At 47.1% G+C, this 144,179-nt stretch overlaps 1 protein-coding gene across 1 annotated transcript; it reads left to right on the top strand.

The window, feature by feature from the left end:
- The first annotated feature begins 36,496 nt into the window (after positions 1-36,496).
- ZCCHC8 (zinc finger CCHC-type containing 8) lies at positions 36,497-143,724 on the top strand. The gene is made up of 14 exons (XM_040347271.1): positions 36,497-36,793; positions 61,299-61,335; positions 62,075-62,143; positions 66,544-66,649; positions 66,757-66,810; positions 67,216-67,319; positions 89,630-89,695; positions 98,043-98,103; positions 101,117-101,250; positions 104,135-104,286; positions 104,430-104,548; positions 107,919-108,005; positions 118,373-118,487; positions 141,659-143,724. Exons 1-14 carry the CDS (start codon positions 36,619-36,621, stop codon positions 142,339-142,341), a joined length of 1,962 nt encoding a protein of 653 aa, XP_040203205.1. The 5' UTR covers positions 36,497-36,618; the 3' UTR covers positions 142,342-143,724.
- The last annotated feature ends 455 nt before the right edge of the window (positions 143,725-144,179 follow it).

Here is a 144,179-nt window from a genome sequence, read left to right as displayed (position 1 = left end):
TTGGAGTACACTGAGGAACAGAGGTGTCACCCTTTTGTTTTTTATGCTCTTGGTACTACTTTGCTACACAACTCAGGCAGGCTGGTATTTTGTGGGGTTACCATGGGCTGGCTAACAGTTTTTTAGTTGCCATTATCCTTCTCTCCTGTAGGCAGTAGTTTATGTCCTGACAGTATTATAATTCCTGTGTCCCTTAGTAGACTCCAAAAAAACAAAAGATTTTCCAGTAAAAACTAAAATCATATTGCTTTTACAGTTTTACTGTAAATTACAATTGTTTTTGATACAAAGTGCTTTAGCAAACTAAACGTCAGTCAGGGTTTACATCTATTTTAAAATAATACTTGATGATCCTGCAATGAAGGTACTTGTCCAGGCATTTTTTGTTTTAGGGTGAAAACTGTTTGCCAGATAAGCTCCTACATAGAGAGATCGAAATGTGGCTGGTTCAGCAGGAACCGTCTGAATTTCACTCCATGTATGGGCAGACTGGTTGTACTGAAGTTGATCACTCGATCAACATCAATACAACCAGCTTGTTGGGTTTTTCATGCGATCACTGCTGGCAGCTATAGCCGCCGGCAGTGATTATTGTATTCTGATGGCTGGGAAACCTTCCGCTGTCAGAATACAAAAGCCCCAATGGAATGATTTGACCATCAACTTTGACTGTGTTGATGGGGGATCAAGCAATGTTCTTTCCCGCAAACAATGGTTGTGAGAAATAAAATTGCTTAATATATGGCCTGGTTAAAGTAATTGTAAAGTCTTGTTTAAAAAAAAATAACAATCATGTTATACTTACCTGCTCTGTGCAATGGATTTGCACGGAGCAGCCTAGATCCTCCTCTTCTCAGGTCCCTCTTTGCTGCTCCTGGCCCCTTCCTCCTATTGAGTGCCTCACATGGTCAGCAGCTTTCTATGGGGGCACCCAAGCCGATTCACAGCTCTGTCTGTCCATTCAGACACAGGGCCCGACCCGGCCCTGCCCCTCTCTCCCCTGATTATCTGACTGACTTTGATTGACAGCCGCAGGAGTCAATGGCGCCGCTGCTGTGTCTCAGCCAAGCAGGAGGAGTTTCCCGGAAGGCTTATACATTTGTGGACATTGCTGGAGAGAGATGGGTCTCAGGTAAATAACTAGGGGGTGCTGGGGAGGCTGCTACACACAGAGAGCCAGATCCACAAAGAAGTTACGCTGGCGTATCTATTGATACGCCGCGTAACTTCTAGGATGATCCGGCGTATCTTTTTTCTGTATTCAGAAAACAAGATACGCCGGAATTTTGCTAAGATCCGACTGGCGTAAGCCTCTTACGCCGTTGTATCTTAGTTGCATATTTACACTGGCAGCTAGGTGGTGCTTCTGTAGATTTACGCGAGGAATATGCAAATTAGGTAGATACGCCGATCCACAAACGTACGTCCGCCGGGCGCATTTTTCTACGTCGTTTACGTAAGGCTTTAAAGTTACCCCTGCTATATGAGGCGTACGCAATGTTAAGTATGGACGTCGGGCCACCGTCAAATTTTTTACGTTTTACGTCGTTTGCGTAAGTCGTTCGCGAATAGGGCTGTGCGTAAGTTACGTTCACGTCTAAAGCATTGACGTCTAAAGCATTGACGATTTGCGGCGTAATTTGGAGCATGCGCACTGGGATTCTTTCACGGAAGGCGCATGCGCCGTTCGTAATAAAAACATCAAATACGTGGGGTCACGATTAGTTAGCATAGAACACGCCCCCAACCAGCCTCTTTTGAATTAGGCGAGCTTACGCCGCCCGATATACGCTACGCTGCCGTACAACTAAAGGCATAACTTCTTTGTGAATACAGTACTCGCCTTTCTAAGTTACGGCGGCGTAGCGTTTCTGAGATACGCTACGCCCACCTAAAGATAGGCGCATGTATGTGGATCTGGCCCAGAAGTTTTTTTTATCTTAATGTATAGAATGCATTAAGATAAGAAAAACTTCTGCCTTTACAACTACAGCTGCATGAAGGCTCCGGTGTTTGTCACAGCAGCAAGCACTTACAAAGCTTTTGTGAAGTTCTCAGCAAGCTTTGAACAACTTTACTGAAGACTGTAAAGCAAGCAGGTCAGCTAAGTAGTACTTACAAGCTTCATTAATAAATAAGAAGGATCAAATTAAAAATACCATAATTTATGCATGTGATTCTTTAAGGCTCCAAGTAAACAGCTGTGAATAATATGCTTAAAGGAGTTGTAAAGTAAAAAAAAAATTCACCTTAATGCAATCTATGCATTAAGGTGAAAAAACATCTGATGCTGCAGGCCCCCCCTAGCCCCCGTTATACTTACCTGACCCCTCGAAAGTCCCGCGCTTGGTCCCGAGATCCTCTTCGCCGCTCAGCCTGGCCGCTGATTGGCTAGAGCAGATGGATTGAGAGCAGCGCAGCCATTGGCTGGCGCTGCTCTCAATCACATCCAGTGACCCGGCGTGCCGAGGGGTGGGGCCGAGTGATACAGTGAGCCGCTATGGCAGCTCGCTGTATCACGGGAGCGCGCCCGCAAGTACTCACCACCATGCAAGCTCTCTCGCATAAATGTGGTGAGTTCTTGCGGGGAGGACCAGAGACAGCCGCAGAGGGACCCCAGAAGACGTGGATCGGGGGCCACAGTTTTTTTTTTGTTCAACTCACTGGATTGAGCTCCGGCATGTTCCCAATGCCCACGTGCAGAGCCTGCCATGAAGTTGGCACTGTGCGTGGGCTTTGCGAAACACTCCGGAGCTCATCCTTAGTGGTGTGTACAAGGCTTTACTATGTTGATAAAGGAATAAAGCAATTTTCTTGAGGCGTGGTCTCTCTGTGCGGACAATTTGGAGCGATGTCTCTCTCTGTCAGTGGTGGCTGGTGCTCAAATTTTATTTGGTGGGGGGGGGGGGAACTAAAAAATACTGAAAAAAAAAACCATCAATTGCAGCCTCACTCTGCCATTAAATGCAACTACTGTGCCATCCATTGCAGCCTCACTGTGCCGATCAATTGCAGCCTCACTGTGCCGATCAATTGCAGTCTCACTGTGAGGATCAATTGCAGCCTCACTGTGGCCAATCAATTGCAGCCTCACCGTGGCCCATCAATTGCAGCCTCACTGTGGCCCATCAATTGCAGCCTTACTGTGCCCATCTATTGCAGCCTCACTGTGCCCATCAAATGCAGCCAATGTTACCCCCATCGGCATTTAACCAGCACCCCACTTGGCCCGCTCGCTGTCTGACCGACACTTACCCCATCTTGGTGGCGGGTCAGGTAGCGGGTGACGGTGGTGAGCTGTGGGATGGGCAGCGGGTCAGGCAGCGGCTCCTTAGATCTCAGGCATTAATGTTTGGACTTGTAGTCCTTCACTAGTTGCGGAGGGGGGGGGTCAGGTCCTCAACTCTGAGAGATTCATACAGGGACTTGCTTGCAGTTTAGGTCCTGGAGGCCATGGTAGTACACGTCCCCCACAGGCTCTGAAGGGCCACATTGTCCTCCCTGCCCCCCCCCCCCCACACACACCGTTGTGATCATGAAAAACCTTAGAGACTGTTTTCACGAACCATCACTTTGCCTCCACTGGGTCTATGGGACACTTGACTGGACTTGACCCCCAGGCCTAAGGCTGCCAGCCCTCCCCTGACTAAAAGGCAGGCTTAATACACCTGCTGGCTTGTATAATGTTTTGGGGCAATTTTAGGCATTTTGCCAAGGCACCCTGAAGAAACATGAAGGCACCCCAGAGTGCCTGGACACCCTGGTTGAAAGCTAAAGAAACAAAACAGGCCATCTCACTGTTCTTGGTGAACCATCAAGTATGGATCTCAAGCAATAGTTATATTTTTGATTTTTATATTTTTTTGCATCCAAGTGTTGCTGGTCTCTTGTAAGTACTTTGCAGACACTTCTTTACCACATGCGTACACTCCAACAATGATTGATTTGTTCTCTGATGTGAGTGACAGTGAGTTCTCTGATGGTGACAACAGTGGAACGTGCCAGTACATCTGCATGGCCATTTGTAGTCTCCAACTGGGAAAGCATGCAATAGGGTGACAATACAGAAGAAGAATTGGCAGACAGGGACAGTGTAGTTATCCTATAACAAGAACCTTTAGGCTAGATTACCTGCTTTGGGGTGTTTGTTTCATACAGAGGAAACTTTATTTTCAGATTCCTCACTGATTGGTAAAACCTGGATGGGTCTTCAAGTCCGTAGACTATGTAGGGACTTGGGAGAGATGACACCTCCAACGCTAGGTCCATAGATCGCTAACAATCGGCATCCTGATAGTGGAGGTGTACAAAGCTCTTTCAGCATGGGTGCTGGCAACAGTTCAGGACTCTACACTCCACAGTCCAGCCAAAAAAAGCCTTTAAAGAGGAGTTCCACCTAAAAATGGACCTCCGCTTAACCCACTCCTCGCCCCCTTACATGCCACATTTGGCATGTAATTATTTTGGGGGGGGGGGTGGGGGCTTCAGGAGAAGGGGACTTCATGTCCCACTTCCTCCTTCCGCCGAGGGGCTGGAAAGGCGATTAGCTTAATCGCCTTTTCACAGCCCCTCCCTGTAGGCGAGCGCCTGTCCAATCGGACGGCGCCGCTCGCGCATGCGCATTGCCGCTCACGCATGCGCACTGCCGCTCGCGCATGCGCAGTGGGTGCCCGGCCGTGAAGCCGAAAGCTGTCACTGCCGGGTGCCCACACTAAGAATGAAGACGCCGGCCGGCGAGGGGGGGTGAGGAGCGGAGCCCCGGCCGGCGCGTCGCTGGAGCCGTGGAGAGGGAAAGTGACAGTTTATTAACCACTTAAGGACCAGCCCATGTACATATACGTCCACAATATGGCACGTACAGGCACATGGGCGTATGGGTACGTCCTCCCCTATTAGCGGGTGGGGGGTCCGATCGGGACCCCCCCCGCTACATGCGGAGGTCGGGTCCGCTCGGGGAGCGATCCGGGACCACGGCGCGGCTATTTGTTTATAGCCGCTCCGTCGCGATCGCTCCCCGGAGCTGAAGAACGAGGAGAGCCGTGTGTAAACACGGCTTCCCCGTCCTTCACTATGGCGGCGCATCGATCGCGTCATTCCCTTTATAGGGAAGACACGATCGATGACGTCATTCCTACAGCCACACCCCCAAACAGTTGTAAACACATACACAGTGATCCCTAACTCCTACAGCGCCGCCTGTGGTTAACTCCCAAACTGCAACTGTCATTTTCACAATAAAGAATGCAATTTAAATGCATTTTTTGCTGTGAAAATGACAATGGTCCCAAAAATGTGTCAAAATTGTCCGAAGTGTCCGCCATAATGTCGCAGTCACGAAAAAAATTGCTGATCGCCGCCATTAGTAGTAAAAAAATAAAAAAAAATAAAAATGCAATAAAACTATCCCCTATTTTGTAAACACTATAAATTTTGCGCAAACCAATCGATAAACGCTTATTGCGATTTTTTTTACTAAAAATAGGTAGAAGAATACGTATCGGCCTAAACTGAGGAAAAAAAATGTTTTTATATATGTTTTTGGGGGATATTTATTACAGCAAAAAGTAAAAAATATTGCTTTTTTTTCAAAATTGTTGCTCTATTTTTGTTTATAGCGCAAAAACTAAAAACCGCAGATGTGATCAAATACCACCAAAAGAAAGCTCTATTTGTGGGGAAAAAAGGACGCCAATTTTGTTTGGGAGCCACGTCGCACGACCGCGCAATTGTCTGTTAAAGCGACGCAGTCCCGAACTGTAAAAACCCCTTGGGTCTTTAGGCTGCATATTGGTCCGGGGCTTAAGTGGTTAAAAGCCAGCAGCTACACTTTTTGTAGCTGCTGACTTTTAATAAACTTAAAAAAAAGGTGGAAAACCCCTTTAATAGCATTTTAAAAAGATTGAAATTGACCTATGATATTACTTTACCAACTTAGAGATGTTATACAATCTTAGTAATTGAGTCAACTAGGGTTGTAGGTGGAGGGTTCAAGACAATTGGCCTAGTGGGGCAGGAAGTATAAATCTGACTTTGCAGAGAGATGTAAATCTACAGTGTGAGATCTGAGGTACTGTCCCTCCAACTGCTACTCTCATGGGATCTGGAGTGACATAGTGGGATTTACTACTGTAAAACCAGTCATACATGAATAGAAATTCTGCCGGTTCAGCAGGAACTGGCCACATTTCCATCCATGTATACAAAAGTCAATCTACCAATTGACTTCTGTACAACCACCGGTTAGATTTTCCCTGCTCGATCAGCGTTGCTGGCTATAGTGTATTCTGACGGTGGGGGAGTCTCCCCTCTGCCAGAATACTATAATAGCTTAGCTATTGCAAGTGTGTGGATGAAAGAATCAAGTCTTTTTTTTTTTTTATTAAACCCCCTGGTTGAACAAATCTATGAGAACTATGGAATCTATGTTGAACATATGTCTGTGATCTGGGATTGCTTAGCCATTACTACTGTGCTTTTATTACTTTTTATTATTACACTCTCATTTCTAGAGCAAAACTGTACCTCGGAACCTGCAGTGTATGTACTGTACTTACCTGTTTCTGCTTCATTTATATTTTGGATCTGGGCTTTCTAAATCTCTCCTGCAAAGAAAGGGAATGACCACTGATAGGGGGAACATGGAGCCCAGATTTGGGCTTTAAAGTGACATTAAACCCAAAGTTAAACATTTATTATATTGCAGCTTGTCATTTTTTATGCCGCGTACACACAGTCGTTTTTCGGCATGAAAAAAACGATGTTTTTCCAACTTCATCATTAAAAACCATGTTGCCCACACACCATCGTTTTGGAAAAATGATGAACAAAGCACGGTGACGTACAACACGTACGACAGAACTCTAAAGGGAAAGTTCTATTCGCCTTTGGGCTGCTTTTAGCTTATTCCTTGTTAGCAAAAGATGATTCGCGCTTTTTTGTCTGTTACAGCGTGATGAATGTGCTTACTCCATTATGAATGGTAGTTTGACCAGAACGAGCGCTCCCGTCTCATAACTTGCTTCTGGGCATGCGCGGGTTTAAAACGTAGTTTTTTCCCACACACAATCATTTTTTACATCTCGAAAAATGAAATTTTGAAAAACGACATTAAAAAATGCAGCATATGATGAAAAACGATGTGAAGCCCACACACGATCATTTTAAATGACGTTTTTAAAAACGTCGTTTTTTTTCATGCCGAAAAATGATCGTGTGTACGCGGCATTAAATGTAATTGCTGCATTTGTTTTCTTTTTTAGGCTTTCTTTCTTCTATTTTCATCTGGTGATCCAGCCAGTAAGGCCTCATGCACACGAGACGCTGCTAAACTCGAGTTCAGAGGCATTTGGGCATTTTTTTCAACTGCCCCTGAACACATTTAATGTTATCCTATGTGTCCATGCACACAATCACGTTTTTTGGCGTTTCAAAGCAGTTGGGTTTAGGGCCGTTTTTCCAAACCCAAAATTTTGGGTTCAGAAGCATTCAGCTTTTGCGTTCGCAAATCGCGGCAAATCGCGGCAAAACGCGGTACCGGCGTTTTGCCGCGATTTCGTCTATAGGCGTTTTTGGTGACCTATTTTTTTACATTAGAAATCTCAAAAAGGATGGCAAATGATGAAAAACCATAAAAAAAAACATAAAAAATGTAATTGCTTGTATTGCATTGTGGACAATCCACAACTTGTGGCAGGTGACGTGGCCAGTGGACAATCCACAACTTGTGGCAGGTGACATGGACAGGTGACGTGGCAAGTGGACAACCCACAACTTGTGGTAGGTGACGTGGCCAGGTGATGTGGCAGGTGACGTGGCCAGGTCACGTGGCCAGTGGACAATCCACAACTTGTGGCAGGTGATGTGGCCAGGTGACGTGGCAGGTGACATAGCCAGGTGATATGGCAAGTGGACAATCCACAACTTGTGGCAGGTAACGTAGCCAGGTGACATGGCAGGTGACGTGGCTAGGTGACGTGGCCAGTGGACAATCCACAACTTGTGGCAGGTGATGTGGCCAGGTGATTTGGCAAGTGCATAATCCACTTGTGGCAGGTGACGTGGCAAGTGGACAATCCACAACTTGTGGCAGGTGTCGTGGTCAGGTGACGTGGCAAGTGGACAATCCACAACTTGTGGCAGGTGACGTGGCCAGTTGATGTGGCAGGTGACGTGGCCAGTGGACAATCCACAACTTGTGGCAGGTGACGTGGCCAGGTGACGTGGCAAGTGGACAATCCACAGCTTGTGGCAGGTGGCGTGGCCAGGTGACGTGGCAAGTGGACAATTCACAACTTGGCAGGTGACGTGGCCAGTTGACGTGGCAGGTGACGTGGCCAGTGGACAATCCACAACTTGTGGCAGGTGGCGTGGCCAGGTGACGTGGCAAGTGGACAATTCACAACTTGGCAAGTGACATGGCCAGTTGACGTGGCAGGTGACGTGGCCAGTGGACAATCCACAGCTTGTGGCAGGTGGCGTGGCCAGGTGACGTGGCAAGTGGACAATTCACAACTTGGCAGGTGACGTGGCCAGTTGACGTGGCAGGTGACGTGGCCAGTGGACAATCCACAACTTGTGGCAGGTGACGTGGCCAGGTGACGTGGCAGGTGATGTGGCCAGGTGACGTGGCAGGTGACGTGGCCAGGTGACATGGCAAGTGGACAATCCACAACTTGTGGCAGGTGACGTGGCCAGGTGACATGGCAGGTGACGTGGCAGGTGGCGTGGCCAGTGGACAATCCACAACTTGTGGCAGGTGACGTGGCCAGGTGATGTGGCAGGTGACATAGCCAGGTGACGTGGCCAGTGGACAATCCACAACTTGTGGCAGGCGGCGTGGCCAGGTGACGTGGCAAGTGGACAATTCACAACTTGGCAGGTGACGTGGCCAGTTGATGTGGCAGGTGACGTGGCCAGTGGACAATCCACAACTTGTGGCAGGTGACGTGGCCAGTTGACGTGGCAGGTGGCGTGGCCAGTGGACAATCCACAACTTGTGGCAGGTGACGTGGCCAGGTGACGTGGCCAGGTGACGTGGCAGGTGACATAGCCAGGTGATGTGGACAGTGGACAATCCACAACTTGTGGCAGGTGGCGTGGCCAGGTGACGTGGCAAGTGGACAATTCACAACTTGGCAGGTGACGTGGCCAGTTGATGTGGCAGGTGACGTGGCCAGTGGACAATCCACAACTTGTGGCAGGTGACGTGGCCAGTTGACGTGGCAGGTGGCGTGGCCAGTGGACAATCCACAACTTGTGGCAGGTGACGTGGCCAGGTGACGTGGCCAGGTGACGTGGCAGGTGACATAGCCAGGTGATGTGGACAGTGGACAATCCACAACTTGTGGCAGGTGGCGTGGCCAGGTGATGTGGCAAGTGGACAATTCACAACTTGGCAGGTGACGTGGCCAGTTGATGTGGCAGGTGACGTGGCCTGTGGACAATCCACAACTTGTGGCAGGTGACGTGGCCAGGTGACGTGGCAGGTGACGTGGCCAGGTGACGTGGCAAGTGACACGCTAAATACACGTACACTGCTGCTCTCTCAGCTGCTCTGGTCTCACAAAATAGCTGAAATGGTTAAATAATATTGTTTTTTGAGCTTAGGGAGGGTCTTATGATGTTTCTTAACCAAATGCTTATAAACGCAAACGCGGTAAAACGCGGTAAAACGCCGCGAAATTCGCGGCAAAAACGGGCGTTTTAAATGCCGGTTTTTGCGTTTGAAAACTTGTGTTTAGATGAGTTTGCATTTGCTTCTCGTGTGCATGGGGCCTAAGTATTTAGAGCTAGATTCACGTAGCTCGGCTTACCTTTTGGCCGGCGTAGCGCATCTTATATGCGCTACGCCGGCGTAAATCAGTGAGCTCAGAATGGTATTCTGCAAGATCTGGCGCCGTACGTTGCGCCGGCGTAGTGGAAATAGGCAGGCGTAAGCCTGCCTAATTTAAATCTGTAAGGTAGTGGGCGTGTTGTATACAAAGTAGCCGTGACCCCATGTAAATTTGTTCACGAACAAACGGCGCATGCGCGCGCATGCTCAGAGTCACGTCGCATATACTCCCTAAGATACGTCAGCTCAATGCTTTCGACTTGAACGTAACCTACGCACAGCCCCATTCACGTACCACTTACGTAAACGACGTAAAATTTGACGGCTGTTCCGACGTCCATACTTTAACATTGGCTGCGCCTCATATAGCAGGGGTAACATTACGCCGGACGTAAGCCCTACGTAAACGGCGTAGCGAGCGCAAGTACGTTTGTGAATCGGCGTATCTAGGTCATTAACATATTCCACGTGTAAATCTACGGAAGCGCCCCTAGCGGCCAGCGTAAATATGCACCCTAGATACGACGGTGTACTAACACTTACGTCGGTCGGAGGAAGCTACAATTCAGGCGTATCTAGCTACCAGAATGGAACGCATAGATACGACGGCGCATCTTTCTACTTTTTAAACTATGCTGAATCTAGCTCTGAGGCCTCTTACACACAACCGAGAAAAATATGACGGGCGAAACACAATCACTTGTAAACACAGAAGTCTGGTTTCTGTGTTTACAAGTGAAAGCTCTGCACTCTGTGTGTAACCCCCCTGAACTCTGCACTCTGTATGTAATGCAATCCTGGTATTTAATGCCCCTTTAAGACCCTTCTACTGTTTGTGAAATTTGAATGGGGTCGTGGTTGAGTTCCTACACCTATTTTTTGAGAAAAATTTGCTGTTATGGGCAGCTAAGCCACCAGTCCAGCAGTTTTCATGATTTATCCCCAATGACTATGATCACATACACAGCAATTCTTCATCGACAAAGTCAAATTATAAAGTCATATTACAGCGCACTAACCTCTGTGAGATTCCTTTGCTCCTTCAGGAACTGGTAGGTGACACGTGGTGGTGCAGTCATCAAATCAGATAGGCAGAGTGAATAAAAAGGGTCATTTTTATACAACGATGACAATGATACTCCAAAGTCTGAATCCATATTCGGCCAGTAAGGTGCTTACTGCAAAGCCCAGCAAGGATTTCCTACAACTGTTAAGAGGGTGCAAGCAAAACTGACAATTGTTCAGCTGGGTGAACAGAGAGAAGTCAAGGTTTCTGCTTGTCCATGGGAGGTCTTTGTGAAACTCTATCTGCTATGGTCTAAACCTGTGAATTGTACACCCACCCCTCCCAAGAAAGTCTTGCTGGATTCAACTATTCCCATAAGCCAAACATTTACTCAGACTTTGGGAGGTAAAGCAATCATCTAAGTGCAATGAAGCAGTGGATCTGATTACTTGCCGTACAGCCCTGGAACATCCCTCAGACATTTCACAGGTTGGAGTCTACAATGACATTCCTGTCTGCTATGCCCAGCATCAAATGCTTTCACAGCCACCTTGGCTTCATAAGTTAAACATGATACTTGGTAGTGTTTTTCTGCGTACACAGTTCCACTAAATATTAATCAACGTGTCGCACAGTTTGCAGGTTTGGGCTAAGTATTGCTTTGAGAAATGCCACTACAGAAAGTGGATAAAGTATTAACTATTTTTTCACAAACCAAAAAGAAGACATATACCACGGTTAGGAGCACCTTCTTAAATTGACAAGACTAATCTGTGTACCACAAAAGCACATACTCTAGCCAGTCTGGGGGAGCCAGAATTATTGTTGGGGGGGGGGGGGGGGGTAGAGAATCAAATACTTATTTACTCACTGAACTGCAACTTAATTTATAACATTTGTATCGTGTTTTTTCTGGATTTTTGGTTAATATTCTGTCTCTATTATTTAAAATACACCTATAATAACAATTATAGACCCTTAGGGCCCGTACTCACGACCAAACATGTCTGCTGAAACTGGTCCGCGGACCATTTTCAGCAGACATGTTTGGCCGTGTGTAGGCCCGAGCGGACCATTTTCGGGCGGATCGGACAGGTTTCCAGCGGACAACTGTTTCCTGGACTTGCTTTAAAACAGTCCGCTGGAAACCTGTCCCCCCGACATGTACGGTCGTCTGTACAGACCTACCGTACATGTCCGGCCGCCCGCCATCCCTCGCATGCGTCGAATGACTTCGACGCATGCGTGGAAGCATTTTAAAGGCAGGCCGCCCACGTCGCCGCGTCATTGTCGCGGCGACACCGCGTCATCGACGCGGCGACACCACGGACACGCCCCGCGTATTGTTTACGCGCGGACCTCTGTTCGATGGTGTGTACAGCCATCGAACAGAAGTCCCCGGGCAGACATGTCCGATGAAAACGGTCCGCCGGTGGTTTCTTCCACACATCACGCTACAACACATTGTACCTGGAGTCTTACATTTACTGGAGCCAATGCTGATCCAGGTTCCCCTATTGCTGCGTACATATCTAAAAAAAAAAAAAAAAAAAAAGGTCCCCTGCTCACTACTATCAAAACCTATATCCAGGTCTGGTAAACGGACCGCTGGTCCATATACAATTGTTTTACGCTGGTGTTATGTCTATAGCTGTTATAGCTCTGTAAATCTGCTGTATTACCCAGCTGCTTACAATCCTGGACTCGCTCTGTATGCTTTGTTGCTACCCTGCTTTTGCCCTTTACAACTGACTTCAACTGTGACTGACCTACTTCACTGACTGCTTTGCAGCAACAGCCCTTTCATTACAGGATGAATTCTGTCCATATGAGCTGTTTTAGTAGTGTCCAATGCTATTCATCTAGATGAGCCCCTGCGCACGGCTATATCCAATACTATTCTAGTACATTCCCTAGCAGGGGATCTGGCCAGCCCTCCTGGCCGAGCCACTAGTTTGCAGTGTAATTAACTGGACCGAACATATCTCCAGTTGATGACCATGCTATAGTACTGCATGCATGCACTTTGTGACGTAGCTGTAGTTTTAATATAGACAACGTTATCTTATTAATTTTAATATATTGGGTGCTGGTGATGGGATATGAGTGCCTGTTTTTATGTAAATCAAAAGTGTAATATATTTTAAATTTTTTCATGCGGCGTGGTCCACCTGTGGCTTCTTTATCTGTGGGGTTCTTTTGTACATATCTAAAAGCCTAGATATTGGTTCACATGATCTGCAGTGAAGGGGAGGATCAGCCAATATGAATTCTGATTTTCCTTTCCAGCACTAATCTCATTCACAAACTCCCAGGCTTTTGGATATCTGAGCAACAGTGGGCATGGGCATAAGGGGTTGCAGGGGTCACAATCGCAACCGCGACCCTATCGCCAGGGGGCCTCTGCAGCCTCCCTCTCATATTATTATATCCTCCACAAAACCCAGCTCCGATCTGTCCTAGGGCCCCACATCCACATTCCAGTACTGGGCTTCCACTTTGCCTTCCACAGTCCACACCCCTCTGTTCTCATTGGCTGGGAAGAGGCTGTGAGAAATTTCCTGAATGGTGAGACATTTCCTGAATGGAGAGGTGCGCGGGGTGAGAACAGCTCAGGATGGAGAAGTGTCTGTGCTGTGTGCTGGCAACATGGAATGGTAACCGAGCTCAGTGAGTTAAGAAGAGGAGAGTGTTTTCCTGTAGCCATGTAACAGGCACTCTGCGCGCCTGTTTCTTTCTATAAGGCCCCGTACACACGACCGGATCTATCCGCTGGGATTGATCCGCGGATCAGTTCCAGCAGATAGATCCGGTCGTGTGTATGTCCGAGCGAACATTTCCCAGCGGATAAAAATCCAGCCGACGGATTCCCAGCGGATAAAAATTTCTTAGCATGCTGGAATCCAGTCCGCCGGACTTATCCGGTCGTCTGTACAGACTCACCGGATAAGTCCGTCCGATCCCATCCCTCGCATGCGTCGTATTGATTCAACGCATGCGTGGAAGTATTTACCTTCCAGGGTCGCGCACGTCACGGCGTCATCGTCGCGGCGCGGCCACGTCACCGCGGATGTATTCCGCGGGGATTTTGATCTGATGGTGTGTACAGCCATCAGATCAAAATCCGCCAGAGGATTTATCCGGCGGACCGTTTTCAGCCGATATCCTCTCGTCTGTACGAGGCCTAATGCGTTCCGCACTGGAACGAATTACCGCGACCACGCGATGACGTCATCACGCGGCACCCTGTGCGTTCCACCGCGTCGCTCCTTTTTTAATTAGTGCTTATGCACTACAGCTGGCCCCATCCTTTCTACAGAGCCGTGTGCCTCCTGCACACCGTTCTATTATTGTCAGCCATAGCTCGGCCACGCTACTCATATTGGTGCCATCGCTCCCCATGCTGCAACACCACTCCAGCCAACAACTACTTCTTTAGTGCTGTTACATCTACTGCAACAGAGAGCCATTGCTGGGGACAACTTTGAGGCCTTCCTTGCTGAACACCTTACACCACGGAATCCCTGCTTACTACACTGAAGCCTGCAAATGGATAAGTATTTGTAATTGTGTCACTTGTAGTGCTATAGGAAAATCTGCTGCTTGTGTGCCATCTAATACAATTGCTATTACTTATTATGCCTTGTGGATATCAACATACTATTTGGGATATATTGTTCTGCTAAGGACTGTTTGCTAAGAAATACCTTAACCCCCCTTGCGGTATTCCCGAGTCTGGCTCGGTGTGGAATTTCAAAACCAAAAGCGGTAACCCCGAGCCAGACTCGGGATCACCTCGCAGCATCCACGGGCAGGGAATTACTTAGCTTGTCCCTGGATCCTGCGATGCCTCTCCGATGTGTGATTGAGCGGTGTCCTCGCTCGATTCACACAGTGCCTGTGTGCCGGCGAGCTCCGTTCCCTGCTACGTTTCGACGCACGGGGGCGGAGATCGGCGTCAAATTCAAAAAAGTAAATAAACACATTACATACAGTATACTGTAATCTTATATATTACAGTACTGTATGAAAAAAATACACATACCCTTTGTTCCTAATGGTCTGCCCAGTGTCCCACGTGTACTTTTACAGTGAGGAAAATAAGTATTTGAACACCCTGCTATTTTGCAAGTTCTCCCACTTGGAAATCATGGAGGGGTCTGAAATTGTCATCGTAGGTGCATGTCCACTGTGAGAGACATAATCAAAAAAAAAAATTCCAGAAATCACAATTTATGATTTTTTAACTATTTATTTGTATGATACAGCTGCAAATAAGTATTTGAACACCTGTCTATCAGCTAGAATTCTGACCCTCAAAGACCTGTTAGTCTGCCTTTAAAATGTCCACCTCCACTCCATTTATTATCCTAAATTAGATGCACCTGTTTGAGGTCATTAGCTGCATAAAGACACCTGTCCACCCCATACAATCAGTAAGAATCCAACTACTAACATGGCCAAGACCAAAGAGCTGTCCAAAGACACTAGAGACAAAATTGTACACCTCCACAAGGCTGGAAAGGGCTACGGGGAAATTGCCAAGCAGCTTGGTGAAAAAAGGTCCACTGTTGGAGCAATCATTAGAAAATGGAAGAAGCTAAACATGACTGTCAATCTCCCTCGGACTGGGGCTCCATGCAAAATCTCACCTCGTGGGGTCTCTATGATCCTAAGAAAGGTGAGAAATCAGCCCAGGACTACACGGGAGGAGCTGGTCAATGACCTGAAAAGAGCTGGGACCACCGTTTCCAAGGTTACTGTTGGTAATACACTAAGACGTCATGGTTTGAAATCATGCATGGCACGGAAGGTTCCCCTGCTTAAACCAGCACATGTCAAGGCCCGTCTTAAGTTTGCCAATGACCATTTGGATGATCCAGAGGAGTCATGGGAGAAAGTCATGTGGTCAGATGAGACCAAAATAGAACTTTTTGGTCATAATTCCACTAACCGTGTTTGGAGGAAGAAGAATGATGAGTACCATCCCAAGAACACCATCCCTACTGTGAAGCATGGGGGTGGTAGCATCGTGCTTTGGGGGTCTTTTTCTGCACATGGGACAGGGCGACTGCACTGTATTAAGGAGAGGATGACCGGGGCCATGTATTGCGAGATTTTGGGCAACAACCTCCTTCCCTCAGTTAGAGCTTTGAAGATGGGTCGAGGCTGGGTCTTCCAACATGACAATGACCCGAAGCACACAGCCAGGATAACCAAGGAGTGGCTCTGTAAGAAGCATATCAAGGTTCTGGCGTGGCCTAGCCAGTCTCCAGTGTGTGCCAAATCCCTCCTCCAGTGTGTGCAAACCTGGTGAAAAACTACAAGAAACGTTTGACCTCTGTAATTGCAAACAAAGGCTACTGTACCAAATATTAACATTGATTTTCTCAGGTGTTCAAATACTTATTTGCAGCTGTATCATACAAATAAATAGTTAAAAAAATCATACATTGTGATTTCTGGATTTTTTTTTGATTATGTCTCTCACAGTGGACATGCACCTACGATAACAATTTCAGACCCCTCCATGATTTCCAAGTGGGAGAACTTGCAAAATAGCAGGGTGTTCAAATACTTATTTTCATCACTGTACTGTATATAATAAAAACTGTTCTTTCTGCCTGGAAACTGGAGATTGTCCATAGCAACCAAAAAGTGTCCCTTTATGTCAAAAGTGGTTTATGGCCGGGTACTAACGAGCAAACATGTACGATGAAACCGGTCTGTCGGACCGTTTTCACCGTACATGTCTGCCAGAGGGCTTCTGTACGATGGCTGTACTAACCATCGTACAGAAGTCCGCGCGTAAACAATACACTGGGCGTGTCTGCGTCGTCGCCGCGACGATGACGCGGCGATGACGCTGCGACGTGGGCGGGCCTGCCATTTAAAGGCTTCCACGCATGCGTCAAAGTCATTCGACGCATGCGAGGGACGGCGGGCGCTCAGACATGTACGGTAGGTCTGTACCGACGACTGTACATGTCCGAGCGGGCAGGATTCCAGCAGACGGTTTTAAAACACGTCCAGGAATATTTGTCTGCTGGGAAAAGGCCCGGCGGGCAAATGTTTGCTGGAATTCAGCCCGCTCGCGCCTACACACGACCAAACTTGTATGCTGAAACTGGTCCGCGGACCAGTTTCAGCATACATGTTTGGTCGTGTGTACGGGGCCTTAGCCTAGCTAGAAAACAGCGATAATAAATTATAATAACTTGCAGAATTGAGCGATAGCGATTTGTGGGGAAATTCCTCATCAAAAAATAAAAGTAATGACAGCGACAATTCTGCAACTCAGCACATTTTTGTGTTTTTGATTTTTGTGTTTTTTGTGTTTTTGATTTGATTACATTATTGAATAATTTTTATTATAATTATATTATTATTTGTAATAATTATTTATTATATTATAATTTATGATTTTGTTTTTCAAATTTTATTATACCCGGGATGTCTACTAGACTCTTGTTTGGACAGATTTAAGTGAGTTATTTCTAAGAATTACAGGCCTACAATGTAAAACACCAAATTTCCATGCAAAATAATGGTACCGCTTTCAGCACCTAAAATCTGAAATAATCATACCGCCAGGGAGGTTAAAGGGCCATCTACCTCCAAATTACCTGAGCAATATTCGCCTCTTATATGCAACTATAATTACCTAAGCTATATTGCCTATTATATGCAACTACTATTACCTGAGCTATATTGCCTCTCATACGCAACTACTAGTTGTCACTACAACTCCTATTTACTACGAGCTTGACAAAGTACAAATCACTTATAGGCCTTGTCCTAAATTATTGAACATGTTCGCTCTAACTTTTCTATGCTAACGGTTGATGGTATTTCATACCAACTCCCTTAGTGGCCTAATACATCCCTATATGTTAAAAGTGATATGATGTAGAGAACCCCCAAACTCCTGTTTGTGTGGAGTGACACCTGGGGTCCCGTACTGATAATCACTTGCATAAAGAGGTGTATTGGAATCTTGATCTTTAAAGTAAATAATATAATTTTAAACGCTAAGCTCTGGTCGCATGTTGTAATGCGTCCATCCTTAGTAGCTCAACGCCTTTCTTTATGTGAGAGAGAGATGATGTAGAGATCCCCCAAACTCCTGTTTGTGTGGAATGACGCCTGGGGCCAATACTGAGTTCTCACATAAAGAAGCGCATTGAAATCCTTGCTAACCGCAGTTGTGGTTCACTCCGTTCACCAGTGCTGTTACAAGCCACGATGGGACTGATGTCACTGGTGAAGTAAGACACCGCTCAGTGTCTCCTAGTCACCAGCTGGGAGTCTCTGTACTCCCCCCCCCCCCCACCCAGGGATGTCCGTTTACCCCACTTTCCTGACAACTGAGGAAAAGACATACACCTCCGGGAGGTGACCTTCCCCAACACCTACCAACACTGACAGAGAAACCTTCAGAAATTGCTAAAACAAATCCCTTAACACCTCCTGAGGGGCCCCTGAGGAGCTACAGGCTCCAGATTTTGTGTCACATGGCTTTGCCCCCTTAGATCTAAGTTGCCCTCCCCAAAGCCTCCTGTCCAGCCCCTCTTCCCTGGATTCTGAGCTCCTTTCCAATTACAGCACTCTATACTGCTCCTCCTCCGCAGGGCTGAAACCACATTCTTTTAGAACACAGCCAGTCAGTCACGATCTGCACATCGTGTATCTGCCTACTGCAACTACACTGCCGTTCTGAACAGAGAATTTCACAGGTAGAAACGGCAAAATAAAAGTCAGAAACAGCCCGTGAAGACTGACAGACTGTGTGTAAAGGATTGTGATTTCAGCCCTGTGTAGTCTGGGGGGGAGGAGCTGTATACAGTGCTCGGATGGGAAAAGAGCTCTGCCAAGTGACCTGCCAGGGGTCCCTGTCCACTGATTCTCCAGCGGTGATCGCTGTCATCTGATTCTCCAGCGGTGATCCCTGTCCTCTGATTCTCCAGCGGTGATCCATGTCCTCTGATTCTCCAGCGGTGATCCCTGTCCTCTGATTCTCCAGCGGTGATCCCTGTCCTCTGATTCTCCAGTGATCCCTGTCCTCTGATTCTCCAGCGGTGATCCCTGTCCTCTGATTCTCCAGCGGTGATCCCTGTCCTCTGATTCTGGTATACAAGAAAATTCTTGGGAAGACTCAGAGGAAGTGCATGCACCCGAATTATGTAGTCATGGGTGGGTGTATCTGCACGCACGGTGGAAGTGGAGGATGGTAGTAGGGGGGCCCAGGTCAACTTTTGTATCGGGGCACACAAGCTTCAAGCTACGCCCAGGGCCGCTGATAGAAATCATGGGGCCCCGTACAGCCTACCTGACGGGGCCCCCTTCAGCTCCACCCCTGGTCCGCCTTTAGCTCCACCCCTGGCCCCGCCTTGAAACTGTCTCTGTAGCACGTTACTGGATTGGCGGCATTGGTAGGCACCTGGAGCAGAGAACCGGGGGGGGGGGGGGGGGCCGTCTGAAATTGAAATTGAGAAGGAGGAGGGGGGGGGGGCTGCAGTGAATTGAGAAGCGGACAAATTATTAATAAAAATGAAAAATAAAAAAATATATAAAATAAATAAACATTTATAAAAAAAAAAAAAAGGCCCTTTAATAAAAATTAAAATAAAAATATATTAAAAAAAATATATATTTTTTTTATAAAAAAAAAAAAGGGGACTTGTCATCAGGGACCCTGTGGGCCTCTGGGCCCCTGGGGACCTCCGGACCCCTAAAAGGGGGTTGCCATCAGGGCCCTTGCTGGCCCGGGGCCCCCTACAACAGGGCCAGTCGTACTGGCTTATCAGCGGCCCTGGCTACGCCTCTGACAGTGGGGTGAACCTGGGCAGTTTTCTGTCAAGGAATGTAAGTAATTTAGCCATTCTTTGACTCTGTATTTACCAATTCTCATGGGAAAAACGGAATACAAAGATGAAATAAATATAAGGCAGCTTTTTTTCTGTGTTATCTTGAAATATTTGCATTTATTTTGATCCAGTTCTGAGATGTACACAGTTCTAAACATAGTATAACCAGGCAGATGAAATACCACCTTCTTTATCACAGTTATAAACTGTAGAAAGTATACAATGGGGGTTATTTACTAAAGGCAAATCCAAGGCAATTACAAGTGCAAACTACAAGTGCAAAGTGCATTTGAAATTGCACTGAAAGGAAAATAAAAATCCTCATTATAGCTTGGACATGATTGGATTCTAAAATCAGCAGAGCTTCCCCTCATTTCATCTACCCCTCAGATTTACAGCGACTGCACTTCCAAGTGCACTTTCAGTGCAATTTCAAGTGCACTTTGCACTAGTAGTTTGCACTTGTAGTGCAAAGTGGATTTGCCTTTCATAAAAATAACCCCCATTGTGTCTTTACTCCCCCTCACATATGCTGATTGGACAGTCCTGAAGCAGCAGGAGCCTAATTAGGTCATGCTTTTGGTCATTCCATTCTCTCCTCCCTCTCCCAGTTTATTTTCTGCTGCACAGTTGATTCAGATTTACGTTAGTTACATACAAAGATATATTATTACAGTAGAACTAAAGAGCAAGTAAAGGTTATAACCCCTGTAATCTTTGTTTCCCATCTGTGTCTCAAAGTGGAGACTTCCCTTCACTTACTGTCCCATAGCCCATTCAATAAGTGCGAGGAAATCTCTCCTGCTTGTCACCTGGGTTGCCAGAACTAGTGCCCACATTTGAAGATTTCCTCTCCATTCCTGTTCTGGTAACAACCCAAAAGCTAGGATTTTCTTTTACTTTCACTCGAAGGCCCCTTTCACATTGGACCGGGAGCGGCTATACCGCCGGGATTGACGCGGGAATCGGGCGCTATCGGTGCGGTATTAACCCCCGCTAGCGGCCGATAAAGGGTTAATACCGCCCGCAATGTGCCTCTGCAGAGGCGCATTGCGGGCGGTATTGCCGCGGTTTCCTACACGCCGCTCTTCTCACCGCTTCAAAGATGCTGCTGACAGGAGATTTTTTTGTCTCCCGCCAGCGCATCGCCTCAGTGTGAAAGCCCTCCGGCTTTCACATTGAGGTAGCTGGGCAGGAGTTTTTCAGGCGGTATAGCAGCGCTATTTTTAGCGCTGTACCGCCTGAAAAACTTCTCAGTGTGAAAGGGGTCTTAGTTATAAAGGTCTCTAAACAAATGGAGAGAGTGAATTTCCCTAACAGGCACAGACAAAAATAAAAGCTGACACGTGTTCCAACCCTTCTCCGTGCTATCCAGAACTAAAAATAAAAGTTTGCCTTTAATTATACTTTCATTTGTTAAATGAATACCTAGCTGCATTTATATGTGTTTTTATTTAATTGTTTTATATCTGTCTGGAATTCAGCTTTAGTGTTTAGTGTTATGTTAACATTTTCATATAGTTGCTTATACAGTCAAGCTGCTGCTTATTAACCATTTAAGCCCCGGACCAATATGCAGCTAAATGCCCAGAGGTGTTTTTACAATTTGGCACTGCGCTGATTTAACTGGTAATTGCGCGGTCATGCAATGTTGAACCGAAACGAAATTTGCGTCCTTTTCTTCCCACAAATAGAGCTTTCTTTTGGTGGTATTTGATAACCTCTGCGGTTTTTATTTTTTGTGCTATAAACAAAAATAGAGCGACAATTTTGAAAAAAATGCAATATTTTTTACTTTTTTCTATAATAAATATCCCCCAAAAATATATATAAAATTAAAAATCGCAATAAGTGTTTATCGGTTGGTTTGCGCAAAATTTATAGCGTTTACAAAATAGGGGATAGTTTTATTGCATTTAAATTTTTTTTTTTTTTTTTTATTACTAATGGCAGCGATCAGCGATTTTTTTCGTGACTGCGACATTATGGCGGACACTTCGGACAATTTTGACACATTTTTGGGACCATTGTCATTTTCACAGCAAAAAATGCATTTAAATTGCATTGTTTATTGTGAAAATGACAGTTGCAGTTTGGGAGTTAACCACAGGGGGCGCTGAAGGAGTTATGTTTCACCTAGTGTGTGTTTACAACTGTAGGGGGGTGTGGCTGTAGGTCTGACATCATCGATTGTGTCTCCCTATAAAAGGGATGACACGATCGATGCAGCCGCCACAGTGAAGCACGGGGAAGCCGTGTTTACATACGGCTCTCCCCGTTCTTCAGCTCCGGGGAGCGAGGGGGTGGCTAGAAACGAATAGCCGCCCCCTCATCCCGGATCGCTCCCACACGATTAACGACCGCCGTATGTACTGGGGGGGGGGTCCCGATCGGACCCCCGACCCACGTCTAGGCAGCGACGTGCGGGCACGTCGTTCTGCCTGTCCGTGCCATTTTGCCGACGTATATGTACATGCGGCGGTTGTTAATCGGTTAAAGTGATTGTAAACCCTTACAGACCACTTTAACCTACAGGTAAGCCTTAATTAAGGTTTACCTGTAGGTGCAACAAATATTTCCTAAACCTACGCGGTTTAGGAGATATTTGCAAAAGAAAGGCACCGATGTTGACGGTGCATTCTAACGGCGATCATGCCATTGAGAGTTGAGTTGAGAGGTATCTTAATATAGCACGTCTTAGCGCGAAGGGTCCCGACATGCGTTAGTGGCGGCACCTGTGCGCATGCGTAGGAGTGACGTCATCGCTTCTCCGGCCAGTCACAGCGCCGAAGCTGCGAAATGCGGAAATCACTCCCGGAGAGATGGTGCCGATGGAGGAGGGCAACAAGCACCGCTGCGGGGGCTTCCATCTCAGGTAAGTACTTCATAATGAGCTAGTATGCTATGCATACTAGCTCATTATGCCTTTGTCTTGCAGGGTGTTTTGAATAAAAAGAGGGTATACTTCCTCTTTATCATAACTATTGCTGAAGTATTACTTAGATTCCTTAAAGGAAAAGTATGGCTAAAGCTCTTTTGGCCATACTTCTCCTGTGGGCGCACTTAGTTCTGCACTCTTATGACCCAGATTTAGCTGACAGTGGGCTAAAGTCTGCTGTCGGCTGATGGCACATTGCTGGTCAGGCTCTGCAGAGATCCCATCAATAATGTCAAGATCCGCCTAGATCCTGATTGCTTTGTTTTTGGTGTAGAGCCAGCGAGGGACAGTTGCAGCATCAGATTAATGCTGCATCCACCTAGGTGAGTGTGAATGCTTCTTTTTTTTATTTTATTTTTTTATTCCGCCCTTTTCTTTTAATATATAGATCTAAAACAACATTTTTTCCTGATAAAAAGAAAAAATGCACAAACCACAATGTGCAGACAACACTGATGGAAGAACCTTTACTGCTAATTTTGAGATGGAAACTTTTTTCGGGTGAAAGAAGTCTGGCGTTGTATCTAGTTTCACATTATAAAAGGACATTGATAAAAATTAATGAGCTAGGACAGGGAGATAATGAGTCTTTCACAAGGACACTGACATCCCTGTGTATTGACAATAGTCTATTTATAAGGAAAAGTAAACAGCTCAATAATAAGTATGAAAAAAAACTTACCTTTGTATTATTGAGCTCTTGCATATAACAGAAACAGCCGAGTAAAACATATTTCATTTATATCTAAAATGTCTAAATAAAAAGAAAATAACAATTTAGATACAGAAAACCCAATATGCACAAAGGCAATAGAGAAAGACTACAGGGCATAAAATATGCATTGGTCATTGGAGGACTACAAATTTAGAAAATGACAGTATTCCCATCTTCAGACACAGTGGGCTGGATTCAGGTAGCTGCGCCCCTTCTTACGGCGGCGCAGCCTATCGTATTTACGCTGCGCCGCCGTAAGTTTGAGAGGCAAGTGCTGTATTCACAAAGCACTTGCCTCCTAACTTACGGCGGCGTAGCGTAAATGGGGCCGGCGTAAGCGCGCGTCATTCAAATGATGTTGAGGGGGGCGTGTTTTATTTGAATTAGGTTGACCCTGCGTATTTTACGAAGCGGGAACGCTTTCGTAAAATACGAAAGCGGGAACGACGTCCATACTTAACATTGGCTGCGCCACCTAATAGCAGGAGCAACCTTACGCCGAAAAAGCCTAACGTAAACGACGTAAATAAATTGCGCCGTTCGTACGTACGTTTGTGAATCGGCGTATCTAGGTAATTTGCATATTCTACGACGAAAACAACGAAAGCGCCCCTAGCGGCCAACGTAATATTGCACACAATTCTACACCGCCGCATTCAAGTTACGTCGGCGGAGGAAGCCGATTTTTTTAGCGTATCTGCCTTTGAGAATCGTATCTGCCTTTGAGAATTCGAAGCGGGAATGACGTCCATACTTAACATTGGCTGCGCCACCTAATAGCAGGAGCAACCTTACGCCAAAAAAGCCTAACGTAAACGACGTAAATAAATTGCGCTGGCCGTACGTACGTTTGTGAATCGGCGTATCTAGGTAATTTGCATATTCTACGACGAAAACAACGAAAGCGCCCCTAGCGGCCAACGTAATATTGCACACAATTCTACACCGCCGCATTCAAGTTACGTCGGTGGAGGAAGCCGATTTTATTAGCGTATATGCCTTTGAGAATCGGCGTAACGATACGCCGGCGCAGATTTGAAATTACGGCGGCGTATCTGGAGATACGCCGCCATAAAAGCTTCCTGAATCTACCCCAGTAACATTACCAACTTTGCATACAAATGCTCCAAGAAAAGTAGAATTTTTTCTAAGTCAAACTCCAGTTCTAACCTCTGTTGGAATCTGAGGTTCTCTCTATACCTTACTCTACTTTATAATGTTGTATTACTGTATGTACCCCAATAAGAGACATTCTTTGTTCCTGCATCATTGAGACAGAAGGGCTTTCCATGCTTCAAAACCTAAATACGCGGTGGTCATAATCATTTTACATTCCTTACTGGAAACTTTAATCAATATCTTCATTGTTATTGACAGATCTGCTAAACAGGAATTTAGCTACCAACGTGTATCATCAGTAATTTTGTTGCCTGCTCCTCCTCTTATATGTCATTTCAACTCACGATACACATTAATCACTTGCCCTCCAGAAGATTTACCAATTTACCCACCCTTAATTTTTTTCTATTTGGCACTGCATTACTTTGACTGACAATTGCGTGGTCATGCAATGCTGTACACAAATTAGGTTCATATCATTTTTTTCCAGAAATAGAGCTTTCTTTTTGTGGTATTTGATCACCACTGGGGTTTTTTTTTTTTTGCGTTATAAACATATCCAATAACAAAAAATAAGAATACAAATTTCTTCATAAATTTAGGCCAATATGTATCTTGCTACATATCTTTGGTAAAAAAAATCCAAAAAGAATATATTGATTGCCTTAACCGATTACAGCTTCTACAAACTTTGGTATATATATATATACTGTATACTGGATTTTTTTTTTTTTATATTAGTAATGGCGGCGATCAGCAACGTATAGCGGGACTGTGATAGTGTGATAAACCAGGTGTAACCAGACTGTGTGGATTGCAAAGAGGAAACCAAAACGCATGTAAAGTGAATAATATAAAGTTTATTAATCACTTACCTACTGTGCACATACACCCCCTTCCTGCCCAGACTAGATTTTAGCTTCCGGCACTGCATCGTTTTAACTGACAATTGCGCGGTCGTGCGACGTGGCTCTCAAACAAAATTGACGTCCTTTTTTCCCCCACAAATAGAGCTTTCTTTTGGTGGTATTTGATCGCCTGTGCGGTTTTTATTTTTTGGGCTATAAACAAAAAAAGAGCGTACATTTTGAAAAAAAAACACAATATTTTTTACTTTTTGCTATAATTAATATCCCATGTTTTTAAAAAATATATATATATTTTCTCAGTTTAGGCCGATACGTATTATTCTACATATTTTTGTTAAAAAAAAAAAAAAATCGCAATAACCTGGTTTGTGCAAAAGTTATATTACATACAAAATAGGGGACATAATGATTTTTTTTTTTTACTAGGAATGGCGGCGATCTGCGTTTTTTCGGGACTGTGACATTATAGCGGACACATCGGACACTTTTGACACATTTTTGGGACCATTCACATTTATACACAGTGCGCGGCCGCCGGGCACGCGCACTGTGTTCCCAGTGACTCGACGGGTGCGTGCGCGCCACCGGCGGCGAGCGTGCGCACCCTAGAGGCTTTAAATAACAGGACGTCATATGACGTCCTGTCAGAACAATAGAGCATTCCGCCCACCGTCATTTGACGGCGGGTGGGTGTTAAGTGGTTAAAGATAAGTGGTAAATAAGAACTGTATTTATCGGGGTATTGCGCGCTCCAGCATATAGCGCGCACCCCTAAAGTGGACCCGCATTCCTGTGGAAAAAAAGATTTTTGTACTTACAGTTTTGGTGTCTTGTGCGGCATCCACCGGCGGCCTCGTCGGGTCCGGCGCCCGTCTGCGGCTTCGGTTGTCCTCTTCGTCGGGTCCGGCGTCCTTCTGCGGCGTCCTCCCCGCTCGATCCCCGCTTTCCCGCGCCGAGTTTGAATACTACTCCAGGACGTGAGCGCGAGAGGAGCCGAGCCTGCCCGACTATACATGAGTGTACTGCGCTCGATATATGCCGGCGCAGAACACTCGTGTATAGTCGGGCAGGCTCGGCTACTCTCGCGCTCACGTCCTGGACGTCCAGGATGTAAGCGTGAGAGGAGCTGAGTCTGCCCGACTATAAACGAGTGTACTGCGCTCGGTATATGCCGGCGCATGAATTCAAACTCGGCGCGGGAAAGCGGGTATCGGCGTATATCGCGCACCCACGATTTTGCCCTGATTCTCAGGGCAAAAAAGTGCAGGGTATACGCCGATAAATACGGTAAACACCCCAAATACAAATAGTGCTCCACCAACAGAGACCCATAGACAACAGATAATTATATACAGCCAAAGGGAAGTACCAAAATCATACACGTTAGCCAGGCCAGGGTCATACACAGAAGATCAGCAGATAACAAGGGCAGTTCCAGAATCACAAACATTAGTCAGGCCAGGGTCATACACAGCAGATCAGCAGATAAACAAGGGCAGTACAGGAGAGGGAGACGGTGGATGGGATCAGGCTACAAGGGAACAGGAACACAGGAGGGACAGGATCAGGATAGGATCGGGTACAGGCTCAGGTCACAGGATACAGGCTAACAGGTCAGGGCACAAGGACGATACCAAGGCAACTAGAGAGTGTGAGTTGCCGGGTATTTATATGAATAGTTGTAATTAGCCTCAAGTGACACCTGAACGCAGGATGTGCTGTCTGCTCCACACTGCCGGGAAACACCCGCTACTCACCGGTACTTCAGCCAAAGAAGCCAACAGTGCCACCAGCAGGTGAATCCCTCCATTACAGATCCAGAGTGTTGGAAGACACCTGTCGGTAGACACTGGTACTGCGATTCAAGAGACTGACGGCGCCACCAACGGGTGAACCCTTTCCTGACAGATAGTATGGTCGGCAGTCTGACACTAACTGACACTAACACTTTGTGGGAACCAGTGACACTAATACAGTAATCAGTGCTAGAAAATATGCAGTGTCCCTGTACTAATGACACTGGCTGGGAAGGGGTTAACATCTAGGACGATCAAAGGGTTAAATGTGTGCCTAACAGTGCTTGGTTAGTTTACTGTGAGGTGCTTTTACTAAGGGAAGTGCCGTTTTTTATTTCCTGCTGTGCAGGGAAACAAAACCGGCACATCCCCACTGACCGGACAGAGCTCTGTATTGTTTACAATTATCCATTGGCCAGCACCTCCTGCCCAGAAGTGCTGAATCACATACTAGGTACATAATCCTGCACAAGAGAGCCACTCTACCACCATACTCATACGTGAAGCAGTCGGCAATATGTAAACCCTCAGAAAAAAAAGTAAAAGGGTATCCTTTGCTCAATCCACTCTAAATGCTAAACTACTAGTGATATAAAGTGAACAAATAAATAAAAAAAAAATTATTTTCAACATAAAAGGTTTCTACTTACTGTTGTGGAAATTTTATGAAGATGTATTTTAATACTGTATGTAGCGCCTGGTTACTTTAGAGTACCGGTGCTATTTAAATTTAGAGGGAGATCAGAGTGTAATTAAACTCTGATCCAAATTGTTGTATACAAAACAAGGTCTCTGTCTCAGCTTGGCTCTGCAGTGGGCTCATTCTGTTGTGCTGGGGTGTTCTTCCCACCCCTGTGCAGTAGATGGCAGCAGTGGAGTCAAGGTTTGGGTTCTCTTCCCCAGCAGCCAATCAGGAGGATATGGCCTCGCTGTGCATGTGGGGGGGGGGTATTTATGGGGCAGACGCCATTAGTCTGGGTTCTCTTTCGTCCAGTGTGGCACCCACCTTTAGGGTGGCCACATCACGGCGCCCCAGCGTTATGGCCTACCTATCTGGGGCGTGTGTGCTACTGGTTCTGGGACCAGGAGCATCTGAACAGCGACTGGGACCCAGTGACCGACTGGGTTCCGTCCTTTGAGGATCCCAAGCTGTATTGCTATTTGGTGGGGAGTCCGTCTGAGAAGCGCCATTAAGAGGCTGGCGTTCCAAAAGGATCTCGACAAACCACCGGGGATCAAGTTAGCCGGACACTGAAGGATTGATCACCTGTCAGTCGGTACCTGGGCGACAGTAATGCCGCGTACACGATCGGTCCATCCGATGAAAACGGTCTGATGGATTTTTCCATCGGTTAACCGTTGAAGCTGACTGATGGTCAGTCGTGCCTACACACCATCGGTTAACAAACAGATCGTGTCAGAAAGCAGTGACGTAAAACACAAAGACGTGCTGAAAAAAATTAAGTTCAATGCTTCCAAGCATGCGTCGACTTGATTCTGAGCATGCGTGTTTTTTTTCTATCGGTTATGTATCCATCGGTTAAATTTCAAATAAGATTATTTTTTTTTTTTAACCGATGGATAAATAACAGATGGGGCCTACACACGATCGGTTTGGTCTGATGAAAACGGTCCATCAGACCGTTCTCATCGGTTTGACCGATCGTGTGTACGCGGCATTAGAAGGAGATCCAGGCGTAATTCACCTAAGGAGAGTTGCCTCCGTACTATTACTACAAATCAGAGAGGGCCTGTGGCAGAGGTGTCTCCCTGACGTTCATTCAGGAGGGTCTGTGGCAGAGACATTATCTTTCAAGTGTTCGAGCGATACTCCAGCTGCCAGGTCAGTGAGAGAGGCCTATCCGGGTACACTATCCCCACTCAAACAGGAGTGGCGCAGAGAAGTATTATATGTGGGAGCAGGACTGTTTCCCTATTACTACGCCTGAATTTGCTATTCTCCTTTCTTCCTTCAGCTTTACTTTCCTCACCACCCGGCTGGGTAATTAAGAGCACCTGTTGTGGACATTCCTTTACTTCTACTACTGCTATATGCACCATTCGGCCCTAGGAATTCGGAAGAGCCACGAGGTAAATGTGCCACCCAAAACAACCAGCAGCTCCTCCAGGGGTAATGCTACAAATATGTATTGTCATAGTGTCTCCCAGTGTTAGTTCTCCCGCAACCCGCAGGTAGGGTTGCCACCTCATACCTTTAAAACCGAACACATATTAATTACACAGGTTCTGTGGCTAATTAAGGTGGTAAATAGACTCATTTGGTGCCTTACCTGCATTAAATTAGCCTCAGAACCTGTGTAATTCATATGTGTTCGGTTTTAAAGGGATGAGGTGGCAACCCTACCCGCGGGGCAGACTGACGCTGGTTAAGATCAGTTAGGTAGTGGAAAACTTCCTGAAGTTGGAGAGAGGTGTTTGCAGAGTGAAGATATGTCTCCTGGCAAAAGGGCCCCTGTGTGATGCACAGACATTCGTCTGGGGCGATGTGTCCGCTCTGCAAACACATTATCGGTTTAGAGGATGTGTGCTCGTGTCACCCCTGTATGCCTGATCAACATATTTGTGGTGCCATGGGCATACACCTGCAGATAAGCTCCCATCAGAAGGAACTGTGTTCATTGGTTGTTGTATAAATACATTTTTCCTGTTTTGACATTCAGATCCTGTGTTGTTACATCCTGTGTTGTCACATCCTGTATTGTCATATCCTGTGTTGTCATATCCTGTGCGGTCACATCCTGTGTAGGAGGCGATTGTCTGTTGGAGCCAGGACTTCTTGTTTGTAATTTCTTTTGTTGTCTTTAAATAAAAGAACCAGTGAACTGCTCGGCAGACAGTCATGCTGAGATGAAGACGTAAGTATGGTCATGTCTGTTTACTGGGGAAGTGCGGGAATCATGGGTTATTTAAAGATGCATTATATTAATTGACGAAATGTGTTTCCTATTAGCACAGGGGATATGGTGTTAGCTCTGCGTACAGACAAATTTCCCTGACAGTTTCTACTTACACTGTCATATGTATTCCCACACCCTCAAAAATGTCAGATAGAAAAATGGTCACGCAACACAATAATGATTCAAACATCAACACAGCATGTAAGGATTCATGTGTTAAAGTGCATACAAATATGTAACAAATCTATAACTATAGGAAAAAAAGAAACTAGACTAGAGGTAACTTGGGCGAAGAAGTCTGTGTCCTTGGGAGCACTCAGTGTTTGAAGCAAGCTTCTTAACAACGTAAGGACCGAGTCTCTTTCTGAGATGAGTTGCATATTGATATAGCGTGGTCATTTACCCCATAGGATCACAACGCACTTACAAACACATACACATACTAGGGCCAATTTATAGACAGGAGAACATGGAAACTTGAGGCAGATGGTGTTGTGGTCGGGATTTGAACCAGCGACCCTATTGCTGCTAGGTAAAAGTGCTAACCACTACATTAGTGTTTACAATTTAAAAACATTTTTTTTTTGCTAGAAAATTACTTAGAACCCCCAAACATTATATATTTTTTTCTAACACCCTAGAGAATAAAATGGCGTCTGTTGCAATACTTTTTGTCACACCGTATTTGCGCAGCGGTCTTACAAGTGCACTTTTTTGTGAAAAAAAAACACTTTTTTTTATTAAAAAATAAGACAACAGTAAAGTTAGCCCAATTTTTTTTATATTGTGAAAGATGATATTATGCAGAGTAAATTGATACCCAACATGTCACGCTTCAAAGTTGCGCCCGCTCGTGGGGTGGCGATAATCTTTTACCCCTAAAAATCTCCATAGGCGACGTTTAACCACTTCAGCCCCAAAAGGATTCACCTCCTTCCTGACCAGAGCATCGGACACATTTGACACATTTTTGGTACCATTGACAAATAAACAGTGATCAGTGCTATACAAATGCACTGATTACTGTAAAAATGTCACTGACAGGGAAGGAGATTAACACAAGGGGGCAATCAAGGGGTTAAGTGTGTTCCCTCACTGTGTTCTAACTAAAGGCGGGATGGGACTTACTAGGGGAGATGGCAGATCGCTGTTCATAATTTGTATGAACACACACGATCAGTCATTTCTCCCCTGAAAGAACCGGGATCTGTGTGTTTACACACACATATCCTGGTTCTCGCTCTGTCACAAGCGATCACGGGTACCAGTGTTGCCAACCTACCAGGTTGAAATTTCCTGACACAACATCCAAAATTTACTGGCACGGCTAAGTTTTTACTGACATTTCCAAAAGTTACAAAAGTACAGATTTAAGTCAAAATTTGAGTATTTAGGCTACAAACAAATACAATATGAAATTAGCAATATGATTTTAGGTAGATAATAAGGCACAAAACATATCTCTTGTTTTATTTTCGATATAGTAAGTAAGTAGCTCAGGGACAGGAGATAGGAGAGCAAGAAATTAGAATGAGCGGCACACACACATAAAATTGACTATCCCAGTGACACTGACAGCAGCGTGCAGCAACACACATGATGATGAGACCTTACTGACACAACACGTCCCAGTGACAGTCTCTCTCCAAGCCAAGCGGTCCCTCCAGTCTATACAGCACAGACTGCCCTGCTCCCATACTGCAGACCCACACAGGAGGCTCTGGCCGATATGGTTTGGCTCCATTGCACCATGACATCACACAACATGCTCAGGCACCACCTCTGCCAGAGCCGCCCGATCAAACTGTAGCAGGCATTCGGATGGTTTCAGCCAGCTCCGGACCAAGCCGATTGTCGCAGCCATATTTTTTACTGGCAACCTTTTGCTTTTACTGGCAAGAGAAAATTGCCTGTTTTTTTACTGGCTGCCAGTAAAAATACTGATGGTTAGCAACACTGGCTGGTACCCGGCGCGGTCATTGCGCCTGCCGGGCACTCGCATGGGCTCTGACGGCGAGCCGCGGGTGCGCGCCCCTAGTGGCCACAATGGGAAGTGACGTAAGGTAACGTCGATTTGCCCAGCCAAACCAGAGCGTCTAGGGGTATGATGATGATGATGATGATGATGAGAGCATTAACAGAATGTCCAAACAGCAGGGTGTCGTTTTCTGTGCTTTTATTCTTGCCCAACACGACGAACAATGAATTTGAGGTAGATAGAATAAAGGTTGGTGAAAAGGGAGAAGTTGCAGATTCAGGCTTGGATAGAACAGAAGCAGTCCTGCTTCAAATAAAACTCTACTTTCGTCGCCCCTCAGCCGAGGGGGTATAGTGTACCTGGACAGGCCTCTCACACTGACCTGGCAGCCAGGATATCACTCGGAACCTTGAGAAAGAACAAGTCTCTGAGACAGACTTGGCTGAAATGAAGATAGGAGTGGAACCTCTGCCACAGGCCCTTGCTCTAGAACGTAGATAATGGAGCGAGTCCTTCTCAATGATAAGGATGCCTGAATCTCCCTCAGGTAGTCTCTTAAATGGTCACCGACTGACAGGTTGCCATACAAACAAACTGTCAATGTCTGGTCACCTTGATCCCCGATGGATTGTCTAGGCCCTGTTGGATCGCCTGCCTCCGGGCTCACCTCAGACTGACTCCCCACCGAACAGCACAACTCGCTTGGGATCTTCCTATCAGAATGTGGGGGACCCAGTCAATCACTGGGGGCCCTTTACAGTTTCAGTTGCTCCAGGCCAACATGGCCCAGAACTGGGAACACCGCGTAGCATGTGCGCCCTGACTTGGTAGGCCAATTCGCTGGGGCCCGTGACGTGCGCACACCCTGAAGGTGGGTGCCGCACCCGGAACCAACAGGAACTCTTTCACAAAATGGCGTCAAGAAGTACCCTCCCCCAGCATGCCCCGCGAGGGTGAAACTCCTCTGATTGGCTGCTGGCAGGAAGGCGCCTCCGCCTGGACCCGTCTGGCGCCACCTGCTATCCAGAGATGGAAAGGCATCTCTGGAACACAAAATGAAACCACAGGGCAGCCCAGCCCGACGAAAACCCAATTTACAAGGATTAACTGGATGAGAGCAAAGTAACTCTCTCATCCCCCTCTAAATTTGAAATAGCACCTGGACTAAAAGTACACAGGCGCTACACAAAAATTGTGTCACTTTTATGTAAACATCCCTTGTAATAGAAAAAAAGCATGACAGAACCTCCTAAACATGAGATCTGGGGTCAAAAAGACCTCAGATTTCATATTTACACTAAAATGCAATAAAGAAAACAAAAATAGAAAACACAAACCCAATATTGGTATAATGTTCAGCGCTAAACCATCTGATGAAAAAGATTAAAATTTAAAATTAAAATGAAAAGGCATGAATCTGCATGCTGATACATGAAGGTGCAACGGAAAGATGCTTAAACGTCAGCAACAGCCCCGCCCACCCCACTAACACGTCCCGAATCGCGAATCTTATGTTTGTCCATGGTCGAGAAAAATTCTGGACTGGGCAGAGGCGGAGAGTTGGTGGAAGGGGTGATAGAGCGGAGCTTGGAGAGGGGGGCGGGCCCCCGTGCATAGCACTGAGTCCAAGTACAGTACTGTACATTGTTCTGTCATCAAATACGCTGCCTCACTGCGCCCATCAAACGTAGCCACTGCACCCAGCAAGCGCAACCACTGTGCCCGTCAAATGCAACCACTGCGCCCAGCAAACGCAACCACTGTGCCCATCAAACGCAACCATTGCGCCTTTCAAACGCAGCCACTGCACCCAGCAAACGCAGCCACTGCACCCAGCAAACGCAGCCACTGCACCCAGCAAAAGCAACCACTGTGCCCGTCAAGCGCAACCACTGTGCCCGTCAAACGCAACAACTGCGCCCGTCAAACGCAACCACTGCACCCAGCAAATGCAACCACTGCACCCAGCAAACACAACCACTGCGCCCATCAAACGCAGCCACTGCGCCCATCAAACACAGCCACTGCGCCCATCAAATGCAACCACTGCGCCCATCAAATACAGCCACTATGCCATCAAACGCAGCTACTGTGCCCATAAATTGTCATCACTGTGCCAGCAAACACAGCTACTGTACCCATCAATTGCTGCCAGATTGTCAAGCCGTAGCTGTGCTCCCTGGGCATAAGCTGATCGCCCATCCGTGCTGCTGGAGGGAGCCCAGACAGCCATAAATGAGGGACTTGCAGACTTGGTTATGGTAAGTGAGACCATGCCATATCCCACTCCATCTTCCCCCGAGGACAGGGACCTCCCCCCCCTCTGAGGACAAGGACCCCCTCCCCCGAAGACAGAGACCCATTTATCTTCTATGTTCTCTGAACATATCTCCGGGCCTTCATCCCTTCTAATCGAACCCATGTATCTTTTGTGTTCCCTGGACATGTCTCTGGGCCTCCATCCCTTCTAATCTTACAGGGGGAACTCTACGAACCCTGATGTAAAGGGGAACACTGATGTAAAGGGCAATGCTGCAGACCCTGATGTAAGTGGGAACTCTGATGTAAATGGGAATGCAGTGGACTCTCATGACTAGAGCATACCTCCCAACTTTTTGAGAGGGGAATGAGGGATACCTGTCAACAAATGTATGCAGGCATAAGACACACCCCTTGGCATGCCCCCTTAAAGGAGAATTGTACAAAAAAAACAAGATTGGTTAAACCCACAAGTCCTTTTTTTAATCACTACTATTCCTTTATATTGGCTTATGGAATTTATAAATGCAGCAATTTAGAAATCTGATGAAAGGTTTAGTGCTGGAAAACACTTTTTGATAGATAAAAAGTGCATTTTATATACATCTATATAGATCAGACCAAAATGAGGGACAAATGAGGAAAATGAGGGACAAATGAGGAGAATGAGGGACAGAGGGACATTGCTCCAAATCAGGGACAGTCCCTCGAAATCAGGGACAGTTGGGAGCTATGCTAGAGCACTCCTTACATCAGAGTACCTCCTTAGATTATGCTCTGCAGCATTTTCCTTTAAATCTGAGTTCCCTTGCACTTTAAGGTGGAATCCTGCTGACTCTAATGTAAAGGGGAATGCCGGAAATGTGATTGGGGGGGGGACTCTGGTGACCAGAGACCACCTTCAGCAGAGTGAATACAGTAAGGCGAGAGGGGGGGGGGGTGTTACTGATATAAGGGGAAATCTTTATATCAGTGCCCCCTCACATAACTGTATTCACTCCCCCTTACATCAATGATCCCCCCCTCAGACTGGCCTGACGGCGCTGTGACTGACCTCCTCACTGGTGCAGTGTGTAGGGCTCAGTTAGATGGCTCCAGGTTGGTGGCTCTGGTTTTATGCTATAGTTTCTTCTCCACAGTCCATACACGTCTGACTCCTCCCGTAATCCCAATCCTGGCGACGCTCTCACTCTTGATTCCTCTCCAGACTCCCCCTAAGAGACTGAAGACACAATAAAAGACAAGAGATAGTCAGAGATTGCAGACAGGATACAAGAGATGGTTAGAGGCTGCGGACAGGATACAGGAGGTGGTCAGAACATGTGTACAGCATAGCGGAGGTGGTCAGAGGATGGCGGACAGGATACAGGAGGCAGTCAGAGGATGTGGAAATGGTACAGGTGGTGGTCAGAGTATGCTGAAATGTAGGGGTAGCAAACAGAGGTGTAAGGCAGGGCTCGACAAATCCCGGTCGCCAGGTCGCCATGGCGACTAGAAAGTACCGATGATCTATTCAAAAATGGAGACGAGCGGCGCCATTGCGTTACTGCGCCACCCGGCCGAACACATACAAGCTTTCCTGAGCCCAGCCGGCGCATGCGCAGTTGCATGGTCGGCTCGCGGCCATCTTTTTTTACGGGCACCTGATGCCCATAACGTACTTTAACGGACAGCCCGAAAAGGGGTTACATTTACGGGCTGTCCGTAAATATATGTACGGTTGGCAACACAGGTTTGATAGACACAGTGAAGCTGCATTTGATGGGCACAATGAGGCTGCGTTTGATGGGCAAAGTGAGGCTAAGTTTGATGGGTACAGTGAGGCTGCGCTTGACGGGCACAGTGGCTGCATTTGACAGGCACAGTGGCTGCGTTTTACGGGCGTAGTGGCTGCGTTTTACGGGCGCAGTGGTTGTTTGCTGGGTGCAGTGGCTGTGTTTCATGGGCGCAGTGAGGCAACGTATTTGATGGCAGAACAATGTACAGTACTGTAATTGGACTCAGTGTTATACACCGGGGGAAGCTTCGCTCTATCACCCCCTCCCACCAACTCTCCGCCTCTGCCCGCTCCCTCGAGTCCAAATTTTTCTCGACCATGGACAAACATAAGTTCGCGATTAGGGGCGTGTTCGGGGCTGTTTCTGACGTTTAAGCATCAATCCGCCTCCGCCCGCCCACCCGCTCGAGACAATAATGTTTCTTGACCGCGCATGAGCAGTAAGGCCCCGCCGTCAGACGTTTGAGTGACGGAGTCGCACCGGAAGTGACGCGATCGTCTCTTAATACTCGCTAAGCTGTGCGCTGTGACGCAGAGCTTGAAGATGGCGGAGGTGGAATTCGGGGACCAGGAGCTTTTTGAGCAGCTGGACGGGGACGTGAAGCCTCAAGCGAAACACATACGCTTCGACGACACCGAGGACAGTCACTTGGAGCCCGACGGCTTACAGGAGCAGCTCGCCCGCTATGGGGACACAATAGAACAGCTGCGGGCGGAGAATATCCTTTGAGGAAGCTCAGAGCTGCAGTTACCGGCCTAGAGAGCGGGAGGAGGGGAGGGGAGGTGTGAGCGCTCTGCTATAGAGGCGGCCGGGGTGTGCGGCCTCACCGCCTCTATAGTTGTAGGCAGAGCAGCACCTTTATTACACGGGTGTGTAAGGGTCACCATATATCATACTATCTGATGCAATTCATATTCCATCTCCCACCCTGCTTGATTGGCTAGATGAAGTGTATTGTATAGCAGGGGTACTGATTTAAAATTCACAGTGAAGTCAGTAAAATATTCTTCCAGTTGGCGGTCTAAGTTTTGTGCTATGACTCACATTGTAAACATCACAGCCTCTTTCACACCCTCTTTCCCACTTTTTGGGCCCAAATATCCTGGCCCTTATGGTAAAACGCAGGGCTCTACTGTGTGGGCATCAGGACCTGGTGTGGCGGTGCGCGTCTAAAGACTTGTACACACTATCGGATTTTCTTACAACAGTTGGAGTGATGGCAGGATTTTTGTCCGATTATCTGACCGTTTTGTACGCTCCATCGCACAATTGGCAGAATTTCAGACAAATGTTGGATAGCATGCTTTAAAACTGTCGGACAACAAATGTGTCTGTGATCGTGTGTACACAAGTCCGTTGGCATAAAATCCAAAGTACAAACACACATGATCTGAACCAATTTTAGCCATGGCACAATATTAGCAGAAGTTGCCCTAAAGGGTGGCGCTAAAGAGCTGGAAAACTGTGTAGTTTTGTGTATGTTGGCTGAAAAACTTCTGCCGTCTGTAAGCATACCCAGTTCACGGCCAATGCCCTTTGGACAAAAAAATCACCGATTATCTGCTGGAAATCCGATCGCCTGTACGAAGCTTAAGTGTGTCAAACTGTGTCCCGTTCCCCCCCCCCCCCCCCCCTTTTTTTTTTTTTTTTGCTGTGTCACATTTGTATGTGCTACAGTTTGGTTGCGGTGCACATTATTTCAGGTTCTTATATAGCACCGTCAATTTTACGCAGTGCTTTACATATACATTGTACATTCACATCAGTCATATACACAGAGCCTTCAGATGAGCTCCAGTCCGTGGCAGAAAAATGCACACAGCATGCATTTTGCACCGCACTTCTCTGCACCCAAGAGCACTGTTGTAGTGTGAACAGGACACTTAGAAAACACTTTTTCTAGTGCAGAAAGTGAGTTCTCTGCCAAGGGCCCTTTCATTAGGGTCCTCAGTTCCCCCCTTTTGGATCACAGACACCCCTTTACTCAGGGGTCGACAAATCCCGGGCGCCAGGTCGCCATGGCGACTAGAAATAGGGTCCTGGCGACTTGGCTTGGAAGGGGGGGCAAAAAAAAAAAATTTTTTTTTTGTGAGCTGGCACCATCTGGTGGTGAGCCGTTGGTATTACAAGTTATTACCACCAGATGTGAGCTGGCGCCATCTGGTGGTGGCCGTTGGTATTACAAGTTAAGCATTACAAGTTAAACAGCAATTCTAATGTCATTTTTCACTGCCATCTTCTTCCCTCTAATTAGAACCCCCAAACATTATATATATTTTTTTATCCTAACACCCTAGAGAATAAAATGGCGATCGTTGCAATACTTTCTGTCATGCCGTATTTGCGCAGCGGTCTTGCAAGCGCACTTTTTTGGGGAAAAAATTACACTTTTTTTAATTAAAAAAATAAGACAACAGTAAAATTATCCCCATTTTTTTTATATTATGAAAGATAATGTTACTCCGAGTAAATTGATACCCAACATGTCACGCTTCAAAATTACGTCCGCTCGTGGAATGGTGTCAAACTTTTACCCTTTAAAATCTCCATAGGCGACGTTTAAAAAACTCTACAGGTTGCATGTTTTGAGTTAGAGGAGGTCTAGGGCTAGAATTATTGCTCTCGCTCTACCAATCGCGGCAATACCTTACATGTGTGGTTTGAACACCGTTTACATGTGCGGTCGCTGCTCACGTATGTGTTCGCTTCTGCGCGCAAGCTCGTCGCGACGGGGCGCGTTTTCTGGCTCCTAACTTTTTTTTATCTGGCTCCTAGATTCCAAGCAAATTTGTCAACCCCTGCTTTACATCATTGCCCTCAGTCCCCTCTTCACATCACAGCTCCCCCCTCCAATCCTTACACCACAGTCCCCTTTACATAATAAACCCCTTCCCCTTTCTTTACATCAGTCTTCCCTTCATATAACCTCCACTCCTTCAGTCCTACCTGTACACTACAGACTCCTCGTCACATTAGTCTCCCCCTTTTGTTTCACACACCCCTCATTTTACACCATTGCCCTCATTCCCCCCTCTCATCACAGACCCTCCATCCTTGCTTCACAGTCCCTTTCACATGATAGCCCCCCCCCCCTCTCTTTACATCAATCTTCCCTTCATATTACCACCCCTCCTTACTTTGCAGTCCCCCTTGTACACTACAGACTCTTTACATCAGACTTCCCATCCCCTTTCCACTTCAGTCCTGCCTCTATATTACATAGGCCTTCCCAACTTTACACAAGATGCAAGGCATGACAGGTCTGGACAAAGGCTGGGACATTGTATGTTAAAGGTGGGGGAAATGATTGCTTGGACCACCCTGCAGCTTGGCAATCAATCGCTCGTTTCCTAACTTGATAAGTCCGTGCTCTATCCAGACCTGTTGCGCCTCCCATCTTGTGCCCTTCCTTGACAATGATGGCGGCGGAAGAAAAGTTGTCGGCTGGCAAAAGATACACAAACATTTATTTAGCGGGGCTGCAGTCTTGATAGGCCTGTTGTCCAGTCTGTCATATAGTGATGCCTAATATGTATAGCCACCTTAAGGGCCCATTAACATTAAAGGGGTTATAAAGGTTAATTTATTTTATAAATAGGTTCCTTTAAGCTAGCGCATTGTTGGTTCACTTGCCTTTTCCTTCGATTTCCCTTCTAAATGTTTTTTTTTCTTTGTCTATATTTCTCACTTCCTGTTTCTCCTCCAGTAAGCTTGCCCCATGTTTTGGCTGGGGGTTAGTCAGACAGGCCAGCTTACTGAGGAGAAACAGGAAGTGAGAAATTCAGACAAAGAAAAAAATATTTAGAAGGGAAATCGAAGGAAAGGGTAAGAACCAACAATGCACTAGCTTGACCACTTCCCGACCTCCTCATGTACATTTACGTTGGCAGAATGGCACGGACAGGCACATCAACGTACCTGTACGTGGCCGCCTAGACGTGGGTGGGGGGTCCGATCGGGACCCCCCACGGTACATGCGGAGGTCGGGTCCGCTCGGGGAGCGATCCGGGATGACGGTGCGGCTATTTGTGTATAGCCGCTCCGTCGCGATCGCTCCCCGGAGCTGAAGAACGGGGAGAGCCGTGTGTAAACACGGCTTCCCCTGTGCTTCACTGTGGCGGCGCATCGATCGAGTGATCCCTTTTATTAGGGAGACTCGATCGATGATGTCAGTCCTACAGCCACACCCCCCTACACTAGTAAACACATACACAGTGATCCCTAAATGTTACAGCGCCCCCTGTGTTTAACTCCCAAACTGCAACTGTCATTTTCACAATAAACAATGCAATTTAAATGCATTTTGTGCTGTGAAAATGACAATGGTCCCAAAAATGTGTCAAAATTGTCCGAAGTGTCCGCCATAATGTCGCAGTCACGAAAAAAATCGCAGATCGCTGCCATTACTAGTAAAAAAAATAAAAATGCAAAAAAACTATCCCCTATTTTGTAAACGCTATAAATTTTGCGCAAACCAACCGATAAAACGATTATTGCGATTTTTTTTTTTACTTTTTTTATTATTTTTTTTTTTTTTTTTTATTTTTTTTACCAAAAATAGGTAGAAGAATACGTATCGGCCTAAACTGAGGAAATTTTTTTTTTTTTTTATATATGTTTTTGGGGGATATTTATTACAGCAAAAAGTAAAAAATATTGCACTTTTTTCAAAATTGTCGCTCTATTTTTGTTTATAGCGCAAAAAATAAAAACCGCAGAGGTGATCAAATACCACCAAAAGAAAGCTCTATTTGTGGGTAAAAAAGGACGCCAATTTTGTTTGGGAGCCACGTCGCACGACCGCGCAATTGTTTGTTAAAGCGACGCAGTCCCGAACTGTAAAAACCCCTTGGGTCTTTAGCCAGCATATTGGTCCGGGGCTTAAGTGGTTAAAGGAACCTGTTTAGAAAATAAAAAAAATGAACCTTTACAACCCCTTTAAGTGCAATACGACTGAGTGGCTATTCCATCTTGGTCCCACTGCAAGATACGGCAAAATGTCTTGTCTCCTATATGTCTGGTTCACACCACTGTAGTGTGGGCAAGTTACCACTTTTTTTTGCAGTGCCAGGCAATCGGCTGCCTCACCCCACATGGTAATTCATTTTATAGGCACCTTTTCTGTACACCCAAGGTCACCTTGCCAGTTTCAAGTGTGTTGGCCAATGGAACTTAAAGGGCATGGTTTTAAAAAACCACCAAAAAAACATGTTCTACCTTCTACCTTCGGATACAATTTAAAAGGCCCCTCCCTTTCCTCTGACCTTCAGTTGTTTTGTGTTTCCAGACCTTCCAGGAGCACAAGTTTTTTTTGTTTTTCCTAGGTCTGGTAACTGGTTGGCGGCTGAGTCCTGGATGTGTTCAGTCCCTGTTTTTGGCCAGAAGGGTACCCTGTTGAAGGTTCTTGCCTCACCTGCCAGGGTAAACCGAGGTGTACAAAAATGGCGTCGGAGGACTCCCGGTGACGCGGCAAGATGGCGCCGGAACCAGAAGTCACGTGACGCCTTTTTCCGGTGTCGTGTTCATAAGGACTTTGGCGCACTACACTGATGGCATGCCCAGGGAGCTTGGTCGTCGGAGGATGCAGACCGCTCCTCAAATTTCAGGGAACTGCTAGCCATAGGGAAAGCTCTTGGCTCTGCAGGAGAAGCTCAGTTCAAAAGACCTGTTGGTGTTTTCAGACAATGCCACGACAGTGGCATACCTGAACAAGCAAGGGGGCAGTCGTTTAAAGCCACTTCTAACGCTATCACAGCAGATTCTGTCCTGGGCAGAAATCATTGCCACCTCTATCAGAGCAGTCCACATCAGAAGTTCAGAGAACACGCTCGCGGCCTATCTGAGCAGGGTGAGCGTATGTTCCAGCTGTTTGGAGTTACATTAAAGCACGTTCCAGGAGATTGTGCCAAGATGGGGTCTTCCTGCAGTGGATCTTTTTGCCTCCAATCTCAACAGAAAACTGCTGGCGTTTTTCTCACTGGAGAGAGAGTCGGGGTCCTTGAGGACGGATGCTCTTTCCTGTGGGATTTCACTCTGGCCTACGCATTCCCTCCTTTTCCCCTCTTACCTCTGGTAGTTCGGAAAATTATTCAGGAGCGGGCAGAAGTGGTGGCCCAGTTGGTTTCCCTCTCTAAAGACCCTCTTTGTGGACCTTCCCTGGCCCCTGCCAGAGCTGAAGGATCTACTCCATTAGGGGCCAGTATCGCATCCAAACCCTCAGATCTTCAATTTGACACTTGGAGGCTGAGCGGCGCATCTTACTGTTGAAAGGGTGTTCAGAGACAGTTATTCAAACTATCCTGGACAGCCGCAAGTTGGTAACTAGAATCTATGGGAAAGTTTGGAAAACTTTTTATTCCTAGAAAAGGAAATCCGGTTTGGATTCTTTTTCTACTACCTGTTCTAGATTTTTATTTATTTTTTACCCAAGGGAGTGGAGACAGGTCTATTTGTTAGCACCCTTAGGGTTCAGGTTGTGGCCCTGTCTGTATTTTCAGACAAGAGGCTAGCGGAAGATCCTTTAGGCTGGGTTCACACTACTACACTACTTTCATCCTACTTTGCTCTGTGTTCAATGTTTCCCTATGAGAGCGTCTTGTAGCGTCCTACACAAGTCGGTCCGACTTTGAAAATGCTCCCTGTACTACTTTTGGTCCTACATTGATCCTACTTCAGGCCCATTGAATATCATTGAAGTCGGACCAAAGTAGTATCCTGTTCATGAAAGTAGGATGGATGTAGGAGCAATGTAGGATAAATGTAGGACCAATGTAGCAGAGCAAAGTAGGATGAAAGTAGTGTAGTAGTGTGAACCCAGCCTTAGTCAGGAGGTTCCTTCCAGCCAGATCTAGACATGCTCCCAGAGTTGTCAAACATGTGCCTCCTTGGGATCTGTCATTAGTGCTTAATGCTCTAACAAGGGCTTTGTTTGAGCCTTTGCATGAAGCTTCCCTGAAATTTTATTTCCTTGAAGATTTCCTTCCTTTTGGCTATTGCGTCAGGGAGAAGGATTTCTGATCTGCAGTCCTTTTGCTGTAAAGATCCCTTCCTGAGGATTTTAGAGGACAAGGTAGTGATCAAACCTGATCCTTTCTATTTGCCCAAAGTTTCTTCTAACTTTCATAGGTCCCAGGAAGTAGCCCTTCCTAGTTTTTGTTCCTCTCCCAAGAGGAAAGATTGTTTTTTAGACGTAAAGAGATGTCTGCTGCTGTACTTGGAGAAATCCAGCCTGTTTAGGAGTTCCTGCCAGCTGTTAGGCCCAGTGGCCCCAAAAAGGGATCCAAAGTGTCCAAAAGCTCTATAGCTAGATGGATTAGGGAAGCTATTTGTGAAGCTTACAAAGCGTCAGGTCGTAGTCCTCCTAGAATTAGGGCTCATTCGACAAGATCCATGGCTACATCATGGGCAGAAAAAACGGGGGGGCATCATGGGAAGAAGTTTCTAAAGTTGCCATCTGGTCCTCCTCTCATGCATTTGTCAAACATTAGAGTTCAGATGCTTTCCAGCCAGGAACATTTCCTTTGGTAGGAAAGTGCTTCAGGATGTTGTCCCTCCCTAAGGTATAGTATCTTGCTTATCCTCTCAAGTAGCTGTCCTGGAAGGTGAGGGGGGGGGGGGGACTTCCTGTTAGACTTACCAGTAACAGTATTTCCAGGAACCTTCAGGACAGCGTCTATATTCCCACCCTATTTTTCTTTCATCTGATGGTGGTGTTTTCATTTATCTACTTCAGGCCCAGGCCAATTCTGACGCTTCGCTCCTACATATAAAAATCATTTTTATTTTGTTGCTAGAAAATGATAGAATCCCCAAACACGTGTTTTTTTTTTTTTTTTTTAACAAAGACCCTAGAGAATACAATGGCGGACATTGCAACTTTTTATCTCGTACGGTATTTGCGCAGCAATTTTCCAAACGCATTTTTTGGGGGGGAAAGAAAGTTTAATGCTATTAAAAAAAAAAAAAAATTAAAGTTCGCCTAATTTTTTTGCATAATGTGAAAGATGAAGTTACGCAGAGTAAATAGATACCTAACATGTAACGCTTCAAAATTGCACACTCATGGAATGGCGCCAAACTTCGGTACTTATAAATCCCCATAGGCGACGCTTTGTTTTTTTTTTACTGGTTACATTTTTTGTTAGAGGTCTAGGGCTAGAATTATTGCTCTCGCTCTAACGTTCGCGGCGACACCTCACGTGTGGTTTGAACACAGTTTTCATATGTGGGCGGGACTTTGCGTATGCGTTCGCTTCTGCATGCGAGGACAGGGGCACTTTTAAAAAAAAATATATATTTTATTTTGACACTTATAATATATTTTCAGCATTTTTATTACAAGAATTGTAAACATCCCTTGTAATAGGAATATGACATAACAGAACCTCTTTACAGTGAGTGATGGGGTGCCGTTTTTTTTTTTTTTTAATGCATAACATGCTGGAAATCTCTATGATCAACATCCGGGGCCGGCGGATCCTGTCACTCACCGATCACACAGGTGAGTCGGTAGAGACACCGGTGGGAGGGGATGCGCCCCCTTCCGCTGCCCGTAAGAACGATCAAGCAGCCGAACAGCCGGCTGTATGGAATCGCTGGCTGAAACCGGCAATATCTGAATGATGCCTGTAGCTGCTTATGACATCCTCCGGGCGCCAAGTGATTAAAAAAAAGTTTGCATTTTCTTTTTAGGGTCACTTCTGTTTTTTTTTTTTTTTTTTGCTGTGCTACAGTGGTATGTTTCTGTTTGTTTACACATGTTTGCAGTGTAAAAAAAAAACTTGCTGCCCCCCCCCCTTTTTTTTTGCACCCTGTAATGGTGTGAACTTTGCCCATAGAATAACCTGGATTTTGCATGGTCTACTCTATGCAGTGGGAACATGATCAAAAGTACATCTCTTCTTCTGGTGTGCATGACCCCTTAATGGAGAATCATGGCCATGGGCTATACTTCTCCTTTTGGATCACCGGATTTGTGACCCGGTTTAAGCCAACAGTAGGTTGGGCAGGGGTGAGATTTTGCGTTGCAGGTGGTCAGTAGCAGAAAAGAATAGAGAAGAGTTAAAGTGGGGAATATTTCTATTATAGGCATCAACAGATTATTGGTGCGGCCGGTATTCACTTTTTTTAGAAGTATCAGTAAAAAACTGACCAATATTGCTTCCAGGGGTTTTACCGGGGTGATGCTGTTCTTTAGAGTGGACGGTCGGCTTTATTGTAATAACTAATGGGGTTCAGCAGCCGCTCGGCTGTTATTACAAGCAGCGGGAGGGGACATTCCCCCTCCCCTTCTGTTGCTCGCAACCAGCCAGCATGTCCGAAGACCTGATCAATGCCAATGCTTTGTTTGGATCTAGTCCGGAAGCAATGTCATGACATTTCCTGGAATACTGGCATCTTAAAGGCACCAGTTTTAAAAAATTAAGTATTCAAAAACGCAGATCTTGACCTTTTGCACACGTATGGACCCCCCGATCTCTCCATAGAGAGTACCTATTGCTGTCACAAGATGTTTATGTTCCTTGTGACAGCAATAACTGTGATAAAAAAAAATAAAAATAAGTAAAATGACAGGTGTATACACTTTATTTAAAAAAATAAAATAAATTTAATGTACAAAATATTGGCGGGAGAGGTGGCGGAAATATCGGTATTGACACCAAAAACACTGTTGGTCGATCCCTAACTTCTATGGGTTATAGTTAGGTGGTTGAAGGGGGGAAGGAGTTGGAAGACCGGGCAAGAGTCACTTTAACTGACAATTGTGCGGTCGTGCAACGCTGTACCCAAACAAAGTTTAGCTTTTTTTTTTTTTTTTTTTTTTTTCACCAATGGAGCTTTCTTTTGATGGTATTTGATCACCTCCTGCAGTTTTTTTATTTATTTTTTATTTTTTGCGCTATAAACAAGAGCGACAATTTTTTGAAACAAAAACAATCTCCTTTTTGCTATAATATCCCACATTTAAAAAAAAAAAGTTTTCATTGGTTTAGGTCGATATGTATTCTACATATTTTTGGTAAAAAAAACACAATAAGCCTGTATTGATTGGTTTGCACAAAAGTTATAGCGTCTACAAAATAGGGCATAGATTTGTGATTTTTATTTTTTTATTGGGACTACACTATTGCGGAGGACAAATTGGACGCTTGGCCACAAGCTGCATTCTCGGGTTCCCCTGTGGGACAGGAGAGCCGAGAGAACCGCGGAAGGCGGCGGTGACATCCCCTCCCACTGCTTGTAAAAGCAGTCTAGCGGCCAAATAGCTGCTAGGATTGCTTTTGTCACAAAAATTCAGGTGGGAAAGAGGAAAAGGAAAGAAAGAGGAGGGGAAGAGGGGAGGGGGTTTGAATAGAAGGAAGAGAAAAGGAAAAGGTAGCAATTCAGCCAGTTAGCTTAAAGGGATTACTTTTAGCAATAGGATTGCTTTTGCATGAAAGCATATACTGATTATACATTTTGACCCCATATCTGACACGCTTGCTGGGGATAAACTGTTTGCAAACAAGGCAGCCAGAAAGCTTAATCGGGGACTCATCTATGCATACAGCTTGTTGGGGTGTAAGCAAGGCTGATCATATTCAGGGTCACCCCGAGGATGATGGTTCATTGTTGAAGTGCATCAACAGCAATATTTGCTCGTATCTAGACCTGGCCATGGCATCCGAACACGGGCATATGATGAATGGAGTCAGTGGACCAATATGACCGCATCCCTTTCTTTTCCGTAATGCCAATGTTGAGGAATAGAGTAGTTTTAAATTAGAAAATATTTGTTTCCATGCAAATTATCTGCATTCCAGAGCTCAGTGCTACGAGTTACGGCACTAAGCTCTGGTAACTGACCAGACAGGGATGTGCTAGCGGGGGCATCCGGGACATCTGTCAGCCAGGGTCCCGCAAGCGGCTTTCCCGCAGCCAACCTCTCTCTCCCCACTGACAGCCGCACACACTCCTCGGTTCCAATGTTCTGTGTACACACCCAGGAGGAGCAACACCACTTTGTTGAGAGCCGCGCTGCTGGTCTGTTTACTGTGTGCAGTCAGGGGGATACGGTAACCGGGAAGCAGGGCTGTGGAGTCGGTAGATAAATGTTCCGACTCCTCAGTTTTATGTACTTCCGACTCCTCGACTCCGACTCCTCTGTATTAATATGCGAATGTATTTATACATTCCTTGAGGGAAAGAAACGCAACCTACCACAGGACTACTGGCTGGGAAGCCAACAGTCTACTGTATTGCACAGTTTAAGCAAAAGACAAAGACAAAGGAAGGGGCATTTATTCTAAAACATGATTTTCCTAGGAGAATCCCATAGTCATGTTTAAAGTTTAAGCTAACAATCGGAGTTTAAAGTTTTTATAGCCTTAGCTAAATGACAGCAGTTTTTCCAATGGTTTACAGCTTCAGTCTTGAACTATTGGCCCTCCATTCCCTTCACTTATACAAGTGTCTCACTCTCTAGTCCTGCAAAAAAACATATTTATTTAATCCCTTATCAGTGAGAGGCTAGGTTACACATGGATGCTGCGTTCCCTGTAAAAGCAGAACACAACACTATGGAAAGTATAAGTATTGCAGCTCCTAATTGTGCGTTGCGTGCCATATAGTGAAGCACATGAAAAGCATGCTTCTTCGCGGTCACTTAACGTGTACGTTTTGCGGTTACGTGAGGCACTGCATGCATTGGTCTTTATTCTTACAGTAGAGAAGTCATTAATTATAACTTTTTGTGAATTGGGACATTTAAACTTGCTTTTTTTTTTTTTTTTATTCCAATCTAAATTTAGTGTCGGAGTCGGTGCATTGTTTGCCGACTCCGACTCCAGGTACCCAAAATTTCCCCCGACTCCTCGACTCCGACTCCACAGCCCTGGCGGGAAGGTGGGGGGCGGGTGGCAGGCAGAAAACAGATGCGCGCGCACACACATGGAGTGGTGGGGGTAAGGGAACATGTGCTTTGGGAAGGGAGAAGGTATGTGCTGGGGGGGGGGGGTCCGATTCTCGCTCACCCCCCCCCCCCCCCCACTCTTGCACATGTCCTCTCTCCACCCAAAGCACCGCCTGCACACATCCCCCCCCTTCTCACCCCAAATTAAGATGTGGCATCCCTCTGTCATCCTCCCTATCAAGTTGAAAGGGTGGTTCTTAAAAGGGGTGTGGTCTTGACTGGAAGGGATGGGCCCTATTTAAATTGGGGAGGGGCACCTTCCTACTGGAAGTTGACCACCACTCCTCCCTTGTCACATTGGGTCTCGATTATGAATGACACTATGAGAATGGAGGCGATGTTAGCTCTGGACAATGATACCTACAAGAAATATAAACAGCTGTGGCTCACCTGGCTCCACTTCTCTTCGTCTGATACGTTGTTGAGCATGTTGTCTCCCGCAACATGATCGTTGGTGTAATGTTTTATACCCCGGGACGGGTTGGGGCCCCAATGCGGGATCTTCCACCGTAGATACACCCTCCCTCACCCTCCCTCTAGATTGCCCTGTCGGCAGCCCACACTTCCCCCTTCAAATCCCCTCTTACCTGTCTCTTTCGCCTCCCCCCTCTCTCCTCTTTCTCTCTCCTTCTCTCTTCTCATTTCAACTTTCTCTACACTCTTGTTCCTCTTCTCTTCCTTTTTTCGTTTTTTTTTTTTTTCTCTTTTCCCCTCCCCCCCTTTTTTTTTCTTTTTGTATCAATACCGTAGTTTACAGTCGCAGCTCCACTAAAAAGAGACCTTAGTGGTCACGCATAATTTCCTTTATTATTGGTTCATTTTATATACAGTTGTTGCCATGTCTATTGTTATGCTTATTGGTGAGAGTCTAGTTGTAGGCGATAGCCACTTGGCTGACTCTTCCCTCCAATCATTATTGTGACTGTATGCGGACTGTGCCTTCTAATGTTTATTATCCTTTTTCTGTTTGATATGTCAAAATTTCCAATAAACATATTTTCAACTCTAAATTGGGGAGGGGGGCACGAGTTTAGTCTGGCCAAGGGCAGCACAAAACCTTAATACACCACTGCTTCAGCCCATTAAATATCATTTAAGTTGGATCATCTTCTTAACTGATCTGACTTTGGCATGCGACTTGTGCTCTGAGGATTTTTTAAAGGGGAACCCCACGCCAAAATGTGAAATAAGAAACTGCGTAGGGTCCCCCCAAAAAAGCCATACCAGACCCTTATCCGAGCACACAGCCTGGCAGGTCAAGAAAGTGGGGGGCCGAGCGAACATGCCCCCCTCCTGGACTATGCCAGGCCACGTGCCTTCAGCGCGGGGGGGATTTTGGGAAGGTGGGGCTCTGTGCACCCCCCCCATGCTGAGGGCATGTGGCCTGGTATGGTCCGGGGGGGGGGGCAAACCAGGTCATATGCCCTCAGCATGGGCGGGTGCTTATGGGTAAGGTACAAAAATAAAACCAGCACACAGGTTTTCGACAAAGTCCTCTTATTAAAGCAGCTCCAGCATCTCTTCTCCGTCTGGTGATGTCTTCATCTTCTGGCCGCGCTGATGTCTTCCTCGCTGCGCTCTTCTTCCGCTGCCAGTTCTTCCTTTGGTTCTTGTATCTGCTGTAGTCTGCCTCTGTTGGTTCTTCCTCCAATCTTCTCTCTGCCGGTTCTTTTATAGACATGGTCATCCAGAGATTCTGCCCTTTGTGAAGTCACTGCCCCATCATGCTCTGGGCGGCAGGGAATACATGGCAAGTATCCTGAACCTATCTGGGACTGCTGCCTATGCTATTTGGACTTAGGGGTGCAACGGATCGTCACCGATTCGTGATCCGAACGGGCCACCCCGTTCGGATCGGCACACTCCGCGATCCGCGGAGCGCTCCGGAGCCTAGGCCTAGGAAAGTCCCCGGCTTCGGCCTAGCTCCGGAGCATCTTGCTCCACCCAGTCTGCTTGCCAGAGCCCAGCGTGACACGCCTCCCCGCCTCCCCGGGGAGGCGTGTCACGCTGTGCACAGGGCTCTGGCAAGCAGACTTGGAGACAGTGAAGCACTGGTGTGAGAGGAGGGGGGGGGGGGGGAGAGCAAATTCAGGGTTGGATTATAAAGAGGAAGCAGGTGAGGCTGTTTGGGACTTGTTAAAGGTACTATCTTGATGTTTTTACAGCAAAATATATATATATATATACATATATATATGTATGTGTGTGTGTGTGTGTGTATGTGTGTATGTATATATGTGTATATGTATGTATGTATGTATATATATATATATATATATATATATATATATATATATGTATGTATATATGTATGTATGTATATATATATATATATATATATATATATATATATATATATATATATATATATATATATATATATATATATTTCTTTTGGACCAATGAAAACGGACCCTTTTTTTTTTTTTTTTTTTGCTGATCCGAAAATGATCCGATCCGTGACTCCTGATCCGATCCGTGAGTTTTTTTGATCCGTTGCACCCCTATTTGGACTCATTAGTGACACCAATACAATAATCAGTACACTGTACTTGGTGACACTGACAGAGTAAAAGGGGTAACGGGGAGGGGGGGCGATTAAGGGATGAAATATGCTTACCTTTGTGTAGTGCTTGTACTCACTGTCTTATGCCCTCGCCTATCACACTGGAGCCGAAAAGGGCTCCAGGAGAGGAGATTGCATCATTTCCTGTGCATGTGTTAACATTGCACAGGACATTCTGCCATTTGTCAACTGATCAGCAGGTTCAGGCCATACATTTTTGGCCTGGAGCTGCACATTGATCGGTTCTGAAACTAATTTGCTCACTTCGGGGACGGTGCATGAGAATCAAACAGGCATGTGATTTTGTGCAGCCGGGCTTCCCTGCTGGTAAAAGTACACGGGGCAGTCCAGTTAAAGTGTATTTTTCCCACAAATTGCGTTTGAAACACTGCTGAACAAATATACTGATATAACATCCGCCATTTTTATTCTCTAGGGTCTCTGCTATAAAAAACAAAAAAAAAAACATGCTTGGGGTTCTAAGTAATTTTCTAGCAAAAAAAAAAACTGATTTATTTTTACTTGTGAACAACAAATGTAAAAAAAAAGCCTTGTTTTAAAGTGGTTAAAACTTTTTTTTAATTCCAATATTTTTTATTGTTTTCATCCAAATACAACAGAAAAATACAAATCCATATTTTATACTCAGTGCGTTTTATGTGCATACAAAAAATTAGTTGCAAAAGCTAAAAATATCCATCTATCGCATTCCCACCCCTCCCCTCCCTCCCTCCTATCCTCCTTTTAAAGTGCATACACGTTTTTAGTTCTGTTCTTTCCCTTAGGTTATTCTTTCCCCATCTTTCCTTAAATTAAAGTGAGCAGCCTAGTTTACTTAACCAGTGCTCCCATATGGCATTAAACTTTTTAAGGTTACCGCGTCTAATCCATGTTCCCCTTTCCTTCCCAACTGTGATGTTCATTACGTTGAACCATTCCTCTACTGTGGGTGGATTTTGTGCTTGCCATTTTAGTGCTATTAATTTCCTCGCCTGGAACAGGCATCTTATCACTGCTTCTAATATATCCCTCTGCCCCATTCTCTCCTCAATGCATCCTAATAGGCAAATTCTGGCTTCAAGTTCCAGAGTGATTCCAAAGGTTGCATTTATGATGTCCAGAATCTTAACCCAATATCTATGCAGTTTTGGGCATTTCCACATCATATGGATGAGGTCCCCTGTGTTTTGACATCTGGGACATTTATCATCAGACTTCCATCCAAATCCATATAGTTTCTTGGGGGTATAATAGACCCTGTGGAGGAGATATAAATGAGAGACCCGTTGTGACGGGGCTAATGAGACCACTGTCCCCAGTTCCAGTATCCTATCCCATTGGTCACTAGTTATAGGTCCAATATCCTCCTCCCACCTCTGTTTTTTCCTGCTCAGCTTCTCTCTTCCTATTAATTGATCACTGATCCGTTCATACAGTTCTGAAATAAGACCTTTCAGAACCCCCGTCTTAATTAATCTTTGGAGGTGCGTGAGCTTTTGCCATCTTACCGGCTGTACTTTAAATTGGGCTTGTAATGCATGTCTGACCTGCAAATAGGTAAAAAACATGGAGTTTGGAATGCTATATTCACTACTTTGCTCTGAGAAGAGTTTTAATGTACAACCTGTATACAGTTGTGCCACTCTGGTTATCCCACGTTTCTCCCATTCTTTTAATTTTCCCATAGCCAGTATTTCTTTTAAATTATTATTTTCCCATAATGGGGAGTATTCTGTAAGTCCTATATAGCCCAAAGCTAGTTTTCCTGCTTGCCATATTCTTACCATCATCTTTACTGTTGGGTTTTTCACCGCAAAAGAGTTGGCCTCTAAAGTCTCTATCACAGATCTATGAGGAGACCCTCTTAATATCATTTTCCCGCTTGCGTTTCCTCCCCCCTCTATGCTACACCCCCCCATATGCTGCAACTGCGCCGCCAGAAAGTAGCAATAAGGGTGTGGAATCGCTAGCCCTCCTCTGTTTGTTGGTAATTGCAACGTTCGGAGACTAATCCTTGCTTTTCCCTTTTTCCAAATTAGGGTCCTAAAGAGGGTCTCTATCTTTTTAAACCATAGATTGTCAATCCATACTGGGGAGTTGTGGAGTATATAAAGCAATTGTGGCATCCATATCATTTTAATAAGATTGCTACGGCCGGCCACCGATAGTGGCAAATGTCCCCATATATCCGCTTTACGTTTAAATTTACCCAGAAGTGGCGCTAGATTATTATTTATAAATTGTTCTGGGTTACGTGTTACCACGATGCCCAGATACTCCATCTTCTCCCCAATTTTTAATTGAGGAATACCTATCCCATCCATATTGTTTACCGGTTCAAAGTGGTTAAAACTTAAGTCCTCCAGAGTTGCGCTGTCACCGCGGAGGACTTCCATCTTCACCTGGCCTTCCTTGCAGGTTTGTGGCCTCTGGCTACATGAGTTGCCGTGGACGCCATGACGTCACTCTTAAAGGCACCAGTTTAAAAAAAGAAAGTATTCAAAAATGTAGATCTTGACGTTTTGAACATGTATAGACCCCCGATCTCTCCATAAAGAGTACCTATTACTGTGCAAAAAAACGAAAAAGAAAAAAAAAAACATGTATGTATGCCCATCATTAGAAGTGATAAAAAGAAAATAAAGGTCTGGTGTGTGACCCCTCTGACACCTCCATCCCTAGTAGTACACACAGACAAAAGGGGTAGCCCTGGGACTTTGAATGAGGTGAGAGAGGTTTAGCCAATGTTCACAGCGAACAATGAGACAAAAATCTATTATTTTCAAAGTGTTGTGTAACAGAGCGTCGGCAACAATTGTTGCGCACCCCCTTTGGCGGTGGACGTCTTGCTGACGCCTATACATCACCGCCCGTACACGATGCTGGGGGCGTAGCCTTCGGGCCCTTGTGGGCATATCTGGACGTTCAGCACGGCTGGAACTTTGTTTCACAACTTGATGGTTGGATAGAGCGGTCACATCTCTAAGAACAAACTGATTTTTTCTAGACATGAATATAAGGGGCTTAGTGGAGACTGCAGTGAGAAATACCCCCATCCAGACCATGCTGATCCTACGGATGTTCCCCTGGCTTTTGTTTGCTCCGTCTCCTCAGCTCCCGAGCTGGATGCACTACACAGCCGCCATCCTGATATCCAGTATTTGGCAATTAATTTCAGCCTATTGATGCAACATTCATGCATCTGCCCCTGAAGAAGCGAGCAGGGTCTCGTGAAACTAGTAGGGCTTTATTGATGCTTGTTTAATGCCTGTACATGCTGGGTATTATTGTCTGCATTATGTCTACATATTTCCCTGTTTATATGCATGTACATTTTATTTCCTTATTTTATGTGTATCCACTGGCCCAGCAACTTTCAAGTTTTATTGTTGCTCATTGATGTATAACATTTTGTAATCTTTATACATTTACTTTCATCTGTGCTGTGTACATTTGGCTATAATGCCGGGTAACTCACAATCATTGTTGTTGCCGCTCTTTTACATAACACTTAGAAAATTATAAATTGATTTTGTCTATGTTCGCTGTGAACATTGGCTAAACCTTTCACCTCATTCAAAGTCCAAGGGCTACCTCCTTTTGTCTTTTTGTCATCATTAGTGGGTGGATGCAGGGCAGTATTCTAATGGTGGGCATACCACACCTTTTTTTTCTGCCAGAGATTTCTTAATCCACATCAATTAACATGAATGGAGGAATCTGTTCAGCCCACAGGCAGCATAAAAAAAACCACACACACACACCCAACAATGACCAGCAACGTACTGGTATGTCGCTGGACATTGAGTGTTATACCGGAATAATGCCGAAACCTGCAGGCATCATCTTTGTATCATTTTATTTAGCTGGTGGTCGGCTTTCATGTAAAAGCAATCCTAGCAGCTTTTGGCCGCTAGACTGCTTTTACAAGCAGTGGGAGGGGACGTCGCCGCCGCCTTCAGCTATTCTCTCAGCTCTCCTGTCCCACAGGGGAACCCGAGAATGCAGCTTGTGGACAACAAATCTACGCTTACTGCGGTTTTTTTTCTCACAAAAATATGTAGAATACATATCGACCTAAACTGATGAGAGAAAAAATGGGTTTTTAAAAAAAAAAAAAAAAAAAAAAATGTGGGATATTAAAGCAAAATTATTATTTTTTTCAAATTTCGCTCTTTTGTTTAGAGCGCAAAAAAAAAAACCGCAGTGGTGATCAAATACCACCAAAAGTGAGCCCCATTTGTGGGTAAAAAGGACACAAATTTTGTTTGGGTACAGTGTTGCACGACCGCACAATTGTCAGTTAAAGCGACTCCTGCCCTGTCTTCCAATCACCTAATTTATAATCCATAGAAATTAGGGATCGACTAACATCATTTCTTGGTGCTGATAAGATACCGATATTTTGTACATTTAAAAATAAAAAAATGTATACACTGTCATTTTACTTTTTATTTTTATCACTGTTATTGCTGTCACAAGGAATGTAAACATCTCTTGTGACAGTATATATGAGCGCCTCTTGATCCCCTCCCCCCCTTGTAATAGGTGATCAACACTGGTTAGAGCACATCCACTATTCACAAGGTGGAGGAACCTGCTGGTGATTGTGGCAACCAAGATACTTTTTTCCATATGTCTGCTGTTAATGAACTATTATAGTGACACCTGGACTCGCTGAACGATATATATTTACGTGCAACACTTTATATATACATTTTTGTTATGTGATTAGGGCTGCAACGAACGATTATTTTCATAATCAATTAGTTGGCCGATTGTTTTGATCGGTTAATGGCCTTAAAAAAAAAAAATGTTGCTGTAATTTGCATTTTATTTATTTTTTTGCCCAATTTGTTGGGCAGATAACAAAACACAAATTGCCGCAAAAATGCATTACACGTTTTTCTGCAGATTCTCCATTGAAGTATATTGAATAAAAAAAAAAAATGGCACCGTTTTTTGCGTTTAAGTCCTTGCCCTTTCCAAATATGCAGCAGCTGAAAAAATCATGGATGATGGAATATCATAGGGATCAATTTATGTCCCTTTTTCATCTGTAAACGGATGGATGAAAAAGCGGACATATGGTCCGCATGTGTGAAAGATCCCCAAGTCTCTCCACTTGAGACAGAATCGGGAAACTCTGCATTGGAGATGTCAGGGGGGGGTTGAATCGAGATCACTATTTTTTAATGATTGTGCAGGTCTATGTTGTAGACAACTATTTTTCTCTTATCGTCCATGGACGCACACGGCCTTCTCAAGTATTGACATATGAGTTATGTTTCTGTTCACAGGAGAGCACTAGGCAGAAAATGTTAGATATTTAAATGTTACTTTAAACAGTTGAACAGCCCCGCCCAGGGGGCGGTCCCTCTAGACATAACCCTCCGCCCTGCAGTCAGCAGCTCGTTTTTGATTTTTTTTTCCTGCCTAGCAGAGGACGTGGCTCCCTTTGGGCCCAGAGTCCTGAAGAAATTTTTTTTTTTTGCGATTCTTCTATAAACTGTCGGCTGGGTGACAGGCTGGATTATATACGTCCTTGTAGTCTCTCCAGTCCGGCCAGCGAGCGTGAGCAGTCCTTAGCTACACGCTGGGTTGGCCACGACATGCCCCACCGGGTCGGCCGGTGAGCTTTTGCTCCAGGGTCCACATATGACTGGGCTGCTTGCTGTCTCGGTGGACAGGGCCCGACAGCTACTCCAACTCAGTTGTATGTCTGTCAGGGTCGCACCAGCAGATCCTTGCATTGACGGGTAAGTACGGTTCCTCCTGCCCCTGCAGGTGGAAACAGCTGCCCATTCCTGGGATAGGGGGTTCTCCTGTCCTCCCTTTCCCTGCTATGTCATATTTCCCCCTTCTGCTCTAGCGGGGCTCGCTGCGACCGGGGCGTACCTGTGGGGGCACTCCGGGTCCCAGTGGTGGGGTGTCTGGGCCCGTTTTTCTGTGGGGGGTGCTTTGCCTCTGGGAAGTCCATGCCTCGGCCTTCGCGTCCATATCGTGGTGCTCAGGCGCCATTTTGTCAGTGCCAACGCCATTTTTAGTGTGCCTGCTGCTTTCCATTGTATTTTACCATTGGCGGTCATCTTGCTGTGGCGCAGGTTGTTGTTGCAGGCGGCCATTTTCTTGTGGTTGCGCCCTTTTTTCTGAGGCGTCTGGCGGCCATTTTGGAGTTTGTTTTGGCCTCTAGTGCTGGCTTCCTGAACGGCCCACGGCACAATTCTCCAGTTTTTTTTCAGTTCTCCTCAGCTGGACCAAGGAGAATGGTCATTGCATCCGGAGGTGTTTCAACTCCTTTGTCAGAGGTGGAGTACACCAGACGTGGATCTCCCGGCCTCTCGCCTAAACTGCAAAGTGTCGAGGCTCGTGATTAGGTCCAAAGATCCCTGGGCAGACACGTCGGATGCGTTGGTGGCCCCATGGGGTCAGTATCGGCTAATTTATGCCTTTTCCCCCATTGAAGTTGCTTCCTCGGCTGCTTTGCAGAGTGGAGGCCGAAGGGATACCGATGATTCTGATAGCTCCTGATTGGTACGCATTTCTTGTGCGCCTGGTGGTGGCTGCCAACACGGGAGGACCTTCTATCTCAAGGTCTCATACTTCATCCTGCTTTACAGTCGCTGGCTTTAACGGCATGGCTGTTGTAAGCCGGGTACTAAGGGACTGAGGTCTTTCAGACTCGGTCATCTCAACTATATTGAGGGCACGGAAGTCTTCCAGGAAGATCTACCATCGCACCTGGAAGGCCTACATCTCTAGGTGCGAAGAGATGGGGTGGCGTCCACGAACATTTTTGGTTTCCAGGGTCCTGCTGTTTTTACAGTGAGGAGTAGTTTAAAAAATTTGCCTTAAGCACCATTAAAGGACATATTTCAGCCTTGGCTGTGTTCTTTCAGCAGCCTTTGGCGGCTCATTCTCTGGTAAGTACATTTTGTGCAGGGGGTTCGTCATGTACTCCCCCCCCCCCCCCCCCCCCCCCTATTAAATCACCTCTTCCTCGGGATTTGAATCTGGTGCTCTCGGTTCTTCAGAAACCTCCCTTGAAAACATCAGAGATTTCTCTTGACACTATCTCAGAAGGTGGCCTTTTTAGTGGCCGTTGCGTCTGTCAGACGTGTCTCTGAATTGGCGACCTCGTCTTGCAAGTCGCCATACTTGGTCCTTCATAAGGATAAGGCGGTGTTGCGCCCGCAACCTTCCTTTCTTCCGAAGGTGGTTTTGGCCTTAATGAGGACATTGTACTTCCGTCCTCGGCCGGAACATCCTGGAGAGGTTGCGCTACGTGAAGTTTTGTTTTTTACGGATACCGTTCCCACCCTTTTTTTTTTTTTTTTTTTTTTTTTTTTTTAAATTCAAACTTTTATTGAACAAAATACAGTTGACAATCGCCACAAATGGCAGGTATACATTGCAAAGAACAGATGGCATGAATACATATGGTCAAAAAGAAAAATGATTACAACAGAGAGGGAACAGATGTAGATAGGCCGGCCTAGCACAGCAAGAAGGCAAACGGTCAAGGGCTCAGGGCCTAAATAATGGCAGAGTGCACAGCTGTATAAGCATCCCAACCATGATACATATGACCTAGAGCTAACTGCAGTGCGTAAAATTATACACAAACGATAATTAAATATTTTTATTTTTATGGCTGCATGGGAAGCAAAGCAACCCATTGGCGGAGAGGGTACAAACTCCAAACACGGGGCATCCGAGAGAGTAATGCGCAACAGGATATGCTCAGCATCGGACAAACCGCCCATGTTTGGACAAGAGGCGGGGAGGAGAGACAGGGGAAAAGAAAGGGACAAGGGCCTAAGGGGAAACAAAGGGTGAGGGGAGGAACAGAAGAGAAATGGCAGCAGGATAGAACAGAACACTTCGACCGGGAGACGGGAAACGCCCACCACGTTCAGACAGACTGTGCCACCTCCTAGAGGTAAGCGTCCGTATACGTAAAGTGAGTCCATGGTCTTCCAGGTCTCCCGAAAGGCCTCCTCCCTATTATGCAGGGTGGCAGTGATATCTTCCATATTTCTGAGTTCATTAACTTTTGCATACCACAGGGACTTAGCCGGGGGATTCTCCGATCTCCAAAAGAGGGTAATGCACGCCTTGGCAGCGTTCAAGAGCTGGATATTGAGAGAGGCCATATATTTGACAGGTCACTCCGATAGATGAAGCAGACAGGCCACTGGGTTCCCCCCAAGGAAGCACCAGTTGAGTGTTCAATCATACGGGTCACCTCGAGCCAGAAAGGGGAGAGCTTGGGACAGGCCCAAAAGATGTGCAGCATCGTCCCCACCGCAGCGCCAACACAGGTTGGAAACCTGCAGGAAAAAACGATGCAGGGCAGCGTGCACTCTGTACCATCTGGTCGTGATTTTATAACATGTCTCCTGAACTCTAGTAGCTATGGAGGATTTCTGAGCAAAGTGGAGAATCCTCTCCCTCTGGGTGTCGGTGAAGGTAGAGCCGAGCTCCTCTTCCCATTTAGAGAGGACACCCCTCGTTTTTTTGACACTGCTTGGGGACGTCCCACTTGTCAAGACTTGAGAAGGCTGTGTCCGTCCATGGACAATAAGAGAAAATAGGATTTTTTTTTTGTACTCACCGAAAAATCCTTTTCTCTGTCGTCCTTGGACGGACACCACACCCACCACTCCTTTTTAGGTTTGTACTGCTTGTTACGAACTGAGGCTGCAGGGACGAGGGTTATGTCCGGAGGGACTGCCCCCTGGGCAGGGCGGTTCAACTCTCAAAGTAACATGTATTTAAATATCTAACATGTTCTGCCTAGTCCTCTCATATGAACAGGAACATAACCCATATGTCAAGACTTGAGAAGGCTGTGTCTGTCCATGGAGGACAGAGAAAAGACTTTTACGGTGAGTACAAAAAAATCCTATTTTTTATTTCATTTAAAGTTTGAAAGCATGAAAACACCTAGATGGTCCTACTCGTCCCCGTATCTTTCCCCCCCAACCTCCCCCCACCTTACACTCCCTCTTCCCTCTCCCCCCCCCCCCCCTTTTTTTTTTTTTTTTTTTTTCTCCTTTCTTCTTCTCTTCCCTCCCTTCCCTCTCTCCCTCCCTTCCCCCCCTCTTATTATGATAGATGGGAGTGTAAACTAAGGTGTGTGTATATCTCGGGTAGATGATTTCTTTATCCCTAGGAGGTCTGTCAATAACAGGAGAGGTAGAATAGGAAATAAAAAGGTGCTAAGATATAATACAAGCCCCATAATAAATTTAGGATTACAAGGATGGATCTAGCCGTGTACCCACACAAATATTTTTATGTATGTATGTATATGTTAAAGTGTGTTTTTATGTATGAAGAATCTATGAATTATATGTGAGATGTTGATTTTTTAAAAAGTTTGTAAAGATTTTTTCTATGAGAAAAGAATAAAAACAATTTAAATATAAAGTTTGACCAGGTTTGCAACTGGTTTACTATAATGTAGGTAGTCACACATCCATAGAAGCCTTAGGATAAATTATAAGCATAGGTGATGGTTGCATTTGGGTTTGTGTTGCATATTCATTGTTATCCACCAGACATTTCACTGCAGGTAAATCAGTCCCTGTAATTTAACCACTTAATGACCGCCGCATGTAAATATACGTCAACAGAATGGCACGGACAGGCAGAAGGACGTGCCCGTACGTCCCTGCCTAGACGGGTGTCCAATCGGGGACCATTCGTTTCTAGCCACCTCCTCGCGATCGCTCCCCAGAGCTGAGGAACGGGGAGAGCCGTATGTAAATACGGCTTCCCCGTTCTTCACTGTGGCTCCGTCATCGATCGTGTCATCCCTTTTATAGGGAGACACAATCGATGATGTCAGACCTACAGCCACACCCCCCTACAGTTGTAAACACACACACTAGGTGAAACATAACTCCTTCAGCGCCCCCTGTGGTTAACTCCCAAACTGCAACTGTCATTTTGACAATAAACCATGCAATTTAAATGCATTTTTTGCTGTGAAAATGACAATGGTCCCAAAAATGTGTCAAAATCGTCAGTGTCCACCATAATGTCAGTCACCAAAAAAATTGCTGATCGCCGCCATTAGTAGTAAAAAATTTTTTTTTTAATTTATAAAAATGCAATAAAACTACCCCCTATTTTGTAAACGCTATAAATTGCGCAAACCAACCGATAAAAGCTTATTGTGTGTGTGTGTGTGTGTGTGTGTGTGTGTGGTTTTTTTTTTTTTTTAGATGTAGAAGAATACGTATAGGCCTAAACTATGGAAAAAAATGTTTTATATATATTTTTGGGGGATATTTATTATAGAAAAAAGTAAAAAAAAATATTGCTTTTTTTTCAAAATTGTCGCTCTGTTTTTGTTTATAGCACACAAAATAAAAACCGCAGAGGTGATCAAATACCACCAAAAGAAAGCTCTATTTGTGGGAAGAAAAGCATGCAAATTTTTTGTTTCGGTACAACAGTTCATGACCGCGCAATTACCAGTTAAAGCAGCACAGTGCCAAATTGTAAAAACACCTCTGGGCATTTAGCTGCATATTGGTCCGGGGCTTAAGTGGTTAAACCGCACTAGAAGGGTAACCTGAAGCAAATGTCACATTGACTGGTATAGAAGTATGCTCCTTGTACTGCATTGTAATGTATTTTACATTGAGTTGCTGTTGTAAAAAAAGTTCTTATTTCCCCTAACATTACTTGCACATCAAGAGCTCAAGAGAAAAATGTTTTCGTGGCCAAGGTATGCATATTTCTGTATGTACAGTGTTTTGCTTGTTCCGTTTTTTTTTTTTGTTGTAATGTATTAAATCTGTTCATTGGCGGCAAAATTAATTTTTTTTTTTTTTTTTTTTTTTTTTTTGTAATAACCTTTTTAATAAGGCTTTCAAGTATTGATGGCTGTTGCTGTCCCAGGCATTTGGTATCACTTTGCCTGTGACAGGAGCCAGCACTGTTCAGGGAACATTGGCTTATGCAGCTCTGCTTTACAGCCACTTTCTTCTTCTACAGCTGGCTCCATTTGCAACACTGATGCTCTTTGGTGGGTCGGGAACCTTTGATCTGGGCTTCCCGACCCACTATCCCAGAGCAGAAAGTTGCGGGCCACATCTGAGGGCTCCGCGGGTTGGGCACCAGTGGCCAGCAAGCATTGAGGTAAAACGCCTTCTGCTTGCTTTCTGTCTGGATCTAAGCATATATAATGTCTATTTCATATTTACCTGTGAGAACAAGCATATGCGCGCACTTGGGCAGTGATACACAAACCTATGCAGTTTGCATCCAAATTTATGAATTTATAGTAAAAAAGCTAGCTTTGATAACAAAATAAACCCTACCTCTTTCTGCAAAAATAAAGTATCAGTTTTTCCTAAAGCTATGTTGCATAATTTTTGGAAACTAAATCTTTGGTAGACTTGCTGTATTTATAGATGGCTCACCTTGCTATCCTCTGTAATTGTTGCTGTGTTTCTTGTTTTTAGTGGCTTATTTGAGGACAAGTTTGATGGACCAATGTTACAGATTCTTTTCATGAATCATGCTATTTCAAAGTAAGTGGCTTTTTTAATTTGATTAAAGGCAAGCTATAGACTGTGTTTTTATTACATGTACAACCCCAATTCCAAAAAATTAGACTGTAAAATACACATAAACCAAATGCAATTTACAAATCTCATCCATATTTTATTCACCTATCAACCGATCAAATGTTTAAACTGAGAAAACGTACTAATTTTAATGAACAAATTAGGATTTTTTTTTTTTACATTTGATGGCAGCAGTTGGGACAGGGATACAAAAATCTGGTAAAGTAAGCAATACAAATAGTGAAGAGCTGGAAGAACATTTTGCAACTAATTAGGTTAACTGGCAACAGAACAGTAAGATTGGGTTAAAAAAAGAGCAACTTGGATTTTCGGTGACTCAGAAGTAAAAATGGGCAGAGGTTCACCAATTTGTGAAAAACTGCATCTAAAAATTAGATGAAAGATGGATAGCCGCACTCCAAAAAAAACGTCCAGGTTGTCTTTTATTCAAATAAACAGCAAATACATCACCAAATCATAAAAACAGGAACAGGGGAACAGCCGACGTTTCGCACAAGATCAGTGCTTATTCATGGCTGAGCGGTGACTCTTTCTTGTATGCATCTAAAAATTGTTGAACAATTTTCAGAATAATGTATCTCCGGTGTATAATTGCAAAGACTTGCAATAAATCATATACAGTACATCATGTCAAAGGATTCTGAGAATCTGGAGAAGTCTCCACATGGGACAAGGCCAAAATGTAATATTGGATGTCTAATCTTTGAGCCCTCAGGCAGCACTGCATTAAAAAGTTGTGATTCTGTGATGGACATCACTGCATAGACTTGCAAATTCTCCAAAAATTTGCTGTCTGTGAACACTGTTGCTGTGCCATCGAAAATTGTAAGTCAGGAATTGAAAAGTTCTATCATGCAAAGAAGCTATATTTGAACATGATAAAGAAACCCTGCCGTCTTCTCTGGGCCAAAATTAATTTAAATGGCCTGTTGCAAAGTGGAAAACTGTTCTGTTCTAGCAATAAAAAAAAATTACCTAGTTTTCGGCAACTATGAGCACTGTGTACTCCAGACTAAAAAGGAGTGTGTCCTTAGAAGCCTGCATCTCTGATGGTATGGGGGTGCATTAGTGTGTATGGAATGGGCAGCTTGCACATCTGCAAAGACACTAGCAATTCTGAAAGATATATCCAGGTGTTAGAGTAGCATATGCTCCCATCAATATACAGTTTCAGGGAATGCCTTGCCTACTTTAGCAGGACAATGCTAAACCGCATCTAACGGCATGGCTTAGGGGGGAGGGGAGCAGATACCTGTGTAATCCAGGTATTTGCTCCCACTTCCGGGCATAGGTTTGCCGCGGTGACCTACGCCACGTCCGGGGCCTCCTCCGGCTGTGTTCTGGGTGACACGTCCCAGAAGACAGGGACCAGTGGGATCGCACAGCATGACTTGCGCATATGCTGTAGGGAACCAGAAAGTGATCACTTCCTGACTCCCTTACCGAAGATGGTGGCGCCTCCACCCGAGGGACAGATTGGCTTCGGGTGCCGACATCGTGGGTGCCCAGGACAGGCAAGTGTCCATGGTAATGGGAAGGACCGCAGCGGGCCTTTTTAGTCCCAAACACATCACCGTCGCTCCTTTTGAGGAGAGTTTTTCTCAAAAAATGGACATCTCCCTCAATTGTGAACCCCCGGTATCCAGGTTAAAACAAGGTAACAACGATTTCGGTAGCGGGGACCCCTGCTTTTTAAGGTCCCTGCAGACAGGAGGGCCGAGGCGGTGGCCCATGTTCACGGTAGTGGGGTCAGCATTGTGTTGTCAAATTTTTGCACCACGAGTTGGTAGAGCAACAAGCCTGCGAACAAATCTGCGACAGCATGAAGGTTTGCCCCCGCCTGACTCTCGGGTTGGGGGTTGCCTTCAAGAGTATGCAGCTCGGTGGGCCTCTCTTTTTGACCGGTGGGTCTGCAAAATGGTTTCATCGGGGTACAAGTTTTTCTTGTCCATCAAAAAGATTCTTTCCTTCAAACCTTCATCTTCTTCCGGCCCGTCGGGACGCTCTGTTTGGGGCAATGCAGGACCTGCTGATGCACGGGGTGATGGTTTCAGGGATTTTACTCCAATCTGTTTGTAGTCCCAAAGAAGGACGGTGTCCGTCCAATCCTGGATCTCAAGGCCCTCAACACCTTTGTAAAATTACAGAGGTTCTGGATGGGATCAGTTCGCTCTGTGGTCGCTGCACTCCATCCGGGGGATTTTCTGGCATTCTTGGACATCAAGGACGCATACTTGCATGTCCCCATATGTGTCGGGCATCAGAAGTTTCTGCGGTTTGCAGTCGGACGATCACTACCAATTTGTAGCGCTCCCTTTTGGCATCGGCACCAAGGTGCTTGCTCCAATTCTAGCCTTACTGAGGCAATGAGGGATTGCAATCATGGGCTATCTGGGCGAACTCCTCCTGAGAGCAGATTCCGCCTCAGAATTGGAGGATGTGGCGATTGCCAGTCAGACTCTTCGGGAGTTTGGTTGGGTACTAAATCTCCAGAAGTCAGTATTGGTGCCGACTCAACGCCTGGAGTACCTGGGATTGATTTTGGACAACTCGGCGGCAAGCTTTTTTCTCCCTTCAAACTGTAGACTCTCTTCAGGCTGCGGTGAAGATCTTGGCATCCTGCAGTTGGTCGTCGCTACGCTTTTGCATGCGAGTCCTCGGTACCGTATGCTCAATTCCACACCTTGCAAAAGGAGATCCTGTCAAGATGGGACAAATCTCCGTCATCTCTGTATTGTCAAATCCGGATGAGCTGCCTAGTCAAATGATTTCTGACCTGGTGATGGAGGTCTCTGGCCCTTTAGGCCGGGAAGTTGTTCCTTCCTTTTTCACTGGACTGTGATCACGATGAACGCCAGCCTGACTGGTTGGGGGGGTAGTTTGGGGTGTACAGTCGACGCAAGGTTGCTGGACGCAGGAAGAATCCTGCCTGCCGATCAATGTGCTGGAACTTCGGGCGATCAGGTGGTGCCTCTCCACATGATCAGAGACTGCAGGGATGCCCAGTCAGGATCCAGTCGGACAACGCCACGGCGGTGGTGTATGTCAACCATCAAGGAGGAACAAGAAGCTCAACTGCAGCATTGGAGGTCACTCACATCTTGCGGTGGGCAGAGCGCAGCGTGCCGGCTCTATCGGCCGTATACATTCCGGGTGTAGGAAACTGGCAAATGGACTACTTAAGTCGTCGGATGCTGGACCAAGGAGAATGGTCGGGGGGGGGGGGGGGTTGAGTGTAATTCAAAACTTTTTTAAGAGGTTTCTTAGCGGACACAATCTATCAATTCAGTGTAGTTGGTTACTGCAGGAGAGGTCCTTGCCAGTCAATATCCTTTGAGGTCCATTTGTCTTGCCCTTCTGCATTGGCTGGTGAAGTTGGGGGGGCCTCACTGTTAGGGTTCAGTTGAACAATGCATGTCGGTGGCATACATAATTTGTAAGGGAGGCACTAAAAGTGGGCTGCTTGGGAAGAATTGGATCTCCAAAACGTTCCTAGCGTGGAAAGTTGGCGTTCAGATTTTCTCAGGTCCGTTGGTAAGTTGTACAGTGTCATATCTAGGACCAAGGATCCCCAAGCGTTTGCGGTGCATGCTCTTGTGATGCTGTGGAACCAGTTCCATTTCAGCTTCTAAATCCTTTGAAGCAGATGAGGTAAGAGGAAAGCATATCTGTGGTTCTGATATCCCCAGCCTGGCCCAGAAGATTGTGGGACTCTGGCATCATAAACTTGTTGGTGGGCAAATCATGGATCCTCCCGGTTGGACCTGAAGTCCAATCTTTTTATTTTTCTTATTTTGTAATTTTTACCCTGCTGAAGGAGTATTACCTTAGTACTTTTGCCTAATGTGGGGCTTGGCAACTTCATCCTCGTAACTATGTTGTGGACTGCAGCCTGGCATTTTAACCACTCTTGAGTCGACCAGGGTCTGACCCTGAGTACAGTCAAGGGTCTTTTTTTATTTTAACACTTGGGTCTTTCAGAGACCCATTGCCTTGCATTTCTTGGTGTAAGCCTTTGTACAAGGGGTCATGCATATTTCAGTGGTTGGGACTCTGTGGGACCTCAGTTTGGTGCTTTCTGTATTGAAGGAATTTGTTTTAACCCATGCAGGACAATCCCTTAGTCCTGACAGGTTATTTTTCTTGTTGCCATTTCTTCAGCTCGTAGAGTTTTGTATTCTTCTTGCAGTTTTTCCTGTGATTTGTGTTTTTTTTTTTTTTTTTTTCTCTGTGTCTAGTTATCTAAAGTTGGCAGCATAACCGTATCATAATACCATCTGTCCTTTTTGATGTACTCCAAGAAAAGGTTTTTAACGGTAACTTTTTTTTTTTTTTTCTCATAGGCAGTTCCGTCAAGAAATTGAGGATTTTGTTTCAGGCCTGCATCAAAAATATGAAGAACAGAAGAGGGCGAACCCTGAAAAAACAACGTTTAATATTAGTCCTCAGGTAACTTATCTCGTAATTAAATTCACAATGACAACCTTTATCTTAATGAGAGATTGTAGTTTTCATATCGTGTTTTTTTTTTTTTTCCCCTTTTTTTTTCCTTCTAGCCATCAAGTTTTTCGTTGAAGGAAGATGGGGGTTCCAATGAAGATGCATTCAGTGTTTGTATATTATATTAAAAAAAAAATTCCCTAATGTAAAAGATCAGCTGGATGCAAATATTTGTGTGTAAAGACCAGCAAACTTCTAAATTGGATTTTTCTAATATGTGGCAATCCACATGCCCAACAGTACTAAACCCTCCTACCCTTAATAGTCAGGGAAGCTAACCTCTTGGCCTCTGTTTGATCTGTAGCTGCCATGGTGTTTCACATATGACCAGATTTTATGAGCCATTTATTGGCATGACAGTTCAGTTAAGATCACAAGCAACTGATATTTATCATTTATGGCAGACCTTGTAAGTGACTGCTTTGGGAATCTGCTAAATTGATGGGTTTAATTCCACTTTAAATGGTAACGCTCTGTAAAATTGTTTGACTTTAAAAATACTTTTTTTCTGACAGGTTGTTGGAAGTGTCCTATACGTTACCAAATTTTGTATTGACAAGCTTGGGCAGCCGCTCCTAAATGAAAATCCCCAGTTGACCGATGGATGGGAAATACCAAAGTATCCTAATATGAAGCTTCATTTACACCCACTCATGGGTAATTCTCTTATTATTGTATTGGATGCTTTGTTTAAAAATCTAGAACGGCAATAAAATGTAAACCTGTTACATGTGGCAAATCTAAGATGGCATTTTGATTGAGGTAGCAACTGATCTGTTTTCTCTTTTCTCTTATCGTCTATGGACAGACACAGCTCCTTAAATCTTGACAAGTGGGTTATGTTCCCTGTTTACAGGAGAGGACTAGGCAGAAACATGTTGGATAATTAAATACATGTTACATTAACAGAGATGAACGGCCCCCGCCCAGGGGGCGGTCTCTCCAGACATAACCCTCCTCACTGCAGAATTGCAACCTCAGTTTTCGTTCTGTCTAGCAAAGAGGACGTATGGCTCCCTTTAGGCCCAGCGCCCTGAGGAGAAATTTTATTTGACTTTTTCTTGAATATTCTTTCAACTGTCGGCTGAGAGACAGGCTGGATAATATAGATCCTTTTAGTCTACTCAGTCTGACCAGCAAGCGTGGGCACACCTTTGCAAAGAGGCTGGGTCTGCCACGCCATACCCCATGACTCCTGGGGTGGCCGGTGAGCTTTGCTCCGAGTTCCACATATGACTGGGCTGTGGTGTTGTCTCACTCACAGTGGACCGGGCCGACAGATACCTCCATTGCGGTTGTAGTTCTGTCAGGAATGCGTCAGCGAGTCCTCGCTCGGACGGATAAGTACAGTCCCTCCAGCTTCAGTGGGTTGGTACTGCTGGGTTTTGGGGGTCCTTTTCTCCTCCCTTCCCTGCTCCTTTTCCCTTGCTGCATTGCTAACATTGCCACTGTCAGGGGGGAGGGGGCCTTCCTGAGGGCACTGTTATGTGGCCTGTTTTTTTTTTTTTTTTTTTTTTTTTTTGTATGGGGTTTTTCACTGTTAAAAAGCCATAGGAGGCTTTTCCTGTTTAAACGTGGCATTTTGCCACCATTTGGCCCACAGGTCCCTACAGATGCTGCACAGTTGCCTCTCTTTTCCTCACACACTGGGCAGTCTCCTCCTGAGGGGAGTCCCTGGGTACCCCTGATCAGCGCAGCAAGTGGGTAAGAGGCCCTGAATAGAGCTTCTGTTTATTTGTAAGGACAGGTGTGCATACACCTCCATATTACACATTCACTCTATGTAAATATTATTAATATTTGGAGTCAGTATCTGGGTCCTTCCCCCACATGCTGGTGGTGGCAGCAGGTGTTGGCACCTGGGATTCCCACAGAGGTTTTATTGTTGGTCCTGGACACGTTTGTGCCAGGGTGGGGGTGGACTGCGGATGGGCTGTAAGAGTGCCCCCTTCCCCCGTTATCCCCTGGGGAATGCTGTTATGGAGCCATGGACCAGGTAACTGGGTAGTAAAAAAAAAAAAAAAAGCAGGATAAGGGATTTATGGGTGCGCTGCTCACTGCTGCAAGGGACTCTCTTAAGCTGGATAGTGCAGCTGGGTTTCCGCCGAGGGCTTGGTCTTTTTTGGATCACACAAATCGGACTGCTCTGTGTAGGTTTTTTCCTTCTGTACCCTTCTTTGATTATTTCTAAGGCGGAATGAAAACAGCCGCTGAGGGCTTTTGTAGTCCCTCACCGCCGGGCGGTTCAGTGCCCCTTTTCAAAAGGTGGGCTTCTCCGATGGTGGACTCTCTGGGTGTCATGTATAGGTGACCACTCCCTATTGCGGGAACCCCCGCTTGTATGGATCCGACTGATAGAAGATCTGAAAGTACTGACCCGTTCCATGTTTACCATGCTGGGGTCTGACTTGCGGTCTATTGTGGCCACTACTCTGGGGTCTCAGGCGGCGCAGGTGCCATTTTTTGGCAGGTTTTTCAATTGCATTGAAAACTCCCATTGGCGGCCATTTTGTCGTAGCTATGGCGCAGCTTGCATTGCGGTCGGCCATTTTCCTGTGGCCGCGTCCTGAACGCTCGGCGGCCATCTTGGAGTAGTCCTGACCCCTAGTGCTGTATACAACTCACGGAGTGAGCATTTTGCACCAGACAGTGGAGGAGTACCGACTGTCTCCCGAAGTTATTAGGCTAGCGTACCAGCTGGTCCAGGGCCTCATATAGGTCTGTGATGCTTCATTGAATACTGCGCCCTTGTTATCCAGGGCTTCTGTTTCAGAATGGTTTTATGCACATGGTGGTGTAGTGGTTAACTCCATTACTTGGCAGCAAGAGAGTAATTGGCGTCAGTGTCCGGATTTGAACCAATCTGCCTGGAGCTTGCATTGTCTCTCCCTGTGTGGGTTTCCTCCGGGTGCTCCGGTTTCCTCCAAAGGCATGTGTGCATACACCTACATAATATACATAGTGTGTGTGTGTGTGTGTGTGTGTGTGTGTGTGTGTGTGTGTATTATTTAGGGGCAACCCTCCCAGGCAGTCCTGGGGGACTAATCCGTCCCTGGGTACGTAAGCCGATCACGCCGCCACCCAAATCCTGCCAATGTATGTAGCCTTCCCTCCCTGTCTCTAGGTGGGAGGGGTGGCTTGCAGGTTCACAATTCGGTGAAACCTCCCTGCTCTCCGACCAGTGGGTCTGCGAGGTGGTCTCTTCGGAGTACTAGATAGGGTTTCCTCCTATCCACAGAACAAAGTTCTTTCCTCGTGTCTTCCTCTCCCGGCCTGTCGGTCTGCCTTGGACAGTGTGGGACTTGCTAAGCTACGGGGTAATTTTACCTTTCCTGCAGGTCGAGAGGTTTGGGGTTTTCTATGGGCCTCAGGCCCTAAATACCTTTTGTGAACGTCGGGTAGTTCCGCATGGAATCCATTTGTTTGGTAGCTGCGCTCCATCCGGGGGACGTCCTGGCGTCCTTGGATGTCAGGGACGCATACATACATGTCCCGTTTTGCGAGTGTCAGTGGTTTTTTTTTTTTTTTTTTTTTTTTTTTTCTGTGCTTCATGATGAGAGAGGGTCTCTGTCAGCCTGTGGCCCTCCCTTTTTGATCTGGCATCAGCACCATGGGTTTTCAGCTGGGAGCTCGCACTCATCCTAACTTTGGGACAGCGAGGCTTTGCCTCATTGGCTACTTGGACAACTTTCTTCTGAGAGCAGCTTCTGTCTCAGACCTAGTGGATGTGTTATTCCCATTCAGACCCTTCGAAGACTCGGGTGGGTGTTAAACATTTAGGCCAGAAGGTGTAGCTCAGTGGCAGCAAGCCTGCCCTCCATGTGTGCGACCCAGGGTTCAAATCCTGGGCATGCTAGGTTCCGACTCAGTGTTGGAGTATCTAGGGTTGATCCGGATTCCTCGGAGAAATTGCAGACTCTTTAGTCTGCGGTGAAGGTATTGACATCACACAATCGGTCTTCTCTCTGGGCGCCTGCTGGTCCGCCTGGAATGGTAGCCTCCTTTGAGGCGGTACTGTATCCAGTTCCACTCGGGTTTTCCAGGGGAAATACTGTCCAGGTAGTAAAAATCTCTTGTCTCTGAAATCATCAGATTCCTAGTCGGTCTCTGAGTTGGTGGCGGAGATCCCCGACTCTTAGGTCCGGGAAGTTGTTTCTTGCTTCCAGTGGTCAGTGTTTACGACAGATGCCAGCCTCACGGGTTGTGAACCTGGGGGGTCCAGTCGGCCCTGAGTCGCTGGACTTGCGTGGACCTACGCCTCCTCCCTGAATGTGCCAGCTCTCGTCTGGTCTCGGTAGCTATCCAGGGTCGGGCCTGGGTGGGAGACCAGGTGCTGTCTACCGTTAATTGTCCTATTTTAGGGGATCAGGCTATGCTTCTCCTCGTCGAGAAGGTTGCAAGGTCGTCCGATCTGGTTTCAGTCGGACAACGCCACGGCCGTGGCTTCGGTCTACCATCAGGTATACCGGCAGGCGGACTACTGGAGTTGCCAGATGCTGGACCAGGGCGACTGGTCTTTGTGCTTGGTGTTTCGGCTCCCTTGCAGGAGGTGAGCCTTACAGGGCATGGATCTCCTGGCCGCTCGTCTCCACCGCAAGGGTGTCGAAGTTGGTGGCCAGGTCTAGTGGTCTGGTACAGACGCGCAAGTCGCGCTGGTGGCCCTGTGGGGTCTGTATCGGCGACTTTTTGCCGGTCCTCCATTGTAGTTGCTTCCTCGGCTGCTCCACGGAGTGGAGGCTGAGGAGATCCTGGCCATTCTAATCGCTCCAGATTGACCTTGGCGTACTTGGTATGCCGATATCGGGCGCCTGGTAGCAGAAGTACCCTGGCGGTTGCCAGGGCGGGAGGTCCCTCTGTCTCGAGGTCCCATACTTCCTCCTGTTGTACAGTCACTGACTTGTTCAACATGGCTATTGGAAGCCAGACTTTAAGTGACCGGGGTCTGTCCGACTCGGTCATCTCAACAATGCTGAAGGCACGGTAGTCTTCTTCCGGAGGATCTACAGTCGCACCTGGCAGGCCTACATCTCTTGGTGCGAAGAGATGGAGTGACGTACTTGGTGTCCAGGGTCCTGCTGTTTTTACAGCTTAGAGTGGATCTAAAAATTGCTTTAAGCACAGTTTGGGGGCATGTTGCTTTTTACTGCTTTGTAGGGGGGAAACGGATCAAAAAACTTACGGTTCGGATCGTTTCTCGGATCAGAGTCACGGATTGGATCATTTTTCGGGTTAGCAAAAAAAAAATGTAACGTGGCTCAAGCACTTTCAGCATGTGTTTAAAGCCCTTGTTTTGCACAACCTAATATGGCCACATGTCTGCACCTATAAACACACTGATAGCGTTTTATGGCTTTAGCCCATCTGATTGCAACAGGGTGGCTGCTTAAATGCTGAGGTGATAAGCGGTTGTTGAGCAGCTTTAATTTTTACTCCTGTCGGTGAAACATCGGGGTGATGTCGCTTCAAATGCGTGGTCATGCTTGATGTGTTTCCACTGTCTTATGGCTTTCTTGTGCCACTGTGCCTACACGTCACGGTTTTATCCACTAATCTCTTTCCTTCATCATATTTGACAGGGAAGCCAAAATGCTCCCATACAGGGGGTTTAAATGATGCGGGGCGTTTAAGCTCCTCCGTTCCTCTGCTCACCATGACCACGCTGTGTGTGGACTGAACATGCGCACAACTTTTTTTTTTCCTGAAATCAATCTGCGGATCACGTGTGCGGTTCGGATCAATATCTTTGGATAGGATCACTGATCCGTTGCACCACTACTGCTTTGTCACTTAAGAGCTCTTGCACAGGGGCTAGCTGGCTCAGCATAATTGCAAGAGTGTATGCTGCTTTGGTGAAGGAAATACACCAGCAATCTGTGGTATGGAGCTTGCAGTCTTTCGTATAGTGTGTTGATCTGGGTGTTTTTGTAGATCATAAGCTTAATGGCATGCAATGCCAAGCAGTGGCTTCCAAAGCAAGCGAAATCTTTTCTTATATTAAAAGGTATGGACTCCCAAGAGCGAGATATAATTTTACCCCTGTACATTAGCAATACCTCACCTGGAATATGCAGTTCAGTTTTGGGCACCAGTTCACTAAAAGGATATTTTGGGTAACGTGCAGGGAAGAGCCAAACCAAACTGATAGACATGGAAGAGTTCAGCCATGAGGAAAGATTGGAGGAACTGAATTTATTCTCTTGTAGAGGAGGTTAAAGAGGTTGTAAATAGAGCTGCACGATACTGGCCAAAATTAGAATCGTGTTTTTGTTTTGTTCTTTTAAAGATCACATTTCTCGAGGCGTAGCATCTTTCATATTCTACAAAAAAAAATTGGTTTAACTTCACTGGTTGTTTTTTTCTTAATTCAAGTGTTTTCTTTTCCTCTTAAGTCGCCTAGTCAGGGCCTCTCTGGGTTGGTGGCTGAGATCCCTGGCCCTTCAGTCCATCCCTTTTATTGGCCTGACCGGTTGGGGGGGTTCAGTTGGCCCGATCAACGTCCTGGAACTTCGGGCGATCAGGTTGTGCCTCAAGTGGTCAGAGGCTTCAAGGGCGTCCTGTCAAATCCAGTTGGACGACGCCACAGCAGTGGCATATGTCGACCATCAAGGAGGAACAAGAAGCTCGGCTGCGGCATCAGAGGTCTCTCTCATCCTAAGGTGGGCCGAAAGGAGCGTACCGGCTCTATCTGTGTTTCAACTCCTTTGCCAGAGATGGGGCACGCCAAATGTGGATCTACTGGTTTCTCATCTCAATCGCAAGGTGTCGGTTTGTGGCCAGGTCCAGAGATCCCTGGGCAGACGCGTCAGATGCGTTGGTGGCTCTGTGGTGTCAGTATCTGCTGCTTTATGTTTTTCCCCAGGGAGGATGCAGAGAGTTGCTCTCATCCCTCACAGCCGCCATAATACCCCACGCTCTTTATAGACGGGGGCGGAGGAGATCGGCACGTGCGCAGGGACGTGGATTCAAAGATGGCGCTCAAACAGGAGCCCTCAAAAGCACATGGAGGCCGGCAGCTCTTCCCCAGGGGACACCAGCAGCAGCTGAAGGGGGCACGTAAGCTCTGTCGGCAGTCACTAAATGGCGGCCTGCAGTCCGAACACGAACCGAGCGACGTTTGTGTCTGGACCGTCAGGCCGCCAGTGTACAGCACCACATCCCCACGGCTCCATTCAGCAGTCATTGGTTGCAGGGCGGGCACCCTGCAACCAATGACCTGGCGTGTGCGCTCCGCCCCCTCCCGATGCTTACTATCTTGTAACTCCTGGCTGGAGCTGCCAGGTAAGCCATGACGTTGAATGCACGCCCCATCCCATGCCAGTGGTGTTTGCCGAGTGAGAGCCATGAGGTATGATGTGCTATGAGTGCTGCTTCACCAAGACTCGGTGCAGCTCTTATTCCCTGCAGCTTGTTAACTCCTGATCCCTGCCTGCCACAAGTTATGTGGGGTGTTTACAGGGTCACTCTGATGGGCACAACAAAATGTGCTCCTCAGAGTGCCCCTTAATAATAAATATGCCCATCATTGTGCCTCATGGCATAAGATGTGCCCATCAGTTTGCCCCTTAACATAAAATAAGGGGCGTTCTGATGGGCGTATTTTATGTTAAGGGGCACACTGATGGGCAAATTTTATTGCGCCCATCAGCGTGCCTTTTAACATAAAATGTGCCCATCAGAGTGCCCCTTAACATTAAATATGTCCATCAGCATGCCCCTTATTTTATTATAAAGGGGAATGCTGATGGGCACATATGTTAGTGGGGGCAGAGTAATGGGCACATATTATGTTAAAGGGGCATGATAGGCACATATTATATTAAGGGGGCACTCTGATGGGAACACCTGATGTAAAGGGGCACTCTAATGGGGGCACATGATGTAAATCCGAACTCTGATGAGCACACCTGATGTAAAGAAGCACTCTCATGGGTATAACTGATGTGACGGACACCTGATGTAAAGGGGCACTCTGTTGGTACATAATGTAAAGGGGGGGGCTCTGATGGGGACAAATAATGTAAGGGGGCGTACTAATGGGAGACACCAGATGTAAGGGGGCCTTCTGATGAAGAAACCTGATGTAAGAGGGCACTCTGATGGGGACACCTGGTATAAGGGGATACTCTGACGGTGGCAACTGACTTATGGGGGCACCTAATGTAATTGCTTTGGTACGGGTACCTGATGTAAGGGGGGGGAACACTAATGGGGACATTTACAGAGAGTGTGTGGAGGAAACGGTAAAAGTGCCAGAGTGTGGCTTGTGCCAAAAAAAAAGTAGACGCGTACAATCTTTCATGGCACAGACTTGTGATTCGGACAAATCATTTTTTTAGTTATCGGTCCTCCTTGAATATTAATTCACTACCCCTGCTCTGTGGTTGGTAGGGCACTACCAAGACACCCACTCCATAGCATGAAACTGTGTGTTTAAGTTGCATACGTTATGTAGATTGCTAAACTGAGCACAGTAGTATATGCTTATTGGTACCTCAGCTTGTTAATATGTCTTCCCTTAGAAAGAATTCAGGGACTAAAAAAGACAAAGCACCACCGCCTGAGACAGGAGGCTCTAGCCGTACCTGCTCGGTACCTTCCTCCCTTGTAAATCTTTATTTACCAATACAGGAGGAACCATTGCCACCATCTGCAGTAGCTACTTCTCCAGTGGCACTTGGGCCTGCATATGTCACTGAGGACGCTTTTATCGCAGCCATGGAAAAACTGGAGGAAAAGATCGCTAGGCTAATCGCAAAGTCATCGGCAAAGGGACAAAAATCGAAGCAGATCTCCTTCAATGGTGTTATCCCCTTTCAGAAAAATCTGATGAGGATGAGATGGAGAACACCTACAAAGGGCAGGGATTTCGGAGGAACTCTTTTCTGCTTCCCAAATGCTAAGGTCACAGGTGCAATGTTATGCTGAAACCGTGCATACTATGTTCAAGTTGCCCTCTTCGCAGTTAAAGGGTCACTAAAGGAAAACATTTTTTTTTTTTTTTTTGCTGAAATGACAGTTTACAGGGTATAGAGACATAAAAGTTAACCGATTCCCTTTTTAAAAATGATTAAAAATAGATTAAATTAAATCATATAATGTGCCTGCAGTTTCACTTTCGTTTTTAAACTGGTTTTATGTTTATGTGAAGTAAAGAGACCCACAGAACAAAAACAAACAAATCCAGGGCAGTGTTTTGTTTTTAAAATGAATCTGATTGGTTCTGAGGAGTTTTAGACACACAGTAATGACAGCTTAGACCACCGTGAAAAGCTCCCATTACTGTGGTTATAAGGAGCCAGACAAGCAGGAAGTGTGGAGATCACAGCAGAATTACAGCCACTTCAAAGCAAAAACGAACAATGAGGACATGAAACCAATACTGCAGTAAGGTAAATGAAGCTATTTAGCTAAAAAAAAAAAATTTCCTTTAGTGATCCTTCAACTGAATTGCCTGTCTCCTCCCTGGGGTCATCAAAATCCCTGCAGGGTGCATGCTCTTTTCCAGTCCATCCTTTGTTAAAGAAACGCATCTACGCAGAGTGGTTAGACCCAGACAAGCGTTTCTCACCTCCAAAGAAATTTGATATTTATCCTATGGAGGAAGAGTTTTCCAAGAAGTGGAGCCTGCCTTCGGTAGATGCAGCCATTTCTTGTGTAAATAAGAACCTGACTTGTCCAGTGGATAACGTACAGGTGTTTAAAAGAGATTGAAATCTTTTTTTATTGAAGTCTTCCTTCCTTCTTGCTGGGTCAATCGCCCAACCCGCTGTAGTAGCAGTAGGCATGTGTCAGGTCCTCAAGGACCAGGTTAAACGGGGGGGCTGAAGGACCTGCCTCCAGAACAAGTCAAAATCTGGGGGAATTTGCCTAGAGCCTTGTGTTTTACAGTGGACGTGATGAGGGATTCGATTCTGCAAACATCGCATCTCACACTTCAGCTGGTGCATGTGCGCAGAATTCTTTGGCTAAAGCATTGGTCTGCAGAGGCACCATGCAAAGGCTTTTGATTAGTTTCCCCTTTGGGGAAGATTTGGAGAAATATATCCAAAAGATATCGAGTGGGAAAACCACTATTACCAGAGAAGAAGACAAACGAGACCTTGTTTTAAACGTTCACTCTCCCCGACTCCTGGTAAATCTACCTCCAACCAGTGGTGATGGCATTTTCAGCCAGGCCCAAAAGAACAAGAAGCAGTGGGGTTCAAGAGCGAACAAGCAAAACCCCAAAGTCTTTGCATGAAGAGGCGCCCCCGCTTGGCCGAGTGGGGGACGGCTTTATCAGTTTTCAGCGGCATGGCAGACGGAAATCCAGGACAGATGGGTAGTATCCACAGTATCCCTAGGGTACAAGCTGGAATTTCAAGAGCTCCCATCTTGGTTCCAAAGCTCCCATCTTGGTTCCAAAGCTCCCATCTTGGTTCCAAAGCTCCCATCTTGGTTCCAAAGCTCCCATCTTGGTTCCAAAGCTCCCATCTTGGTTCCAAAGCTCCCATCTTGGTTCCAAAGCTCCCATCTTGGTTCCAAAGCTCCCATCTTGGTTCCAAAGCTCCCATCTTGGTTCCAAAGCTCCCATCTTGGTTCCAAAGCTCCCATCTTGGTTCCAAAGCTCCCATCTTGGTTCCAAAGCTCCCATCTTGGTTCCAAAGCTCAAGGCTTTCCTAGGATGCTTTTAAAAAGAGCGTCATTCAAGGGATTGGATCACTTGCTATCCCAAGGGATGATCACAGAAGTACCCTTAAAGGAGCAAGGTTCAGGGTTTTATTCAAACCTTTGTAATCCGAAAGCCAAACTGAGACGCAAGACCCATTCTGGATCTAAGAGCTCTAAATCAATTTCTGAACATTCGCCATTTCCGAATGGAAACTATTCGATCAGTGGTCGCCACCCTACAAGGTGCCGAATTCATGGCGTCAATAGACATCAAAGACGCATACTTACACGTGCCGATCCATCCCGCTCACCAAATATTAAGGTTAGCGGTAGAACATTGCCACTTTCAGTTTGTGGTTCTACCCTTTGGTGTGGCTACCACACTTCGGGTATTTACAAAGGTACTAGCCCCTCTGTTGTCAAACCTCAGAGCACAGGGCATAGCTATAACAGCTTATCTAGACAATCTACTGATCATAGATCAGTCGGTAGCAAAATTGGCTCAAGCTGTGCTCACCACTATAAAGTACCTGGAGCATTTAGGATGGATTGCAAACTTAAAAAAAATCCTCTCTACAATCCCAAAGGGTGGAGTACTTGGGCATGATCATTAATACAGCCCAAAGCTGGGTATTCCTACCAGAACCAAAGATCAAGTCCCTAAAGGACCTGATCCACAAGGTCAAGGCAAACAAGAGACCATCTATTCGCCTTTGCATGAGGCTATTGGGGAAGATGGTAGCCTCCTTCGAGGCCGTTCCTTATGCCCAATTTCACTCAAGACTACTTAAGGGCAGTATTCTAACTGCCTGGAACCGGAAGATCCAAGCTCTGGATCTACCCACGCGCCTGTTTCCACAGGTGCGCCAAAGCTTCAGTTGGTGGTTTAAAGACCAAGAACTTGCAGAAAGGAAGATCCTTTCCCCCAGTCACTTGGAAGGTGGTGTCTACGGATGCCAGCCTAATAAGCTGGGGTGCAGTATTGGAAGAAGCTTCAACCCAGGGAACCTGGGCCAAGACCGAAAGGCGCCTGCCCATCAACATACTGGAAACTCGGGTAGTATACTTGGCCCTCAAAACCTGGACGAGCAGGTTACAGGGCCACCCAGTTCGGATTCAATCCGACAACGCTACTGCAGTAGCTTACATCAATCACCAAGAAGGCACCCGCAGTCGGTGTGCTCAGGAGGTGAATCAGATTTTGATATGGGCAGAAGAACATATTCCTTGTCCCTCTGCAATTCTCATCCCCGGGGTAGAAAACTGGCAAGCGGACTGAGTCACCGGCAGCTGTCACCAGGAGAGTGGTCTCTCCACCCAGAGAGCTTTCAAGCCATATGCCAGAGATGGGGGACCCCGGATATAGACCTGTTGGCTTCCAGATTTAACAGGAAGTTGGACAACTTTGTGTCCATGACAAGAGATCCTCTGGCTTACGGATCAGATGCGCTGGTGGTCCCGTGGAATCGGTTCTCGCTGATCTATGCGTTTCCTCCGATCGCTCTTACAAAGGCTACTCTGCCAGATCAAGAAGGAAAGAATTCCTGTAAGCTTAGTGGCTCCAAATTGGCCCAGAAGACCTTGGTACGCCAAGATCATAAAGATGGGGGTAGGAACACCTTGGAAGCTTCCGCTTCGTCAAGACCTGCTGTCACGAGGTCCAGTGTTCCATCCTTCCTTACAAACACTAAATTTGACGGTTTGGCTGCGGAGACCCACATCCTGAAGAGAGGGATCTCGGGTCCAGTGCTTTCCACAATTATTAATGACAGAAAGCCAGCTTCCAGACTTATTTACTACAGAGTCTGGAAAGCTTACGTTTCATGGTGTTAAACCAAAAAACGGAATCCTCAAAGATATGACATAAATAGGATTATTGCCTTTTGCCAGCTAGAAGTGGATATGAAATTGGCCCTTGGTACCATTTAAGGGTCAAATATTGGCTCTATCAGTCTTCTTTCAAAGACCGCTGGCATCTCATTCCCTAGTGCAGGCTTTCATTCAGGGAGTACTGCGGACCTATCCCCCAGTCAAGTCTCTCTTGTGCCCATGGGATCTGAATCTAGTATTATCAGTGTTGCAGAAGCAACCTTTTGAAACTATTCGCCACATTCCGCTGATTCTTTTAAGCAGGAAATTGGCCTTTTTGATTCAGATACTCTTCTAGCCGAAGAGATAGCAATTAGCAGCTCTTTCCTGTAAAGAGCCTTATTTAGTTTGTCATAAAGACAAGATTGTACTACGACCCCATCCTGCCTTTTTACCTAAGGTGGTGTCGGCTTTTCATTTAAATCAGGACATTGTCCTGCCTTTTTTCGGGATCCGCAGACGGCAGAGGAAAAATGGTTATGCTCTCTAGATCTTGCAAGGGCAGTAAAAAGCGTATCTGCAGGAAACTACTCAGATACGTATAACAGATGTTTTGTTTATTTTGCCAGATGGTCCCAAGAAGGTACAAGCAGCGTCAAGATCCACTATCTCAAGATGGATTCGACAGACAATTATTCAAGCCTATGGTTTTAAAAATAGGACTCTTCCTTTTTCTGTTAGGGTGCACTCAACCAGGGCGATAAGTGCTTCATGGGCAGTGTACCACCAGTCTTCGGTGACTCAGATCTGTAAAGCTGCCACTTGGTCCTCAGTCCACACATTTTCCAAATTTTATCAGGTGAACGTGAGGACAGGCTCCTTCGGGCGAAGTGTGCTGCAGGCAGCGGTATAAACATTCTGGTCCAGGGCGGCCTGCTCGATCTGTGCCCCCCCCTTTATATGGAGCATTGATCCGGGATGTCCCATTATGTAAAGATAAAGACTCTGTGTCCCGTGTTGTACGATAAAGATAACAGGATTTTTAAAACGGCTTACCTGTAAAATCCTTTTCTTGGAGTACACCACGGGACACAGAGTCCCCCCCCCCCCTTCTTATGGGCATTCTTATTGCTTGCTACAAAACCTGAGGAACTCCCCTGGTGGGAGGGGTTATATGGAGGGCAACTGTCTTCAATTGGTTGTGCCAGTGTCCAATCACTGCTGGTGACCCATACATAACCCATTATATAAAGATTAAGACTGTCCCGTGGTGTACTCCAAGAAAAGGATTTTTACAGGTAAGCTGTTTTAAAAAATCCTGTTTCTCTTATCGTCCATGGACGGACACAGCTCCTTAAATCTTGACAAGTGGGTTATGTTCCCTGTTTACAGGAGAGGACTAGGCAGAAACATGTTAAATAGTTAAATACATGTTACATTAACAGAGTTGAACAGCCCCGCCCAGGGGGCGGTCCCTCCAGACATAACCCTCCTCACTGCAGCTTGCAGCCTCAGTTTCGTTCTGCCTAGCAAAGGAGGACGTATGGCTCCCTTTGGGCCCAGCGCCCTGAGGAGAAATTTTATTTTATTTTACTTTACTTTTTCTTGAAGAATCTTCTTTCAACTGTTGGCTGAGAGACAGGCTGGATATTATAGATCCTTGTAGTCTACTCAGTCCGACCAGCAAGCGTGGGCACACCTTTGCAAAGAGGCTTGGTCTGCCACGCCATACCTCATGACTCCTGGGGTGGCCGGTGAGCTTTGCTCCGAGGTCCACATATGACTGAGCTGTGGTGTTGTCTCAATCACAGTGGACCGGGCCGACAGCTACCTCCATTGCGGTTGTAGGTCTGTCAGGAATGCGTCAGCGAGTCCTCGCTCGGACGGGTAAGTACAGTCCCCCCTGCTTCGGTGGGTTGGTACAGCTGGGCATTCCTGGGGTTCGGGGGTCCCTTCCCCTTACTTCCCTGCTCCTTTCCCTTGCTGCATTGCTAACATTGCCGCTGTCAGGGGGGAGGGGGCCTTCCTGAGGGGACTGTTATCTGGCCTGTGTTTTTTCTTTTTTGTATTGGGCTTTCCTGTGAGGTAAAAAGCCCTGTGATGAGCACAGATGTTTATGATTATACTTCAGCAGACGCTGACTGATTGGTGACGCCTGTAACGGTTTTGCTTTTTATGCTGTATCTGTGTCTTATCCTTAAATAAAACAGCCCTAGGAGGCTTTTCCTGTTTAAACACAGGTCCCTGCAAAAGTTACCTCACGGTTCTTTTCCTCACAGGCAGCGCTGGGCAGTCTCCTCCTGAGGGTGTCCCCTGGTTACCCCTGGTCAGCGCAGCAAGTGGGTGAGAGGTCCTGAATAGGGCTCTAGGAGCTTTTGTCTATTTGTATGGACAGGTGTGCATATTATAATACACACTATGTAAATATTGGAGTCAGTATCTGGGTCCTTCCCCACATGCTGGTGGTGGCAGCAGGTGTTAGCACCTGGGATTCCCACAGAGTTTTTATTGTTAGTCCTGGACACAGTTTGTGCCAGGGTGGGGGTGGACTGCGGGCGGTAAAAGAGTGCCCCCTTCCCCCGTTATCCCCTGGGGAATGCTCTGTTATGGAGCCATGGACTAGGTACCTAGTTGAAAAAAAAAAAAAAAAAAGGCAGAATAAGGCATTTATGGGTGCGCTTTTTACTGCTGCAAGGGACTCTCCTAAGCTGCATAGTGCAGCTGGGTTTCCGCTGAGGGCTCGGTCTTTTTTGGATCACACAAATCAGACCGCTGTGTAGGTTTTTTCCTTCTGTGCCCTTCTTTGATAATTTCTGAGATGCGGAATGAGAAAAGCCACTGAGGGCTTTTGTAGTCCCTCACCGCCGGGCGGGAACCCCTACTTGTATGGATCTGACTGATAGAAGATCCGAAGTACTGACCCGTTCCATGTTTACCATGCTGGGGTCTGGCTTGCGGCCTATTGTGGCCACTACACTGGGGTCTCAGTGGTCGCTGGCGCTATTTTTTTTGGGAGATTTTTCAATTACATTGAAAACTCCCATTGGCGCCCATTTTGTCGTAGCCACGCTATGGCGCAGCTTACATTGTGCTGGCCTTTTTCCTGTGGCCGCGTTCTGAACGCTCGGCGGCCATCTTGGAGTAGTCCTGACCCCTAGTGCTGTATACAACTCACAGAGTGAGCATTTTGCACCAGACAGTGGAGGAGCACCGACTCTCTCCTGAGGTTATTAGCCTAGCGGACCAGCTGGTCCAGGGCCTCATATAGGTCTGTGATGCCTGGAGCTTGCATTGTTGCTCCCTGTGTCTGTGTGGGTTTCCTCCGGGTACTCCGGTTTCCTCCAAAGACATGTGTGCATACACCTACATAATATACATACACACTATGTGTGTGTATTATTTAGGGGCAACCCTCCCAGGCCGTCAAAGGCCCAGCTGGGGGACTAATCTGTCCCTGGGTGCATAAGCCGATCACGCCGGCACCCAAATCCTGCCAATGTATATAGCCTTCCCTCCCTGTCTCTAGGTGGGAGGGGCGGCTTGCAGGTTCACAATTCAGTGAAACCTCCCTGCTCTCCGACTAGTGGGTCTGCGAGGTGGTCTCTTCGGAGTACTAGATAGGGTTTCCTCCTATCCACAGAACAAAGTTCTGTCCTTGTGTCTTCCCCTCCCGGCACGTCGGTCTGCCTTGGGCAGTGTGGGATTTGCTAAGCTGCAAGGTAATTTTACCTTTCCTGCAGGACAAGAGTTTTGGGGTTTTCTATGGGCCTCAGGCCCTAAATACCTTTGTGAACGTCGGGTAGTTCCGCATGGAATCCATTTGTTCGGTGGTAGCTGCGCTTCATCCGGGGGATGTCCTGACGTCCTCGGACATCAGGGACGCATACATGCATGTCCCGTTTTGCACATGTCAGTGTTTTTTTCTGTGCTTCGTGATGAGAGAAGGGTCTCTGTCAGCCTGTGGCCCTCCCTTTTGATCTGGCGTCAGCACCATGGGTTTTCAGCTAGGAGCTCGCACTTATTTGAATTTTGTTGGGACAGCGAGGCTTTGCCTCATTGGCTACTTTGACGACTTTCTTCTGAGAGCAGCTTCTGTCTCCGACCTAGTGGATGGGTTATTCCCATTCAGACCCTCCGAAGATTCGGGTGGATGTTAAACGTTTAGGCCAGAAAGTGTAGCTCAGTGGCAGCAAGCCTGCCCTACATGTGTGCGACCCAGGGTTCAAATTATGGGCATGCTAGGTTCCGACTCAGCGTTGGAGTATCTAGTGTTGATCCAGACTCCTCAGTGGCAAAGGTCCTTCTTCCCCTGGAGAAATTGCAGACTCTTCAGTCTGCGGAGAAGGTATTGGCATCACGCAATCGGTCTTCTCTCCGGGCGCCTGCTGGTTCAGGGTCTGTGGGTAGCCTCCTTCAAGGTGGTACTGTATGCCCAGTTCCACACCCTGGTTTTCCAGTGGAACTACTGTCCAGGTGGTAAAAATCTCTTGTCTCTGAAATCATTAGATTCCTGTGCGCCACCTAGTCAGTCTCTCTGAGTTGGTGACAGAGATTCCCGACTCTTCGGTCCGGGAAGTTGTTCCTTCCTTCCAGTGGTCGGTGTTTACGACGAATGCCAGCTCACGGGTTGTGAACCTGGAGGTTCACAAAACTGGGGGGTCCAGTCGGCCCTGAGTCGCTGGACTTGCGTGGACCTATGACCACACCTCCTTGAATGTGTCTGGTCTCGGTAGCTACCCAGGGTCGGGCCTGGCTAGTGCCTGGTGGAAGACCGCCTGGGAATACCAGGTGCTGTCTACTGTTCATTGTCCTACTATTTTAGGCGATCAGGCTATGCTTCTCCTTGTGGTCGACCAATCTGGTTTCAGCCGGACAACGCCACGGCCGTGGCTTCAGTCTACCATCAGGTATGCCGGCAGGCAGACTACTGGAGTCGCCAGATGCTGGACCAGGGCGACTGGTCTTTGTGCTTGGGGTGTTTCGGCTCCCTTGCAGGAGGTGAGCCTCACATGGCATGGATCTCCTGGCAGCTTGTCTCCACCGCAAGGGTGTCAGTTAGTGGCCAGGTCTAGTGATCTTGTACAGACGCGTCAGTCGCGCTGGTGGCCCTGTGTTGTCTGTATCGGTGATTTTTTGCCATTCCTCCATGGTAGTTGCTTCCTCGGCCGCTCCACAGAGTGGATGCTGAGGAGATCCCGATGATTCTAATCGCTCCAGATTAATCTCGGCGTCCTTGGTACGCTGATATCGGGCGCCTGGTAGCGGAGGCACCCTGGCGATTGCCAGGGCAGGAGGTTCCTGTCTCAAGGTCCCATACTTCCTCCTGTTGTACAGTCACTGACTTGCTTAACATGGTTATTGGAAGCCAGACTTTAGGTGACCAGGGTCTGTCTGACTCGGTCATCTCAACAGGGCACCGTAGTCTTCTTCCGGAGGATCTACCGTCGCACCTCTCTTGGTGCGAAGGGATGGAGTGACGTCCACGGGCGTACTTTCAATGTCCAGGGTCCTGCTGTTTTTAAAGCTTGGATTGGATCTAAAAATTGCTTAAAGCACCGTTTGGGGGCAGATTTCAGCCTTGGCTGTGTTCTTTTAGTGGCCTTTTTGCGGCCCGTTCCCTGGTGGGTCCCCTTTTTTTGTGTGCAAGGGGTTTGTCATATACTTTCCCCTCTTGGCCCATCTCTTCCCCCATGAGTTTTGACTCTGGTGCTCTCGGTTCTTCAGGAACCTTCCTTTTGGAAACATCAGAGAGATTTTCTCTTGACACTATCTCAGAAGGTGGCCCCTTTAGTGGCCTTTACCTCTGTTAGAGGGGTTTCTGAGTTGGCGGTCTTGTCTTGCAAGCCGCCATGCTTGATCCCCCATAAGGATTAGGTGATGGTGCGCCCGCGACCTTCCCTTCTTCCGAAGGAGGTTTCGGCCTTTCATACTTTAGGCGTGGTACGCGCTTTGCGGGTATACCAGCCTACTACGGCTCAATTTCGGAGCTTCTGACTCTCTTTTGTGTCGGTGTCTGGTCCACAAAAGGGCCTGGCGGTCTCGTCGACCACCATTTCTCGGTGGATCGGGCAGGCCGTCATACAGGCCTATGCTCCTAAGGGCGGGCCCCCCTTTCCGGTCACGGCACTTTCGACCAGGGCAATTGGTGCTTCCTGGGTTTTTTTTTTTTTTTTTTTCCCGACATCATGCGTCGGTCTCACAGGTGTGCGAGGCGGCGATTTGCTCGTCCGTTCACGCTTTTTCCAGAATTTACATGGTTGCTGTGAGTGCATCTTATGATGTTTTTTTCAGCCGCTAGTTTTTGCCGGCGGCTGTTCAAAGTTGCACCTCCTCCGTTGAGGAGCTCTGCTTGTTTTGGGGTGAAGTTAAAATTGTTTTTACTGATATATTTCCCACCCCTCGTTTTTTGACACTGCTTGGGGACGTCCCACTTGTCAAGATTTAAGGAGCTGTGTCCGTCCATGGACGATAAGAGAAAATAGGATTTTTTGTACTCACCGTAAAATCCTTTTCTCTGAAGTCCATGGACGGACACAGCTCCCACCCCTCCTTTTTAGGTTTGTACTGCTTGTTACGAACTGAGGCTGCAAGCTGCAGTGAGGAGGGTTATGTCTGGAGGGACCGCCCACTGGGCGGGGCTGTTCAACTCTGTTAATGTAACATGTATTTAACATGTTTCTGCCTAGTCCTCTCCTGTAAACAGGGAACATAACCCACTTGTCAAGATTTAAGGAGCTGTGTCCGTCCATGGACTTCAGAGAAAAGGATTTTACGGTGAGTACAAAAAATCCTATTTTTTTGTACTCGCCATAAAATCATTTTCTGAGTTCATGGATGGACACAGCACCCACCCCACTTATTTTTTTTTTTGTACTGCTTTTTGACGGAACTGATCTGCGAGATGTAGAGAGGTTATACCCAGAGGGGCTGTCCCCTGGCCGGTACTGTATGGTGTGTGATATGTTTAACACTTTCTATAAGTTTCTGCCTAGTCACTCCTGAATGAAGGCCAATACCCACTTTGTCAAGATTAAGGCTGTGTCCGTCCATGAACTCGGAGAAAAGGATTTTACGGTGAGTACAAAAATCTATTTTTTTTTTTATCCACTTTATTGCCATCGCAAAGGATGACCAACCCTTGTGAAAGCATTGGCAGTGACGGGTACTTTTTTTAGACACATCTGGTATCTTTTGGACCCCAGATCTCTCCTCTGCCCTCCAAAGCATCTGACCAAACAGATCGGTTTCCCGTGCTTTTTCAAACCGGTAATGGCTTGTTTACATGATAGAGACCCAAAGTGAGGAAATCCTTGTGTTCTGTTTCTGATGTTACACAGTGTGAAGAACTTCAAGTCCCAGGAGCAGGATGTCGCCAGTCGCATCTTTAGTGGGCTTTCCAATCGCACAGGAGAGCCCCATAAAGGTCACCATAAAAGTAATCCAGCGGCTTTCTTAACCACTAGGATTACTTTTACATTGAGGGACAGTTCACACCACATGCAGTCCAGTGCATTTTTTTTTCTGCATCAAAAACGCATGTTAAGTAGGTTATATGGTTTTTAATGGCATAGTTCACACTGCATTTTCACCTCGCAGTGTAAACGTTTCAAAACTTGATGCTAAAACTCAACCACTCAGGGCTATGTCTCAGGTGGATAACCAGGTGTTGCATCACATCTGGTTGCACACTTTGCCATTTTAGCTTGGAGCCCTTAAAGATTCTCGGGCACTTTCTCAAACCTTTTGGCCATAAGGATTTGTTGGTCTTCTGCAGTCTACACTTGTGTAGTCTTTCCAGACATGCTTACTATATATTCTGTGAGTGCTTCACAGGGGAATACTCGGTTGTAGCTATAGCAGAGACCAGGCATAAGCGGGCGGATGCAAATTTTGCAGGCGAGAATTTGCTCTGCTGAAGGCCTGTGCAACACTCGCACTGCCTCAGTCACAGCTAGTGACTTGCATTGGAGCAGGATCCAACTCTAACACCAATTTCTGCTTCCAATTCTAGCTATGTTTCAGGTGCTCAACAAGCAGGGTAATTCACTAAAGCAGAAGTCTCCTCCTCCTCTGTCACATTTCCTCAGATTTTGGCCTTAATATAGCCATCTTTGTGCTGGGCACAAAATTTATATGCCTCCTGTCCTACCTCAGTTTTTCAACCTGGGTTGGATCCACATATGCTGGTCCTAGAGGATACAGAAATGGAATAAAGAGAATATTGAGGCATTATTGGAGAAGGCTCTGGAAGATGTGTACCTATTAAAAGTGTGTGATTTTTTTTTTTTTTTTTTTTAAGTTTCTGCAGCTAAAACATTTGAGATGCTCCCAAAGGCTCCTTGCTCTTGGGGGGGTCCAGCTTTGCAATCGGCTCTTGTTGCCATTTCAGTATGTCTGCAGCTAACTGGACTAGGGCAATTAACATCCACCATGACTCTATTTTCAGGGTGCCTTTAGTGCAGTTGCCTTCTGCTCTGCCTTTTTGTGTGGATGCCCTAGAACAGGGATTCCAAACATTTAAAACCAAGAGTCAGTTTACTGCCCTTCAAGCTTTAAGCTTTAGGGGGGCTGGACTGTAGCCAGTGGCCTAGAAAATGCCTTTGCATCGATGGGATTAAACCATGCCATAGGCTTCGTGGTCAGGAGTAAAACATTTTTTTACATCGTTGGTGTCCATGGGAGGAACCGTGCCCCATCGTCCAACTGACTCCAATTGCCAAGTCCAATTGCCAAATCTGAGAGATCCCACAGTGAGATTCTTAATGAGTTCTAGGCATAATAGTAGCTTCCTCCTGAGGCAGCACAATTTGCCCAATTCCATTTGGGAACTCTCCTACTGAACATCTTGTCTACCTGGGGGGAAAAAGTAGAAGCCTTCTCGAGATTTACCCATGCTCCTGTCAAGCAAAGCAAGTAATTCTCTAACAATGAGAAAGTGGTCCTTCCCCACTGGGGAGGTATATTCCAGTCCCTAATTCAAGGAAAATGATCACTGGGAGAACCAAGCTCCCCATTAACACCTTGGCAGTCCTGTTGACCTTGCCTTACTAAATTCCCCTTATGAAGGGACACTTAATTGGGGTGCAGTCAGCCAATGCCACGGCTGTGGCCTATATCAGCCATCAAGGGTGCAATGGTGGTTTTGACTGTGTTGAAGCAAACCAACCAGATAATATCATGGACAGAAACTTGATATCCACATGACAGGAGTGGACAACTGGAAAATGGATTACCTTAGCTGCCACTGCCTATATGAAGTAGAAAAGGTCCTTCAAAAAAGAAATTATGTTCCTAATTGCACCAACCTGGTACAGACCAGAGTGTGCATTCTAAAGTCTTTATTTGTAGCTTAAAGTGGCTGTAAACCCACCCCTCACCCTGTATTGACAAATGGCAGTGTGCATTTATAGAAGCATGTACCCTCTTCATCTGTAGGAACCCCGCAAATCTCTGAAATTGCTGGGCAGGTGTCTTTGATGCTCAGTGAGTGGAGGAGTAATGTCACACGAACCACCCCACCTCTACTATTATTTAATTTGCATTTGTTTTGCCTGACACAGAAGCAGAAGGCATCATCGGCTGCCATTTTTTTAAATCCATTTTTTTTCTATAATACGGCTGTCGTTTATACAGAATTTTTTTTCTCCCCCGAAACGCCCCCCTGTTGGTCTATGTCCATTCACACATGGGCATAGCTGTCAATATTGGGGGGGGGGGGGTTCACGTGTGTAAAGGGAAACTTAGATGCTTTATTGTATTAAAATATTGAAACATGCATAGTTTTAGAACAGATATATACTTGAATGATTTTTGTCAAAACCCAAAAACAAGAATGTCCGCCCTCTTGCAGTTTAAGTCCTTAGATTGGTGGCTGCATTAATTTGTAATTTTTTGAGGCTGAGCGTTTTAAACAAGTAATGAAAATACCTGTTGATCTTGCCAGAAGTGTGGTGTTCTGGTCACGTCCTGTAAGCTGAAAAGACCATCTTTCCTTTTTGTAAGCTACAAATCCCATCAACTAGCATGTAACAGATGAACAAAGTCAGGTGTGTTTGATGTTCAAGCCTGTCTGACAATCATGGCTCCCTTAATAGATACAATGGCCGAGTGAGTGTAGTTGCCCAGAGACTGGAAGCGTGTTGGTTGCAGAATTACCAGGTGGGAAAAATGCACACGCTGTGTGTTAAGAGGAAGATTGTGCTGGGGAAAAAAAAACGAATGCAACCACCTAATCTATAAACTGGTAAGCTGCAATGTTTTTTTGGGGTTTAAATATCATTGGATAATTTTTCTGGCTACTAATTTTATTTTGTTTTTTGTTATTATATGGTTTTAAGTTAGACATTTTTTAAATATATATATATATATATATATATATATATATATATATTATGCATCTTTATAAGTTGCTGTGCTATACTTCTTCTTTTTTTTACATATAATTAAAACTCCTTAATATATCTAAAAAAGATACCAGCAAGTTTTTACACAGATTGTGTCTCTAGAAGGCCAAGAAGTTCAAGTAAAGTCAAAAAGGTTTGTATGCACTTTTTCTATGAATAGGACTGTCTGCCTATATTTTTTATTTTGCAGAGATTGGAACTTTTGCAATTGTAATTTAAGACTAAAAAAACAAATTGGAGATACTAGTTAATAAAGCTGAACTCTGGGCAGATAATGCAGCTCTAATGCCTTAAAGGAGATAATTGGGATTAATAAAAACCTATGTATTCGCCTTAGTGCTGCTGCATTGGGGATATGCTGGAGTTGTCCTGTGTCGCCTCTAAGACCAAAAATTGAGCAATTGCATGACTGCTAATCACTCGGCTATATCTTAGAGTGGAGAGTAATAGCTGTCATCGCTCTCTGCTCAGTGAGCACTGGACGAGCAGAGCGGGAGTGTTGGGCTGTAGAGGGGGTGGGCACAGCTGGCTCTGGCTCCTAGCCACATGTTGGGAACCAAAGCCAGCTGTCGGGCAGCTGGGTGAATCCTAACAATTTGGTTCAGTGAGTTCAGCCAACGGTGGGTTTTAGCTGATTCTGGGTCAAAGGTGAGCGACAGCGTACTTCTGTAACCCACAAGGGAAGTATTTCCAAAAAAGCTTTGGCCATAATTCTACATTTACCAAGGTATTATAAGAGAAGTATCAAAATATTGATCTGGTGTCAAGCTCTCGCATTCCTTGTACGGCAGACCCCAGATGAAGTAGTAGCACAATGAGCCAATCAGTTCATTTTCTGATTTCGCTGCTTCTCTTTTCACTGCCCAGTTAGTCTGAAACAATGCTTTTAACTGATGAGCCATTCCGTCACCCTGATGTCTTCATGTTTCTTCCACTCCAGTACCACTCTAGTTGCATCTCCCTCTTGCAGTCTTTTCTGTGGTGTACAGGAAGCTGCAGAAGGCTTAAACCAAGTAATCAGCCACTTGTAGTGCTTGCACTTAAATTCATTTACTGCTCCGAGAGCCCTGAATGTTGGAGCACTGTACAGTTTGTGTGTTGGACATCTAGAGACCCAAATGATGGGCTTTACCAAAAAAATGCAATTTTCTTTCTTTCATCAGTTCACAGCAGTCTCCCAAAAAATTTCAGGCAAGTTTTGGCAAACTCCAATCGGGCTTTGTTTCTGTATTCCCAGTGGGGTCCTCCTGGGTCTCCTACCAATAGCTTTCCTTTTCAGACGGAGACATAGTGGGAGCTGACAGTTGTACCCTGTGTGACGGGAGGTCAGCTTGAATTTGGAAGTTGAGGTTCTTTATCCACCATTCAAACAATCCTTGCATTCTTTGATACATTTTTTTCACCCACGTCCAGGGAGACAGTGCCATGGGCTGTAAACGTCTTGACAATGTTGCACAGTAGACACAGCAACATTAAGATCTCTGGAGATGGACATGTAACCTTGAGAGATTTCCATGCTTTTCCACAATTTTTGTTCTCCATTTCTTTGCTGCTTTTTCTCTCACCCCCCATGCTCTGTGTGTCGCTTACACAGGTACATTTTTCACTATTTTAACTGGTTGCTAGTGTGATTTCTCTTTCGTTCATTGACGGACACGGCAGCCTTTGACCTTAGGGTTATATCCGCTTCCTTCCAGGAGAGTTGGGCAGAAACAAAGCACTTTAAGGGTTAACACTTTCCTCAGAGTGCAGCTCCTCCCAGGGGGCGTGGTTCCCCGGGTATAACCCACACCCTGCTCTAGCAGCTCCAGTTTCTTTCTGCCTAATAACAGGAGTCCTGTACTCTGGAGATTTTTTTTTTTTTTCTTGAGATTTTCTCGCTTTTATTATTTTGGTCCTGCATTTTTTGAATCCTGCGATTCTTCTGTCAACAGCCGACTGGGTGACAGGCTAGTTAGTGGATGTTGGTTCTGTCCGGGATACCTCTAGCCAGTAGTCGCAGGACGGGTAAGTAGTGGCCCCTTGCCCTGGCAAGGTGGTTTGGCCGGTGTTTTCCCTGGGGAGGTCGACTGAGGGTCCGCCCTGCTTTCCTCTCTCCCTTTCCTCTCCCTCCTTCCCCTCTGGGGGGGTGCTGCTGTGTTGTATGAGGTGTTTGGTGTGTCACTGGGGATTTTAAACTGCGCCACGGCCTCCATTTTGCCGTGGTCGCGATTTACATAGCTCGGTGGCCATTTTCCTGTAGCCCGCTGGTGATTTTTACCTCACACGGCGGCCATCTTGGAAATCTCTTGGCCTCTTGTGACAGTTTTAGCGCTGTGAAATGCTGTGATTCTTCCCTGAGGTGACACACAGCACAGCCAGCACACCTCTGGTTTTCAGCTCACTCTGCAGCTGGGTGGGGTTGTGTGTCCTTGGGACGCCTCTGCTTCTATTTTTGCACCCAGGAGGTGTCCGGTGGGTTGTTCTGTCTTGCAGTACACAGCGGTGGGGCAATATGGAACCTGCACCTGGTGTTTCTGCCCCAGCAATGCCTGAGTTATACTTTAATCCCCCTGCTCCTGCTGCATCTGTTGAGGGAATGTCGGCTGTACTTGAGGCGTTTCTCGCCAGGTTTGAAGCGGCTAGTGCCCAGTAGGGGGGTATAAAGCGCCCCCTCCCTGAGCCTGCTTCTGGGGATGTCTCTGACAGACTCATTGCCTGCTGTTGCTTCTGATTCTGTAATGTCAGATGATGCAGGCTTAACCCACACGGACTGTGAGGATGACTCTGCCTCAGGGTCAGAATTTGTTGGAGCTCCTATTTCTGCGGTGCGTGATACTCATAAACTTGAGGATTTGGCGGGAGCACCAGTTGTGCCGGTCCCTTTTGGGTTCCGCAAGCCACCCAGCACCGCAAACGTATTTTCCTGTATTCCTTATTTGGAGCATTTGCTATGTAAGGAATGGGACACGCCACAAAGTTTTTGCTGTTCCTAAAAATTTTGCGGTTCGTTATCCCTTTGAGGAGGACTTTTAAAAAAAAAAAAAAGTGGGTCTCTCCTCCGTCAGTGGACCCTCCTGTGTCCAGACTGAGTAAAGCCACCACATTGCCTGTGGTAGGGGCTCCTGCTTTTACGGACCCCACTGATAAGAGTGGAGTCTGTGGCCCGCTCTATGTTCACAGTTGTGGGTTAGGCGGTGAGACCGGTCGTGGCCGGGTCTCTGGTGTCGCAGACACTGACTGAACGGGCAAAGTTGTTGCTGCAGGATGCTTCCGAGACCTGCAAGGACCTGGCTGAACAATTGGTTCAGGGTCTAAAATTTGTCTGTGTTGGCCCTGGATACGCTTCCCTTGCTTTCCAGAGCCTCCGCCTATGCGGTGGTACTATGCCGCCTTGTGTGGCTGAAATGCTGGTCTGCGGACCAATCCGCCAATAAGGCCTTGGTGGATTTGCCCTTTTGGGGTGAACTGCTTTTTGGGGCGTCCCTGGATGACATCATTAAGGATGCCACAGGTGGTAAGAGCACACTGCTCCCACAGTCTGGGAAGGGCAAGGAGCCTCGCCGTAGGCAATGGCCCTCTTTTACTACCCCAATGCGATTTTTCCTGCGCCCAGTGCAGCAGGAAAAAGTTTGCAAGGTGCTAAGGCGCCCGATGCCCCTGGTCCTGCAAGCCTGCGGACAAACCTGCTTCCGCATGAAGGTCTGCCCGGGTCTCGGGTGGGCGACCGGCTTCGCAAATTTGCGGCTCGGTGGAGGTCTCTCCTCTCCGACCGTTGGGTTTGCGAGGTAGTTTCCTCGGGGTACAAGAGTTTCTCTTGTCCACCAAACAGATTTTTTTCTTCCAAGCTCCTGCTTCCTCCGGTTCGCCGGCAGGCTCCGTCAGGGGCTGTCCAGGATCTTCTGGTCAGGGGAGTGATTGTGCCAGTTCCCTCGTTGGAACGGTCTCGGTTTTTACTCCATTCTGTTTGTGTCCCCACGGAGGATGGGGCCCGGTCAATCCTGGGCCTCAAGTCCCTCGTTTTGTTTTGTCACAAACTTTTAGGTGGTGTCGATTCGCTTGGTAATAGCGGCACTCCATCAGGGGGATTTTTTCTGGCATCCTTGGATGTCATGAACGTGTACCTGCATGTTCGCATAGCCTCAAAGCACCAGAGATTCTGTGCTTTGCGGTCGGGGACGACGACCATTTTCAATTGGTGTCCTTCCCATTCGGCGGGTTTTCGCCAAGGTGCTCGTCCCGATACTGGCCCGGCTGTGACAGCGGGGGTTTGTTATCATGGAATGTCTGGACGACATTCTCCTATGAGCTTCTTCGAGCTCTGCATTGGTGGAGCCGTGTATCACGTGTCAAGCTCTCCGAGTGTTCAGCTGGTTTCTGGATTATCCTGAAATCGGGGTTGATTCAGTCTCAGGGACTGGAATACCTGGGACTAGTCCTGGGTTCCCCCGGGGTGGCAGTGTTTTTTCTCTTAAGGGAAAAAACTTCAGAGCAACAGTTGCCGACCCAGAAGCGGTCATCTCTGCGATTCTGCAGGAAGGTTCTGGGTCAGTTGGTAGCCTCTTTCGAGGCGGTTCCGTATGCCCAATTCCGCGCCAGGGTACTACGGAGGGAACTGCTGTCACGATGGGACTATCTTCCGTCATCTCTGGATTACCAGATTCAATTGAGTCATCTGATCATGTCTCTCCTGGTATGGTGGCTGGCGTTTCCGGTGCTTCGGGCCGGAAAGTCATTTTTCTGCTGGCCACTGGACAGTGGTCACGATGGATGCCAGCCTCTCCGGTTGGGGAGGGGCGCTTGGGGCACCCAGTCAGCCCAGGGGCACTGGACTCAGGTGGAGTCCTGCCTACTGATCAACGTTCTGGAGCTCCGAGCAATCAAGCTTTGCCTTGCCAGGTGGTCCCTGGATCTACAGGGCCGACAGGTCAGGATCCTGTCCGATGACGCCACGGCCGTGGGGTAGGTTGATCATCAGGGAGGCACACGGAGTTCTGTTGCAGCGACGGGGGTCGTGCACATCCTTCGGTGGGCCGAAGGGTCTTTCCGGCTCTATCGGCCGGGTACATTCCGGGAATACGGAATTGGCTAGCCGACTACCTAAGTCGCACTGCACGGGGCCAAGGAGAGTGGTCTCTCCACCGCAGGTGTTTCGGGGTTCTGTGCCGACAGTGGGGCACTCCGGGCGTGGACCTTCTAGCGTCCCGTCTCTATCTGTAGATTCGTGGCCAGGTTTAAGGACCCGTGGGCGGACACGTCAGGCGCGTTGGTGGCTCCTTGGGGTCACTATCGCCTATTTTACACCTTCCCTCCTCGGAAGCTTCTTCCTCGCCTGCTGCGCTTAGTGGAAGCTGTAGGGTTTCTATCAGTTCTGATTGCTCCGGTTTGGCCGCGTTGCTTCTGGTACGCGGACCTAATGCGTCTGGTGGCAGATGCCCCCTAGCGTCTTCCCCTGAAAAATAATCTTCTGATACAGGGTCCGATCTTCCACCCTGTTTCACAGCCACCGGCCTTAGCGGCGCGGCTGAGAGCCAGGGGCTTAAGGACCGAGGCCTGCCGGGCCCGGTAATCTCTACCATGCTGCGTGCACGGAGGTCTACCTCACGTAGGTTTTTTCCTCATACATGGACAGCATACATCTCTGTGTGAGGAGATGAAGTGGCACCCCCGTACTTACGTGGTGTCCCGGATCCTGCTGTTCCTGCAGCGGGGTGTGGTCAGATTTCTGCTCTGGCTGTTTACTTTCAGCGTCCCTTGGCGGCGCACTCCTTGATTCGCACGTTTGTGCAGGGGGTCCGCCATGTGGACCCTCCGGTGCGCCCTCCACTGCCTTCATGGGACTTGAATTTGGTCCTCTCGGCGCTTCAGCATGCTCCCTTTCAGAACATTAGGGAGATCCCTTTGCTGACTGTCGCGGAAGGTGGTTTTTCTGGTAGCTATTACCTCTATCAGACGCGTGTCTGAACTGGCGGCCTTGTCCTGCGTTTCGGCTTTTCACATTAACGAGGACATTGTTCTTCCATCCTTATGTCCTCAGCCGAAGAACCCGAAGGAGGCCACTTTACATTCTCTGGATGTGGTTCGGGCCCTCCGAGTTTACTTGTCAGCGACAGCTCCGTTCCGGAGGTCGGACTCGCTGTTCGTGTCTGTGTCCGGTCCCAGTAAGGGCCTGGCAGTCTCGTCGGCCACCATTTCCAGGTGAATCCGACAGGTTGTGCTTCAGGCCTATGCCCTGAAGGGGCGGGCGCCCCCCTTTCGGGTCATGGCGCATTCGACCAGGGCGATCGGGGCCTCTGGGTTTTCCGACACCAAGCCTCTGTGTTACAGGTGTGTAAAGCTGCGACCTGGTCGTCGGTCCACACTTTTTCAAAGTTTTATACGGTGGATGTGAGTGCATCTTCTGATGCCTCCTTCGGCCGCAGGTGTTACAGGCGGCAGTTTAAGGTTGGAGTTCCTCCGTTGAGTAACTGCGGTTTTTGTTTGGGGTGTAACCTGTTTTTGCTGTGTTATTTTTCCCACCCCTCGAATTTTTTGACACTGCTTGGGGATGTCCCTAAGGTCAATGAAGGCTGTGTCCGTCTATGAATGAAAGAGAAAAAAGGATTTTTGTACTCACCGTAAAATCCTTTTCTCTGAGTTCATAGACGGACACAGCACCCACCCCTCCTTTGTTTGTACTGCTTGTTACGAACTGAGGCTGCTAGAGCAGGGTGTGGGTTATGCCTGGGGAGCCACGCCCCCTGGGAGGAGCGGCATGAAGGAAAGGTTTAACACCTTAAGTGCTGTAGAATTCTGCCTAAATCTCCTGGTAGGAAGAAGCATAACCCTAAGGTCAATGAAGGCTGTGTCCGTCTATGAACTCAGAGAAATGGATTTTACGGTGAGTACAAAAATCCTTTTTTTTTTTTTTCTAGATTGTCAGCACCTGATAATTGATACAGGGGAGTTTAACTACAATTACAGGAGCATCACAACGATGGAATGCAATTATTTCTTAATTTTTAAGAAGGTGACAATTTTGTCCATTCCTTTGAAGTTTTGCGTGGAATTTGGCTTTGTTCATCTACTTGTTTGTGTCTCCAACACAAACAAAAAAAATCGACATGAATACCTAAACCTTTCTAACTGCAAATATTTTCTGGATGAAGTGGTGCTTTATCAGACAGAAAGCACTTGTGAATTGGATGTAGAGTTTTTAGTGTTTTTTTTCTGGTCTAAGTGGTAGTTGTAGATGACTAGAGGAGGGTCTAACCCTTTCATGTTCTATAGAAAAAAGAGCAAAATACTTTGCCTTATGTACACATTTTAAAGGGTACCCACAATTTACACAATGCTTTATAATACTGTACATTTACATGCCTGCACTCAAGCTTTATAGTCTAAGGTCTTTATTACTCACATGCACATATTGGATCTAGTTACCCTACCGGCCTGTTCTTGGAGTGAAGGAAGAATTTTTGAGTATGAAGGAAACCCACCCTATCACAGGGAGGACATGTGGGCTCTTTGCAGATAGTATCCTAACTGGGAACCCTAGTGCTAATTTATGTAATGGAATTAAACTTTTTTTTTATTTTATTTTATTTATTTTTATTAAGATTTTTCAAACAATAAAACAACAAGACAGAAGTCAATACATTGATACACAGCTTATATGCATACACCATGAATCGATTTACATGTCATCATAACCTTATGTGCTACTCTTGACAGATGAATACAGGCAGGGGGGGGCAGAAAGCGCCCCCCCACCGCTATCCTACTCCCTCGGCGCACCAGTCGGCATATTCAGTAATGGAGTAATGTCTAGGCTCCTAGGTCAAGCATGTCATTCACTTCAGGTATCTAGCCAGCAGTTTCAGATTCCGCCAGCCAGGCTCGCCATATTTTGTCATATTTCTGCGGGCACCCCCGATTGATGTATGTGTCCTTATACAGGGGAAGGCTGGTGTTCACCAGGCGTCTCTACTGCACCAGGGAGGGGGGTGTAGGCTTCTTCCAATGCATGGCAATGTTCTTGCGTGCATAGAAAAGTAGTAGGCTGATCAATGTGCGTTTAGCGGAGGACTGAACTACATTCGTAACAATACCCAGGAGACACACTTCCATCGCTAATGGCAGTTGAACTGCCGCAATCTTATTGACCGTTTCCAGTATCTCTTCCCAGTACTGCATCGCCAAAAAATTGAATTAAACTTTACATTTTACGGTAAAACTTTCATTTTGTGCTCATGTTTTTTTTTGTTAGTAGGCTGGGTAATTTAGTGCCTACGTGATTGCTAGTGAGGCAGCAGCAACTGAGACAAATATTACTGCTGGTCTGGCCAAAGAGGGAGCAACTCCTTAAAATATTATAAATGGGAAAATAGTGATTTCTGTTGTAGACAAAACCTTAGCCTATGGGACATAAGAATGCATATGGATTTTGGGGATTTTCAGTTTAGTGCCTGGGGTTTGAGTGTTATTTATTTTTTTTCTCTGAACCTTTCTCCAACAACTAGGCCAAAGGCTTGCTGTTTCAATTGTGGCTCTGAAGAACATCAGATAAAGGACTGTCCAAAAGTAAGATATTTAAATGTGGCTAAATTTTTATTAAAACTTTTTTGGGAATTAACCACAAATGTTGTCTAATGTTGAAAGAACTGCAGTGAAAAGATCTGTGTGTGTCCGCTGTCAACTGATATCAGAGCCTGTCCAGGCTGGGGCAAGATCGTGACCATATATATGGTCAGGATCCACCCACATGCCTGGACCAGCGCTCCAGTGAGTGCGGGGGACGACAACTTGGGGATGGGTTGAGAGCAGACTTGCAGTCACCAGCTCTCTGCTACTGAAAATCAAGCAATACGCTGCATCCACCTAGGTATTCTCTTGAAATTGCTCACTGCCTGGTTTGACTTAAAGCAGAATTAAACCTGCATTGTGATGGGTGGCCATTAGCAACAAAGTGAACAGCATATCGTTATAATGCAACACATCTGCCAAAGTGCATTGCAACCATTTTAATCCACATTGCTGCAGCTGACATTCACCTAGGGGTGCAAAGCCATCCCTTGTAGCTGCTAGCAATAATGTATGTAAAATCATGACAGTCTGGTGGTACTCCAGTTGATTAATCATTTTGGGTACATTCTGCCTGCTCATACATGTTTATAGATTCGTCTATGACCAGCTCAATTTATTGATTTTACTGGAGACGAGCGAGATCTGATATTGGGTGAATTGCAATTCTAATGCTTGAAATTGCAGATGCCAGTCATACAAGATGTGTGCTCTCTCTAGGTTTCAGAATGGCTGTTACTGGTTATTGGTAACCTATTTTAGAGAGACAGTGGTGAGGTTCAGTGCTGCCCCACTTACTACAGCAAGTACTGTGTGTGATTTGCAGGAGCAGAACCACCATTATAGTGACACTAAAGGTTCTCGTTTTATTAAAATAAAAAAATTCATACTTGCCTCCACTGTGCAGTTTTATTTTTTATTTTTTGCACAGTGGCCCCAGTTGTCCTGGGGTCCCACGGTGGCTCTCGCAGCTCCTCCCCGCAAGAGCTAACCCCCTCTGGGAAGCTCTATCCCGAGGGAGTTGGCTTGCGGGCACACTCCCATGCCATACAATTGGCGTCCATAGCCGGCGATTGTATGACTTGGCCCCAGCAGGCCGCGTCATTAGATTCGATTGATGGCAGCTGGAGCCAATGGATGCGCTGCTATCAATCTATCCAATAAAGAGCTGATCCGGCATGGGGCGAATGACCGCAGGATCGCGCCTTCTGAGATTCAGGGCTCGGGTAACTAAAACGGGGGGCCGGTGACTGCAAGGTGTTCACTCTAATGCATAGGATGCGTTGAGGTGAAAAAAAACGAAGGTTTACAACCCCTTTTTAAAGAGGATGGGAGAAACACTGATCTGGAGCTTGGTGTGTGTATATTGGATATACAGCATCAGTTCTTCTCGGTACACTTTCACAGAGTTTGAAGGAACTTGTCAAGTATGTTCCTAACATCTTGTAGAACTAACCACAGATCTGTGGATGTAGGCTGCCTCAAATCCTTCTGTCTCTTCATGTAACCCCAGACGGACTTGGTGTTGAATAAGGGCTTTGTGGTGGGGGCAAGCAATCTCCATGTACTTGTATATATTGCATCACCGACGCTCATCTATAATTTTGAAATAGTGATCTGCTGCAGTTTCAGTGAACACCTCTAAAAAGGTGAAAAAATTGCAAAAAAAAGTTTTATATGTATGTACATATAATACTGCGCTGACTCTGTGCAAAAAATATATATGGTATAATACACCTGCAGCTCTTTTAAATAAATAAATAAATAAATAAATAAATAAATCAATAAATCAATAAATAAATAAAATCAATAAATAAATAGATAACCAGATAACCAATGTGCTCAAGCAAAACGTGATCCAACCCATAAATTATATTATATCAATTATTAAATCAAAAGTGCCAAAGTCTATTTCTCTTTAAATAAAAATAGATGCAAATTCCGCTAGGAATTCCATAAGGAGATCAATCAGATATTCGTGACTTTTCACCCGTTGTCACCACCGCCTCTTTATAAAATATGCGCTCACCATACCAAGATGTAATTAATGCCTATAGCAATATCAGCCAGGGATGTTTCTCCTCATTCCACAGCACTCCTGCTGTTTTTCTTTCCCCAATAGGGTTCAGACCAAGGTGTAGTTAATGACTATAGTGGTATCAGCCAAAGAGGCTTCTCCTCTTTCCACAGCACTTGTGCTGCTTTCCTTCCCCAAAAATAAAAAGCCTGATATGGTGTAGTACGTTCAATAAAAGGTTGCGGGTTTATTCTGAGCTGTTTAGAGTGCAGAGGTGTCGCGGAGGTATCGCGTGACGTAGTTCCGTTCGTGTCGATTACCCAAAAGCCTCTACGCGTTTCGCATGCGTCATATTTTTTGCACAGTCAGAGTTTTTTACACCGTTTCGTTTTTAATGACATTGGCTGTATGTTTGGGGTCTTCATCCTACTGCACAATACATTTGGGATCAATCACGCGCCTCCCTGATGGTATGACATGATGGATAAATATCTGCATGTATTTCAAATGAGGACATGTTGATCCTAACCAAATCTCCAACACACATTTACAAAAATGCAGCCCCATACTTGCAAGGAAGCTCCACTGTTTCACTTTAGCCTGCTGACACTCATTGTACCACTTTCCAGCCCTTTGGTGAACAAACTTCCTCCAGCTATAGCAAACATTTCTTCAGTCCAGAGTTTGTGTTTAGTTTTGCACCAAGCGACTCAACTGTGTACCAAAACACCAAACTGGAGTGCAGAAAAATGGCAGCACGTGTTCTGGACTGAAGAATTAAAAAAATCAGACAGGCTGGTTATACCCAAGTTGATCACTCAAGTTTGGTACAGTCGACCTGTCCATATGTTGGTTGAATCGTGGCTGGCTCCTGCTGAACCAGCTGAGATTGGAACAGTCTATGGCCTGCTTGAAGTCATCATATGTTTTACCGAGTATAAAGTTTGTTTTTTATTATTTTTTTGCATTGTTTATTTTTTGGTGATTTTTTTGCAGCCCCGAGATCCTGCCCATATCAGCATGAAGAGAAAAGAATTCATGGATTCCAGTGCAGAAGCTGGTAACCACAACCATCAACAACGCTATCATGTAAACGAGAGATTTTCAAGGTTCAAGCCTGGTGCTATGAGGTGGGTTATAAACCACTTAAGGACTGGAAGATTTCACCCCTTAATGACCAGGCCATTTTTTTGCAATACGGCACTGCATTGCTTTTAACTGAGAATTGCGCGGTCATGTGACGCTGTACACGTAAATTTTTTATTTATTTTTTTTAACCACAAATAGAGCTTTCTTTTGGTAGTATTAAATCACCTCTACTGTTTTTATTGCGCCATCAACAAGTCAATTTTGAAAATTATTATTTGGGGGGGGGGGAATATTATAGAAAAAAAATCTTCATCAGTTTAGACCAATATGTATTAAAGCGGATGTCCGCTGAAATTTTTTTAGAAGTCAGCAGCTACAAATACTGCAGGGAAAGATTTTCACCGCTCCAGGTGAGCCTTGTAGATGATCAGGGACGGTCGGATTTCCAAGGTGCTGGCGACGCACGTGGCAATAGCAGTGAGAAGAGGAAGATGGACAGCCGCACTCCGGAAAAACTTTTAAAAGAAAGTTGTCTTTCTTTTAAAACCATGGCCATGACTAAGCACTAGTTAAGTGCGAAACGCGTCGGCTGTCCTGTTTTGTGGTTGCGGTGACTGTACATGTTCCTGCTTGAAAATTTTTCCGGAGTGCGGCTGTCCATCTTCCTCTTCTCACTGCTATTACAAATACTGCAGCTGCTGACTTTTAATATCGACACACTTGCCTGTCCTGGAGTCCAGCGCCGTCCGCAGTAGCGGACGAGCAATCGCTTGTCACTCTGCTGCCCCCCCCCCCCGCCATCCTCAGTGAGGGACCCATGAAGTGAAGCGCTACGGCTTCACTGGCCGGTACCCTACGGCGAATGCGCTAGTCGCTGCGCTTGCTGACTGGCTCCCGCTGTGCTCTGGGAGCCGAGGAGGTGACGTCCTGCCCGCAGACTGTGTGGCCGGAAGTGGGTGCAAATACCTGTCTTTAGATTTTCATTTTGCTTCAATAGTTAAAAAATCAATCTTTATATTTAGGTAGTGTCGCACGGCTGCACAATTGTCAGTTAAAGTAATGCAGTGCCGAATCGCAAAAAAATGGCCTGGCCCTGAAAGAAGGTAAACCTTCCAGAGCTGAAGTGGTTAATGTAGGATAGCGGCAACCCATGTGTACAATCCTGCCTGCGGCACAGACCTTGTGGGGCCTGAGACGGTGAATAGGCCCAAAACAAACCCAGGCACGGTAAAGTCGCAGGATCGCATGTATTTTTCAGTGCCCATTGTGACGGATCTCGCATACCCCAGGTGGGCACATCCGCCAGACCTGTGTCTCTTGCCTCCAAACGCGCCTGCAGGTTCGCCATAACCAGCCCTTAACCCCATAATCCTGAGACAATCCACACAGGTGTTGAGGGTTAAACAAGCAGATCATAAACTGTTTGTTAAATACAAGACATACTTTTACACACAGTTAGGGACACTCCCCTTAGCTTTGTCATAGAGTGGAGGGGGTAGGGGACAAGGAACAACCAATGAGAACTGAACACTTGTACATTGAAACGGACTACAGATAAACATAAAGGGATTATGGTAAGCAGGCAGCCTCTCAATACATATCCAAAAAAACAATAAAAATGTATTTTAGTTTAGGCCAATATGTATTCTACATATCTTTTGGTAAAATCCCAATATATTGATTGGTTTGGGCAAAAGTTATAGCATCTACAAAATAGGGCAGAGATATGCAATTAGCGGACTTCCAGCTGTTGCACAACTTCAAATCCCATGAGGCATAACAAAACTGACAGCCACAAGCATGACACGCAGAGGCATGATGGAACTTGTAGTTTTGCAACAGGTGGAGGTCCGCTAATTGCATATCCATGCATTAGGGGAATAGATTTTTTTTTTTTTTTTTAAACTAGTAATGGTGGGAACTGTGACATTGCGGAGGATAGATCGGACACCTAACTGACATTTTTGGCTTTTTTTTTTTTTATTATTTTTGGTTCCCCCTCCCCACCTCTGGCCACATGCGGTACTGCACACCCCAAAGGCTTGAATCCTGCTCGTCTTGCAAGATGATGCTCGCCAATTGAGTCTTAATAATAATAATAATAATATTATTATTATTAATAATATTATTTATTTTATTTTTTAAATGACTCGTATTGCTAAACGCTCGTAAACCGCATTGCTCGCAATCCGAGGTTTTACTATACATGAGCTACTGTGAAATATTCTTTCTGTGAACAGGTCATTGGTAAAGGTGTAGAAGTAGATGTACAGTTGGAGAATAGATATAAGTAGCAAAGATTTATAGTGACTCAGTATAGTGGCTCTAATTTTTGAGACCTTGGGGTAAATTCATTAAGTGTTTAACGCTGAAAGAAATGCGGTAAAATAACGAATGCAGAAACAATTGCTCAATTCACAAAGGATTATGAAGTAAATAAGTACTGCTTGGTTTCCATAATGCGGTAACTGACACATTTTCATGCAGTAATTTATTGCACTAGGCTGGTTGCTAAGGAGCAGACCGACTCATGACAGCAGATGACTCATTAGCTGACAGATCAGTGTAAAAGAGAACATGCTGGCAGACTGATAAGTGCCCCCCGCCAGTAGATCCCCCACAACTCTCGCCAGTGTGACAAGGTGCTTTGGGGGTGGGGGGCATGTGGCCTTGTATAGTTCAGGAGGGAGGGAATGCTCGCTTTTATTTTTTTATTTTTTTTCCTGTGTATAATTTTTAGGAAACTTACAATCACTTTTAAGAGCTTCCTACATAGTGTTTTTAACGATTTGTCGGCACATTCTTTCCAAAAATGTATGCAAAGGAGTCATGTATCTCATGCAGTAAAAGTTGAACTGGCAATTGCACATTCAATGTTAATTGTGTAAAAAAAAAAAAAAAATTGCATTTTGTTTGTCTATACAGCTCAGAACTTCAAGAGGCACTTGGAATAATGGATAAGCATCTTCCTCCCTTTATTTATCGAATGCGCCAACTTGGCTACCCTCCAGGATGGCTGAAAGAGGCAGAAACTGAGAACTCTGGCCTCTCTCTTTATGATGGAAGAGGAGGTGGAGGTATGTTCTTCTAAAGACTTGGATAAGCTACAATACCACTGCTCCTGAAACATTGGTTATATATAGTATAGACCTTTTTTGTTTAGTGTGTGTGTATGTTCTGGCAGACTCTCTAAATTCAATATTGCTCATTTGCTTTGTAGATACAAGTGATGGTGAGATTGAAGATCCTGCAGCACAGAAAAAGTCTTCATCTTATGATGTTACCAAGTTAATTGGCTTTCCTGGTTTTAATACGCCTCTCCTTCCTGGCGTTAATGATGTGAGTTTTTTTCTTAAGCATTTTGTTCATAAATTATCAGTTCTTTTAGGGTTTTGACAAGTAAAGGAACCAGGCCTCAGTGTGTGTGACGGATCTCGGTCTACCCACAGTAAAAGCACACCCCCCTAGGGAAACATTTAACCCTTTGATTGCCCCTGATGTTAACCCCTTTCCTGCCAGTGTCAGTACATTTAAAGTGCATATTTTTAGCACTGATCACTGTATTGGTGTCAAAAGGTCTCAAGTGTCACTTGGTGTCTAATCAGTAAAAATATCCTATTGTTTGTAGACACTTACTTTTTGCGCAAACAATCAATATATGCTATTGGGAATTTTTTTTCAAAAGCATGTAGCAGAATACATATTAACCTAAAATTGTTGAAGAAATCTTTTTTTTGGGATACGTTTTATAGCAGAACGTAAATATTTTTTTCCATATTTTTCTTTTTCTTTAATAGTTCTAAAAATAAAACCGGCAGAGGTGGTCAAATCTCTCCAAAAGAGAGCTCTATTTGTGGGGGGGACATACATTTTATATTTAAGTAGTGTCGCACGGCTGTGCAATTGTCAGTTAAAGTAATGCAGTGCCGGATTGCCAAAAATTGCCTGGTCCTGAAAGAAGGTAAACCTTCCAGAGCTGAAGTGGTTAATGTAGGATAGCGGCAACCCATATGTACAATCCTGCCTGCGGCACAGACCTTGTGGGGCCTGGGACAGTGAATAGGCCCAAAACAAACCCAGGCGCAGTAAAGTCGCAGCAGAATCGCGTGTATTTTTTCAGTGCCCATTGTGACAGATCTTGCATACCCCAGGTGGGCACATCCGCCAGACCTGTCTCCTGTCCAAATGCGCCTGCAGATTCGCCATAACCAGCCCTTAACCCCTCAATCACGAGACAATACACACAGGTGTTGAGGGTTAAACAAGCAGAGCATAAACTGTTTATATACAAGACATTTTTACACAGTTAGGGACACTCCCCTTAGCTTTGTCATAGAGGGGAGGGGAGAAGGAACAACCAATGGCAACTAAACACTTGTTCATTGAAACGGACTACAGATAAACCTAGGGATTATGGTAAGCAGGCAGCCTCTCAATACACATCCCCTGCGAAGAGATGTCTCCAGTCCAGACCATTGTCTATGTGCTATTTACCAACACAATTGGACACAGCAACAAGAGGGGGGCGATGGGGGAGAAGAGATGTAGCATTACATTCTCAATGCCAGCTTGTCCCCAGGTCTCTTCTGGGCTATAATCTGTGGGTAGGAGGCCAGCCCACAGTCCCTCCCAAAACAGTGACAGTGGGTTCTGTCACACCCATTAGCTGTAAAAATAATAATCCAACAGGCATGTTTTATACAAGTCAATTGACTGACTTGTGTACAGCTGACCTGCTGCCCATACATAAATTGAAAATTCGTCCAGTCCTGGATTTAAAGCGGAGCTCCACCCTATTTTAACACTTGAGCGTAAATACTTTGCAGCCTCGAAGGAAGAAACTGCCCCCCCCCCATTTATTTATTTTTTATTTTTTTGTACCAGTCTTATCTTTATCTGTCACTTTCCTTCTCGTCTGTTAACTCGTCGTATTACATAATTTCCCTTACCCGCACTGTCTCCTGGGAGCTTTTGTCATTGCTCCCAGGAGTCATTGCGGAGGCTTGCTGCGCGTTATCTGCTCTATGTTCCTGCTCGCCGTTAAGACTGATCCCTCGTTCCCGCACACGCTCAGTTTTTACGTAGAACAGATAACTCACTTCAAGCCTCCGCAATGAACCCTAGGAGCAATGACAAAAGCTCCCAGGAGCTTAACAGACGGGATGGTGAGTGACAGATGAAGATTAGACGGGTACTGTCACAAAAAAAAATTCTTCTCTCGAGGCTGCAATGCAGTTGAGCTCAAGTGTTAAAATGGGGTGGAGCTCCGCTTTAAAGGGGTTGTAAAGGTTCGTTTTTAATTTTCTAAATAGGTTCCTTTAAGCAAGTGCCTTGTTGGTTCACTTACCTTTTCCTTAAATTTCCCTTCTAAATGTTTGTTTTTCTTCGGTCTTTGTCTGAATTTCTCACTTACTGTTCCTCAGTAAGCTGTTATTTTTTCACTTTCTATCATTGATTTTAGATTTTTATCAAGTCATTTTGTTTTAAAGCAGTATTCAGCCAATAAATTTAAATGTCCCAAGATTATTCAATAGTGTGCACCGCATCATGGCACATTTTGACAAGCCTACCTGTCGAACAGAGCCCTCCAGTGTTGCCTTTTTAGTGTTCCCACTGGTCCTGGGTGTTTCCATTTTTGGTCTGTGGTGCCTTCTTTGGGTTTGCAAATCTTGTACCAGTATCTTGAGGAAATTCACTGGATTGCATTATTCGAACCATGTTTGGGCTGGCTGATTGTGCCCAAGTTGATCAATCAACTTGGGTACAGCCAGCTTGACGGATTTTTCATGCGATTGCGAACGTCTGGTGCTGATGGCAATAATTGCTGTGTGTTTCCCCAGCGGAGATGACTCCCTCACCAGGAGAACACAATAGCTCGGTGTAAGGGATTCCCCCATCATCAGACTGTGTTGCTGGAGGAATTGAGATTTTTTATTTATTTTTTCCTTCAAACTAAGGTTGCAGGAAAGAAAATTGCACCATCTATGACAAGTTTGAGTGCTTGCTTTTAATATATGGTAAACATGTATTAGGTTTTGTAAGTTTTAAAAGCGAGCCTGAATCTCAACTGAAACGTGGGATGCATTAACTCAGAGTATAGCCCCATACACACCATCTGTTATCCTGCAGGTTTTTCTCTTCAGATTTACCAAAACCATGTAGTGCAAGGGCCTGCTTGATTGCATACTAATTGAAACTCTTAAGGTTTGACCTCATATTAGATGGTTTTGGTAAACCTGAAGAGAAAAACCTGCAGGAAAACTGATTGTGTGTGTGTGTGTGTGTGTGTGTGTGTGTGTGTGTGTGTGTGTGTGTGTGTGTGTGTGTGTGTGTGTGTGTGTGTGTGTGTGTGTGTGTGTGTGTGTGTGTGTGTGTGTGTGTGGTTTATCACTAATTTGAGGTTAGGTATCTTGTGATCCGTTATGGAAAAACATAGTCGTCAAAATGGTTTAAAGCATGTAGGATGTTGGATTGAATAAACACTGTTTTAGGGGATACAACTGGATGTATTTGAGGACAGTGGGCGATTGAGGAATGGGAGAGTATACCGGAGAATGATGCTCGGTCATGCATGATGAGGGTGTGTTTTTTTTTTTTTTTTTTTGGTCTAGACACTTTTCTGGCTTTTTATTTATTTATCATATATTTTTTTTAACATATATAATATCACCGTTGCCTTTTTTTTTTTTTTTTTTTTTTTTCTCATCAGGATTGGAGAAGTTTTGGATCAATTCCAATGCAGCAATCACACCAGAAAGATGTTTTTTCCAGCTACCTGTCTCATAACTTTCCAGAAGTAAGTGCTTTGGTTGGCGCATGTTAACCGGTACTAAAAAACTTTAGATTAGATACTTTACTTTAGATATCAAATACAAACTAATAGATATCAAATACAAACTAAAGGGAGAACATATTGTATGATTATCTAGCTTGTCTTTTATAGAGGTCTTGTTTTCCTTTAGTATAAGGCTTGGTTCACACTCCTGCAACTTGGGATCTGAAATTGAGAGCCAAATTTGCAGGACATGTTAAATACCATATTTCTTCAGAGCCGTTCCAATTGACACTACTGAAGTCCTCAGAAAAATGTTCCTGCATGACTTTGATCCATCTTTAATATGGCTCCAATGCCAGAGTGTGTAAGTCTTGTCAGTCACTTCTTAGCCAGGGTTCCACATATGTGGTGCAATTGTCAGTGTGATTTATGAAAGGTAATTGTTCAGCGGTTTAGATGCGCTTCTGATGCGATTAAAGGATGGAATTGTCAATACTTTTTTGTTTAGGATTTAGGGCTGCGATTTTTTTCAATCTGCCTTCATATGCTAGAAATGCTGTCCAGCCACTGCTATGCAAAAATGTGGTTCTCCGAATGCCACTATAATCTTTGGAGTGATGAGTTCCACATTCGCACAGCCCCCTTTGTTTTTTTTTTGCATTGGTTTACACTAGCAGTCACCAAAGTTGCGTGTTTTTCAGTGCAACTTTGGAGTGTGACTTTGATCTTATCAAAATCGGACCACCATAGATGTGAACGTCCTTCATGGAAAACTGTTTCTCTTTTCGTCCATGGATTGCCACAGCCTTCATAAGGGTTATGTTCCTATTCATAGAGGACTAGGCAGAACATGTTCGATATTAAAATACATGTTATTTTAACAGCCCCGCCAAGGGGGCGGTCCCTCCAGACATGGCTTTCCTCCCTGCAGCCTCAGTTTTTTTCTGCCTAGCGGAGGACATGGCTCCCTTTTGGGCCCAGCGCCCTGAAGAAATGTTTTATTTGAGATTCTTCGATCAACAGCCGGCTGGGTGACAGACCGGATATATAGATCCTTGTAGTCTCCCCAGTCCGGCCATCGAGCGTGAGCACACCTTCGCTAAGCGCTGGGTCTGCCACGACATACCCCATGACTCCTAAGGTAGCCAGTGGGCTTTTTGCTTCAGGGTCCACACATGACTGGGCTGTTGTGCTGTCTCACTCACAGTGGACCAGGCCGACAGCTACTCCAACGCAGTTGTATGCCTGTTGGGAATGTGTCAGCGGGTCCTCGCATTGGACGGGTAAGTACAGTCCTTCCTGCCTCGGCCGGTCGAACGGGTTAGCGGGTTAGGGGATTCTCCTATCCTCCCTTTCCCTGCTGTCACATTTCCCTCTGCTGCTCTTCACTCGCTGCTACTGGGGTGGACCTGTGGGAGGGCTCCATTTCCCACTGTGGGGTGTCTGGGCCCGTTTTTATCTGTGGGGGTGTGCTCTGCCTCAGGGAAGCCCCATCCGGCCTTATGATCCACATCGCAGTGTTTCGCCGCCATTTTTTGCAGCCAGCAGTTTACATTGGAATTTCACATTGGCGGGCCATTTTGTCGTGGCCGCGCTATGGCGCAGCTCGTTGCGGACGGCCTTTTTATTGTGGTCACGCCCTGTTATCTGAGACGTCTAGCGGCCATTTTGTGTGCGGTTTGGTCTCTAGTGCGTCTTCTGAACGGCACGCAGATCTTTTTTTCCCTCGCAGATCTTTTTTTCCCTCGCAGATCTTTTTTTCCCTCGCAGATCTTTTTTTCCCTCGCAGATCTTTTTTTCCCTCGCAGATCTTTTTTTCCCTCGCAGATCTTTTTTTCCCTCGCAGATCTTTTTTTCCCTCGCAGATCTTTTTTTCCCTCGCAGATCTTTTTTTCCCTCGCAGATCTTTTTTTCCCTCGCAGATCTTTTTTTCCCTCGCAGATCTTTTTTTCCCTCGCAGATCTTTTTTTCCCTCGCAGATCTTTTTTTCCCTCGCAGATCTTTTTTTCCCTCGCAGATCTTTTTTTCCCTCGCAGATCTTTTTTTCCCTCGCAGATCTTTTTTTCCCTCGCAGATCTTTTTTTCCCTCGCAGATCTTTTTTTCCCTCGCAGATCTTTTTTTCCCTCGCAGATCTTTTTTTCCCTCACATCACACGGGCAGCAGCGCTGAGCAGTACCCTGCTGGGTTAGTGAGCCCCCTGGGTCTTGAATAGGTCCCTGAGAGCGGTCTGTGTTTATGGAGTCAGTATCTGGTCCTCCTTCCCCAAACAGGCCAGAGGTGGCAGCTGGTGCTCCTGCGGTTCCCTTGGACACTTTGTCGGCAGTCCTGGAAACATTTGTTGCCAGGGTGGAAGTGGCATTCGGGCGTAAGGGGGGTACAAATCGCCCCGCCATCTCCTGGGGAATGCTGACTCTGACCCGGGTCCGGTGCAGGACCCCGGTTCTGGGTTGTTAGAGGATGTGGACCAGGACCTTCCTTGTGAGGAAGACCCCTCGCCTGGTTCAGTGCAGGGCACTTGTTAGTGCGCTTACCAGTGCTGTGAGGGACTCCCTTAAGCTGGATGGTGCAGCTGAGTCATCCTCTGAGGGTTCAGTCTGCTATTCGGACCCCCCCCCCGCCGGTGTCACATTTGAGTGCAGATACCTGTCTAAAGACTTTTTTTTTTTTTTTTTTTCACCCACTTCGGCCACACAGTCTGCGGGCAGGACGTCGGATCCCGTCCCCCTCAATTGTGTTCTGGGAAATGCACAGCTCCCAGAACAAAGCGGGAACCAGTCAGCATGGCGCAGCGCGACTCGCATGCGCCGTAGGGAACCGAAGCCGGAGCGCTTCACTTCCAGGTTCCCTCACGAGGATGGTGGTGGGAGCAGCAGAGTGACGAGAGATTGCTTGTCTGCTGCGGACGGCGCTGGACTCCAGGACAGGTAAGTGTGCTGATATTAAGTCAGCAGCTGCAGTATTTGTAGCTGCTGGCTTTTAATCTTTTTTTCTCTTTCGTTCGTAGACGGACACAGCCTTCATTGACCTTGGGGTTATGCTTCTTCCTACCAGGAGATTTAGGCAGAATTCTACAGCACTTAAGGTGTTAAAACCTTTCCTTCATGCCGCTCCTCCCAGGGGGCATGGCTCCCCCAGGCATAACCCACACCCTGCTTTAGCAGCCTCAGTTTGTTTTCTGCCTAATGACAGGAGGTCAGGCTCTCTCGAGTTTTTTCTTGCGATTTTTCTCGCTTTTTATTTTGTTCCTGCATTTTTGAATCCTGCGATTCTTCTATCAACAGCCGACTGGGTGACAGGCTGGGTCCTCGACCCTTGTAGTCCCCCCATGTTCGGCCTTCGAGCGGGTGCCGGCCCTCAGCTCAGCTTTGGGACGTCCACGACAGGCCCCGTTGCTCCAGGGGCGGCCGGGGAACTTCAGTTCTAGGGCACACATATGACCAGTCTTTTATGGCCTTGTCAGTGTGTCTGGCCGACAGCCATGCCGTTCGGACGTTGGTTCTGTCTGGGATACCTCCAGCCGGGTAGTCGCAGGACAGGGAAGTAGTGGCCCCTTACTCAGGTAAGTGGTCTGGCTGGAATGTTTCCCTTGGGAGGTCGACTAAGGGTTTTTTCCCTGCTTTCCTCTCTCCCTTATTCCTCTCCCTCCTTCCCTTTTTGGGTGACGGCTGTGAGGGGTTTTTTTTTTTTTTTTTTTTTGAGGCTCATGTCACTGGGCCCGGGTGTAGCAGGGGCTGTGTGTGTCACTGCAGGGGGCTGTGGTGTTCACTTCTGGGCCTTTGCAGTGTGCTGTGAGGTGTTTCTGTGTGACAGTTGCTGGGAATAAAAAAAAGTCACTGTCTTTTTAAATCTGCATCATTGGCGGCCATTTTTCCGGAGCCTAGCCTTATATAGCCCGGCGGCCAGTTTCTTGTAGTCCTATGCTGTTTTTTTTCAGCATTCGGCGACCATCTTCATATTTTCGTCTGCCTCGTGTGGCGGCTGTTGGCGCTGCAATCACCTCTGATGTGTCTCAGGGAAAAGCAGACACAGCGCTGCACGGCTCTCAGCACACCCTGTCCTTCTCGGACCGCGCTGCACCGGGTGGAGTGGTGAGTACCAGAGACCCCCCATGTTCTCCTTTAGCTGCAGGGAGGTGACCAGTGGGGATTTTTTTGTCCTGCCTTGCAGTGGGGGTGTCTCAGCGCTGGAACTGTGGAACCTGAGCCAGGTCTCCCTCTCCACTAGGCCTGAGTTAACCCTTAGCGTCCCTTCCCCTGCCACATCTGTTTTATGTGGCTATCCTGGGTTTTCTTGCCAGGTTTGCAGCAGCTAGTGCCCGGATGGGGAGTAATAAAGCGCCCCCTCCTGGAGCCTGCTTCTGGGGATGTATCTGACATGGAATCTGGTTCTGGTTTGTCAGAGGCTGTGGACTTGACCCACATGGATGGTGAGGATGTCTGCTGCAGTGTCAGCAAAAATTGTTGGAGCTCTTGTTTTTTTTCTGTGGTGCGTGAGACTCTAAAAATTGAGTTTGTGGTGGAGACACCACCGTGTCACGCAGACCGCCACGCACTGCTGAAGGGTTCCTTGTGTTCCTTATTTGGACGATATGTTATACAAGGAATGGGGTGCACCACAAAAAGTTTGTCAAAAAACTTTGCAACCCCGTTACCCCCTTGAGGGGGATTTAAAATATAGGTCTCTCCTCCGCCAGTGGACCCCCTATGTCCAGACTGCGCAAGGCCGCCACATTGCCTGTGGAAGGGGCTCCTGCATTTCAGGATCCCGCTGATAGGAGAGTGGAGGCCGTGCCCCGCTCCCTATTCACCGTGGTGGTTTGGGCGGTGAGGCCGGCTCTGGCCGGGGGCCCTGGTCAGGCCCCGACTGGAAGGGCGAAGCTCCTGCTGCAGGAGCTGGAAGTAGGGGCTTCCGAGTTCTCTTGGGACCTGGCTGAACGATAGTTCAGGGTCAGAATTTCCTCTGCGAGGCGGCCATGGATACGTTCCGGGGCTTACGTCTATGCAGGGTTCTGCGCCACCTTGAGTGGCTGAGGAGCTGGTCTGCGGACTAGTCCTCTAGGGAGGCCTTGGTGATGGCCTTTAAGGGGGAACGGTCCTTTTGGGACTTCCCTGAATGGTGTCATTGAGGATGCCACGGGTGGTAAGCGCATGCTGTTTCCACAGTCTGGGAAGGGCTAGGGACCTCGCCCTGTGCAAGGACCCGACCCTCCTTGCCTACCTCCGAGCGTTTTTTCGCCCGCCCTGTGCGGTGGGGGTAGGTCTACATGGTGCTTGAATCCCCGCTGCGGGCTAGCAGCGCACCTGATACTGCATGCCTAACAAGTCTGCGGACATACCTGCTTCCGCCTGAAGGTCTGCTCCCGCCCGTGTCTCAGGTGGGAGACTGGCTTCGCATTGCGAAGTGTTTTCCTTTGGGTACAAGATTGAGTTTCTCTCGTCTGCCAACTAGGTTTTTTCCCTCCGGCCTCTGGCCTCCTCCGGTTCGCCGGTTGGCTCTGTCAGGGGCTGTCCAGGATCTTCTGGTCAGGGGAGTGATTGTGCCAGTTCCCTCGTTGGAACGGTCTCTGGGTTTTTACTCCATTCTGTTTGTGTCCCCACGGAGGATGGGGCCCGGTCAATCCTGGGCCTCAAGTCCCTTTTAGGTGGTGTCGATTCGCTTGGTAATAGTGGCACTCAATCAGGGGGATTTTCTGGCATCCTTTGATGTCATGAACGTGTACCTGCATGTTTGCATATCCTCAAAGCACCAGAGATTCTGTGCTTTGCGGTCGGGGGGGACCATTTTCAATTGGTGTCCTTCCCATTCGGCGGGTTTTCGCCAAGGTGCTCGTCCCGATACTGGCTCGGCTGTGACAGCGGGGGTTTGTTATCATGGGATGTCTGGACGACATTCTCCTACGAGCTTCTTCGAGCTCTGCATTGGTCGTGCCGTGTCTATCACGTGTCAGGCTCTCCGAGTGTTCGGCTGATTTCTGGATTATCCTGACAGGGTTGATTCCGTCTCAGGGACTGGAATACCTGGGACTACTCCTGGATTCCCCCGGGGCGGCAGTGTTTTTCTCTTAACAGAAATACTTCAGACTCTGCTATCTGCTGTGCAGCAGTTGCCGACCCAGAAGCGGTCATCTCTGCGATTCTGCGGGAAGGTTCTGGGTCAGTTGGTAGCCTCTTTCGAGGCGGTTCCGTATGCCCAATTCCACGCCAGGGTACTACGGACGGAACTGCTGTCATGATGGGACTAGCTTCCGTCATCTCTGGATTACCAGATTCAATTGAGTCATCTGATCATGTCTCCCCTGGTGTGGTGGCTGGCGTTTCCGGTGCTTCGGGCCGGAAAGTCATTTTTTTGCTGGACAGTGGTCACGACGGATGCCAGCCTCTCCGGTTGGGGAGGGGCGCTTGGGGCACCCAGTCAGCCCAGGGGCACTGGACTCAGGTGGAGTCCTGCCTACTGATCAACGTTCTGGAGCTCCGAGCAATCAAGCTTTGCCTTGCAAGGTGGTCCCTGGATCTACAGAGTCGACAGGTCAGGATCATGTCCGATGACGCCATGGCCTTGGCGTAGGTTTATCATCAGGGAGGCACACGGAGTTCTGTTGCAGCGACGGGGGTCGCGCACATCCTTCGATGGGCCGAAGGGTCCGTTCCGGCTCTATCGGCCGGGTACATTCCGGGAATATGGAATTGGCTAGCCGACTACCTAAGTCGCACTGCACGGGGCCAAGGAGAGTGGTCTCCACCCGCAGGTGTTTCGGGGTTCTGTGCCGAAAGTGGGGCACTCCGGACGTGGACCTTCTAGCGTCCCGTCTCTATCGGTAGGTGCCACGGTTCGTGGCCAGGTTTAAGGACCCGTGGGTGGACGCGTCGGGCGCGTTGGTGGCTCCTTGGGGTCACTATCGCCTACTTTACACCTTCCCTCCTCGGAAGCTTCTTCCTCGCCTGCTGCGCTGAGTGGAAGCTGTGGGGATTCGATCAGTTCTGATTGCTCCGGTTTGGCCGCGTCGCTTTAGGTCCGCGTACCAGATGCGTCTGGTGGCAGATGCCCCCTAGCGTCTTCCCCTGGAAAATGAACTTCTGATGCAGGGTCCTATCTTCCACCCTGTTTCACAGCCACCGGCCTTAGCGGCGCGGCTGTTGAGAGCCAGGGGCTTAAGGACCGAGGCCTATTGGGCTCGGTGGTCTCTACCTTGCTGCGTGCACGGAGGTCTACCTCACGTAGGTTTTTTTCCTCATACATGGAAGGCCTACATCTCTGTGTGTGGGAGATGAACTGGCGCCCCCGTACTTACGTGGTGTCCCGGATCCTGCTGTTCCTGCAGCGGGGAGTGGACCAGACTCTTGCCTTGAGCACGATCAAGAGTCAGATTTCTGCTCTGGCTGTTTACTTTCAGCGTCCCTTGGCAGCGCACTCCTTGATTCGCACGTTTGTGCAGGGGGTCCGCCATGTGGCCCCTCCGGTGAATTTGGTCCTCTCGGCGCTTCAGCATGCTCCCTTTGAGAACTTTCGGGAGATCCCTTTGCTGACTCTGTCGCGAAAGGTGGTCTTTCTGGTAGCCATTACCTCTATCAGACAAGACGAAGGAGGCCACTTTACATTCTCTGGATGTGGTTCGGGCCCTTCGAGTTTACTTGTCGGCGACAGCTCCGTTCCGGAAGTCGGACTCGCTGTTCGTGTCTGTGTCCAATCCCAGTAAGGGCCTGGCAGTCTCGTCGGCCACCATTTCCAGGTGGATCCGACAGGTTGTGCTTCAGGCCTATGCCCTGAAGGGGCGGGCGCCCCCCTTTCGGGTCACGGCGCATTCGACCAGGGCGATCGGGGCCTCTTGGGCTTTCCGACACCAAGCCTCTGTTACAGGTGTGTAAGGCTGCGACCTGTTTGTCGGTCCACACTTTTTCAAAGTTTTAAAAGGTGGATGTGAGTGCATCTTCTGATGCCTCCTTCGGCCGCAGGGTGTTACAGGCGGCAGTTTAAGGTTGGAGTTCCTCTGTTGAGGGAGTCGGGAACCGGAGGAATTAATGGAGGTGTAGGGAATCGAGGAGTGAGGTTTGTTTGGGGTGTAACCTGTTTTTGCTGTTATTTTTCCCACCCCTCTAATTTTTTGACACTGCTTGGGGACGTCCCTAAGGTCAATGATGGCTGTGTCCGTCTGTGAACGAAAGAGAAAAAAGGATTTTTGTACTCACCGTAAAATCCATTTCTCTGAGTTCATAGACGGACACAGCACCCACCCCTCCTTTGTTTGTACTGCTTGTTACGAACTGAGGCTGCTAGAGCAGGGTGTGGGTTATGCCTGGGGGAGCCACGCCCCCTGGGAGGAGCGGCATGAAGGAAAGGTTTTAACACCTTAAGTCAGTGTTTCTCAATTCCAGTCCTCAGGCCCCCCCAACAGGTCAGGTTTTCAGGATTTCCCTCAGATGAAAAGGCTGTGGTGATTACTAAGGCAGTGAAACTGATCAAATCACATGTGCAAAATAATGGAAATCCTGAGAACCTGACCTGTTGGGGGGGCCTGAGGACTGGAATTGAGAAACACTGCCTTAAGTGCTGTAGAATTCTGCCTAAATCTCCTGGTAGGAAGAAGCATGACCCTAAGGTCAATGAAGGCTGTGTCCGTATATGAACTCAGAAAAAATGGATTTTACGGTGAGTACAAAAATCCTTTCAGTTTAAGGTTTTTTCATTGTGTCCGTTTTTGACAAGTTCATTGATAAGGAATGGGAAAAGCCGCAGAAGTCCTTTGTGGTTCCTCAGCGCCTGGCGGTCTGTTACCATTTTGAGGACAGCCTTTTGAAAAAATGGGCTTCTCCTCCGGAGGTTGCCCGGTTAAATAAGGTAACCACTCTCCCTATAGAATGGACCCCTGCTTTCAAGGACCATACTGATAGGTCCGAGGCACTGACCCGCTCCATGTTTACCATGCTAGGGTCTGCATTGGGCCTATTTTGGCTGCAACCTTGGTGTCTCAGACACTCACTGAATGGGCAAAGGTATTGCACCACACTGGAGGTGAACCAGCTCCCTCCTGAATTTTAGACTGGCCGACCAGTTGGTCCAGGGCCTTGTATATGTCTGTGATGCTACCCTGGATGCAGCCCCCTTGATATCCAGAGCCTCTGTTTTGGCGGTTGTGTTGCGCCGCCTGATTTGGCTGAAATGTTGGTCTTCTGATTAAGCATCCAAAAAAGCCCTGGCAGATTTGCCCTTCAAAGGTGGGAGACTTTTTGGTACCTCGCTGGACCACATTATTAAGGATGTCGCTGGAGTTAAAAGCACTCTCCTGCCTCAGTCCACCAAGGGGAAGAAGCTGCGCCGTAAGCAGGGTCCTTTTCCCACGCAGAAGCGTTATTTTCGGCAGTCAGGGCCCGCGGGTAGACTCACCCAGGCTGACAAAGGCTCAGCTGGGGTGCGTAAGCCGAACAAACGGGCATCCATACCCGCCGCCACATGAAGTTTTGCCCCCACCCGACTCATAGGTGTGGGGACGGCTTTGCAGGTTCACAGCACGGTGGACCTCCCTGCTCTCCAACCAGTGGGTCTGCGAGGTGGTCTCTTCGGGGTACAAGATGGTTTCTTTCCTGTCCACCGAACAGATTATTTCCCTCATCTCCCTCTCCATCCGGCTCATCGGTCTGCCCTATTTGGGGCAGTGCAAGACTTGCTGGGTTGCGGGGTAATTTTACCAGTTCCGCAGGACGAGAGGTTTCGGGGATTTTATTTGAATCTGTTTGGACGGACTGCGTCCTTCAGGACCACAATCTTGGACCTCAAAGCCCTAAATACCTATGTGAGAGTACGGCAGTTCCGCATGGAATCCACTCGCTCGGTGGTGGCTGCACTCCATCCGGGGGATTTTCTGGCATCCTTTCTACATCAAGGACACATGCATGTCCCAATTTGTGCAGGACACCAGAGGTTTCTATGCTTTGCAATCAGAGAAGACCACTAATCAGTTTGTGGCTCTTCCCCTTTGCCTAGCGTCGGCACTAAGAGTTTTCACCGAGTCGGCACCGATTCTAGCTTTGCTGAGACAGCGAGGCATTGGTATTATAGTGTGTGTGTGTGTGTGTGTGTGTGTGTGTGTGTGTGTGTGTTTTATATTATAATATATATATATATAATATAATATTATATATATATATATATATATATATATATATATATATATATATATATATATATAAATATAAATATAAATATAATATAATATAATATAATATAATTTAATAGTGGAAATGATGTACTAGAATATAACAAGGCTGGATATTTTACTGTGTAACTAACTTGCCTGGAATATCTATCAAATTTGATTTTGAATCCTTAGGTGCAAAATAAACATTTCCTGCATGCTTTGTAATATGTATTTGGTGTGTTTTTTTGATTTTCACAGCCAAGCCACAATATTGGCCAGAAAAGATCTTTGTCTACTCCCGGTTCAGAAAGCAAAAGACAGAAGACCACTAGAAAAAAAGGGGGGTCACCTGTGGATATGGAGGTGGCATCTGGTAAGATAATGCATGCCTATTATGTAATCATTTATAACCATGTGAGGAAAGTCCTCAATCGGGAGGATGTATACAAAAATTAAACCAGAAGGTTTGCAGCAAAATAAGTACTCAAATTTGTGCAGAATTTTATCTGTTAAGAGGAAGGGTAAATGAAAATGGGCCTGCTGTCATTTTTAACCAAGCTGCAGACAGGCTTTCAACAAGTTTCAAGTAATGCTTAAAGGGGCTGTAAACCCTCAAGGTTTTTCACCTTAATCCATTCTATGCATTAAGGTGAAAAACCTTCTGTAGTGCAGGAGCCCCACTTTTACTTGGCTGAACCCAATATTTGCAGCGACGGGCACAAGCCCAGCAGCTCCAGCCGCTGTCTTGGGTCCTAATTGGACAGATTGATGGCAGCAGGCACCCTTTTTTTTTTTTTTTTTTTAAATCAGTCTTGTTATAAAATTTTGCAAACGGCTAATTGTTCTCCTTCACTGATGAGCGATGCTGATTAGCAGCACTTGTAGGCACTGATAGATGGCGCGTATTGGGACCAATGTCCCTGAAACAGAAGCTGGTTACTGGCTTTATTTTCTCCTCATACTGATCGTAAGGAGAAATGAAAAGAGAAGCTGTTCACCAGATTGTTTACTTCCTGATCAGCTGTCATTGGCTAACAGTGTTTCACGTGGTAAAGGGCCCACTGTGATTGGCCCTTTACTGTGTTCTGTGATCAGCCGAGTCCAAAGGACTCTAATCACAGTGCGCCAGGCGAGGGATCACAGGAGGATGTCTATTGATGCCCTCCCGACACCGGAAACCCATGCTGTAGCTGTCATTCGGCTATAGTGCAGGCCGGAAATTTTTTCCTCCATGCAGCAAGGTTAAACATGTGCGTGCTGCTCCTTCCCCCCCCCCCCCCCTCCTAAAATACATACCTGAGCCCAATCTCGATCCAGCCATGTGCATGCAAGCTGAGTCTCTCTTGGCTTTTATTGGCTTACAGGGAGTGCAGAATTATTAGGCAAGTTGTATTTTTGAGGATTAATTTTATTATTGAACCACAACCATGTTCTCAATGAACCCAAACAACTCATTAATATCAAAGCTGAATATTTTTGGAAGTAGTTTTAATTTGTTTTTAGTTTTAGCTATTTTAGGGGGATATCTGTGTGTGCAGGTGACTATTACTGTGCATAATTATTAGGCAACTTAACAAAAAAAAAATATATACCCATTTCAATTATTTTTACCAGTGAAACCAATATAACATCTCAACATTCACAAATATACATTTCTGACATTCAAAAACAAAACAAAAACAAATCAGTGACCAATATAGCCACCTTTCTTTGCAAGGACACTCAAAAGCCTGCCATCCATGGATTCTGTCAGTGTTTTGATCTGTTCACCATCAACATTGCGTGCAGCAGCAACCGCAGCCTCCCAGACACTGTTCAGAGAGGTGTACTGTTTTCCCTCCTTGTAAATCTCACATTTGATGATGGACCACAGGTTCTCAATGGGGTTCAGATCAGGTGAACAAGGAGGCCATGTCATTAGTTTTTCTTCTTTTATACCCTTTCTTGCCAGCCACGCTGTGGAGTACTTGGACGCGTGTGATGGAGCATTGTCCTGCATGAAAATCATGTTTTTCTTGAAGGATGCAGACTTCTTCCTGTACCACTGCTTGAAGAAGGTGTCTTCCAGAAACTGGCAGTAGGACTGGGAGTTGAGCTTGACTCCATCCTCAACCCGAAAAGGCCTCACAAGCTCATCTTTGATGATACCAGCCCAAACCAGTACTCCACCTCCACCTTGCTGGCGTCTGAGTCGGAGTGGAGCTCTCTGCCCTTTACCAATCCAGCCACCGGCCCATCCATCTGGCCCATCAAGACTCACTCTCATTTCATCAGTCCATAAAACCTTAGAAAAATCAGTCTTGAGATATTTCTTGGCCCAGTCTTGACGTTTCAGCTTGTGTGTCTTGTTCAGTGGTGGTCGTCTTTCAGCCTTTCTTACCTTGGCCATGTCTGAGTATTGCACACCTTGTGCTTTTGGGCACTCCAGTGATTTTGCAGCTCTGAAATATGGCCAAACTGGTGGCAAGTGGCATCTTGGCAGCTGCACGCTTGACTTTTCTCAGTTCATGGGCAGTTATTTTGCGCCTTGGTTTTTCCACACGCTTCTTGCAACCCTGTTAACTATTTTGAATAAAACGCTTGATTGTTCGATGATCACGCTTCAGAAGCTTTGCAATTTTAAGAGTGCTGCATCCCTCTGCAAGATATCTCACTATTTTTGACTTTTCTGAGCCTGTCAAGTCCTTCTTTTGACCCATTTTGCCAAAGGAAAGGAAGTTGGCTAATAATTATGCACACCTGATATAGGGTGTTGATGTCATTAGACCACACCCCTTCTCATTACAGAGATGCACATCACCTAATATGTTTAATTGGTAGTAGGCTTTCGAGTCTATACAGCTTGGAGTAAGACAACATGCATAAAGAGGATGATGTGGTCAAAATACTAATTTGCCTAATTCTGCACTCCCTGTAGATGCAGCAGTGTGTTCTTTTCTAGACAGGTTTTTTTTTTTCTTTATATTGTGACGGCACAGTGGTGGTGGCAAAGCTCAAGAGGAGCTCTGGTTCAAACCCATGCCTGTCATGCGGATCTGCATCATTTGTCACAAATCCCGGACAGAATAACCTGCCTGTCTGCAGGCAGATATCCCCACAACAGCAGAGAAAGTATTGGGTAACTTGGCTAAGGCACTCTCCTCTCAGGTGACTGCTCTCCTCTGGGTTCAGGCACTTTTTAACCCTCAGCAAGCCGTGGTCTTGCACGTACAGGGAGGACATGGATGATGTGGTGGGCCCCCAAACCCCTCAGGGAGAGCCCCTACACTGTTCATCCTACAATGACTTCCTTAAGGGTTAACTGGGTTCTCAATCTCTGCCCTTATCTGGAATTTTCACTGTTCAAGGGGCACAATCCTCTGCTTTGTTTTGTCAAGGAAGGCACTTTCTGCAGCCATATCCAGACTTCATGATCAGTTCTTAGGGTTTTTATGGCTTGAAACGCCTGTGATGCAGGAGTGAACGTGCCATGTACTTGCCTAGGTGGTTGCCGCATCCGTCCCATGGCACCTCTATATTGAGAACCGAGCGATCGAACATCGCTGATGGCTCAGTTCTCACAGCTCCCAGAGCAGAGGGCTGCTGACTTTCAATCGGCAGCTCTTGGCTCTGCTTTCTCTTTGCTCACTGGAGAGCTGAGCTGTGGAGAGCGGCTGTCACAGGCTCTCGGCAGGTTGCTGAGACGGGTGTCAGCCCAGGCACCTGGCAGATCCAGACTCCCATTGTCGGGATGATGCGGTGCCTGGACTGAAATCCATGATGTTGACAGAGACTGGACTTCAGTCTGCTCTCTGAATTTCACTCCTGTGATCTGTAGGAGAAGCCCAGCCAAACGAGCATTGGCTGGACTTCTCCTTTTAAGTGGATGGGCCTCTTCTCCCCTATGGGGATATCACACTTGGCTAATTTAGTTTATTCTTTAACTTATGTAGGACGTGCATGTGGATCGGTGTAACCTCAATCAAATCTTGAACCGTACCCACGACCACACACTGGTAAGACAGTCTGTAATGTTGATTTTAACACGGAATCCTGCAAAGGCACTCTCCTTGGCCCTGTGCAACACAGTTCCAGGGCCATGGTCCATCTCTATGGAACCCAGTCACTCAAACCCCTTTCAGGGTATGCCCATCGTGACAGACAATGCCCGGACCCTGTATAAGGATCAGTGATGTGGACAAGGCAAGACGTGACCATCCTGTTGAAGCATTACTGTACCCCCCCAAAAAAACTACCTGACCAAGGCAGAATCTTCTGCAGCTCTTGTCACAATTTCTCAGGTGACCGCTTTTAATACAGGCATCAGTCTCAAATGCCAGGCTCCTTCTCAAGGTCCAACATCCTTACCAGCATCAGATGCTGATATGCCTGCCCTGGAAAAAACACAGGAATAATGAGGACCCAGAATGATGTAAAAGCTTTTAAGCAATATGCTTTCAAATGCTCACTGTGCACAAAAGCACTGGTATTGCTGCACTTGCTTTTTCCTCTCTATGCCCCTTTGGGTACAAATAGACCTAACTCCAATAATACATTCCCCACTCTTGAACAGATAGACTGGATCAATTTTGAAGTTGGGTGTGTTGACAAAGTTCTGTCTGTCCTTTTTTATTTATTTTTGTGTTTAAATTTACTTTGGATATTAGGTTTTATTTTTTAATGTTTTTTTTCCTGTGATCTTCGATCAACTGCCTACTGGGCAACAGGCTGCATCCCAGACTATTATAGTCCATCGAGTATGAATGGAACATCTTTGATTATATGGTCTCAAGTGGTTGCCAACACCCCTGGTAGACGAGAAAATATGGAGAATCCCCCAAGGTGGGGCTTTTAAGGCAACAGTAGTTAAGGTAGTCAGATTTATACAAAAATTATTTTAATAATCAAAAAAAGGGTATACATATATAACACAATGATTTAAAAACAACACATGGGAGTGTAAGTTGAAGAAAGAGTCCACAAAACAAAAAACAGGACCCTACGCGTTTCGGATTTCCCTTCAGGGGCCAAGGTATGTATGGAGTCAAAGTGTATCTAACAACTTTTCTAGAAAAAACAAACAAATAACATATATGTTGAAAATAATAACATACAGTGGAAAAAGTGGCAATGTACACCCATCGAGTGTGTGTGCCGACCATAGCTACGCACTGGGTCGTCCACAACAGGCCTGTCGCTCTACGGGTGGCCAGTGAGCTATACGTTTCAGGGCATGCATATGACCAGTCTATAGGGCCGAGTCGCAGCAGCCGACAGTCATTTCCGTCACCATGCGGGAGATGGTCTGTCTAGGATGCTTCCAGCACAATCCTCAGGAAGGGCAAGTAGTAATCCCCTGCTTCGGCAGGAAGACAGAGCGGAGCATCCCTGCAAAGGTGAGTAAAGGGCTCTATCCCTCCCTTCTCCCCTCCCTCCTCCCTAGTGCTGCTCTGTTCCGGAGGTTAGACTAAGCTGTTTATTTCAGTGGCTGGTCCCAAGAAGGACCTAGCGGTCTCGTCGGCCACCATCTCAAGGTGGATCCGACAGATAGTGATTCAGGCTTGCGCCATAAAGGGTCGGGCGCCCCCCTTTCCTCTCAAGGCGCATTCGACCGCGGCAATAGGTGCCTCTTGGGCTTTCTGACATCAAGCATCTGTTTACCAGGTGTGTAAGGCGGCGACTTGGTCGTCCGTTCACACTTTCACTGAATTCTACAAGGTTGATGTGAGTGCATCTTTGGATGCTTCTTTCGGCCGCAAAGTTTTGCAGGCGGCTGTTTAGAGTTGCATCTCCCCAGTTGAGGAGCTCTGCTTTGTTTTGGGGTAAAGTTTAATTTTATGCTGTTCCCACCCCTCTTTTTGACACTGCTTTGGGACTTCCCACTTTGTCAAGATTAAGGCTGTGTCTGTCCATGAACGAAAGAGAAAATAAGATTTTATGTGCACCGTAAAATCTTTTTCTGAGTTCACAGCACCCACCCCTCCTATGTTTGTACTGCTTTTTGACGAACTGATCTGCGAGATGCGGAGAAGGGGGGTTATACCCAGAGGGCCAGCCCCCTGGGCGGGGCTGTAGGGTGTGTATGATGTGTTTAACATTTACTATAAGTTTCTGCCTAGTCACTCCTAAAGGAAAGCCAATACCCACTTTGTCAAGATTAAGGCCGTGTCCGTCCATGAACTCTGAGAAATATTTTACGGTGAGTACAAAATCTTATTTCTCTTTCGTTCATAGACGGACACAGCCTTCATTGACCTTAGGGTTATGCTTCTTCCTACCAGGAGATTTAGGCAGAATTCTACAGCACTTAAGGTGTTAAAAACTTTCCTTCATGCCGCTCCTCCCAGGGGGCGTGGCTCCCCCAGGCATAACCCACACCCTGCTTTAGCAGCCTGTTTGTTTTCTGCCTAACGACAGGAGGTCAAGGCTCTCTCTGGAGTTCCTGGACTCTGGAGTTTATTTCTTGCGATTTTTTTTTTCTCGCTTTTTTATTTTTGTTCCTGCATTTTTGAATCCTGCGATTCTTCTATCAACAGCCGACTGGGTGACAGGCTGGGTCCTCGACCCTTGTAGTCCCCCCATGTTCGGCCTTCGAGCGTGTGCCGGCCCTCAGCTCAGCTTTGGGACGTCCACGACAGGCCCGTTGCTCCAGGGGCGGCCGGGGAACTTCGGTTCTAGGGCACACATATGACCGGTCTCTATGGCTGTGTCACAGCGTGTCTGGCCGACAGCCATGCCGTTTACGGACGTTGGTTCTGTCTGGGATACCTCCAGCCAGGTAGTCGCAGGACGGGTAAGTAGTGGCCCCTTACTCGGGTAAGTGGTCTGGCTGGTGGTTTCCCTGGGGAGGTCGACTGAGGGTCCGCCCTGCTTTCCTCTCTCCCCTTCCTCTCCCTCCTTCCCCTGACTGGGTAGTGGCTGTGAAGGGGGGCCTCCTGGGTTTTCTTTGTTACCACCGGAGCCCGTGTGTTGTTGGGGGGACTGTGTTACTCTGGGGGGTGCTGCGGTGTGCTGCTGTGTTCTATGAGGTAATTTTTACCTCAGATGGTGGCCATCTTGGAAATCTCCTTGGTAACGCTGTGATTCTTCCCTGAGATGACTCAGCACAGCCTCTGGTCTCTTCTACCAGTTTTAGTGCTGTGAAACGCTGTGAATCTTCCATGAGGTGAAGACACATCACAGCCAGCACATCAGAGCACACCTGAGGTTTTTCAGCTCCCTCTGCAGCTGGGTGGGGTGGTGAATACCAGGGGCCCCCATGCTCTGCAATAGCAGCAAGGAGGTGACCAGTGGGTTTTTTTTTTTTGTCCTGCCTTGCAGGGTGGGTGACTCAAGCTATGCCTGAGTTAACCCTTAACGCCCCTCCCCCTGCCACATCTGTTATGTTGGCTGTCCTGGGTTTCTTGCCAGGTTTGAAGCAGCTAGTGCCCGGATGGGGGGGTAAAAAAGCGCCCCCTCCCTGAAGCCTGCTTCTGGGGATGACACAGAATCGCTGTTTTTTTCTGGTTCTGTTATGTCGGAGGCTGCGGGTTTTAACCCTTATGGATAGTGAGGATGACTCTGCTGCAGTCAGTTGCTGGCAAGAATTTGTTGGAGCTCTTGTTTCTGCGGTGCGTGAGACTCTAAAAATTGAGGATGTGGCGGAGACACCTCCGTGTCAGTACCAGCAGACTACCACGCACCGCTGAAGGGTTTCCTTGTGTTCTTTATTTGGACAATATGTTATACAAGGAATGGGATGCACCGCAAAAAGTTTGTCAAAAAAACTTTGCAACCCGTTACCCCCCTTGAGGGGGGCTTTAAAAAAAAAAAAGTAGGTCTCTCCTCCGCCAGTGGATCCCCCTGTGTCCAGACTGCGCATGGCCACCACGTTGCCTGTGGAAGGGGCTCCTGCATTTCAGGATCCCGCTGATAGGAGAGTGGAGGCTGTGGCCCGCTCCCTATTCACGGTGGTGGGTTCGGCGGTGAGGCCGGCTCTGGCCGGGGCCCTGGTCAGGCCCCGACTAAAAGGGCGAAGCTCCTACTGCAGGAGCTGGAAGAAGGACCTCTAAGGTGGCCTTGGTGATGGCCGTTAAGGGTGAACGGTCCTTTTGGGTCTTCCCTGACTGGCATCATTGAGGATGCCATGGGTGGTAAGCGCATGCTGTTCCCACAGTCTGGGAAGGGCTAGGGACCTCACCCTGTGCAAGGACCCTCCTTGCCTAGCTCTGAGCGTTTTTTCGCTCGCCCTGTGCGGTGGGGGTAGGTCTACATGGTGCTTGAATCCCCGCTGCGGGGTAGCAGCGCACCGGATACCGCATGCCTAACAAGTCTGCGGACATACCTGCTTCCGCCTGAAGGTCTGCTCCCGCCCGTGTCTCGGGTGGGAGACTGGCTTCGCATTGCGAAGTGTTTTCCTTGGGGTACAAGATTGAGTTTCTCTCTTGTCTGCCAAACAGGTTTTTTCCCTCCGGCTTCTGGCCTCCTCCGGTTCGCCGGTTGACTCCGTCAGGGGCTGTCCAGGATCTTCTGGTCAGGGGAGTGATTGTGCCAGTTCCCTCGTTGGAACGGTCTCAGGGTTTTACTCCATTCCGTTTGTGTCCCCACGGAGGGTGGGGCCCGGTCGATCCTGGGCCTCAAATCCCTTGTTTTGTCAATTTTCTGGCATCCTTGGATGTCATGAACGTGTACCTGCATATCCTCAAACCACCGGAGATTCTGTGCTTTGCGGTCGGGGGGGACCATTTTCAATGGTGTCCTTCCCATTCGGCGGGTTTTCACCAAGGTGCTCGTACCGATACTGGCCCGGCTGTGACAGCGGGGGTTTGTTATCATGGGATGTCTGGACGACATTCTCCCACGAGCTTCTTCGAGCTCTGCATTGGTGGAGCCGTGTCTATCACGTGTCAGGCTCTCCGAGTGTTCGGCTGGTTTCTGGATTGTCCTGAAATCAGGGTTGATTCCGTCTCAGGGATACCTGGGACTGGTCCTGGATTCCTCCGGGGCGGGAGTGTTTCTCTCCTAGCGGAAAAACTTCAGACTCTGCTATCTGCTGTGCAGCAGTTGCCGACCCAGAAGCGGTCATCTCTGCGATTCTGCAGGAAGGTTCTGGGTCAGTTGGTAGCCTCTTTCGAGGCGGTTCCGTATGCCCAATTCCACGCCAGGGTACTACGGAGGGAACTGCTGTCACGATGGGACTAGCTTCCGTCATCTCTGGATTACCAGATTCAGTTGAGTCATCTGATCATGTCTCCCCTGGGTGGTGGCTGGCGTTTCCGGTGCTTCGGGCCGGAAAGTCATTTTTCTGCAGGCCACTGGACAGTGGTCACGACGGATGCCAGCCTCTCCGGTTGGGGAGGGGCGCTTGGGGCACCCAGTCAGCCCAGGGGCACTGGACTCAGGTGGAGTCCTGCCTACTGATCAACGTTCTGGAGCTCCGAGCAATCAAGCTTTGCCTTACCAGGTGGTCCCTGGATCTACAGGGCCGACCGGTCAGGATCCTGTCCGATAACACCACGTCCGTGGCGTAGGTTGATCATCAGGGAGGCACACGGAGTTCTGTTGCAGCGACGGGGGTCGCGCGCATCCTTTCGGTGGGCCGAAGGGTCCGTTCCGGCTCTATCGGCCGGGTACATCCCGGGAATACGGAATTGGCTAGCCGACTACCTAAGTCGCACTGCACTGGGCCAAGGAGAGTGGTCTCTCCACCCGCAGGTGTTTCGGGGTCTGTGCCGAAAGTGGGGCACTCCGGACGTGGACCTTCTAGCGTCCCGTCTCTATCGGTAGGTGCCACGGTTCGTGGCCAGGTTTAAGGACCCGTGGGCGGACGCGTCAGGCGCGTTGGTGGCTCCTTGGGGTCGCTGTCGCCTACTTTACACCTTCCCTCCTCGGAAGCTTCTTCCTCGCCTGCTGCGCAGAGTAGAAGCTGTAGGGATTCTATCGGTCCTGATTGGCCGCGTCGCTTCTGGTACGCGGACCAGGTGCGTCTGCTGGCAGACGCCCCCTAGCGTCTTCCCCTGGGAATTGATTTTCTGTTACAGGGTCCGATCTTCCACCCTGTTTCACAGCCACCGGCCTTAGCGGCGTGGCTGTTGAGAGCCAGGGGCTTAAGGACCGAGGCCTATTGGGCTCGGTGGTCTCTACCGTGCTGCCTGCACAGACGTCTACCTCACGTAGGTTTTTTCCTCATACATGGACGGCCTACTTCTCTGTGTGTGGGGAGATGAACTGGCACTCTCGTACATGCGTTGTGTACAGGATTCTGCGGTCTTTGCAGCAGGGAGTGGTTCAGGCTCTCGCCTTACGTACAGTTAGGAGCCAGATTTCTGCTCTGGCTGTTTTTACTTGCAGCGACCCTTGGCATCGCACTCCTGGGTGCGTGCGTTGGGTCAGGGGGTCTGTTAGGTGGCCCCTTCGGTGCGCCCTCCATTACCCCCATGGGACTTGAATTTAGTCCTTTTCAGTGCTTCGGGATGCTCCCTTTAAAGACATTCGGGAGGTTTTTTGTTTATTGTCACAAAAGGTGATTTTATTTCTGGTAGCAATTACCTCGATCAGGCGGGTGTCTGTCCGTTCTGGCGGCCTTGTCTTGCAAGGCTCCCTGCTTGGTCATCCGTAAGGATGAGGTGGTGCTGTGGCCGCAGCCGTTTTTTCTCCCTGTGTGCTGGACTGTGTTCTGCTGTGTGTTACTGGGCTTTTAAAACATGTGTATGGCCGCCATTTTACCGGGGTCGCTGTTCTATGCATCGGTGGCCATTTTCTTGTAGCCCACATGCTGTTTTTCTGCATGTCGGCGGCCATCTTGGAAAAGTTTTTGGCCTCTAGTGCCTGAAATAACGCAGAATACTTCCTGAGGGACGGCACAGCACGGACAGCGCTCTCAGCTCTTCAGCAGCACTGCACTCTGGTCGGGGTGGTGAGTCTCCTGGGGGGTCCCCTGCTCTCTGTTGCGGCCGGGAGTGTGGCCTGTGGGTCCTGCCTTGCAGTACTAGGGCGGCATATATAGGTGGGTCAGCATGGAGTCTGAACCGGAGGCTTCTACCCCAACCATGTCAGAGTTAACCCTTGGTGCCCCTGTTCCTGCGACCAGTCCTTGAGGCGTTTGTTGCCAGGATTGAAGCGGCAAGTGGACAGAAGGGGGGTAAAAAGCGCCCCCTCCCTGCACCTGCTTCTGGGGATGTCTCTGACACAGAATCAGGCCCTGCTATTGCATCTGGCCCTGGTTCCGTTAAGTCAGATGATGCAGGCTTAGTCCACACGGACAGTGAGGATGACTCTAACTCTGCTTCAGGGTCAGTGCATGATAAGGAATTTGTTGGAGCTCTTATCACTGCGGTGCGGGATACTGAGAAACTTGAGGATTTGGTGGAGGCATCGGATGTGCCGGTCCCTTTTGGGTTCCGCAAGCCACCCCGCACCGCAAAAGTCTTTCCTTGTGTTCCATATCTGGAAAAAATGTTGTACAAGGAATGGGATCGGCCGCAGAAAGTTTTTGCTGTTCCAAAATACTTTGCGGTCCGTTCCTCCTTTTGAGGAGGACTTTTTAAAAAAAAAAGTGGGTCTCTCCTCCGTCAGTGGACCCCCTTGTGTCCAGGCTGAACAAGGCTACCACGTTGCCTGTGGAGGGGTCTCCCGCCTTTAAGGATCCCGCAGATGGCGCAGAGGCTGTGGCCCGCTCCATGTTCACAGTAGTGGGGTTTGGCGGTGAGACCTGTTTTGGCCAGGGCTCTGGTGTCGCAGACACTTATCGAACGGGCAAAGTCCTTGTTGCAGGAGCTGGAGGCGCAGAATGCTTCTGAGCTCTGTGTGGACCTGGCCGAACAGTTGGTACAGGGTCTAAAGTTTGTCTGTGAGTCGGCCCTGGATACGCTCCCCTTGCTCTCCAGGGCCTCTGCGGTGGTACTACGCCGCCTTGTGTGGCTGAAGTGTTGGTCTGCGGACCAATCTTCTAAAAAGGCCTTGGTGGATTTACCCTTTAAGGTTTAAGGGTGAACGGCTTTTTGGGGTGCTTTTCCCTGGATGACATAAAGGATGCCACAGGCGGTAAGAGCACCCTGCTCCCACAATCTGGGAAGGGAAAGTAGCCTTGCCGTAAGCAAGGACCCTCTTTTACTGCCCCCAAGCGTTTAAGTGCGGCAGGAAAACGTATTCAGGGAGCTAAAACACCCGCTGAAGGGCAAAAACGCCCCTGGTACTGCAAGCCCAACAAGCCTGCTTCTGCATGAAGGTCTGCCCCTGCCCGCATGTCGGGTGGGGGCCCGGCTTCGCTAATTCACGGCTCGGTGGAGGACTCTTCTGTCCGACCGTTGGGTTTGTGAAGTAGTTTCCTCGGGGTACAAGATAGTTTCTCTCTTGCCCACCAAACAGATTTTTTTTTTTCCCTCCAACCTCCGGGTCGCCGGAAGGATCTGTCAGGAGCTGTCCAGGATTTGCTGGTCAGGGGGGTGGTTGTGCTGGTTCCCTCAACGGAACGGTTTCAGTGGTTTTACTCCAATCTGTTTGTACTCCCGAAGAAGGAAGGTTTGTCCAATCATGGACCTCAAGGCCTTCAATTGTTTTGTCAAAGTGCAAAAATTTAGGATGGAGTCCATTCGCTCATTAGTAGCAGTGCTCCATCAGGGGGATTTCCTAGCATCCTTGGATATCAAGGACGCGTACCTGCATATGCGCAAAACACCAGAGATTTCTGCGTTTTGCGACCGGAGAGGACCACTTTCAATTTGGCTCCCGTTCGGCCTGGCCTCGGCACCACGGGTTTTCATCAAGGTGCTCACTCCAATTCTGGCCCTGCTGAGGCAGCACAGGATCACTATCGTATGATACCTGGACGACCTTCTTCAAGCTCAGAATTAGAGGACGTGTCTATCACCTGTCAAACCCTCCGAGAATTCGGTTGGCTATTGAATACCCAGAAGTCAATTCTGGTACCGTCTCAGCGGCTGGAATACCTGGGGTTAGTCCTGGACTCCTCAGAGGCGAGAGTTTTCCTCCCAACGGAAAAACTACAGACATTGCAGTCTGCGGTGCAGCGGCTGACGACCCAGAAATGGGTGTCGCTTCGTTTTTGCATGAGAGTGCTGGGTCTGATGGTAGCCTCTTTCGAGGCAGTGGCGTATGCCCAATTTCACACTCAAGCATTGCAAAAAGAGATTGTCACGTTGGGACAAGCTCCCTTCGTCTCTGGATTACCAGATTCGGGAGAGTCGCCTGGTCAGGTCCTCCCTAGTGTGGTGGCTGACATCTCCGGCACTTTGGGCCAGAAAATCGTTTCTGCCGTGTCATTGGACAGTGATCACGACGGATGCCAGCCTCTCCGGCTGGGGGGGTGTCTGGGGTGTCCAGTCAGCCCAGGGGCGCTGGACTCAGGAGGAGTCCCGCCTACCAATCAATGTACTGGAGCTCCAGGCGATCAAGTTGTCTCTCCAAGTGGTCTCTGGGTCTGCAGGAATGACCAGTTGGGATTCAGTCCGGCCGTGGCGTACGTCAATCATCAGGGGGGCCCGCGGAGCTCGGCTGCAGCAACTCAAGTCGCGCACATCCTCCGGTGGGCCCGAAAGGTACGTTCCAGCTCTGTCGGCCGTGTACATTCCGGGGGTGCTGAACTGGCAAGCCGACTACCTAAGTCGCCAAACACTAGACCAAGTAGAATGAAACGCCTCCGGGTGTAGCGACCAGAGTCTATGCCAAAGATGGGGCATTCCAAACGTGGACCTTCTGGCGTCCCATTTCAATCGGAAGGTGTTACGGTTTGTGGCCAGGTCAAGGGATCTGTGGGCGGACGCGTTGGTGGCACCATGGGGTCACTATCGCCTAATCTACGCCTTCCCTCCTCCTGAAGCTTCTTCCTCGCCTGCTGCGCAGAGTGGAAGCCGAGGGGATACCAACAATCCTGATCGCTCCGGATTGGCCGCGCCGACCCTGGTACGCGGACCTGTTGTGTCTGGTGGCGGACCTCCCCTGGCGTCTACCCCTGAGAAAAGATCTTCTGTCGCAGGGTCTGATCTTGTACCCTCCTTTACATTCGCTGGCTTTAACGGCATGGCTGTTGAGAGCCAGGTGCTGAAGGATCGAGGCCTGTCGGGCTTGGTGGTTTCTACCATGTTACGAGCACGGAAGTCTACTTCACAAAATATTTACCATCGTACGTGGAAGGCCTACATTGCTATGTGTGAAGAAATTAAATGGCGACCTCGTACATACATGATGTCCCGGATTCTGCTGTTCTTACAGCGTGGAGTGGATCAGGCTCTCGCCTTAAGGTACGTACGTACGTACGTACGGTTAAGAGTCAGATTTTGGCTCTAGCTTTCTACTTTCAGCGACCCTTGGCGGCGCACTCCCTGGTGCGTATGTTTGTGCAGGGGGTTCGGCATGTGGCCCCTCCTGTATGTCCTCCACTGCCTCCATGGGACTTGCATTTGGTCCTTTCGGTGCTTCAAGAAGCTCCGTTTGAGGACATTCTGAAGATTCCTTTGTTGACTCTGTCCCAGAAGGTGGTTTTTCTGGTGGCAATTACCTCGGTCAGACGAGTATCTGAACTGGCGGCCTTGTCCTGCAAGGCTCCTTACTTGGTCATCCATAAGGATAAGGTGGTGCCGCAGCCGTCATTCCTTCCAAAGGTTGTTTCAGCCTTTCACATTAATGAGGACATTGTTTTGTCATCCTTATGTCCTCGGCCTGAAAAACCTAAGAAGGGTCTGGCGGTCTCATCGGCCACCATTTCTAGGTGGATCAGACAGGTCGTGCTCCAAGGGGTGGGCGCCTCCCTTTCAGGTTACGGCGCGTTCGACCAGGGCGATTGGTGCCTCTTGGGCTTTCCGCCATCAGGCATCTGTTTTAAAGACGCCTGTGTAAGGCAGCGACCTGGTCGTCAATCCACACCACCTCAAAGTTTTACAAGGTGGATGTGAGTGCATCTTCGGATGCCTCCTTTTCCGCAAGGTTTTTCAGGCGGCAGTTTAAAGTTGAAGTTCCTCCGTTGAGGAACTCTGGCTTGTTTGGGGTGAAGCTTGGTTTGCTGTGTTTTTTTTTTTTTTTCCCCACGCCTCAATTTTTTGACACTGCTTGGGGACGTCCCTAAGGTCAATGCTGCTGTGTCCGTCCATGAACGGAAGAAAAAATACGATTTTTGTACTCGCCGTAAAATCCATTTCTCTGGGTTCATGGACGGACACAGCACCCACCCCTCCTTTGTACTGCTTGTTTACGAACTGAGGCTGCATAATGCAAGAGAGAGGGATGTACCCCGGGAACCCGCCCTCTGGGAGGTGCTGTACTGAGGTGTTTTTTTTTAAAGTGTATTTTGTGCGTGTACTCGAGAGGAGCCGGACTGCAGGAGTTGGGAGTAGGCAGGCCTCCCCCAGAGGCAATCTGCCACCTTTCTCCATGACCCGGGTGGCAATGGCGGGTGTGTGAGGGGGTCCTCCCACACAGCCCGCCCTACCTACTCCGCTTTGAAGCCCAACGGGGCAGAGGGACTAGTGAGAGGATCTAGCCCGCTCAACCAGCCCCGTTTGACCACGCGGTCTCTAAAAAGAGAGGCGAAGGACTAAGTGCGTGCTTGTTAACCCAATTTCGAGTGCGTGTAAGTGTGGTGTTTTTTTTGTGGTAGGGGGGTAGGCGTACTAAGCGCAGGCCTACCTCGCATAGCACACCCACCGGGAGCCGGGCTGAGACCACCAAACTCAAATTCACATGTAGCCGAGACCGGGATCCGAACCCCTAGCTGCAGAGGTGAATGGCTTGTCAGCGCAGTGCCAATTGCGATGAGCCACCGCAGCACCTCTACTGAGAGGTGTTTTAACAGTCTCTCCTGAAGTGAAGGATATATAACCCTAAGGTCAATGCTGCTGTGTCCGTCCATGAACTCAGAGAAATGGATTTTACGGTGAGTACAAAAATCCTATTTTTTAAATAAATATATAAATAATAAATATGCCACAGTGCTATACAAACCACAGTGCTAGTGTGCTTGTGCAAACACTGCTAAATATAGAAAATGTGCAGACATAACCTGAAATCTCTATTCCATTGAGGTGCCTGTTCTCCCTTTTTAAATTTAAAATTGTGCAATATAATGTCCTTGTAAGAAATGGACAAATCCTTATTGCCAAGTGCTGAATGATTTTAGAAGTGCTTTGTGCTCTTATGTTCCGTGATCACTGCAATCCCTGCTCTTATACGGCCCGCACTCACCAACTTTTTCTCCCCTTCTTAGGGTCTGGTGCCTTCACAGTATAGGCCACTGTGTAGCCCTCTGGCCATTACTCGTCCCCCTGTGCTGATGTTGTTAATCCAGCAATAACCCATGCATAGAGAAAAGAAGCCCCAAATAGTGTATTATCGTGTTTATGCTTTATTAAAATAAATGAAAAAATTGGTACACTCACGTGTAGACAAACAGTATGGCATATAATGTTAACAATATAGTCTGATGCCTGGAAGCGATGTGACGTTCATGGCGTGTTCGACCGGTTTCGTCGTGTGACGTTGTCTGGAACACGCTGAGCGTCGCCTTCACTTCCCCCTTTTTTTTTTTATAGCAGACTGATTCTGGCTTTGCTGAGACAGCGAGGCATTGCTATCGTGGGCTACTTGGACGATCTTCTAAAGCGGCTTCTGGCTCAGAATTAGAGGACGACATGTCTCTAGCCAGTCAGACCCTCCGGGAATTTGGCTGGGTGTTAAACATTCAGAAGTCAGTGTTGAAGTTAACGTCCCGCAAATGGTCGTCTCTCCATTTTTGCATGAGTCCTGAGCCTCATGGTAGCCTCCTTCGAGGCAGTACCGTATGCTCAATTCCACACGAGTCTTGCAGAAGGAGATCCTGTCCAAATGGACGAATTCCGTCCTGCCGATCAATGTACTAGAGCTTTGAGCGATCAGGCCGTGTCTCTCCTCGTGGTTGCAGAGGCTACAAGAGTGTCCAATCGGGCTCCAGTCTGTAACGCCACAGCGGTGGCTTATGTCGACCATCAGGGAGGAACACAGAGCTCGGCTGCGGCATCTGAGGTCGCTCAAATCTTGCGGTGGGCGGGAAGGAGCGTGCCGGCTCTATCGGCCGTTTGCATTCCGGGAGTAGAAAACTGGCAATCAGACTACCTGAGTCGCCCGATGATTGACCAAGGAGAATGGTCGTTGCATCCAGAAATGTTTCAATTCCCTTGCCGGGGGTGGGGCATGCCGGACGTGGATCTCCTGGCTCAATCGCAAGGTGTTGAGGTTCGTGGCCAGGTCCAGAGATCCCTGGACAGACTCGTCGGACGCGTTGGTGGCCCTGTGGGGTCAGTATCGGCTAATTTATGCCTTCTCCCCACTGAAGTTGCTTCCTCGTCTGCTCCACAGGGTGGGGCCGAGGGGATCCCGGTGATTCTGATCGCTCCGGATTGGCCCCGGCATCCCTGGTATGCCAGCCTTGTGCGCCTAGTGGCGGATGCGCCCTGGCGGCTGCCAATGCGGGAGGACCTTGTGTCTCAAGGTCCTATAATTCATCCTGCTTTAGTCGCTGGCTTTAACAGCATTGAAAGCCAGGTACTATGGGGCCGAGGCCTGTCTGATTCAGTAATTCGCACTATGCTGAGGGCACGGAAGTCATCTTCTCGGAAGATCTACCATCGCACGTGGAAGGCCTACATCTCTGTGTGAGGAGATAGTGTGGCGTCCACGGGCATATTCGGTTTCCAAGGTCCTGCAGTTTTTACAGCCCTGAGTGGATCAGAAGCTTGCCTTAAGCACCATTAAGGGACAGATTTCAGCCTTGGCTGTTTTGTTTCAACGTCCCTTGGCGACCCATTCACTGGTGGGTATGTTTATGCATGGGGTTTGACATGTGATCCCCCAATTCGACCACTGCTTCCTCCATGGGATTTGAATCTGGTGTTCTCGGCTCTTCAGGAACCTCCTTTTGAGAACATCATCTCGACCACCATCTCAGAAAGTGGACTTTCTAGTGGCCATTACACCTGTCAGTCAAGTTTCTGAGTTGGCGGCCTTGACTTGCAAGTCACCGTACTTGGTCCTCCATAAGGATAAGACGGTGCTATGCAGGCAGCCTTTTATTCCGAAGGTAGTTTCAGCTTTTCACCTGAATGAGGACATTGTACTTCCTTGTGTCCTTGACGTCACATCCCAGAGAGGCTGCATTACATGCTTTGGACGTGGTACGTGCTCTGCGGGTGTACCAGTCTGTTACAGCTCCGTACCGGAGATCGGTCTCACTGTTTGTGGCGGTGTCTGGTCCGCAGAAGGGCCTGGCGGTCTCGTCGGCCACCATTTTCTTGGATCAGGCAGGCCGCCATTCAGGCATACGCCCTTAAGGAGAGGACGCCTCCCTTCCCTGTCACGGCGCACTCGACCAGGGCAATTTGTGCCTCCTGGGCTTTCCGACATCAGGCGTCTGTCACAGGTGTGTAAGGTGGCAACTTGGTCGTCCGTTCACACTTTCTCTAAATTTTACAAGGTTGATGTGAGTGCATCTTCGGATGCTTTCTTCGGCCGCAAGGTTTTGCAGGCGGCTGTTTGAGGTTGCACCTCCTCCGTTGAGCGGCTCTGCTTGTTTGGGGTGAAGTTGGTTTTTGATTGCTGTTCCCACCCTTTGTTTTTTTTTTTTACACTGCTTGGGGACGTCCCATATGTCAAGACTTGAGAAGGCTGTGTCTGTCCATGGACGAAAAGAGAAAATTGGATTTTTGTACTCGCCGTAAAATCCTCTTCTCTGCCGTCCATGGACGGACACAGCACCCACCCCCTTCTTTTAGGTTTGTACGGACCGCCCACTTGGTGGGGCTGTTCAACTCTGTTTAAAGTAACATGTATTTAAATATCTATGTTCTGCCTAGTCCTCTCGTATTGGATCGAACATATCCCATATGTCACCCCTACTTAACAAGGCTGTGTCCGTCCATAGACGACAGAAAAGGATTTTACAGTAAGTACAAAAATCCTATTTCTTTCGTTCATAGACTGACACAGCCTTCATTGACCTTAGGGTTATGCTTCTTCCTACTAGGAGATTTAGGCAGAATTCTACAGCACTTAAGGTGTTAAAAACTTCCCTTCATGCCGCTCCTCCCAGGGGGCGTGGCTCCCCCAGGCATAACCCACACCCTGCTCTAGCAGCCTCAGTTTGTTTTCTGCCTAACGACAGGAGGTCAGGCTCTCTCTGGAGTTCCTGGACTCTGGAGATTTTTCTTGCGATTTTTTTTTTTTCTCGCTTTTTATTATTTTGTTCCTGCATTTTTGAATCCTGCGATTCTTCGATCAACAGCCGACTGGGTGACAGGCTGGGTCCTCGACCCTTGTAGTCCCCCCATGTTCGGCCTTCGAGCGTGTGCCGGCCCTCAGCTCAGCTTTGGGACGTCCACGACAGGCCCCGTTGCTCCAGGGGCGGCCGGGGAACTTCGGTTCTAGGGCACACATATGACCGGTCTTTTATGGCCTTGTCACAGTGTGTCTGGCCGACAGCCATACCGTTCGCGGATGTTGGTTCTGTCTGGGATACCTCCAGCCGGGTAGTCGCAGGACAGGTAAGTAGTGGCCCCTTACTCAGATCTATCACGTGTCAGGCTCTCCGAGTGTTCGGCTGGTTTCTGGATTGTCCTGAAATCAGGGTTGATTCCGTCTCAGGGACTGGAATACCTGGGACTAGTCCTGGATTCCCCCGGGGCGGCAGTGTTTTTCTCTTAACGGAAATACTTCAGACTCTATCTGCTGTGCAGCAGTTGCCGACCCAGAAGCGGTCATCTCTGCGATTCTGCAGGAAGGTTCTGGGTCAGTTGGTAGCCTCTTTCGAGGCGGTTCCGTATGCCCAATTCCACGCCAGGGTACTACGGAGGGAACTGCTGTCACGATGGGACTAGCTTCCGTCATCTCTGGATTACCAGATTCAGTTGAGTCATCTGATCATGTCTCCCCTGGGTGGTGGCTGGCGTTTCCGGTGCTTCGGGCCGGAAAGTCATTTTTCTGCAGGCCACTGGACAGTGGTCACGACGGATGCCAGCCTCTCCGGTTGGGGAGGGGCGCTTGGGGCACCCAGTCAGCCCAGGGGCACTGGACTCAGGTGGAGTCCTGCCTACTGATCAACGTTCTGGAGCTCCGAGCAATCAAGCTTGCCTTGCCAGGTGGTCCCTGGATCTTCAGGGCCGACAGGTCAGGATCCTGTCCGCTGATGCCACGGCCTTGGCGTAGGTCGATCATCAGGGAGGCACACAGAGTTCTGTTGCAGCGACGGGGGTCGCGCACATCCTTCGGTGGGCCGAAGGGTCCGCTCCGGCTCTATCGGCCGGGTACATTCCGGGAATACGGAATTGGCTAGCCGACTACCTAAGTCGCACTGCACGGGGCCAAGGAGAGTGGTCTCTCCACCCGCAGGTCTTTCGGGGTTCTGTGCCGAAAGCAGGGCACTCTGGGCGTGGACCTTCTAGCGTCCCGTCTCTATCGGTAGGTGCCACGGTTCGTGGCCAGGTTTAAGGACCCGTAGGCGGACGTGTCAGACGCGTTGGTGACTCCTTGGTCACTATCGCCTACTTTACACCTTCCCTCCTCGGATGCTTCTTCCTTGCCTGCTGCGCTGAGTGGAAGCTGTGGGGATTCTATCAGTTCTGATTGCTCCGGTTTGGCCGCGTCGCTGCTGGTACGCGGACCTACTGCGTCTGGTGGCAGATGCCCCCTAGCGTCTTCCCCTGGAAAATGACCTTCTGATACAGGGTCCGATCTTCCACCCTGTTTCACAGCCACCGCCTTAGCGGCGCGGCTGTTGAGAGCCAGGGGCTTAAGGACCAAGGCCTATTGGGTTCGGTGGTCTCTACCGTGCTGCGTGCACGGAGGTCTACCTCACGTAGGTTTTTTTTTTCCCTCATACATGGAAGGCCTACATCTCTGTGTGTGGGGAGATGAACTGGCACCCCCGTACTTACGTGGTGTCCCGGATCCTGCTGTTCCTGCAGCGGGGAGTGGACTAGACTCTTGCTTTGAGCACGAGTCAGCTTTCTGCTCTGGCTGTTTACTTTCAGCGTCCCTTGGCGGCGCACTCCTTGATTCGCACGTTTGTGCAGGGGGTCCGCCATGTGGCCCCTCCGGTGCGCCCTCCACTGCCTTCATGGGACTTGAATTTGGTCCTCTCGGCGCTTCAGCATGCTCCCTTTGAGAACATTCGGGAGATCCCTTTGCTGACTCCGTCGTGGGAGGTGGTTTTTCTGGTAGCCATTACCTCTATCAGACGAGTGTCTGAACTGGCGGCCTTGTCCTGCAAGGCCCCCTACTTGGTTATCCATCAGGATAAGGCGGTGCTGCGCCCGCAGCCCTCTTTTCTTCCGAAGGTCGTTTCGGCTTTTCACATTAACGAGGACATTGTTCTTCCATCCTTATGTCCTCAGCCGAAGAACCCGAAGGAGGCCGTTTTACATTCTCTGGATGTGGTTCGGGCCCTTCGAGTTTACTTGTCGGCGACAGCTCCGTTCCGGAAGTCGGACTCGCTGTTTGTGTCTGGTCCCAGTGAGGGCCTGGCAGTCCAGTCGGCCACCATTTCCAGGTGGATCCAACAGGTTGTGCTTCAGGCCTATGCCCTGAAGGGGCGGGCGCCCCTTTTTCGGGTCACGGCGCATTCGACCAGGGCGATCGGGGCCTCTTGGGCTTTCCGACACCAAGCCTCTGTTACAGGTGTGTAAGGCTGCGACCTGGTCGTCGGTCCACACTTTTTCAAAGTATTATAAGGTGGATGTGAGTGCATCTTATGCCTCCTTCGGCCGCAGGTGTTTCAGGCGGCAGTTTAAGGTTGGAGTTCCTCCGTTGAGTGACTCTTTTTTTTGTTTGGGGTGTAACCTGTTTTTGCTGTTATTTTTCCCACCCCTTGAACTTTTTGACACTGCTTGGGGACGTCCCTAAGGTCAATGAAGGCTGTGTCCGTCTATGAACGAAAGAGAAAAAGATTTTTGTACTCACCGTAAAATCCATTTCTCTGAGTTCATAGACGGACACAGCACCCACCCCTCCTTTGTTTGTACTGCTTGTTACTAACTGAGGCTGCTAGAGCAGGGTGTGGGTTATGCCTGGGGGAGCCACGCCCCCTGGGAGGAGCGGCATGAAGGAAAGTTTTAACACCTTAAGTGCAGTAGAATTCTGCCTAAATCTCCTAGTAGGAAGAATCGTAACCCTAAGGTCAATGAAGGCTGTGTCCGTCTATGAACTCGGAGAAATGGATTTTACGGTAAGTACAAAAATCCTTTTTTTTCACCTTGTGATCAAGCCAGTTATTTTCCTCCTTTAGCTTTGTTTTTTGAAAACCGTCTCACTGGCTGGATCACCAGATGAAAATGGATGTGATGGCTGCATTCATTTTTTAGATTTAGGCTTTCTTTTTTCTTCTAAGAAGTGTTGAGCTGTAAAAATTGTACTTTTGGCTTAAATACAGATTTCAGTCTGTCCTGTACTGTATGATTTAAGATGAAAGGAACTTTGCTTGTCTGCATCTATTGCTACAAAACTTAAGAGTCATGGACTGGGGTAGGGGTTATAGAAGGGATGCCCAGGAGTGTCCTCAAGATCTGCCAGTGTCCCAATTACCTGAAGGCAACAGCCCTATAACCCAGGGTTTCTGAATATTTAACTTGTGTCCTGTACTCAACATGGAATTTGCAGGTTAGTCAGAATTCCATTTTTTTTTTTCCTCAAGTCTGAAAAGATTTCCCAGTTGGTCACTAAAATGTAAAATGTATTCTCAATCATGTACAAGAATCTACCCACTTTAGACAACTTTTCTGTAGTCTAATGGTATCTTTGGTTTTGAAGCTGTCCTCTGTCTACAGCGGAAGGAGGCCTAACATTTTCTAAATCGGTGTTCATGTTTGGCAACCCAGTAAGAAGATTGGTTATTAAAGTGACACCAAACGACATCCTTATTTTCCAAGTATAATTCATACACATCCACTACCTAATAGCCCTGTAATTTAATCTATTTTTCATGCAATTGTTTCCCTGTGTTTTCTGCCTCATTATCCTCTGCTTTTAAACCTCACTTTTCCCATCGCTTCCGTTTTGGAACAAATATTTTCCACCTGAGTTTAGTGTCTAAAGCCTAGCTTCAGGTTTTGTGTTTTTTTATTTTATTTTTTTGGGCCATCTTGGCCCAAATTAACCATTTCCTTTACTAGGAAATGCAGTTCTATCAGTACTGTATAAACTGTGTGGCATTGGTTACTTGCAGTATACAGCGACAGGTTGCAGCAGCGATATAGGGACTTCCTGTCTGCTACCGAAACAAAATTAAGCTGGGTTAAGTGCTGCTCAGCCTTTCGCAGGAAGCCTAGTGTTTTTGTCTGAATTGCTGCAGTACGACTGTCCCTTGAACCCGACGAGTGCAACAGGAGGTATGACTCAATGTGTACACCCCTGGCCGCTGCCTCTGCAGCAAAAGGAGTGTTTGAGGGGGCGATAAACACAGCTTAACCACTTACACGTGTATTTAATAATGGAGTACAATAAACATTTTCATAGATCGGTTTAAAACCACTTATGTACTATAACAAAATATGTGTATATAACACTGCACAGTGACGTTAAATGCTTTTTTTTTTTTTTCTCTTCTGATTTTAGATTCAGATTATTCGCCAGCAGGTTTCAGTTTCCAACCACCTCTCCCTCCATATTGCTCTCCACCTCCAATGCCCCGTGGAACTCCACCCTCAACCCCTCAAAATTTCATTCCACGACCACCACCAACACCAACTCCTCCTCCACTTCCAAAAGGAACACCACCTCCTACTCCTAATAGGGGCTCTCCATCGCTTCATTCTAGAGCTAGTCTTAAGGCACAAGGAAATGATGGCATGGATGAAGACACCTTGACTTTGGAGGAGTTGGAAGAACAGCAGCGTTTAATTTGGGCTGCTCTTGAAAATGCAGAGAGCACAAATAGTGAATCGGATGTAAATATACCACCTGATGCATTCCTTGAAGCAGCTGGACATGCGCCTGATAACTCTATTCCCAAAGATAATATATCGTTAAATGAGAAAGTCACTGACATCACTGTAGCAGAAAATCCTGCAAAGCCTAGTGGAACTGCTGTAGGACTTGAGGTGACAGAGGATGGAGAAGCAGAAGAGGAGGCAGCATGTGCACCATCTCCTTTTAAATCTAATGTTCCAGACAGGAGTAAGTTTGCTGAGGGAATAACACCATTTGAGTATGACAACATGTCAGAGGCTACTGGCACTTACCTTCGGATCAGAGATGTGTTAAAAAACTCCCCCCGAAACCAGCAAAAAAAGGAATGATTACCTTGTACACTAGAACTTATAATATTTTTAATTTTTTTTTAATATTTAAGAAATTTGAAATCGCTTTTTACACAACCAAACTGCCTGAGAAAATACTTTCCTGCGTAAAGTGATTTATATGAAAATACATGTGCATTTTTAAGATCTAGATGAGTGTTGGCAGGCGCAATTAGTTGGCTGTGTTACACGTTTTGATTTGCGTCCAAGAAAAGAGAATGATACAGTATCGCTTAAAGAGCATTGAGCTGGTAGGTTTTGTTTGCATAGATTGAATATAATGCAAATAACCGTTTTTCAGCATTTCTTATGAAAATAAGGCAGGAGGCCATCTTTTTATGTAATAGTACAAACAGCAAAGCAGCTACCTTTCCGTTTTTATAGTGAAAAAAATCCAAGTATTAAGACAAATGTTTGAGGTGTACATTTTTGGAGTTTGTCTTGCTGTTTAGGTATCGCATAGACCTGATTTTTTCAGAAACCTCCTCGAAATGGTTTGAGTGCTGTATGAAATCTATAAATGTTGTTCGCTCATCTGTTAATGGGCTTTTTTTTTTTTTCCAGTTGTAAGGGCCAGATGAGCAAATGACCCAAACTGCAGAGCTTGACTGCACAAAGGGGCAAAATGGTCCAATTTCTATTTTTTTATTGAGGATGGAAATTGCCTTCAAATTCCATAAACTGTTATGTGTCAAGTCATTGGAAATGTTTTTTTAGGCCCAGAAATGCAGTACAGATAACCCTGTATATGTCTTGTGAAGTGGTTTTCCCACAGTAATGTGAGCAACAAAAGTAAGCAGATTTTAGCTCCTTGTTTCACTAAGAATCGCATTACTGCATCTCACAAGTGGGAAAAAAAAGCGATACACGCTGCATATTGGCTGAACTAGGCTTTCAACATAAGGGTGGTAAATTCCTGCCTAAAGTAATGTTGCTCCAACAGGAGTTCAGTATTGGGACAACTGCTACAGTCTTAACATGCTTGCCTCCTTTTACCTTGCCTGGAAGCTAACTTATAGCACAGTCACGGGTTACTGTAGTTCTTCAAACATCTTACTATTGAATGGTTAGACTGCTTTTAAGCTGTCATTGGCCAACTTTGACAGCTGTTATTGGCTGATGGTGTACTGCCATTGATTTCTAGCATAGTGTTAATTTAGGGCTTCATACAACATTGTTGCATTTAAGTATACCTAAGGCGAGCTGTTGCTTTTAAAAGTCTGCGCATAAGGGCATAACTGCCGTAGATCATTGTGCCCTTTTTAAGAGTGGAGCTTGTGGTACTTGAGGAAAAGATGGCTTTGTGCAAATGTGGGGACTCTGACATGCTTGTGTGAAGCTTTCCAGGTTTTAAAGGTTAGACAGTTTAAAAAAAAAAAAAAACCTGCCTGCCCTATAACTCTAATGGTCTGATAAAGGCAGTAATATTTTTTTTTTTTTTTTTTTTAAAGACTTCTTTATGGATTTGATGCAAAGACCTGAATCCATTCTATATTGGGCAGGCTTTACGGAACTTGAAACTGATGGTATTTTTGGTTTTGATGTGAAATTCTGTAGTGTTTGTCCCCAAATAATTGCCTAAGCAAGTTAAGATATTTAGGAGAAAATGTTTACAACTATTTGATAAATTATAAGAATTTTCCTCATTGGTCTTTATAACAAGTGGTGATTTTTTCAGGTAGTGTATTTTTTTTTTCTTTTCTTTTGTTCAATTGCTATTCAACTGGGCCATATATTCAATGTTTTTAAGAAATCTTTTTACTGTTGGTGGAAACTGGCAAGAATATCTTGAATTCAGTGTTTGTCACTCTTCAATATATTTTTATACATGATTTTAA

This window comes from Rana temporaria, chromosome 1 (assembly GCF_905171775.1).
Source record: "Rana temporaria chromosome 1, aRanTem1.1, whole genome shotgun sequence".
NCBI classification, from domain to species: domain Eukaryota; kingdom Metazoa; phylum Chordata; class Amphibia; order Anura; family Ranidae; genus Rana; species Rana temporaria.
The sequence above is the reverse complement of the archived record's forward strand: the minus strand, read 5'-3'. Positions and strand labels throughout refer to the sequence as shown.

Coding starts and splice junctions, on each gene's coding strand:
- ZCCHC8 (XM_040347271.1), top strand. CDS start 36,619: ATGGCGGAGGTGGAATTCGGGGACCAGGAGCTTTTTGAGCAGCTGGAC. Junction 61,336..62,074: donor AAAATGTTTTCGTGGCCAAG/GTATGCATATTT, acceptor TCTTGTTTTTAG/TGGCTTATTTGAGGACAAGT. Junction 66,650..66,756: donor CGTTTAATATTAGTCCTCAG/GTAACTTATCTC, acceptor TTTTCCTTCTAG/CCATCAAGTTTTTCGTTGAA.